The sequence below is a fragment of the Botryllus schlosseri genome, chromosome 16 (genome assembly GCF_051294905.1).
Source record: "Botryllus schlosseri isolate E-star chromosome 16, Bs_hap1, whole genome shotgun sequence".
NCBI lineage: Eukaryota > Metazoa > Chordata > Ascidiacea > Stolidobranchia > Styelidae > Botryllus > Botryllus schlosseri.
Genome location: NC_137251.1, coordinates 11,401,494 through 11,544,723, shown reverse-complemented (window position 1 = coordinate 11,544,723; position 143,230 = coordinate 11,401,494). Strand labels below are relative to the sequence as shown.

General features: G+C 40.2%; 7 protein-coding genes across 15 annotated transcripts; 3 read left to right on the top strand and 4 right to left on the bottom strand.

Annotated features, from left to right (window-relative positions):
• Positions 1-1,271: 1,271 nt before the first annotated feature.
• Positions 1,272-19,968, bottom strand: LOC145459481 (integrin alpha-1-like). Of its 7 annotated transcripts, none has more exons than XR_013921430.1 (12): positions 19,623-19,968; positions 19,447-19,511; positions 18,758-18,888; positions 17,995-18,109; positions 16,580-16,754; positions 15,850-15,925; positions 15,565-15,707; positions 13,990-14,095; positions 11,116-11,233; positions 8,316-8,398; positions 6,711-8,184; positions 6,291-6,639 (listed from the first exon to the last, which is right to left on the bottom strand). XR_013921430.1 is itself a non-coding variant. In XM_080338135.1 (11 exons), the coding sequence occupies exons 1-11, from the start codon at positions 19,811-19,813 to the stop codon at positions 6,281-6,283; spliced, it is 1,248 nt and encodes a 415-aa protein (XP_080194261.1). In that variant the 5' UTR covers positions 19,814-19,967; the 3' UTR covers positions 1,272-6,280. The 7 variants fall into 7 exon arrangements, 5 of the variants coding, with proteins under 5 accessions (XP_080194261.1, XP_080194260.1, XP_080194263.1 ...); XR_013921431.1 differs by having other exon boundaries at positions 6,291-6,622; positions 6,696-6,819; positions 19,623-19,966; XM_080338135.1 differs by lacking the exon at positions 6,711-8,184 and having other exon boundaries at positions 1,272-6,325; positions 19,623-19,967.
• A 12,571-nt stretch (positions 19,969-32,539) lies between these two features.
• On the bottom strand, positions 32,540-47,406 carry LOC145459475 (integrin alpha-M-like). The gene is made up of 11 exons (XM_080338121.1): positions 46,475-47,406; positions 44,036-45,881; positions 40,143-40,392; positions 39,599-39,716; positions 38,763-38,943; positions 36,537-36,609; positions 36,334-36,476; positions 36,024-36,129; positions 34,711-34,825; positions 34,318-34,388; positions 32,540-32,802 (listed from the first exon to the last, which is right to left on the bottom strand). Exons 2-11 carry the CDS (start codon positions 44,266-44,268, stop codon positions 32,653-32,655), a joined length of 1,440 nt encoding a protein of 479 aa, XP_080194247.1. The 5' UTR covers positions 44,269-45,881; positions 46,475-47,406; the 3' UTR covers positions 32,540-32,652.
• A 1,471-nt stretch (positions 47,407-48,877) lies between these two features.
• LOC145459487 (nuclear hormone receptor family member nhr-62-like) lies at positions 48,878-74,211 on the top strand. Of its 2 annotated transcripts, XM_080338144.1 has the most exons (9): positions 54,807-55,381; positions 55,484-55,617; positions 64,204-64,402; positions 64,543-64,663; positions 65,768-65,990; positions 66,534-66,669; positions 67,350-67,484; positions 72,102-72,174; positions 72,323-74,211. In XM_080338144.1, the coding sequence occupies exons 1-9, from the start codon at positions 55,327-55,329 to the stop codon at positions 72,459-72,461; spliced, it is 1,215 nt and encodes a 404-aa protein (XP_080194270.1). In that variant the 5' UTR covers positions 54,807-55,326; the 3' UTR covers positions 72,462-74,211. The 2 variants fall into 2 exon arrangements, with proteins under 2 accessions (XP_080194272.1, XP_080194270.1); XM_080338146.1 differs by lacking the exon at positions 67,350-67,484 and having other exon boundaries at positions 48,878-55,381.
• A 455-nt stretch (positions 74,212-74,666) lies between these two features.
• LOC145459474 (kelch-like protein 23) lies at positions 74,667-81,799 on the top strand. Of its 2 annotated transcripts, none has more exons than XR_013921428.1 (7): positions 74,667-75,133; positions 75,986-76,660; positions 76,898-77,034; positions 77,956-78,108; positions 78,175-78,295; positions 79,175-79,261; positions 81,476-81,609. XR_013921428.1 is itself a non-coding variant. In XM_080338119.1 (7 exons), exons 1-7 carry the CDS (start codon positions 74,919-74,921, stop codon positions 81,646-81,648), a joined length of 1,566 nt encoding a protein of 521 aa, XP_080194245.1. In that variant the 5' UTR covers positions 74,712-74,918; the 3' UTR covers positions 81,649-81,799. The 2 variants fall into 2 exon arrangements, 1 of the variants encoding a protein (XP_080194245.1); XM_080338119.1 differs by having other exon boundaries at positions 74,712-75,133; positions 79,170-79,261; positions 81,476-81,799.
• A 416-nt stretch (positions 81,800-82,215) lies between these two features.
• Positions 82,216-123,689, bottom strand: LOC145459472 (phosphatidylinositol 4-kinase alpha-like). The gene is made up of 46 exons (XM_080338116.1): positions 122,138-123,689; positions 121,957-122,073; positions 121,353-121,443; positions 121,082-121,249; positions 120,805-121,011; positions 120,237-120,397; positions 118,278-118,443; positions 117,750-117,886; positions 112,369-112,527; positions 110,611-110,809; positions 109,935-110,043; positions 109,779-109,874; positions 108,556-108,646; positions 108,405-108,500; positions 107,207-107,289; positions 107,042-107,142; positions 106,615-106,790; positions 105,978-106,083; positions 105,778-105,923; positions 105,466-105,599; positions 104,841-104,982; positions 104,085-104,185; positions 103,303-103,408; positions 100,437-100,610; positions 98,357-98,539; positions 98,157-98,270; positions 96,532-96,632; positions 96,355-96,463; positions 95,828-95,956; positions 94,595-94,716; positions 94,129-94,269; positions 93,732-93,838; positions 93,552-93,659; positions 93,349-93,497; positions 92,757-92,915; positions 92,399-92,542; positions 91,996-92,129; positions 91,823-91,930; positions 91,587-91,713; positions 90,246-90,440; positions 86,195-86,356; positions 85,996-86,130; positions 85,104-85,228; positions 84,648-84,768; positions 84,222-84,395; positions 82,216-83,517 (listed from the first exon to the last, which is right to left on the bottom strand). Exons 1-46 carry the CDS (start codon positions 122,210-122,212, stop codon positions 83,248-83,250), a joined length of 6,258 nt encoding a protein of 2,085 aa, XP_080194242.1. The 5' UTR covers positions 122,213-123,689; the 3' UTR covers positions 82,216-83,247.
• Positions 123,690-131,585: 7,896 nt separating this feature from the next.
• LOC145458388 (tektin-like protein 1) lies at positions 131,586-136,003 on the top strand. Its single transcript, XM_080336746.1, has 6 exons — positions 131,586-132,114; positions 132,189-132,293; positions 133,264-133,406; positions 133,475-133,697; positions 134,095-134,304; positions 135,517-136,003. Exons 1-6 carry the CDS (start codon positions 131,722-131,724, stop codon positions 135,709-135,711), a joined length of 1,269 nt encoding a protein of 422 aa, XP_080192872.1. The 5' UTR covers positions 131,586-131,721; the 3' UTR covers positions 135,712-136,003.
• Positions 136,004-136,759: 756 nt separating this feature from the next.
• On the bottom strand, positions 136,760-142,361 carry LOC145458390 (ras-related protein Rab-14). Its single transcript, XM_080336747.1, has 7 exons — positions 142,204-142,361; positions 142,088-142,141; positions 141,108-141,222; positions 140,631-140,760; positions 139,938-140,056; positions 139,661-139,729; positions 136,760-137,453 (listed from the first exon to the last, which is right to left on the bottom strand). The coding sequence occupies exons 1-7, from the start codon at positions 142,253-142,255 to the stop codon at positions 137,345-137,347; spliced, it is 648 nt and encodes a 215-aa protein (XP_080192873.1). The 5' UTR covers positions 142,256-142,361; the 3' UTR covers positions 136,760-137,344.
• Positions 142,362-143,230: the final 869 nt, after the last annotated feature.

The following is a 143,230-nucleotide window of genomic DNA, read 5'->3' as shown; positions in this document are numbered from 1 at the left end:
CTTCCAGTCTGCTATATCAAAAAAATATAGAATCGCCCAAACGTAGGCTTCTAAACTACGAGACGCACGCGATTTCAAATTGGTATTTCTTCACTGGCATAAAATTTTTCCCGGCGGGATGGTATTTGTCTTGTGAGGTTCAGATTGCAAAGACAGGAACATTCGGCGCCAGTCATTTAGGCGCCTATGGACAATTAAACCTATACGTATTTTGTATATATAACGAAGTCTTCGGTCAGCATAAGGGCATAGACCTTTTCGGTCAAGGTTTTCTCGCTGCCGATCGTTCTTGGCACACTTCTTGGAGTCGCATGTTATATGGCCTAAAACTTGATCGTATTTCTTGATGGGTCGTGGCGCGGTAATGGCCCAATAGCCAATAATAAAAACAAATGGCTACTTGAATTCGCGCGCAGCGCGACAAAATTGCATAAATTTTAAAATAATACTCTATGATTTAGCTAATTCACGAAATAATTTTGGGCCCCCTTCGAGCTCAGCCCCCCCCCCCCCCCCAATTGGGGGGTTTGGGTGCGGCAGTTACGGTGCTGAATATATTTTAAACATTTTTCTCTCAAATTCACACAATTTGCATTTTATTTTTCGAAAATGAAGCGCGAAACGAGAGGTGAGGCACAGACGGTCCAGACCTCACCATTGATAACGCAATTCATCGTAAATAGCTTAGAGTTTATTATAACTGATATTAATCCAATGTAACTGTCGCACTGATTCCGAAAATCTAAATACTGATCGACTTCTCAATTGTCTAAATATTCTGCGGCAACATTGCGCCACACGCCTATTTTATCGCCGGTAGAGCTATACTTGCCAATCGAGAACTTGGATAGCTATGGCGTTGTTTGCAATTCGAGTTTGTAACATTTGTAACGGCAGTTCATTTCGCGTAGTAGATCAAAAAGACAATGTGTGTTTGAAAACTGCGTTGTCCTATTGGTGCTATTCTCTTTGATTAATCAACGCTTCGCGCAATCCAAGATTTCGAGTTGGGTAGCGGGGTAGGCTACATCGGACTCGCGAGTGATATTGGTCGCTGGAGCGACAGTAACTTGAATTTGAGGATTTTGAAAAGAGTTCGAGCCCCTGAACCTGAAGACCGCTTTACGTTTACCTCTCAAATACATGTTTATACTGCCACGGGAATAATTATTCTGGTCGCTGCAATATTAATCAATTCAGTACAAAAATAAACATGTGGCAAAGAGCCATATCTTATACCCAAAAGAGCCATATATGGCTCGCGAGCCATAGGTTCCCGACCACTGATATAAACAATAAAGGCCTACTGTTGCTATTTGAAGGTATGTGTCGTCACAGTCGAGATAATTAGTTATTAGGTTAGGTCCGCCATATAGGCATATTATGAAACCTATATATAGCTAATCTGTAAATATAAGAATTTCATATTGCATTAAATCATCATGCGAATTCGTCTAATTGCACCGTAATCTTTCGCAGCAACACTTGGCATGTCAATTGTCCACCAACAAACTTTTGTCATTACATGCGGAAATATATAGGTCGTGTACCTGGGCATTGATAAGCTTCGCGTAACAAACAGGAAAGAATTGAGACGAAGTTGTAACAAAACGTAATATGGCAAGAGCCAGAAGTTGAACCGTATCAAAAATAGATAGTTACGCAATATTGCAGCGCATTCTTGATAGACGCCTCCGTGCTCTTGGCATATAAGCCTGCAAGTATTGATTCTAGTTTTTGTGAATGCATTCCGTTTTCTACTCTATGCTAATCTGCCATCCAAAATATTGGCTACGAAAATGAAGGAAATTAGTGTCGCATAGCTCGTATCCTCCATTCCATTGCATAAAACCGTTGAAGTTATTAACTTTTCTGTCATTTCCATATAGCTTCGTATAAACCAGCGTTTCTTAAAGTACGGGTCGTGACCCAATCATGGGACGCGACGGGTGTAAATTGAGGTCGCGACCGCCCCAAAGCAATTGCTAAATATCTTGCCACAAATAATATTTATTCGCGCTTTGCGCGATAATTTACAGAGATGAATCGACTTTCTTCGCAATTGTGAAAGTGGATTATATTCCTAGTATCGCTTAACGCCGCCGGAGATCGCCGTGGGTGCTTCAGTCCATGGATGTGCGACGGTAATTTGAGGTCACCTATTCGCCCGCGCCGGTCCACATGAAGACATTAACTTGTCGCCTATATGACGTGGGCCGAAATCCAGTGCCAAAAACATCGGATATATGCGATAAAACCTTGGCCCGAAACAACCGCCTATGGTTGGCCCAAACCTCCAATATTGATACATCCGGCCTTCGAAATGCTCGGCGCCGAATAGTCTCGTCCTTGCAATCCGAGTCCCGCCGTACAAATGGGCCCCGCATTGAAAAATAATACACCCAGATTTGCGTCACACATGTTTCATACAACTCAGCACTAGTTGTCTTCGGCGCCTCTATTTCATAGATGCATATACGGCATATACGCATATATGCATATACGGGCATTAAAATCTATTCATGTAGATGTGTGAGGCTTAAGTCGCGAGATGAAATAATACTCAGATTTGGCAAACGATCTAATATGTTTAAGAACCAGCACTGGTATATACTAACTATGCTATATTGATATATTTTAGGACATTGGTGGTATGATGAATGGCGTCCATCCCTCTAATTTATGACAAGTCTGCTCTGTCTCACCAACTCCCTGCGCGGTCCACTTTGACTCGGCTCCCGATTTCCCCGAATTTCGCGAAACTCTGACGTTCGCTGCGACGGACTCGAGTTTTTTTATCGCATTTTGATATATTTTCAACAAAATGAGATGGTGTCGCTTCGTCTGATAACTTTTGCGAACCAAAGGTGGATTTTTCTGTGCGCGCAGACTTTGTCAGCAGTGCGCACACGCACGCAGCTTAGAGGGAACATTGATGGCAGGATTAACACAACCATTACACGTGATTCTCTGCGGTCAGTGGCCATAGAGCTCTCAACAGAGACTATAGGCTACCCGATAGTATTACTGAATCCTACGTATCTGTGATGTAACCTACATTAGATTTAACATAAACTGCCACAACGTCTCCGGATTGAACTCATAAACTAAATCACCGTTGCAGTATGCAGTAGGCCTACCGTTCCACCACGACAGGTGAATGTTCAATTGTTCATTGTTCGTGTTCAGTGCACAAGTGCGTGTTTGAAGCTCGCTGTGATCGGTTGGCGTCTGTACTATGCATTCCTGCCTGATATAAGACTGTGCAAGTAATCAGGGAAATCACAGAAACTTCGCGTAGTTTCTTTTGTGTACCAGCCTACTGGTACAGGTAGATGATTTCGACAGGGACATCTTTCAATAAGCTTGCTCACAGAAGCAGTGCGATCAAGATTACAGCTGAAGCTACCCATGCCATCGTATAGATCAGTTGCTCCCTACCGCCGGTACGTAGCAAGTTTTCTGCCGGTCCACCAAATATAAAATACTTTTTTATCTCAATTCCTAAACGCAAGAGGTTGGCTGCTTGTCCATTATTATAGAAGTGCTTGAACGTGTTTGAACGTAGCCTACAACATTCCACAAGTTATTTAGGGTTCGTTTTGATTTTTAGGGTTCACCGGTCCACAGCATAAGTTCTAGGTTAAGTGTTTAGGTTACGGTCATAAAGGTCGAGAACCACTGCGGTATAGAATACAATGTAGCCCTGACGAGAAGATTAATTATAGTATTGTTTCAGTATACTGCCTATATAGCCTATATATGTGCTGTTGATTGGTTTGGTATAGGGTTATAACTGTGCGCGGAAGTTGCTCATTTCAGCCTATAAATATGCCAAATCGACAAGGAAAATAGTACAACAAGGATATGTCGATACTATGAAAGACAGCTATAATGGTTGCTCACACTCACACTCACTCTCTGTCTCTCTCTCTCTCTCTCTCTCTGGGCTCACATACACTGCTGTTATCATTTTTTTCACATTTTGATATTCGCTCATCTCCTGACCAACGCTCCCAATCGCTCAACAGAGCATACATGAGTCCTGTGATAAAGTGCTTACTTCACTACCGAGTAGCGACCACCTCTACTGTTAGGTTAAATTACACTGGTCAACACATATTTTTAGGCAAACAAAGTATAAGAGTGGTTTTGGGGGTTCTGAAGGGCACTGATTCCGAATATGACCTTATTTTTTTCCAATTGGCTATTGTTGGGGATATATATATATATATTTATTGATTTGTCCAACCGTAAAGAAAACATCATGGGCACATAAAACAACAATAAATGAACTTAACGGTATGGGACAGGGTGTGACCGATATGACTCTGGGTGGGGTCAAATGGTCTGATCACACCCTGCATTAACAAATACAGATATTGTGTCACAAATTTGGATGCAATTGGTTGGGATCAATCAATTCAGCTCAGCATAATAATAAAATACTAACAAAAGACAAATTTGTTTTGAGACAAGCGGATCAGTAAGGGACAAGGGAAGACAGACAGACAGGAGAGATAACCCATGGGGCTATTTTGACTAAAGTCTCCAATTTTCGCGGTAATGGCTAGATAAAAAAATCGGCTCAGACGTACTATAAAGTTTGGAAATACAATCTACTCGTTATTTTGACACATAGAAGACTCTTTTAAATCAAAACACAGCAACAACACTATATTTAGGGGTAATAGATTTATCATAGTTACAGACTTTCACGGATATCATATACATAAATAAACTCCAGTCATGTATATAAGTATTTACCTAGCTACTCAAATAACGTGGCATTTATTCAATCAGTTTTATGTCAAGCATCTATTGTAAATTTGAAATAATTTGTTGGAATGTAATATTATTGATATAGCCTACTTTAAAACACAATTGCTTTTCGTACGATTTTCGCCTGTAAACTATTTAATGCAGTTTCTCGAAAGGTTCCGGCAACGGTCTGACATAATATGTTCAATTGCTCATCTCATCTGCCCTGATATCTTTATTTTGTTGTTCTGATGTTTTGGTAGAACCTATCCCCTTGCTAATCAACAAGATCATCAGGAAATATATCAAGAAGACTGAACAGGAAATTAACCTTTATGCTCGTGTTTGTGCTTAAGTTTTCGATATGTAGATAGGAATTTTCGGGCCAACAGTTCGTAGTTGGGTGCTTTGTGATCATCTAAAAAGTTTTATTTACTACATCTTAGGAGAAATTACATGCAGTGAACTCGTTCCTAATGTGAAATTGGAATCTTTCATCGGTATTCGAATATACCAGATACCAGATTTAAGCTTCTCGTTTGATAGGGATACTATAGGTATACCCACTTTGTGGACTCAGCGTAAAATTATCCATTTACCAGTCAAAAGAAATGAGACGTATAAGAGTATCGTAGTTAAGCCTTTCAATGACAAATTTTACAGCTTTTTATACTCCTCTTTAATATTGGTAGAATGACCAATTGATACTGGAGAATAGGTATTTCCGTTGTGCAAAAGTGCAATTTTTAAGCTTAACAAACTGCTTTTTTGACATACAAATATTTCGCATCATGTCATGATAATATTGATAGACTGACTGAGAATGACATGAGGGTTCTTCATAGTCAATTAGCTATTTATGTGCAGTATAAAATTAGAAAAAACCACGATTTTTATCCTACCAAGTGAAATATTTAAGGGTAAATACAGTAATTTTGGGCTTTTTAGGGGTATAAATATCTTATGACAGAGAGCCAATCTGCCAAAACTAATGTGATATTCGTAATCAGCAACCTTAAAACCCCAGAAACGGCTCTCAGATGTTCTGCCTAAAAAAAAATTCATTTTGTTGACCATTGTTTTCAGTAGCAGTCAACCTCTACTGTTAGTCAAATAGGCTAACGATCGGTTCTGTGTGATACTTTTAATATATATATTATATATCGTTCCAAACGCTGCAAAACTTTATGGAACTTCATCTCAATTCTATGAACACCGATTCTATAACGAGCCCTCGTAGTTAACAAGGAATGAGTATGATCAACACTCATGGTTCCGTCACGCCAAATGTGGTTTGGATGCGATTGAATCCCTTTTTGACGTATTTAATGACTTGACTCAATATCAGAAATCAATTACAAGAAACGCATGAATACATGATCCGTATGTGATCTGAGCTTGGCTAATATAATGAGGTTGCAATTACACCATGCGGTCTGGTTAAGCAAAGTGGATAGTAAGCGGGAGCTCGGTAAAAGTCGCGGAAAGCAGTAGTGGCAAGCTACATCTGTATCATATATCATCCGGACTCCGTTCGTAAGCTCTGCGTCCTAAGAAGCATCGACTGTGAAAGGGAAACGACGAATTACCATGCGTCATTATGCAGTCACAGTGTGAATATCACGACAATCCCGTGCAATCTCAGTTCTCAGAATCTCAGAAACTAGTCATCACATTATGAAGTATCACGGTTTTAAATAGATTCGCCAATCCTGTTTTCGAATGTTTCAGGATACGCATATGCTTTGATAAAGACGTGCAGTTGCTGAAATCGGAGTCATAACATATTGAACTATCTTGGCTGTAACATATGGAACAATCGGCGGTCTCTCCAGCGTAAAACGAAGTTGTCGTCGAAATGCTGGAAAACAATTGCTTCTGATTCGATTTCAGAATTCCGTTTAACGTTCAACCCAATTTTATGCGCTACTCACGTGTGATTTCCTCACCGGCGTGTGATAAATCGAAGTATTATTGTCGTTTAGAGGCAGCAAAATATTGTTAACGTCTCGGTAGTATGAAATTTGATGGTAAATTATTGTCAACCGCTCAGCAGGGCTGGGAACAACGATTCAACTGGTATCCGTGGCTTCTCCGCTTTACTTTCAGCATTCCGGGATATACTATAGCAGTGGTCGGGAACCTATGGCTCGCGAGCCATATATGGCTCTTTTGGGTATAAGATATGGCTCTTTGACAAATATTTATTTTTGTATTGAATTGATCAATATTGCAACGAGTTGTTGGTAAATTTTATTCACGGCCAAAATAATTATTCTCGTGGCAGTAGAAACATGTCTTTGAGAGGTAAAGACGATGTCGTCTTCAAGTTTAGGGGCTCGGACCCCCTCTTTTCAAAATCTTCAAGTTTAAGTTACTGTCATGCCGGCGGCCAATATCACTCGCGAATTTTATGTACCCGACTCGAAATCTTGGATTGTGCGATACGTTGATTAATCAAAGAGCATAGCAGACACGGCGCCGCCCATTTCAAAACGCAGTTTTCAAATACGCATTGTCTTCCTGATCTACGTCGCGAAATGAACTGTTGTGAATGTGACAATTACAAACTCGAATTACACAACACGTCATGGCTATCCACGTTCTTGATCGGTAAGTATAGCTCTGTGTAGTACTGGTGATAAAATGTAGGCGTGTAGCGCAACGTTATGTTACCGCCGAATACTTTCAGAAGCCGATAGATAAGTAGCCTATATAGATCTTCGTAATCAGTGTGACAGTCACATTCGATTAATATCAGTTGTAATAAATTCTATGCTACATATGAATTGCGTTATCAAGGGTTAGGCTTGGCCCGTCTGTGCTATACCTCTCGTTTCGACCTTTATTTCTGAACAATAAATACCAGACTTTACTGAGAAATTATGGCGCACACGAGGAATCCCATGTAGTGAGTTCAAATTAGTGCTACCATGACGTCATTAATTTTCAATTGTGACGTAACAGTTGATTGGCATGTATGGCTCTTTGGGAGTTGGGATGGAAAAAATAGGGTCAATATGGCTCTTCGGACAAAAAAGGTTCCCGACCACTGTACTATAGTATAGTACAGTACATTGCTATTTCTGCACCTACCTTGGCCAGCGCCATATGCACATCCTGAACTCATGGCATGCTTTTATGCACATTTTGAGTTTATGTACATAACGAGTCGGTGTATATGCCGCAAAAATATTATGGACAAAAATATAGAACGTTCTATAGTAGTCTACAACCCTGGCATTGTCATTAGGACGAACAAACACGAAACTTATGACAGTAATCATGCTGTTTGTGTCACACATAAAAGGTGCATACGGGTGTGGCTCAGCAACGATGGGTCTAGGCCTACTCGAAGGCAGGACCCGACTGCAAGCCTAATTCACGACAAGGAATCGAATCAGCAATGCCGTCGATGTTGTCCTGCACAACTAGGTTCTATTGCCTTAAACTCTGAGTCGAAAACAGGAAATTGCGAGCCGCCGCCCAGAACACTCACTCGCCCACAGTCACGTCTCAAAGATTCAGACACGCTTGGCATGATAACTGTTTACCTTTCTGTCGGAGGACTCCATTGAAAAGCCGGTTTGAGCCATTTCATAATTGTAGGATGAGATGAACGCACTCTTGGTTCCACCTGAATATATTAGGCAAATACGTGACTTATGCGCCTCCGGTGTATGAATACGCCTACAGGGAATCCACAAATCCATCCGTCACAGAACTATGGCAAATATCGATAATGATCTGGTCATACGTTTTTTATTTTTCACTCGAATGTATCAGGGATAATGCTAACTATAGCGACATTACCAATGCTACCAAATGTTAGCAAAATGTGCTTATGAATCGACCCATGGCAAGTGTGAGCCCGAAAAAGCTTCGGGTGAATCGAAATATGAAAGTATTAGTCAAGAGAGTGTATCAAGTAGGGATGGTGTGAACGTGAGGTTCACGTTCGCGTTCTGTGTGTGAACCTCGGAAATTTAGAGGTTCACGTTCACAAACGAACCTTGGTATGTTCTGGACTGTGAACCTTTATCATATATTACAATTTTAGCTTCATAATAACATCTTTGGTTGAAATGTATTTCATTTTAACTGCAGACTACTCTATGCATGGCGTTGGCAGCATAGAAAAAATCAACACTAAACGAGCATGCATCTCGACAATCTCAAAAAGTTTACTTGCTTTGTTACAAAGGTTTGCTCGAAATATCCAGTTTTACGTTTGTGAATTTAGTGAGTCTCTGCTGTGAGCTTCACCCGCAATCACACAATACGAAGAGCGAAATACACTACATGTAGGTAGTCAACGAAGGATAGTTATTCAACCAATCAATGAAATTGATATTGTTGTCTGATGTAAAAAATCTGGCAGGAGTAGGGGTAAATCTTAAATTCATATGTTTATTCTATCATAAAAACCAAATCCGTGCGATTCGGGTGTTGGCTACTGCTGTATAACTTGTTAATTTTGTAATATCGGTAGCAAGTACAGAAACCCGTTTTACACTCTTCTCAATATCAACGTAGCAATAATCAGACGCCGAATACATTGCCCGTCCTGGCTTAGACCGTTATGGCGTAAGCTTATATTAACTTGTAAGTACTCGTCGAAATTGTTGGCAAAGCGACGGAAAAGAGTGATTTTATGGGATTATTATATCATTTGATTGGCCCAGTTCATATACTTGACGACGTTTAAAATGTGAATATGTACTTCAGCGTTGTGGCATTGTGGCCTGAGTCGTCGCTAGGTATCGTGTACATTATATAGGCTATCACTTCACTGAAATGTACGGTTGGAATTAGCAAAATGACGTCATGAGGTTCACGTTCGCGTTCACACGGAACCTTTCAAAAGGTTCGCGTTCACACGAACCTGAACCTTTCAGAGGTTCACACTAGGGATGGTGTGAACGTGAGGTTCACGTTCGCGTTCTGGGTGTGAACCTTGGAAATTTAGAGGTTCACGTTCACAAACGAACCTTGATAGGTTCTGCACTGTGAACCTTTTTCATTTATTCCGATTTTCACATCATTCTAACATCTTTGGTTGAAATTTATTGCATTATAACTGCGGCCACTATATGCATGGCGCTGGTAGCATTAAAAAATCAACACTAAACGAGCATGCACCCGGACAATCTCAAAAATTTTACTAGCTTTGTTACAATACTTAGTGACTCTGTGCTATATGAGCTTGATCCGCAATCACATAATATCAAGACCGAAAAGCGATTGATGCTTATTCAACCAATTAATGAACTTGATATCGGTGTCAGATGTAATAAATCTAGCAAGCGTACGGGGTCCCTCTCGGTTTCATATGTTTATTGTGTCATTAAAACCAAATACGTGTGATTGAAGTGTTGGCCACTGCAGTATAACTTGTTAATGGGGTAAAACCCGTTTTACACTCTGCTTAATATCTACGTAGGAACACTCAGACTCCTAATACATTGCCCGGTCTGGCCTAGACCGTTAAGGCGTATGATTATATTCCCATGCAAGTAATCGTCGAATTTGTTGGCAAAATGACGGAAGATATTGATTTTGTGGTATAATTATATCATTTGATTGCTTCGCAGTTGATACATTTGGCGACGTTTAAAAAGTCAGTACCGGTATGTACTTCAGCATTGTGACATTATGAGGCTCCACTCGGCGCTGGGTATCATGTACACTGTACATTAATATATATCACTTCACTGAAATGTAGGGTAGGAATTATCAATATGACGTCACGTGACGTCATGAGGTTCACGTTCGCGTTCACACAGAACCTTTCAAAAAGGTTCGCGTTCACACGAACCTGAACCTTTCAGAGGTTCACACCATCCCTAGTTCACACCATCCCTATAGTATCAAGAATCAAGATCATGCATCTTTTTGCCTAATCACAGAGCTTTACAATAGTTCGTTTATCTAATACTTCTACTTGTGCTTCCAGCTGCTAAGTCTACTCTTATACTATGTAATGTTTAAATTTTGCAATCGAAAAATAGGTTTTATGCGGATTTGTATCGCTTTCATCAGCGTAATCGGCTGAACCGCTAAGCGTTGTATCACTTTCAATGACTTCGTCGACTACTTTTGCCAGACCATGCACCATTGCACCGCTGACCATGAATCGACCTTTGGACGCTCGGCCATGTGTCGCGCGCAATGACTCCTATCGTTGCGCGAGCCGGTAATGGATCGATACCCAATCAATATCAGTCCCTACAATACTACACTCACTCGGGAATGATCGATATTCAGTAATTCACTGGTGCCTACGAGCAGCTACGATTGCACTGCAGTAAAACATAACCGAAACAAGATGACTGATTAGTGATTACTAATTACCTTCCAAAACGACTTTTTCAATTGCAGTCGATAACTCCTGAACGATGCCGTCCAGTCTATCAAAGTCTTCGACGCTTAACACTCGTTGATCTGATGTTTCGTCACCAGTCGCAATAGTCTGAACATACCGGAAAACCAAAGATGTAGCCTAATCACTTGAGTGAAAATGACGCTGTGTAGGGCAGGCACAAAGATTGTACACTCTCATGGAGCGTTGACTTAACCGGCCATACCTTGTCGTCGCGTGGAGGAGGGAATAGTTTCAAGCCACATACTTCTTACCGTCTCAAACTACATGCGTTCGACGGTTAAATTCAAATAGCTTTAAATTCTATTATAACGACCACTGCTAGATGTCGGAACAGATAAACACATCATACTAACAGTATACAACATCTGGGTAGCCAATGCAGCGTCACTTTCAACTTTGAAGAGGCGTAGGCATGAACTAAGGTTACCATAATTTGGGAATCTGAAAAGGGGACACTTTTTTTAAAAAAAATCCTGACAGACAATACCGGAGTAAAATAAAAATAAAATTGGTAAATATATGGCGAGTTTGCAGTTGGTTAACTAAGAAAAGGTCTACTTTCTGGCTCAACTCCGGAAATACCCGCCGGACCGTTACTTGAGCACTGGTTTCATATATCTCAGCTGAATTTTAACATATATTTAACCAAATTTTTTTTTAAAAAGAGGAAAAAAATTCAAAAAGAGGACATTTGGGCGTCCTCCAAAGACACTTTAAAATGACCAAAAAGAGGGTAAATCCTCTAAAACAGGACATATGGTAACCCTACATTAACCCTTTTCAAAAGGAGTGAATTGATTGCCATTTGGCGAGTAATAATTGCTTTTGTAGCACCCATTTGTGTTATCCAAGTAGCAAACCTTTAACCGTGTAAGGCATGGATGTCAAACATATACGGACGATGTGAAGCATACGGCCCGCAAATCGATGACGCATCATATTTTCACCAAAGGTTGAGATTAAAGATATACTTTCACGCAAGTAATCTCTCAAGACAGCGTATGTCGAACATGCTAAATGCTCATATGCAACATCGTAACCATCCGACAGCAATGTTGCGTTTTCACTCTAGTCGCCATTAGTCACAAGTCGACAGGCACAGGGCGGCTGTGCAGACATATTTCAGATATTTCATGAAAATGGACCGAAAGTTGGTAACAGTGCAAAGAGCTGTGGTAACCATGATACATAACCTATGACTCAAAAGCTCCCCGGTCTTGCAAAGTCATTTGATCTGTAGCCTACTTAGTTGCATTAAAAATTCTTTATTTAGTGTGATGAGTTGGTTCAGTGTGGTTGGTGTTCAGTGTGGTAATTTTTTACCGGAACTCTAAATCCTATCCGAAGATACACACATGTTGGCTTAATAATAATGAACCAACTTCCTAGAGCCCGCATTTATTGATAAATCTCCTGTAAAGAGAGAGAGAGAGATTTATTTCGTCAACCGATGACGCCAAAATAAATAGAACTCATATAAATATGCAATATTTAACAAACACAAAACAGTGGTTTATCGGTATTGACTGGTACCGGCGATATGATCATGACGATCTTCGTGTCAGCCGGAACCAGGGTAAATGGTTATTTAAATGAGATAACCTCATAACGTGATAACGAACCAGGGCAAGCTAATGCGCAATGTATCTTACAAAAAGCAATAGCAGCCATAACAAAGAATATATGAAACATAACAGTAACAGGCAGTAACAATCAATGTGCTAAAAAGAACAAGTAGGTTGAGGATTTATAACTGATAATGGGCAGTGTACAAGCATTGACTAGTATTTGCTCAGAAGAGAGTCCAACATCCCAGACTTGAATGAATTATAGTTGGAGCTTTTTAGGTGTGGCGGAATCTGGTTGTTCCATACATCAATCCATGCTCGTTTAAATGGAGGGAAACCTCTATCCGAGTGGGACATAAATAAGTTGGCGTTTGCGGCAGATCGCGTGTCATGACTATGGAGATCTCTACAGTATTGAAAATAGTTCTGTAGAGATACAGGGACTTGCAGCTGGTTAATTTCATACATTACTTTAGCTAGTTCAAAGATATAGATATCACTAATTTTTAGAATACGCAACTTTTTGTGGTACGGATCAAGTCGACTATAGAGTGGTATTCGAGCAATAGCTCTTAATGCTTTGTTCTGAACGACCTGAAGCTGGTTCAATAGGGTTTTGGTAGCAGATCCCCAAATTATAATACCATACTGTAGGTGGGAATGTATGATCGAAAAATAAAGAGTACGGAGAAATTGTTTTGGAACTATTCGGTTAAGCTTCCATAATACACCAATGTTTTTTGTATTTCTTACAGCGCACAGACAGAGTCAACGCGACATCACGACTGAAACAAAAATAGCATAGAAGTGTACCAACCTACCAGCGATGAGCTTGGATAGGATTAGGAAATAGAAATTTCAAATCCACTCATCTCTGCAACCTACATAGCTGTGTCACTGTTTCAGTGGTTTGCAGTTGTGTTTAATGAGCCAATCATAGTATACTTGCCATTTCGATAGTTTTCGAAAATGGGTGTAGCTCAAAATAGAGCGCTATGATCCTTAATGCTATATAATACCGTAAATATGAATGTGCTTGATAATGAAGAAGCATACCACTGCAAAACAATGTCGCCGATTTAGAGTTAACATTTTGACATTATTAGACAGGTCCGTGAAGAGGCGAATAAAAAGTTTGAATCCGCCCCGCGACCCAAACTGAGTTTGACATCCCTGGTGTAACGTATCGAAATGATCAAGACTATATACCACACCGACGTCCAACATGAATTTGTGGTTTGGTGGTACTGGCCTATATATCATATCTATACTCACTCGAAGTTCTGTTATATCGTAGTTTCCGACGCCCACGGCAAATGGTATGATCCCCAATGAACGAACGTAGTTTGCACTGTCCTCAAGCCGATTTCCGTCTGATGCACTGTTTCACAAAAGACGTAGCCTATATAGCGTGATGACTGTTCCGGCAAGGAATCTGGGCCATACCTGTCCTACCCAAAACCTCCCAACTGAGGGAGCCCAGACACGAAGGAGGACTAGAACTAGTCCAACGGTATATATTCAATCAAGGATCAAAGCTTGATAGTATGACAGAATGTATTCAATAACTTCCCAAATTTTCACAAGTTTCCAATATGGCGTTTGATGCAAGTAAACACCACCTTTAGATACACAGTTTTTCTTTGAAAAGCGTATCAAATACTTCAAGTCTTATGAATATGTATACCAGACGTGGAGTGGATTACGTATTTGTGTGCCACGCCAAGAAGGCGCAAAAATGTGGCTCACCTACAAACAGTACCCACTAAGCCGCTGGTATAACTCCATGAGGATTGGCGCATATATGACTAGATTTCCACCATTGTAATTGTTGTGAAGGTAGAATTTGGTACCGGAAAGTGCCGATTGCGTGATTTGCACCCTCCACCATGGTTGACATTTAAGAAATACACCCATTTCAACCCATATGTTTTATATATTAAAGTGTACAATATTAGTTAGTAGCATTTCATAACCTAATTTGTATTCTTTTTTAAATTAGAGATATCACGAGGCGGTTTCGCTTCGTAACTTCTAAAACTTCAGGACTCACATAAACAGAATGGCCGTCTGACATGAAATATTATACTGTGCAAACTCATTTTAATTGCCAAATCTCCAATATCCTACTGATACAAACTGGCGGCTGCTTAGAGATGTTCTGTTAGGTTTTTGGAAAGGATTTGCTAGCAAAAATCCATTTCTTCTGTGATATATATAATCAATTAATCATACTATTCTTGAATAACTTTAAGATGAGCCGTTACTGGATATGACTAGGATGGACGTTGTAATGTTCTGTTTCTCAATTTGGGTGCCATATATGTTGCGATCATATCCAAATGTGTCGTCGGAAGCTTCACGTGTTATTATTACATTCGCCACCACCTGTATTTGTGGAAATGGATTTTCGGCACTCATTTATATCTAATCGACTTTCAAGAAATAATAAAAGACTCCCCTATTCCTACATAAATAGTATGATGCTATTGTAGGGTTACCATATTTTGAGATCCTAAAAAGAGGTCACTTTTTGTAAATTATGAAAGCTCAAAGAAAACTGGTGATTGTGAAAAAATTTCGACCGACTGTTCTGTGTTGACTAAAGAGGACAAATTCACCAAAAAGATGAGATTTAGGAGTCCCCCGTGGACACATTCAATTTATTGAAAAAGGAGGACAAATCCTCTTAAAAGAGAACGTATAGTAACCCAATGTTATTGTAAAAAATAAAGTAATTTCGTTGATGTTTATCACTAGCCTACGGTTAATATTTTCACAAGATAGATGACACTTGCACAATAATTGAGCTATATTTGAACTAAAAATGAGAACCACTGCCATACTCACTCTCCATCTGTCAACACCACCATCACTTTCTTCGTGTCGGGATCTGACCAACGCGGACCACCACGAAAGTCGAGCACGGTTTTATTGAGAGCATGTGCGGTGTACGTCGAAACTCCCTTGCGTTTGATTTTTCCGATTGAGTTCTAAAAGGAATTTGCTGTCAACAAGTTGTATATCTAACTCGCAATCAATATGTCAGTGATTGTGAGAAGCTGTTCGTACTTACAATGATCTAAGGAGGATGTAACAATATTGTCATGGAATATTTCTGAAAATCAAACTTACGTTCAATCCCCAATTCCTTTTAAACTGTCCGAGTCTTATTTCAGTGGTGATATACGTTTGTCTCTTTAACGTTTTTCTGAAAGTAAATGTCGTGTGTCATAAAAAATCAAAATCCTATGCCAAATCTCTGGGTGGCCTCTATATGCACCAGGGGTCGACAGCCCTGGCACGCGTTGCATACCTAGACACATTGAATTGATTGGACCTCTTAACCCGTTTTTCAAAGGCTTAAGACCGCAACAGTAGTTCACACGATATATTCATGTCTATATTTGCTATCTGCACCATGGCCAAGTGCTAGTACACGAATAAAATCAGTAAAAACCCATCCAAGTATCCCTAAATCGAAGGAGTTGCAACATCAACCAAATCCAACTATCTCTAACAAACACCTACTGATTTGTGAATGGACAAAGTGACGGTGTACATTGGGGACCTGGTATTTACATTTACGTCTGGCCGGCTTGCGCTATATTGCTCCGGTAAGGTAATCAAATGCTGTGTAGTTTCGCAGTTGACACGCCTGGAAAGCACAAACTTCCACTCGTGGTTACCCAGGGATGCTGAGGTGAATATTCAATATTGCAAGTTAATGATTGGCAGGTCTATTAGGAAAAGTCATGTGGACGCATCAATATTTTGGGCGAGGTTTTCGACCCCTGGCTACACCTCTGCATAAGTTTATATACAGTGGCTGGTGACTGGGGTTGGAACGTATAGAGAAGCTTACCCTTTTTGATAGTTTGAATACAGGACCACGCCGACCTGGTTAACCCCGGAGTTCACCCCGAATCTGGCTGCCATATTTTGCGTCCATCTGATGATGTCGTCGAAATTGTCCACAACCGAGTAGGATCCGTCCAAAACGAAGATAATGTCTAGCTGCTGCTTTAGCGTTGGACATTCTGCGTAAATAACAGGCCGACTCAACAGTGGGGATATGTTTAACATATTAATTGCATGTGGCGAGCATACATCTACGACAGGGCCGATGCTAAAAACTAATTTACATTATTACAATCTGCCTAGCTCCTCTAATCGTGTTAAGCGCGGATCTCTTCCACTAGTGGTCAAAGTATTCATTTATTGGATCAAGTATTTTTAAGCAAGTAGTATCGTAAATTCCTACTCAATGACGATTGGGAATAGCTACTTTGGGAACATACTATTGCTATCTGAAGTAGAAGATCGTAAGCTCTAAATACTTCATTATGAAATATATAGGGACGAGACGTCGTAGACTAATGGATAGGGATAGGCATTGGCCGGTTGCGAAGTTCCGAAATTAATCTTTGCGGCTAACGTAGAATGACTTATCTGTCGCCGTAGAAAAGTTGAATTTGCGAGGTTTTATTGTGTTGCCTAATGAACAACCTACATCGCGCGGTGGCTAAGTCAACTTCACTCAAAATACAAATCGATATTAACTCTAATTTTTATATTACCACTTTACTATTACCACTTTACTCTGCTCCGAAAATGTATTTCGTTAGTGAACACTGCTAATCTCTTCCTTTTACCGATATATTTCTGAAATTCCCGTCTAGTCTAGTCATCATGCCGAACTCGACGGCCCGAACGTGCTTGGGCTACTGTTATTTTAGACCAAGTTATATAACGAACCACGTTTTGTTTTGGCGGCATCGATATTTGCGGCCATTCCTCAGTATAAGAGGGTCTCTATTTCAATATGCCGTAAGAATGTCGACATTACATGCAGATTACCAATTTGGAAGGGGAAATAATCTTCAGCAATGTGGCGCCGTCATGGATACACTGACACTGATAAACTGATACGATGTCGTTGAGCTGAAATTTAAGCGGGGCAAATTCGCGCTCATCCCAAAATAATATACATAAAATGCGTCGGATGATAAGGTTACGATCACGTCACTGAAAGCGAAAGAATGGGAAAGTATTCCTAACGATTTGTGTTAATAGCTTTGGATCGATCAGGTTGGCATGGCTACAAAGAATTCAAACGCCCAGCTCTTCTATCACTCACCCAGCTCTTCTATCACTCACCGTGGATAACATAGTACAAAACGCATTACCAAACCTCTCGTTAATCGCCCCACGAATACACGACCATCTATTACCCGCTTATACTATTCTACCGTGAACAAAGTCGCGTAGAATACTTACTGGGCGTGTTTTTCTTTAGTGCCTGCCAATTTTTCCCGTTGTCCGAGCTTTCGTAGCAATAACCGGGAACTCTGTGACTTGCGTTGCATTGAAGGACTTTTGTTGGTGAACAAGCCTATCATCAGAAATGAATGTTTTTTACTCAACCGCAGAGTATAGGTAGAGATAAGGAACTATACAGACTTGGGAAAGACTAATGTTTTATATACGAGTGTATGCGTGTCAGTGTGAGCTAGGGTTACCATACGTGCACTTTTAAGAGGATTTGTCCTCTTTTTTGAATGACTTGAATGTGTCCTCAGAGGACGCCTAAATATCCTCTTTTTGCGGAATTCGGCCTCTTTTTCCAGAAAAAGTATTAAAATGCCATCAAAAACTCGACTGCGACGCAACGTACGTCAGAGTTCCGTAAAAAATCTGATAATTTGGGAGTCAAGTCAAAGTTTTTTAGTCAACACAGGTTCTTTTGGTCGAAGACTTTTAAAATGAAACCTTTTCTTTTCCGGTATTACAGCTGTCAGAGTTTTTTTTAAAGCGTGCTCTTTTTCGTATCTCAAAATATGGTAGCCCTAGTATGAACGTATGTGTGTGTGTGTGTGTGTGTGTGTGTGTGTGTGTGTGTGTGTGTGTGTGTGTGTGTGTGTGTGTGTGTGTGTGTGTGTGTGTGTGTGTGTGTGTACGTTGAAGACATATTAATTTCGCTTCATGATAATTATTCTTGACACTAAATTACTTTCAAACTGAAAACATTGCTTGTTCCTACTTTCAATACGTTTCCGTTGCTCTCCATTGTCAAACCGAAGCTATCTCCCGGTTTTCGATTTGGTAACCGGGTTTTTTGACAGCCGTCTTCCGTCGCAAACGTCACTGTGCATTTCTCCATTGTTCCCTCGGCTAGCAAAATTATAACATGTCATGTCAATTTATACGAGAAATAGTACTATAGGCCCATTTATGTTTTTAACAGGTCGCCTATCGGGCTGGGTATGCCAACTGTCGAGTAGGCCTACACGAATCCGATCGTTATTGGAAGTGGTATATGACATGATGCGGAGAGTAAATTCAGAGAACATTCATCACCGCTAGACCTAATGTCGCATGTACTAAATACAACTTATTCATTAATTACCCATTGTCTAACCATGTGTTGGCATATGGACTACTGCATCGCCGTATAAATCGTTCAAAATTGGAAAATCGGTGTTTTTCGAATGGAAAACGGATACGGGCAATACGGGAATATAGCTGACTAGACTCGACCGCTAATATTTGTCTCGGAATCAAATAATTCAGGGACACGATTTTGCCCTAGTCGCAAATGCCAAGTGTAGATTTTTGCTTGAAGTTCATTTGAACGGTTTAATCCTATATGAACCCTATCCCCTGTCCATCAACAACACCCACCATTCCACAAAGACATCAAATGATATAAATTAGCCGTGAATCACTTACATGTATTGCTGTCGTTCGACTGAGAACTTAACGGGTTTTTCCAATGCGGTGACGTTATAAGCAACCTGAAATAACAGCGGAGTTAAAAATTGCTTTACCAGTAAAAGGAGAAGTTGCTGAATCTCTGGATTAGCTATATTATTGCAATCGTGTATAAGCTATTTAGTATCGCTTACTCGTTGCGATCTGTAAATTCCAAATCATATCCATAAAAGGTGGAACGGTTATTGTCCAGACTTTGGTCAATGCCCGCGGTAAGATACTTCATGGTCCGCGAACTCCCGCCAAGATTGAAACCGCTGGCTCTTCGTAAATATATCAGCATCGCACATAGTAAGTATTTAATTACATCTTTATAATTACTCATCTCGAAATACACTGAAAAAATGCGAGGTATATTTGTACTGATTTACATATATCTAGTACATTGTAACTTCCCTAAAGCACTATACAATTCTGTCTTTTCTGGTCCAAAATAAATCTGTCTTCACCCATAGCTTATGCTTACGAATGTCCTTCAAAAATGCGTCGGTAGTCAGGTTCGTTATATTTATTCCTCGTGGCGCCAACGCGGAGGTGGTGTTAGTGAAATTCGCCAACTTGGGGATATGCCAAGTCTGAACTTTGGTCTCGATAACCGCTGTGAGCTAGACGTGGATCTATCAAACGTGACTAGTTATCAGCTGCCGATTTTCACAACGTATACGTTCCCGGAAGCATACCACAACAGTACTCGTGTTTCGTTCTGGCGACATCGAATGCGGAAAATATTCGTGTTTTAGGTATAGCCGTACCAGCTGGTACGACAATGACCTTCAGACGGTTGCATCTTCTGGACAGCGGGTAATCGAACCAGATATTCGCGGGATATGGAGCCAGACCATTTGCATGCCATACCAGTAGCATATTGTTCTTTGTTGCAATTCAACAATACCTTCTTTCATATAACTATGCTAACTGTTGGCACTGTTATATATGCAATGTAAATCGAGTATGAGTGATTTAACGATATCTATGACAAATATAGTACTGACCGAGAGACGGCACTCTGGTCAGGGGCTTTATTCTCGTGAGGTTGCACTTTTACACACGATTCAGACTGATAGTAAGCCATCTCGGTCTAATGACTATAGTGCACTCGCGCAGTGCTCATTTCATCGAAACATCCATTCATTGGTAACGACAGGGTATAAATGACTACCAAGTCAGTATATTATGTACAATGCACATTACACAATGCAGGATACAGTCGATGCATACATCCCATATTTTATGTGCGATATTTTATCAAGCTATTTATTTCTTAACGATGACAATGTGCATTTATAAATTGGTAATTAAAGATCAAATGCAACGAACCAGTTTTACAACAGAGCACCGGAAACTCTTTATTACATTTATTTTTCACACGGCAATAATTATTCTTAACAAAACAAGATCTATGACGTTGCCTTGCATTTAATTATTACTGATTAGTGAGTATTCAAAGTATGCCAATTGAACGTTCAGTATTTACACAGTACATTCATTATTGAACAATACGGAAAGGCACAGTTTTAGCGTAATACCTACCTACTACATGTGTTGGCAACTAAACGCCGAGAACTTTCGTTGAGCTCAGAACATGTAGGTAGCTCTACTCCGCCGGTTTTTAACAGTTCCTAATCCATAGTTTAAAGTTGCCAATATTTGGAGTGTCTGGAAGACGAATGTTACTTTAATTGCACCTCGGGATTGTGAATCCACAGGCAATCGTGATGATTTGAGGAAATCATGTCATCTGCAGACACGTTTCTATTCGTGTTGCAGCTGGCGAACCTCTGGCAAGTGGAACAATCCGTCTGTTCCTTGAAGCCGGATAAGATTAGTCTTGGCGCGAGTCGTGGCAGCAGATGACTAGCACATCAAAACCACTCCACTGTAACAGTTCATCTGGTTCGACCGGTCATGATCAGCGTAAATATGGTTGTGGACGCATCCCGAAGGGCTACGGAAACAATGTATATATCCATGTAGTGTAATGTTGTACCTGTACACGTGTGCATTCTTAGGTAAAAAATGCTTATGGGGGTGTACTAGTATTTTACTCCAGTGCTAAACACGCGTTCAAATGCCGACCCTATGAAATTTTCATTTGCCCTCAGGAATGCTTCTTCGGCAACTGCGACCGGGGACTGCTTCGGATGCGTCTGGTTTTCGTAAGAGATGAGCGGAATTATAATTTTCAATTCTAAATTCTGTTCTGTAGATCGCATTTAAATCCGAAATCCAAATTGAAATCCTGAATTTATGTACGAATATTTCAACATTCAGGTCGGTGATGACTGACATTTGTACAAACGTCGCATTAAAATCGGAAATGTTATAAATTTAATGTCCAAGTACATATCCGACTGCGAAAAGCGTAAATCCATATACGTTCCGAATCCGACCAAACTCTTCAAATCCAGTTTTCTCAATTCCACATCCATGTTTACCTCATGTTTTATGAACATGAATAGTATACGGCATCGATAATACTCTCTCTTATGAGAATTGCCATTCGAAGACAAATGACATGGCTTTTGATACCATGCCGCGTCCGCGAAGTACAATTCATTCGATTTACTACATAAATTGCGGAAGCATGTAACAATTATGCTGCCGCATGTATCCAAGTAAATAAATTCGTTCTGTTTAATTTATTCACAAAGGGTATTTCAACAACTGCTTCTCTATCTGGTTAATTGGTGTCGGGCTTCAACAATTGCTTCCCGTACAGCATGTCTGACGTCAATCAGTGTTGGGCAGATGATATCTAAACTATACCGCTATTGCTGGTTGCCGCTATGTAGTGACGTAGTTACCGAAAACACTAACATCATGGTACGTGGAATCACGTATGGAATTCCAATAGTAATGTCCTCATTGATGGCAACAGTGTACGGTAGTTCTTTAACGGGATATACCTTATGCGTTAAATGCGTACGAATATCACGATCATTGCGATTACGAGTAGCCTATACAATCAAACGAAATATGAACTTGGAATTTTCCACATTCCAAAGCCTGGAAAATTATACCCCTAATTTTTCTTATATGCCTCATGTCGTTATACGAATACCAGCCAGCCATCAGGCGATCAATTAAATTGGAGGCTGGAGCACTTTCAGCCTGTCCTTCTGTGAAGTTTAGTATAGCTATAGCAATATCATCTCGTGTTAAGATTTGTTGCGGTAATGGAAATTGTTCAATACGTTTTCAACAGTAGCCTATTGCCACTCGAGCGAGAAAAACGGAAAGATGTCTTATTTGTTTCGAAACGTGGCTGGAGGTATTTCATGCGTATGCAGTATCCGCAATAATGTCACTGACACATATTCAACATACAACTTCTCATGTCCACTATTCTATTCAATATGTGTTACGATTGCATTACACCATAGCACATATGTTTCATTTAAACATGATTTATTAAGGCTATCGCTTGTTCAATATCTTATTGTAACCGTCAGAACACGGACTTGAGTCCGGGATATAGGACAGTCTCACGCAGATAGCGCATGTGATATCAATAAACTGGATTCCGTTCATCAACCTTCTCCAGTACGCATCGCGAGTAGCTACTAGCTACTTAGCTATACAACCATTAACCAAGTATATGTAACTCCACGGAAGCTATATAATCGCATTTATTTGCTGTAACCCTCTATCACACGTCAATTCGAAAAGCACCGACCTCAAACGGGTTGGTGTCAACTGAGGTGCTATTTCTCGCTAGTACTGTGACTTAACATAACGTGCAATAACAATAACTGCCAATCCAGTCCTTCTCTGATAATTTGCTCAAAAGTGCTCTCTCGTCAACGTTCATTATAGTAATTATGATACGCGGCTGAAACTTTTCCACATATATTCGGCGATTAGAAAATCCACGGAAATTTGAGCTATTAGTTACGTACAGCTATATTACCGGGCGGGTTCGATTTAGCTCGAAATATCAAAATCCATACCGAAACTATTACGACAAATTACTTTCTCTCGGTAACGTAGCGCGGGACTTTGCACACTTCCAGCGAACATATTCGAAAATCAAACTTGCTGCTAATATTTATGACGCGTAAAAACGGGTTGGTAAGTTCGTTTCTCATTAGAAGCGTTTTCTAATCACGATCTGGTTCGTTCTCACCACCAAACAATCGAAGGTTGCCAAAAGATGTTGAAGAAAGTGAAAACCACCGGTCACGAATGCGATTGAAGCTGTCATACATCACCTGATCGTATTTTAATACACACCGTGACAGAAACCCTGGGACTGAACTTGGAACGTTGAAGTAGAGATGCCGATCACAGTTTTCAGCGTACTACTAATTAGGATAATGCATTCTGATAAATCAAGATCATGATCAAATTCGCCCTCAATCCAATAAATTCACGCGTGTTATCCGAAGATGCACTTTTAATTTATAGAATGAATTTAACCTGCGCTTCATCAGAGAAGTGTCGAGAGATGAAGACGATTGTATATTTTTGAAGAAATCAGTGAAGTTCAAGTCTGTCCGCCTAAGCCCATTCAGATTTCAAGCGGCAGTATTTAATATATAATTTACATCTTAAATTTTGACATTTCGTACATTTTGGTTTACTTAACCAGCACGTGTATAGATAAAATATATCAGTACCACATACAATCCCATAATGATTTCTGTCTATTTCACCACTCACCATCTTCAATGTTTGGAACGCAACTACGATCAAGAGAAATTAGACCGTATAGGCTGGAAATGGAATACTAGTACCCTATACCAACTATATCTCGGAGTTGAGTTTAGCTGATGACTATTCGTATCCATGTAATTGAAGATACTTTCACACATAGCTTTCTGATACGACTGATTCTCATGCAATAAATGAAATGTCTCCAGACTTCTGTATTGCATAATATGAATACCATATATATATATTGCATGCCCCATCCGTCTATCTTTTCGTCGATTCGGTGGTCAGTCAAATGCTAGTTGACAGACCAAGACATTATTATTGTCGTATTGTCATCCCGCAATCGAATATCCATCAATTAGTAAACAGATGTCGGTATTATGTAAGAAAAATAGCACACAGTGTTCAGTATTTGTCAGACTTGAAACGAATATCCATCTGCAATAATCACACTAAGGACGAAACCTACCGCGTACATTGAAATCATATCCACTTTTAATGTAGTCCACAATCTAAATACATACTGAATATACTATAGTCAGGCTTCAAGATTACGGGACCTCGATCTGACTTAGCAATCTCGCCTATCGACACATGCGTCATTCATTTTCATCTCTAGTCGTTTTATGTTTCCCTTCTTTCTTTCCGTCCAGTGTACAATCTGTATATGCCTCTTATTTAAGCCTACGTCACCTATAGATCATGGTGGGTGTTTGATTTCAAAGACTATATTCCAAGTCGTTTCGACACGTTCCTATCTTTTCATTGTATCACAGTTTTGTTGTGTTTTGAAATGATGAACTAATACTGATACTGATGGGAAATGAGGGAAATGGATAAAATACATTGACATGATTTAGAGACATGGTTTTGTCATGTACCCTACACTGATGTGTATGTATGCATCAATATCAAGCCTATAATGATATCGGTAATCGGTATAGGATGTATCATTATCACACAATCAGTATAGTCACCATTTAAATATCACCATTCTGTTCCCTGTGTATTAAAACATTTTCTATACTCTCCACTATATTAGTGGTACTCTGAATATGCTATGCATGCATAATTGCATTGCTATCGCCCGATATGACCTCTTGTCAATAAGGTAGGGCCTACATTCGACAACCGCGGCTGCACGCATTCTGTCGGCATTGGTAGTAGCCTATAGGAGTGTTCCTAAGATTCGTCTTAATTGCCTTCGTAATTCGGATATTAATTGAGCTGAACCACGCAGAGATTTCCTAACTTATTTGCGGATTAGAATTTTTCCGAACTAACACGAATTTAACGAGTTTGCAATATGATAGACCTTATAATATACCGAACGAAGTTGTCGTTACCGACACGAAAGTAGTGTCCACCTAATTCGTGACTGAAATTCGTGAGCTCGACTGATCCATTAAGCATGGAAGCGCTGCACACCGGCATTCCCTTTCATTTCACCTCATTGCATTGAAACAATTTGTTACTACTAGCATTGCAGCACTCGAAGCAGTTTCTGTTCACAGTGTCATATCTTTCGCAATATCACGAAATAAGTTCATGTAAAGCTTCCTTCATATGTGGTAAGAAAGGCCAACAAATACCGGCAAACTTCAGTCGATGGCGTCAAAATAATAAAGCTGCTTGTGGTACAGGTCTACTTAGTACTTGTAGAATGTTTAAGATTTGCGGTTCAATTTGTGGTAAACTATGTGATATTCTCTGTTCTGGTTTGGGACTGTTTTGGACGAGCCGAGACTACTCACGTCTTCCGCGCAACTTAGCTTATACCGTCACTTGTAGTATTTCTTATCTGTAGTTTCCAATTATTACTTACAGGAGCGCTGCATTCTAAACATGGAAAACATTTTTACCGTCGTCATTTCCTTCAGAAAGCCACCGCAATGTAATTGCAGCTAAACTAAAATGCATGTCTGCCGAGTGGGACGGACATTGTTGGCCAGGGCTTTGTCACCCCTATCTTTTTGGCACCGCACTTTCCCAGCCGTATGTTGACCAAAACTTAACGTCGTTATGTATACCGAGACAGAAGGAGTTGGCCTGGAAATGAATGTGTGTCATAGGTCGGGTTATGTTTAAAACATGTTTTTTATTGTTTTGTTTTTTGTTATTTCTAAGCGATGACGTCACGCATATTCAATTCTGACGGGGAAAAAACATCTGTAACCAGGACTACATCGACTTGCAGCATTTTTACGGTCGGTGGTCATCATCATCGGAACATTCATTCCATACCCATGATTTATATCTACGTAGTACTATATCTATTGAACCTACTATTTCGAGGGTTCCAACCATCCCATATCGTATGCGCCGGCTATATCGGGTGGTAATCGTCTTTCGTTGGCTCATACAACATGTTTTGGAAAGAGTTTACACAATTGAGGCATAATTATACAACTTAAAATAGTACAATTCTTTTAAAGGCTTTTGTTCAAGTGTTTTAAACAACCATTTGTTTTAAATGCAACCCTATATATAGTCATAGGCCCGCACTCACCTGTTGTACTGCCCGACACTAAAGCAACCCAACGTCCTTCGACATTGTTTTCCAGAAAAAGCTGAAGGACAAATCTTATCATGAATTCAGACCAATTTGTGTAATACAAAGGTCGGCGAATTTTCATAATCAAGCCATATTTCTGCGTGTCTCATTTATTGGCTATAGTATACCCAACACAGTGAAATTCAACAAATATTACATATTATATATTACATATTACCAGATCGCTCTGGTGCCGTGACGACCCTATATTATACCTTTTGCGATCCATGCTTTAAAACCCGTAAAAGGGAAAATTTGCGTTACAATAACTTGCAAATGTGAGTATCTAATGATGGTATGTACTACTATCTTCGTGCCTCGTGATAATCGAACTGTCATTGCAAAAACAGGATGATATTCCAGAGAAAGAAAGAAAGCAGAAAGTCAATTTGACATCATTTGTTCCCGCCTGTCGCTCAGACTGACTGACCAACTGTATGCCTGTCACTACAACCGATTTCCACAAGACTTAAGATTACGTAATAATTATATTGCCCAAATATTAATTCACTACGGCTGGTGCGAGGCAAAGTTATTGTAATAGCTACGATTTTATTGGTGAGAGGGAGTCAAACAAGTTTTTACAATTGTGTTGCAACGACAAAAGTTAGGGACCCACTGCAATTGAATTTCCTATTAATAGGTTTATTTCAATTATCCCACGTCTGAAAAAGTTACAGTTATTTACGATTTTCATCCGTACTCATCCGCACCATGCTGGCCATCCGCACAGTATTTTTTATCCGCACAAGTGCGCACCATCTCACAGGTTGATAAGCACTGCCGTAGCCTATATGTTTGTACCTGTAGGATTAACGGCTTTTCATTTTTGTATGACCGATCATGTTCCTATTCGTTGGTGTCACTATATTTCCTCTCCACGCCATCCTGGTTAGCCCAGAGACCAGCAGGAACGCCACAGATGCCAGCATTGCTAGCAATTTAGAGAATGGACCATCTACCATAAACGCTTCCCCTCTAGTGAACTGCTGTAATTGAAGAATTCGTGCAGAAAACGTTTCATTTTAGGATAGTCACAATTGAAGTGATGGGTGATAAACAACCATTGCTAATTATTATTATTGCAGTACTAAAAAATACATACAAAACCTATATAAACATGATTCCAGGACCGACATGGGTATTAATATTACACTACACCTATAATATATGCAGGGCTGCCATCGACATGGACTCAAAAATAAGGACAGTCGAAAAATTAGATTAGCATTAAAAAGTGTTTTGTACATACCTTGTATTTATACGAGCCGTGGCATATCATATTCCATACTTTTCGCAAGAAACATCCTGCTCCAGCGACTCCTTGTCATTAGAAGGTGCTCCGTGGATTTCACGACAGCTCAGGTCGAGGTTTACCTTTACTCAGTGTTGGGATCAAGTCACTACCTTCGAGTCACGAGTCATTTCGAGTCATTGCACATTTTGACTCGAGTCAAGTCAAGTCAATCGATTTTCGAAGGTGACTCGAGTCAAGTCAAGTCACTCGATTTTTGGAGGTGACTCGAGTCAAGTCGAGTCAAGTCAAGTCAAGTCACGAGTCAAGTCACATTTCAAGTCAAGTTGCCTTTTCGAATGCCTACGCCATTGCATTTTGCTAGCTGTCTGAAATACAGATTAACTGGTCATTGATTTTGAACAGATGAACGAATATGAAGATGAATATACACGTAAGACGACGCTGTATCGCTTACATATACGTAGAAATGTTAAACTACGCAAGTAAAACGGCAAAGCCTCAGTTTATAGTTACCAGCCAATATAGAGAATTGATATGATGCAATACATCACCCATTTAAAAATGGATATGATACAATTCGAGCCTGCGCCAATGGTCGAGGACTATATAAACTATCTGCGAATTTAATTTCAATAAAGAGGTTTGGTTCAGATACAGACAACAGTAATATACATTTTTCTATCAGAATACTTTACCATACTAGTTTACGACAGCGAAAGCTGTAAGCTTCTATCACTTCGTAAGCGGTCAATTTATTTGTGAGAGAACAATGCAGGCTCAGTAAAACGCACGATCATTGAATGATTGGTCGCTCTCATGGGTTACACCAGCGTTTCGCGAACAATCCGATTGCAAGTTACAGTGATTTTTATCGACATCGATTGCTTGATGACTTGAAATTGACTCGTGAATTTTGCTTCGAGTCACGAGTCAATCCACATTTCTGGTACGCCGAGTCAAGTCAAGTCAAGTCATTTTAACAAAGTGACTCGAGTCAAGTCAAGTCATACGAAAAAGGTGACTCGAGTCTGACTCGAGTCAAGTCATGACTCGAGTCATCCCAACACTGCCTTTACTCAGGACCGAAACTGCACTTCGTCAGCTAAAACTATACGTGCAATATAATTCAGATAAATTAGTCAATGATTTACAGCTTTAGTACTCTTTAACCCAAGTGTCGACTGCACCGAGCCCTTTTCCAATACGCAATAAATGCCGCCTTCCCCACAGCTTATTCTGCTGTAGACTAGACAGCAGAAATCTGGTGCTGCTGTTTACTGCTCAAAATTACGTCCGCTGCTATAGCTTGGTATTGCCGAAACTGCTATACCACTCACTGCCCTAGCTATCTCACCACTTAGAAGTCAAATCCTGTGGTGTGTACGCCACGGGAGTTCCTTTAATTTTTGATGTCATAAAAGCTCACCGCAAAATCATAATTTTAGAATATTATGCAACACAGATTCCAGAGGAAAACGATCGAAGTTCTGTATAGTTGTTGAAAATAAGACAAAATAAGGACGCAAGTCGAAAAGAAGGACATTTCTTTGAAATAAGGACAGTTGAGTTTTCTAAGACGTGGCCCCTAAAAATAAGGACAAATCTTAGAAATAAGGACGGTATGGCAACTCTGCCTATATGTCTTATACCATATGTTGCGCGTATACGCCAACTTGTGTCCACGAATCCAACAGTGAGATTTCCACCTCCAACAACAATAATCTTTTCGTACCGTAAAACGTCGGCAGCTTGTAGTCCAAACTGTCAATGTTACACGTGTCGAACTTGGACCTGTATTGATCATCGCCGATATATATCGCATACAAAACGTCTTGAAGAGATCGGGCATTGAGTGAGCCGTGCTCCAAGTATGAATCAAAGATCTGAAGATGGGCGCATGCAGGAGACAGGGGGTGAAAATGAAGAATGGAACAGCGCGAGATAAACATGTTTAAAGGAAAGGACGTAGTTTATTTTTGTCTTTGATGTATTTTGCGGTATATACACCGACTCATGATATATACATACACATGATCTGTGCATACTGCATATGCATGCCATCAGTGCATGACGTGCATATGCCACTGGACAAGGAAGGAAAGGAAAGGAAAGGACGTAGTTTATTTTTGTCCTTGATGTTTTTTGCGGCATATACACCGACTCATGATACACATACACACGATCTGCGCATATGCATACCATGAGCGCATGATGTGCATATGCCGCTGGACAATAAGGTGCAGATATAGCCTTTACGGCTTTCTAAGTCATGCACCACCCCTCCATGCTATCCCAGTAAAGTAATGCATGAGCGCCAAGCAGGAAGCCATGGATACCAGTATAACTAATCAGGTCTTTGGTCCGACCCGGCCGGGAATCGAACCCACAACCTACCGATCAAGAAGCGGGACGCTTAACCATTACGCTATCTTGTCAGCAAAAGCCTTGTACTGGCTTTCTAAGTCTTGCCACACCCCTCCGGCCGCCATTCAATACTAATGCATTCCCACTACCTACCGATCAAGAAGCCGCACGCTTCACCAAAACGCTATCTTGTCGGTTCGTTGTCCACAAAATGCATGCGAAGTTCTGAGAACATATTCCGGACCTGAATTGCGGAACAGTATCTCGCAGGCTGAGCTATCAGACAGTCGTCGAGCATGTTCTGTTCACATTACTTCGAAATACAAGCATTTTCTACTGACTAAATCATACCTGGGCAAAGTGCGGCCCGCGAAGCTATTCTGTGCGGCCCGCGAAAGGTTATTTGGAATTCAAAACATAAGACTTGCTTTTTGGATGACTAAAACCATAGGCTGTATGAAATGAACAGGAAATTCGTTTACTTTGAAACCTGTTCATTAATATGCCACGATTACGCTGCCTACGTACCTGGCATGCGTAATCCAGATTCAAAATAAAGGCAATGTGGCAAAGTATGAGTAGCAATTGAAGTCACAAGAAATCACTGTTTCCATATAGTTTAGCTCAAACCTTCCTTGTTGACATTGTCACATTAAGCATTATACGGTATGGATTTCAATTTGTGACGTGATATGTTTCCAAATCCATAATTCGAAAAACAAAGTCAATCAGTGCCCGCGATTACTATATATGACTCATCATATCTATCACCCACCCATAAAGGATTAACGGGCATGCCGAAAAAAGAAAGTCGAAAACTGAAATTCAATGAAGGTTTAGGCTTAGAATACAGAGCACTATATTGACATACTGAGTCAGGGGTAAACCCACCCTTTCAGTTTTGCCGATCATGTCGCTGAGATTAATGATTTCACTTAAAGTCGGTCTTATGACAAAATCACGAAACACTCGGTCAAGGGAGGACGGAGTTCAGAAAAACTGTAAGCTTCGCTCAACATAAAGGCTATTTAACCTGCACACTGCTCGGAAGGCAGCGACCAAGAAAAGAAGCTTTGTACCATTTTATATATATTTCAGTGCAGTGGCTCTCGAACTGGGTGACGTGAAAGCATCAGAAGGGTGGCGCCAAGCCAAAGTTTAGACCTTCCTATCTTCTTCTTAATGTATCGCAGTCTTGTGGTGTGAAATGATGAAATTATCAATAAAACTGATACTGATAAAGAAACATAAACATTTTCAATCAATGATGTGGCAGCACAAGGCCTATTATATAGGATTGGTAAGCGGTTCCGTAGTTGCAATGCAATACCGATATTAACATCGAGTCCGCAATCCTGTGAAACGATTTGCAATTCTCTATTATAAACGTACATTTAAAATTTATTTAAAAATTTATGTTATATGGGATCTATCAGTGATCACAAGTCACTGTGTATGATAAAGGTATAGTAACGGGCTTAAATCCCACCAACGTACACGAATACATCGTTCCACGTCGAGCGGGTGAGGGTTCTGGCTGGGATGTTCGTAAAGTTTCAGCATAGCCCTATTCTATTCCGACCTCTATGACAGTTAGATTAGCGAATAGCAAAAAGCAATGCCTCGTGTTATTAACTTCCTCTCTTCTGCATGGCTGCTTCAGCAGCCGGACGCTTTGATAAAATCTCAGGAGCGGGGATCATCAGCTACTAAAGAGGTCCTTTACAAATTGACGTGAGAATTGCCATCAAGTTTCATTCGTAAAATATAAATAATCCGTATCTAGTTGAAGTCCAACCTCGTACGTCGAATGATGATCAGAATAGTCACGTAAAATTGGGGATTTGACATTGACTTGTAGGCTATATTACTACCTGAGTACCGGCTTCACGTAAAAAGAAATACTTTTGTCAGCATCGTCTTGCTTCATGCCCGGCGGTTCTTTCTTCATGATCAAGTAGTAGAAATAACGCGGCCCTGAGCAATGACAAAACCCCTCTCTTTTCAACATTGTCCACTAGCTCGAAAATATCCGAACGTCCTTACCGACTTAACCCTAAACTGTGGTAACACCAGTACTGTTGACTAAAGACAGTCGGGGCGAGCTAATGTCCGTATCAGATGTTGTTTGGAATCTGCATTCAATGTAAACAACGGACCCGAACATCACAGACTAAATTCTTATTCGCCACGATGTCAACTGAATCACCTGCGACAAATTCAATGTGAATATATATTTTGGTGACGACAAAAAAACATTTTCACGAAATAACCGATTCAAACTTGAAGTTAAATTGTCATCCAAACGAAGAATAAAAAGCATAGAAATGATTCATATAGTACGTCCTGCAACCTCAATATTCACGTTTCTCGCCAATATTTCCGCGAATACGAACGGAATTTCGATAATTCGCTCACCGAAGGGAGTTAGTGATACTGGGGTGTACACGACTTCGGTGAGCAACGGGGCACGAGGTGGATTCTAAATATATATATAAAGTGTCAGGATAGGTCGATATTCGCGCGTTTACCACCGAAGTCGTCAGTGATCGTCACTACTTAAAAAGATCTCACTATCAATAGTAGTACTAAATTTCACGTCGTTGACAGTGATATCGCTTGAACTGTCGATTCGAGCGACCAGATTTGCCTAGGAGTGCCGCGAACCCGAACCTGATTGAACTATAGTGATCTAAAAGAGTGATTTAGGCCTGCCCATATCTGTGTCCAGAGTTTATGTACCGGCCCGCGACGGGATTTTGAGCGCCCCGTGGACAGCAACCAGTCTTATATAATGTTGCCTGCAGCCCGTATCTACTTACATTTGTGAGCAAACGTTTTCGACCATGAACATTAACAAGACAGAGTGGCATTACAATCTAACTTCTGTTTAAAGAACTTGTTGACAACTTTGATCGACCACAGATGTCTGATTGACTTGAACAGCTATTGAAGTACATTACGTTAATAAACTCATCGACTACTGCTTTGGTCTCTATGCTTTAGTCTTAAAATTTACAATAAATACGATTTATTTGTTACATAGGTGGATAAATACGCGATTGGTGTATCGATTCAGGAATAAGGCCCGCCTACACCCGATGGTTGTTATATAACAACCTTGATTTGATCCCGAATACAGCACATACAATTATTATATCGTTAACTAATCGAGTGGTCCTCGGGAGCGATTCAAGCGCGAAATACTTCCAATAATGGAGTCCCAACCCGAAAAGACCGACCGGACTTCGACCTCTTACCCATTGTTGTTACTAAAGTCCTTATAATAGGGTGCACCAGCCCTAGGCATTTTTTTTTTTTTGAAAAGGGGTCGCCGGAGGAAAAAAGGTTAACAACCACTGCTTTATAACCTTTATATCGTTATTTAATATTTAACATTGGATCATGCCGTCAGGTAATATAAAACATAGTCGAGGAATGAGGGTGTGTTCCATAAGGAATGAAAATACCACTTTTTCTCGAGATAAGTTACAAACCTGTAAGCCATCTTTGGAAGCACATAGTGCTGCGATTAATCTTCTGAACTGAATCCGCAAATAGTCATCCTCGCTCCGTTTTAACTGATGACTATTGAAATGGTAATTTCTAGTAGCAATACGTTCTACTTCAGCATGCATCATGTCTATGTCAGCAAGGTATATATATCAATCAGCCTCCTCGCTATGGGCCTTTCCACGCGTTAAATATAGCACCTATCATGCGTTTGAGGTTTTCTTTTGGAAACAAATATAGTAATGCACCCCTTCCATAATTTCACCCGATTCATACGCCCAGCAGTAGTCCGCACTCCTTTTTGTAGACTTTCGAAATTGTGACGAGATAGGGCCTGTTGATTGACTCTGGCTGCAACCGTGTTAGTACTCTGACGCGACCGAACTACAACGTAGCCGATCACAAGTCACATTCAACGCTCTTTCATCCTTGCACTCACACCAAGCAAGCAACTCATTTTCCATTCGAACTCCCATATACTTACTTGGCTGATGCTGCCGCCGAGTCCAACTTCTGAGTTTTCCAGTTCGTTTGTCGAATTTGCGTTTATGCTGCCTATAGAAAGTTTAAAAGAGCGTATTACCTCATTGAGGTAATAATTGAGATGAGATCTTGATTACGAATCGCAAATCTGTCTATTTGAGTTATGATGTATAGAAGTACGTAAGACATTTCACTCCACACCCAAGCCTACATGTCAAAAATATCACTGATTGTCAGAGCTTCGGTCAATAGTAATATTTTCACTATTCACATACATATCCTTTAGCTAAATCAACGTTTTGAATAGATATGACGGCTCAAATTTACGGGCGTGTTCCTAGCGTGATAGCTCATACTGTAAGTGAATAGGCAAGCTCTATGCCCAGCCGCTTACCTTCCAAAATGCCTGTGATACTCTTTTGCAAGGATCCGACAATTTGTTGAAGATCTGAAAATCGTTGGAGACCGTACACCCGGCTATTATCCCCGATGTCCCCGGTCGCTATTATCTGAAATGATATTTTTGTAAATAATTGGCCATTTACACCAGGCCAATTTTGTTCCTTTTACTCCGTAGCACGGCCCGTCTCTAGACTTACACGGATGAAATGGCGAGGAGGAACCTAGGTAAACCTCCAACACTCGTAGTTAGGAATTCTGGAGTCGACCTCGGTCGGACTTCGAACCCGCAACCAATGTTGCAGCTGTAGAATATACCACTACGCTATCTCGCCACCTTTCAGTGGATTGATAACGTGGCGAATAATGCATGTCATAGAAATTTGAATGTCGTCAAAACCAAATCATTTTGACTTAGTCACGAATAAGTATATTACAACTTGGAAAACTGACACCAGCGATTTACAAACAAAACTCTGCGACGCTTCTCTCCAAACTAACTAATCACTATTGTACTTCTACTTGAAGTCGTTACCGCACGACTTGAAAATCGGTCCTTCCGCATTAATGCAGTAGGAATGTATGGGATTACCTCTATTTGTATTTTAGTATGAACGATGGCTACTTTGACCACCTCTGGTGGAAACCCCAATCCACATCACCAAAACTGTCAGCACTTCCTATACTCAAGGGATTGTCGCTAGGTGGCTGAAAAGTATCAATTATCAGTTCTATTAATTGTTTACGATATTTTTTATTGCGACATCAAGCATGATGATAAAACACTGTGGCTTGCTACTAAACCCGTCTAATAAGTTCCCTAGGTGGCGATAGCGAGTGTAGAATAATATCCGGTAAGATAAGCGAATATAGTAATATTTTAATAATTTTGTTGTCAGACAGTGCTTTTACCAGACTCAAAGCAATTAATGTAGAGCGTTAACAGGATAGATAATATGGTGGTGCTGTGTTATGGAGCTTTCTTGCTTAGCAAATGCCAGAGCCACCATCTTCAGATATAGGCCCAGAGTTGTCATTTGCAGAGCTATGGCAGCATGCACAGAGGGCGCATTGTGAACTGGGGAATGAATAAGTGAGAATTTGAAATAGACAAAATTCGAAATCATGAATAACTTAGTGCTGGAAAATGTCTTGGCAACGATACTATTTGTAGTGCACATCAACACTGTCAATAGTTTATAACATATCGAAATCAATTTGTAATCGGTGAGATTGTTTTATGATATTTGCCCTTCACAATACCACACCAAAACGCGAACTGTCTGATATGAACAGAGAGTCATTTACCTGAAGTTCACGCGGGCTGTAATCGGCCACGCCTACTGCAAAAGTCGTTATCCCGACAGACCTCGCATACGCAGCGCTTGCTGGAAGTTGCGACGCATCGTTGCTCCTAGAATTGTAACCGATTAACATCCGTGAGCATGGGCAGTGACATGAGATTGGGCACTGACCATGAGTGAGCATTGAGCAATGACCAATTACCACACGCAGTACCTTGCTCAGATAAAGCGACATAATCTGCTGTAGCACTACATGTATGTAGACTACTGGAAGAGCGAATGAATATATCAAGTCATGAGTAGCAATAGGCTACCTGCCGTCAGTCAGAAGAATCATCACTTTTCTTGTGGACGTATCGTTGAATCGGTCCGAGGACATGAAATCTTCAACAGTCTTGTTGATGGCATGGGCGGTGTACGTTGTGTATCCTTGAATCTTGATTTTGTCAACGGCTTCCTGCATACAGATATTTTACGATGAGCTTGCTATATAGACGTGTGCGCTACACTCGCATACCTCAAACTCTTGTTGCGTGCGGTATTTCCCCAGCTCAATTTCAGTTTTTACGTACGGTTGTCTATCTTTTGGCCTTAAAGAAATAAAATACATGCTAAGTACAACAGCTCTCGGCATAATACTTTCTGTTAAAAGGTGATATTATCGATATAGATTGCTCCTCAAAAATAAATCCGTCCGGCCGAAATACTTTATAACCAAGTTTTTAGTAAGTATTACATAAATGTGGAAGAATTGAAGCAATATAACACAGCACCGCACGCAGGCGCGTGCTATATCGGGATTTTATCTGCTGCTATTTCTGGATCGGTGTAATTGACATACGTCTAAGGTTGCATTCAAGACAAAAATAAATTTAAAACAAACATGTTTAAAACATGACCCTTGTTTAAAACGTGTTTTTTTAATTTTTCTGTTTTGTTTGTTTTTAGCCATGGCGTCCCAAATATGTGATTGTGACGTCACAATGAATTTACATCAACAATTGAAAATATAGGGTAAACACGGCTCCTTTGACTAAATAGGCTTCTGTCATAAACGGACCAAAAATATCACGCAGTCATGCAGCATTTTTACGGTCGACGGCCACCATCATCAGAACATCCATTCCGTACCAATGATTTACATCTATACATGCTGTGACGGTTGAACCGGCGACGATTTTGGAGGTTCCAACCATTCCATATCGTCGACTATATCTATGGCGACACGTTCGAAGGGTCATACGCTACAAGGCTACATGTTTTTCGAAAGTATTTACACAATTATAAAACTTTCGAATCCTAAACCATTGTTACATAGCATTTGTTTAAACACCACCATCTCACTTGCAACCCTATACGACGCTCTGCATTTACTTACGTGGCATAAAAGAATATAGGCTATTGCGTAATGCTGGTCGTTACTAAACTAGGAAATACGACCAAACACGATCATGGCATATCTCCACGCTGCTTAACAGTATCACAAATAATAATTGGTTGTTGGCCTCGTGTCAATCCGAATTGATCCGTGCATAGGTTATGAGTTATGAGTTATGACGTAGATAGGTTTTTCACAGCATGCTTCGGTGTACTAGATATGTCCGAAACTATATCTTCGAAATATCCATCACATATGGTTTTGACATACATATCAAAAGCAATTTCTATACGAACTTTAAAACAGCGACGTTTTGAAGGATGTTACAGACGCCACCGTCGCGTCGATTCACGCAGGTGCTTCTTAGTGTAATTTATAATAATCACGACACCAGACAGAGACACGTACCGGTTTCTGTCGTTATGCAAATAAGGCATATCAGTCTGGTCTGCCAGTGGCTAAATCCCCAAGACTATGTACAGATAATGTAAACCCGTGTAGACCAATGGGAAGGGTATCAGATGCGCTCAAATTATTCAGTACAGGTACTAAGTAGAAGTAGAAGTAATGTCAGTTCCTACGCATATATTTCCAAGGCATTTAAACTACTTCAAGAGGAAGTAGAAAAGTGCTGAAGTAAGGAGCTCTAAAAGTAAATTTGGTCGAGAGGTCGCATATACTTTCAGCAGTTCATCGCAGGTGTCTGCATTCGAAATTGCATGGTGCTCCTTCTCGACCAACGCGAAATGCAAAAAAGACACTGTGTGCAATTTCGAGAACATTTTCGGATATCGTGATGCGAGAACTGCTTTTTTCAAATGGTATGAGAATTTCAGTCATCAACGTGACGCAAACATACCCCTAAACTACTTTCTATTTTATGAAATTCGAAGTGTGAAAAGCTAGTGATTTTGTCATGAAAACTGTTGGGTCAAAGTATACTGCAAGTATATGTAAAAACTACTTGTGTACTCCGAGGTATTCCGTTGCCAACCGACCCTGGTGTTTTTCGACTGCAACAATGATGGCCAAAACGGCGTATCATCACAAATCATATGTATGAGTTGTGTGCAGTTTGGTGTTTCGACTATACTATGGTCATTTTACACCAGTCCCATATTCCTTATTATGATTCCTGATCCGCCGACTTGTAGCATGGCCCGATTCTAGGCTTTTTATAGGACACCGCTTATGCGGATGAGAGGAGGAGCCTAGATAAACCTCCAACACTTGGGAAGAGATTCTGGAGTCGACCACAGTCGGAATCGAATCCGCAACCTAACTCATCTGTGGATCATACCATTACGCTATCTCGCCACAAGTCTATATTGGTTGACACAGGCTACTGCGAGTCAAGTGACCTACCTTCCCGTATACCAGTGGGAATACTGCACTACGCCGACGCGGGCAAACTTGTTCAGTTCAAACGTTGACGAAACACGCTTCACCCAGTCTTTGACGCGGCCGAAATTACGCGGGTCGTCCGCTGTCACCGACCCGGATCCATCCAACACGAACATAAGATCGATGAGAAGCGACGGGCAGTCTGTAAGAACACACGTGATTATATTTACGAATTGCAGACGTCTATAGTCTGAACTTGCACGGAGAAAATTCATAGATATGTCATTGCTACAGCTGTAATTAATTGCAAAAGTTCATTCAAGATATACGAAGACAATTATGGGATTTTGGTTTCACGCATCAGGTGGCGTAACCCTATTACAAAAATTGGGTCGGTTAGAGTTCTACTAGCCCGATTGTAATTTAATTAATATAAAAAAACGTTGAAAAAATAATTATGGTAAAGTGTATAAAATTTAAAACTTGAAGAAATCAAAATGTTTAAAAATTAATTAAAACGATGTGAATATACATCTAGTGATAAGGGCTAGGCATTCGATTCCTAGTATAGTATTCGAACACCGCATGTCATGATGTCAAAACAATGATAATAACTTTAAAAGCTCAAATAAGTAACGTTTTGCGACCACAAGGACAATAATAGTAGTAACACCTCATCCAAAATAGTGTCGCGATTCTGCACCATCACTATTGCATAGCGCTTGGGGGCCATTGTAAGGTCGATCACTACTGGGTAAAAATGCCGTTTCCCGGATATTCGCAAGATGACGCAGTCAATCTCGGAGTATTGTAAATTATTAGATCCCTATCCGCTCGATAATGATGGTCAGACTTACGATTACTGGCTTGCTTGGAATTTTTGCTCCACGATGCTCCGAAGTCCATGCTGCTGAAGCAAGTGCCCTGAGCCAGGTAGTTGGAGCTGCAGTTTCGCAAGAGCGTGGGCGCACAGACCTTCGAATCAAATGGAAATTTTGTATTAACAAGCCATAGGCTTGAAGACGAAGTATGGTATGTACTCGGAACATCAATAAGGACTAATTTGGGGCTAACAAGGTCATTGGAACAGATATTTCCCTTTTTCCCACGACTGCGTTTTGATTAAGCCATCCTTCTTGCAGACATTTAATACCATCGTACCGTCATAACTATAACAGCAACTTCTTTCGTGAGACTCACGGATATCTAAATATCCCTGGTGATACTTCACATGTTTTCATATGGAAATATTGGATAATAGATTTAGACTAGTATAGATAGTATTAATATATAGTATCCTCTGAAATTACCAAAAGGTAGAAGATAAGTAACCCATGCGCTACACACACCACTTTATTTTGTCATATCATGAGCGCTTTCGATTAAATAAATTCTACTTACGACCGCATCCCGTTCGTTCGTTTGGAAACGTGATTTCACGAGAGTAGCTCCGACAGACTCCCCCGAAGTCATCAAGGTCGGATCTCTTGGGTGGTCAGAAGACGGACTCACTGACTTACAGACGGGCTCTTTTAAAGACACTGGGAAATCGCAAGCGAAGACATCGCCCGGTTTGTTTGTTTGACGTTGGAAGGAGGGAAACTTAGCGGTGACGTCTGTTGTCGATTGCTTCGGAGAACCGATCAGAAATCTGGGAACAGATGGACATCGTTAGTACTGCGATAATTAATTTCGTTTATTTATGTCGTGATAGCTTCATAGCCTAATGAAAACGTGGTATTCCTAAGTCGGTATATCCAATAACTGAAGGTTGCCAAGTCCTCGTTAGGTACATGCTTATAGTTAGCTATAGTAAATCGCCAGTCATTCTCTTAATGGAGCACTGCACTCTAAAAATGATGTGGTCTCAAATTGAAGAGTGAAACGAAAAAAAAATTGGCCGCAGCCGTTTGCTTCAGAACGCCACCGTAATGGAGCTGCAATGTATTGAAATTTCCAGAAACACATCACGCTCCAGCAGTCACGCAGAGATCGAACTTTATATAGTTGTCAATCAATCAATCAGGTTTATTAATATTTTCACCGTTTCAAAACATCACAAGACTGCGATACAATGAAAAGATAGGAAGGTGTCGAAACAACTTGGAGTAGCCATTAAGATCAGACACCCACCTTAGCCTAGGCGAAGTAAATAAGAGGCATGCACACATTGCACAGTTGCACACTGAATGAAAAGTAATGCAGAGAATATAAGACGCAAGCGACAAAATGAGGTGGCATGTGGCGTACACGCCAGAGATAGAATACACTAGGCCTGATTTTGACATAAATCTACTGACTGAATATCTTCCGTTGAACGCGGTATCTAAACCACCTTGGCGTGTACGATATATTTCCTTCATAACATCGGCTGACAACTATATAAAGTTCGATCTCTGCGTGAGTGCTGGAGCGTGATGTGTTTGTGGAAATTTCAATACGTTGCAGCTCCATTACGGTGGCGTTCTGAAGCAAACGGCTGCAGCCAAAATTTTTTTATTTCGTTTTATACTTCAATTCGAGACCACGTCATTTTTAGAGTTCAGTGCCCCTTTAAGAATAGTAGCCTTTACCAGCGTTGTTGCTGCGTATCACTACAAAATGCAGATAATTTATAAATATAAGATGACATAGTGAATATCTCTTAATAGGTCAATAGTTCATGCAGGGCCCTATAAATTGATTGATTGATTTCCAATCATGGTGCCAAAGCTTCCTCGTGCTAGAGGTGGCACCAATATGTAGTAGCACAACACTTGAAATATTGAGTCGCTAAATGGCTACCCCAAAAACGATATTCAAGACTATAATGCATAAATCTACCCGGACGTATAAACGTGATGCCATTGGCGGGATAAACGAGTATTGGCCCTGCCATTATTACCATGACAAATTGCATCTCGTCTATTAATGTCTACTGAGGTGTCATATTACAGAAATGATAGAAGGGATGTTTTGATGTACACAGTCCATATACTGTCACAAGCAAATTGTCGCGTATTTCACAATAGAACAAGATTTTTTCGGGCTCCGTATTACATGATTGCCGACGACAGGAATGTACAGCTGCACACTGCACAAGATGACCAGATGTAGGATGCACATGGCCGTGAAACCGGGGGCCACACTAAGGATATCTATACTCGTTGCAAGACCCGTCATCTCGTTAGGAATTAATAACGGTGATGGCGAGCATTATCATTAAAATCGTGAGTACCGCAATGCAAATAGTGTTTATAGCGTGAACACATCTTTCAGTATATCGAATATATTTTGTGAAAATATTCCTGTGCGAAGTCAACCTTTGCAGCGTGTATATTTTTGTGATTTTTGTGATTTCAGCCAACTTGTACTCAACTCGAACCTTCCATACCAAGCCAAGTTAGTGGGCCTCACCTAGTTCCTTTGAGGCCGCATTTGCACACCCAGAACCTACACGGCCTTGCTAATAAACTGAAAGTATATTCGTAGTCCTTATCATCGAATCCTTATTATTAGAATCTCTTTCTTGTATGGTCAAGTTGTCAGGTCACTGCGTAATAGTAATGTCTTGTTGAATTCATTCTTTTAAAGAACATCGTAGATACGTGTATGCAGCGGAAATAGCCAAATCAATAGGTGCATTATCCGAAGAACTACGATTGTAACCACTGATATGAACCAAAACTATTTATGAAACTGTAGGTAACGATTCACGAATAGACTAGGAAGTCCGTCACTTTCGATTTATTACAGAGCATGCGGGCCTACGCATTTAGATTCGCGGTACAGGATAGTGATTCTCAACTGCAGTTACGCTATTCGGAGAAAAGCAAACCATGTTATAAACCAATACTAACAATTGTAACCTCACAACTTTCATACGCATCAAGTCAGTGACGTAAGGCTAAAAGCGTGTGTGTGGTGATCATGTCGGGCCGGGACTCCTTTTTGTCGAAATACCATAAGATTTATGCCATCAGGGGGACGGTTTCGCCAGAGTATATTTTCTCATGATTTGATCCATGACCTCATATATAGTATTTGCGACATTACATACCCACAATTGATATGAAATGATACTTTAGGCGTTGGCACGCATATGCAGGGTTGTAATGCCTCGGGTGACGATTTTCTGATGACTCGACTCGAGTCGAGTCAATCTGTGTATTGACTCGACTTGGACTCGAGTCCTTGCGCATGACTCGAACCAAGTCTTATGACTCGAGACTTAGACGGCCAAGACCGACATTTCATTGTAATTTCGAAGAATAGTAAAGTAACCACCCTATTGGGATTTCGTTTATTGGTACTGGTACTTGAACATGCGACCAGAAAGTGCTGAAAGTGATGGAAATGAGTATATTATAAATGCGAATCATTTGATATCACCAAACAGAGTTATAAAAAGGGGGTTTAACAAAACTTTAACTGGAAACTGAGCAGTCAACACGATGCCTTCGACTCGGACTCGAGTCATAATACCATGACTCGGACTCGACCCTCTGCTCGATGACTTGGACTCGGACTTGACTCGGTGGTGAATTGAAAATGACTCGACTTGACTCGAGTCAAAACTATAAAAGTGAGATTGACTTGTGACTTGGAGCCTTGTGACTTGGTTATAATTATGCTCATACTTAATCCACCAATCACACGCTCTGTAAATTACAACTTCCGTAAACATAACATTAATTGACAGTCAATATATTATGTGTAGTGGATGGTTGTTCATCCCATTTAATGATGACTTCTGATTTTTGATTTCGAAGACTACTCCTAGTAATTTCAACACCTTCCTATCTTTCATTGTATCGCAGTCTTGAGGTGTATCGAAATGATGAAATTTTTAGCAATAAATTGAATTGACTCGCATTCTTACTTTTAGAAGAACAGAAAATGATTCGTTCGAATCGAAGCCATGTGAAATAGTATTTTAGTCGATTTGTAATATCATATATCCATAATGTAAAGGGTAGATGATAATCGATTGCATCACATCACTCTATCTCGCGATTTTAAGATTCATACTATCATTTCGAAGTTTTGCGCTGATTACTTGACGTATATAGTTGATGGTCGAGAACGCGAAATCAGAGCCTTTCAAATGCAGTATAGGCTACATCTATAATTTGATATCCACACGCAAGGATTTTGTCAATGTGTTTGAGGCCACTCACAAATCGAAGTAATCCTGATCTGCATCGACCAAATGAAGTTACGGGAATATCACCGGCTCAAGTCTATAGTTATATAGTATCTCGTTTGCTGGAAAATCTGATTAAAGTTTCATTAAAAAGCTGTAAGATACTCACGTTACTTTCGGTATTCCACTCTTTGGCGCCGGGCTCCATACAAAGTCATGTCCAAAGTGATGCACCTCATCCGAGTTACCAGGTGATATTGTATTAGGATTCGTAATTAAGTAATTATCAGTTGTGATAACATTGTAGCATTCTTCGCAGGGCAGGAAGCAGAACACAGTAACTAGAGCGAACAGCGCATATCTCCTGTTCTTGATCAGGCAAGCTCCCATGTGGCTTGTCATATTAGATCCTATACACTCTGTAGAAACGGTAAATAGTTTGGTTGGGTTATGAAAATCCCCAATACTTTGATAAAGTGACAGCGAGTTTAAATTATCCTAGTAGACACTATCCCTAAAGTTCTGCACTTGGACTCAATAGAGCTATTATTTTTGTATTCTATGCACAAGTGTCAATGAAGTTGCCACATGTCTGGTAACATATCTCTGACCGATTCGATTAACTTCGATTAACTTGCAAGCTACGAATGTCAGAAATGCAAATGTCCATCGCTTCCAGACTCCGTGAGTGTGGAACCTGTACCTTTAGCCTGATATATCTTACATATAGGTCAATACCATGTCATGACTAAATGCCATCTTCTCGGAAATGAATGTTGTAGACCTTATGACTGTTTATAGTCTGCCACTCGCAGTATTATAAATGAATCCTGCACTATGCGTAATCAAGGACATCACGTGCAATGAACCGTTCGTGATTGCTTCAGAATATATACGCTGGTGAATATCCTAGTAGATAAATATTGAAGAGAGAAACGGCTCTGGCGGAAATCAACGAGTTATCGAAAGATTCGGATCGATTCAGATGGAGAGCATATAAGAAATCGCATTTTCCATTGATCACCCGAGAGTACATAATCAATTCCGTAATGACAAATCCATCACAAAGATCATCAACTGCCGTAACTCAGACGCCCAGCCGTGTGACGTGTCGCAATATGTTTGTATTTTTTGGAATCGTTAACTAATTTAACGCGGGCGCGGTCACGTATTGAAATACCGTGTCGAAATTATAGGAGTTCAAACCAGTGTGGCGAAATACGTAGACTTAACATGTGGTAGACCCGGCGGATGTTTGGATTATAGTTTGGTGCGGTTCCTTCAAAATTATCAAGACTGTGGGTTAGGTGTAAATGGTGTGATAAATGACGACGTTTTGGGAATGACTGGCAATATACTGCAGAAGTTCACCATTCGGATAAGATAAAATATGTCACAGGCATGGATATATGAAGTTTGTATTAGTTATGTAGTAGTCAATAAAGCTAGATATAATCACGCCTCGACACTAAAGCCAATGACGGTTCGCTGCCAAACGTTGTCAAGCGATTATCTAGACCTGCCCGGATAAAGACTCGGTCGAGTTGGCGCGGATTTACGATTTCGGTTCTGCCCTACATCTATCTAAGTCATGACCACGACTTTAGTTGGCTTTCCAAGCCGTACAAGTGACCCGGATTTTCGATTTCTGTTTCAGATATCGATGAACCTGTGGAGAAGGCGCAAACGTCCGCTTTGAGTGAACTTTGGAATTATTGTGGTAATTGCCTTTGAACACAGACTCTAAACCGTCACCAATCGACAATTTCTACAACGCTTTGTTGTTTACTCGTAGCTGTAATGTGGCGGTTCTTTTATCCAGGCTTGTGACATCGCTTTGCAAAACAGCGAGTCCCACATTAATTCCCCAAGATACTTCACTGGTATCTGTGGGAATGGTGTTAAAACTCAGGTTTCGGCCGCATATACTTGATATATTATTTGAAGGGTCAAGTTTACCAGTACCACGATTCGCGCGTGAACACCGTTGCCGAGGGACCTTCATGTCTACTAAACTTCGTTATAGAAATCAGGGTTGTAATGACTCGAGTCATGACTCGACTCGAGTCCGACTCGAGTCACGATTTTCGGATGACTCGACTCGACTCGAGTCATTTTCTCAAAATACGGAAATGACTCGACTCGACTCGAGTCAATCTGTGTATTGACTCGACTTGGACTCGAGTCATTGCGCATGACTCGAAGCATGTCATTGACACGAGATTCAGACGGCCAAGACCGACATTTCATTGTAATTTCGACGCCAAAACACTATTGGGATTTCGTTTGTTGGTACTGGTGCTTGAAAATGAGACCAGAAACTGCTAAATGTGGGGAAAATTGATATATTATAAATGTGAACCATTCAATATCACCAAACAGAGTTATAAAAAGTGGGTTTAGGAAGACTTTAACTGGAAACTGAGCAGTCAACACAATGACTTGGACTCGGACTCGAGTCATAATACCATGACTCGGACTCGATCCTCTGTTCGCTGACTTGGACTCGGACTTGACTCGGTGGGAATTGAAAATGACTCGACTTGACTCGAGTCAAAAATATAAAAGTGAGATTGACTTGTCACTCGGAGCCTTGTGACTTGGTTACAACCCTGATAGAAATCAATATTGCGCTCGACTATACCGATTACATATGGAGATTTCCCTTGCTATAGAGCTCCCACGAAAGAAATATCTCATTAGCTGGCATTATTTCTACTACGGTTGATGGTGACTCGCAATGCCTGCTTTCGTCGCCAGCATTCGGAAGTCTGGGAATTCAGAGGTCACTGGGTTGGGAGAAGAATTCCACTGCGTTTGTCACTGTGGGGCATTGTTGAGACAGAATATATTACAATTTTCTCCCAAATGCACGTATTTCGACCTGATTGTCCCCACTTTTAGCTTTCATAGTGAGTGAACTGTGCATATTGTTTTGGAAAATAAGTTGGCTGTATACAGTGTTTAGTGTATGTATATTGTATATGTATGCGGGCATTACCGGTCCACCCACATCGCTCTATCAAGTACGACAGACAACGACTGTGGGACAATATTTCGCTCACAATCAGACATCCTCGAGCATGTCCTTGTCCATTGTCCACATTTAAGTCAAAATACAAGCAGATCATTCCAAATGTATACTATAGTCTGCGCTCAATATCACCAGACCACGATCTGACATATGTAATTTGCCTACCAACACATGCCACTTAATTTTCGTCGCTTGTCCTTTTTGTGATATGTTTTCTTCTGTAACTTTTAATGTAGCATTGTACAGTCCTCCTATTTACAGTATATGTTCTCACTAAAGGTGAGTGTTTCATTGAAAGGCTGCTCCAAGTCGTTTCGAGTCCTTCCTACCTTTTCATTTTACAGCAATTCTGTGCAGTTGCGAAATGATGAACTTGTAATGACATACTGAAGACAACGTCGCAATATCGCGGCCAAGTTCTGGCGGGTTCAGTACGCCTATATGATATAGTATCGATAACTCTGACTTTGCTCTGACTGACTGACAATACTCTGACACTTTCTGCTTCTCTCTACGACCGCTAACTGCATCACGAATGACGAGAGCAAAGCCCGCTGCTAACAATGAAACCGTTCGCGATAGCAGCGAGACACCGACTAGTTTTTTATTTTATTTTGATAGCGTGCGCATCAAATTGAACACGACCGAAAATGATACCGCCAATTTGTTTTTAAGACTTGACACACTTTCATGAATTGCCCGCGTTGTGCGATGTGATGACGAGTTGTTCTGTCGAAATATATATATGTACCGTTATAGTAAGTGAATGCTAATTACAGGGAAAATCCGTTCGTTAGGTTTGGAATTATATCTGTAAGATAGCCATGTCAATTCAAAATCAGTTCTCCGAGGTTTAAATCTCAGTTTGTGATGTACATAATAATCAAGCGTAGGCCTATGTAAGTTTGTCTCTTATTGATCGGATATTGTACATGTGCAATTGTACATATCCGGAAGTACTATTAGGAACGCAAGGCAATAGGCTATTTGCAGGACCTCGATCACGTGACTAGATACGCATAGCAACCAGAAATTGGTTAGCACGCTACTTTCTCGCGCACCTGCTTCAGTGCTAAATATCGCATAGTGTACTGTTGATTTCTGGTTGTAAACGTTTCGGAAATTTGTTGTAGAAGTCATCAGAGATTTACCTATGCTAGATGTCAATCCTGTACAAAGCATTTAGAATGATATCGTCAGAATTACGCAGAAATTCCTCGGTAACGTAGCCGTGTTTCGGATATAGTATATTATCGTTTTCGGGATGTAAACATTTTATAATAATGCCATGGAAATGTGCAAGGATTCAAATGTGTTGGATGTCTTTGACCTGTTACGCAAGAGTAATTCTAGCCACGGCAGTGGATATATTGAAAAAAATCGAGCACTTGCCAAACACTGCCTGTATTATTGAATAATTGCGGGGAATATCAAGCAAATTGTTATTTAACAGAGATCAGTCTACCACCGATGCATCCTCTGATTGTGTCATGTTGTAATATTTCTTGATCACGAGTACAGAAGTCATTGTTTCTCGGATCCATAAAGTACAGGGGTTCTGAAAGTATGGGTCGCGCAGGGTATAAATTTGGTCGTGAGTCGTGACCGCACCGGAGCAATCTTTTAATATGTATGTAATATGTGCTGAATTTCATGCAATAGATAATTTCTTCGCGCGATACCCTCTACGGGCAGTTTTTGCGTGTTGAGCGCCACTCTGTTGGATACTATAGCCAATAAGCGAGGCACGCAGAAAAGTGGTTACGACAATATGGCTTGATCATGGAAATGTGCCGTGTATTACACAAATTGGTTTGATGTCTTGATGATATTTGTCTGATGTTAGTTTATCTGGAAAATTCTAATATGCGCGGGCAATACTTGCGCAATGTAGATCGAGGGAAAGAGCTGAGCGGAAACTGCCGCACCCCATATTTGTTATTACAGGAATGAATCGAACTTCCTAGTATCGCTTAGCCAACATGCGGTTGGAAAAACTACGGTGCCAAAACGATCGGCGGCGATAAAACCTTGGCCATAATGACCGTCCTCTGGTCTACGAAATGGCCGCAACCGAATAGTCCCGACCTCGCAATCTGATCCCCGCAGTACAAATGCGTTCAATGTAGGAGAATAATCCACCACGATTCGAAATCGCCTGCGTCACACATGTTTCATGGAACTGCGTTACGTGCTACTGGTTATCTACACCTTCTTTATTTCATACATGCCCGTAAATAGGCTACGTAGGAACGTAGTATACTGACATTAAAAATGCATTTATTACGTTGTGTGAGGCCTGGGTCGCAAGCTGTCATGAAAATACAGATTTGGGTCGTGGTCTAAAAAATCTATGAACCACTGACATAGTATGTATAGTCCTGAAGCATTCAATGTTGTGCACTCAAGTGAAGCACAATATTGCGATTTCCGATGTTACTTTCATCTGTATCTGATCATGGAAAATATAAATATGTAAAACAATGAAAATTACGTTTTAAGTAAATGTTGTCACTTAAATAAAGGCTCTCCCTAGTTTAAACACGTTTTCTCTATCTTCATTTTCGTTCTAAGGACATAGAGCTCAAATCCATATTCCTGATACACATAAAATGAATCGTGAACTTCAGTGTAGTTCGTTGGTTACTTTGTAATATGTGTAGATGAGGACTAAAAATTCAAAATACTGAACTAAAAATTATATACACGCCATACCTTCTTGAAATGTTGACAAAGTATTGTGTATTACAGGTTCACATGATCGATATTATACTATATATAGTCATTTCTATGGTCGGTCGCATGCGTCAATGCGCTTCGAAATCGAACATGAGCTTTGAAGCCAATGTTATATTGATACTTAATCATTTCAAAACCTCACAAGACAGGTACGATCCGGTACTGTTCCATTAAAGAAACCTAAAAATTTTGAATACTTATTCTGGTCACAAATTATGATGATCTGTGTTAAAATACATAACGCTGTTGGACAAAAAACACTTTATTGGTGACAGAATTACTAAATATGTTCGTATTTTCTTATTTTACGTCTACGAATCTGTGAAAGAAGGCGTGATATGGGTGCGCTAACTGCCGAAATTGTGTTTGAGCATCTGATTTATGGTACGGAACCTGAATATAGCTTTCCAAGTCCGCTCCATTGCCATTATTTCTGAAGCTGGAGGAACTTTTTGATGCACACTGTCATCTAGGTTTGCATTTGAAACAAACATCAAATTAAAACAAACATGTTTAAAACATGGTCCTTATTGTTTAAAACATGTTTTTGCTTTTGTTTTTCAGCCATAACGTCACTAATTTTTAATTGTGGCGTCAAGGTGGATTAACATTGACAGTTGAAAATACAGGGTAAATATGACTCCTACGAAAAGGGCTTCCGACCACAGTCATAAACAGACTAGACATATCTTTAACAAGGACTACATCGTTATGCAACCAAGAGGAGTGTTAAAGCGGCATGAAATGTGGATTCAGGGTGGTCATTTGTGGTATTGCATATATGCAACAGTATTTTGCCACAGAATCCAAGGACAACGTTTTTGTCTAGGCCTGGACGTAACCTACAAACTATACATCAGTAGGGGTCCGCGAAGCACTTCCAGGGGGTCCGCGAAACCTCTAAATTTGCAAAATGAATAATAACCTATTTTTTTATTTTTTATTTTAGCGGAATCACGAGGCAGTTTGTGGTTCATTACGGCTAGAAATTCATGACTCACATCAACAGAATGGCCGTCTTAGATGAAATATTCTACTGTTAAAACTCATTGCAATTGCCAATAGCCTACTGATACAAACATATTGATTTTCGGATATGTTTTGTGGGGGATTATGGAAAAAATAGAAGTCGGAGTAGTAAGGTCGAGAAGGGTGACAGGTGACTTCGAAATGTTTATAAATATCCATTATCACCTTATAGCTATACATAACCATAATAACTTCAAGATGAGCTGCAAGATAGAAAAGAATGGGCTGGACGTTATATGTTCGTTAAAAAATCTGTTTCCCTATTTTGGTGCCATTGCCATATATGTTGCGACCATACTTAAAGGTATCATTGAAAGCGTTTCTCGTTATTATTACATTCGTCACCACCTATCTTTGTGGAATTGTGGAATTTCAAGACATGACCACGTATTAAAGAAATGCAGCAGCAGAATGAGCTTTGAAATAATATAACTCAACCCAATTTCTACATAAATAGTACGATGTTATTATCGAGAAAAGTCATTTTGCTGCTGTTTATATTAGCCTGTACAGTTATATTTGCACAAGAAAGATGACGGTTGCACGATAATAGGGCTAAATTTGAAGAAAAAAAAACGTGGGGTCCGCAGGGGTCCACAGGGGGTCCGCGGAGACAAAAAGGTTGAGAACCACTGCTATACATTAACCAACACTAATACAATATATGAGTTGAATACAGTCCAGCCGACACATGCAAAACAGATGTGTGGGTGTTAACGACTAAATACAGACTCGCTGGTGCAGACTCGCTATTCTGTTGCCTAGGCTTACTTACCATTACATGTCTAAACGTTGCGTTCTTGCAGCTTTGCGCACGTGATCAGCTTTGTATGTTTGTCATCGTTACACGTCATAATTTCTTCTTTCCCGTTTTCAGACTTATTTCTACGTCATAGCCTGCTTGAGTAGGCCTATATATTGGTCTTCGTTTTAAAATACTAATTATTGTCTCTTTCGCAGTATCTTGATCAGAAGCACACGAAAGGTTATTCGAGTTTTCATTGTAATTGCAATTGCCGTTGTTACGAAAGCGAATGTGCTTATCTAACCTCGACGTATTGAGACATTGACCTGTTGGGAATTATTGCAGCACATGTTACCACTATGACTATACCAGGGGTCACCAACCTGGAGCCCGCGGGCCCCAGGTAGCCCGCGAGGACCAGATGAGTAGCCTGCGAGCCTGTTCTAAAAATAGATCGAATAGCAGCATTTGCCAATATTCGTCAGATTATTACCAGTGAGCTTTTAAATATATAATTTGAGTGATTTAGCTATTCTTGTTTATATCACACTATAACACGTGACTTAGAAATGGCAATACATATATATATAAACACTTAAAATGATGATATCAAATATCCTAAATTACAATTAGTAGTATACCAACATGTAATAGAATAACAAGATATCGAAGACGTAAAATACGGCGTACTGCCCATACAAGCGACATGACGGCATGCCATCCACGGTCTTCTTGAAATGGTGGGGGGTTCCGTTATGGTAGCTCGACGTCCAGGATAATACCAAAGTAATAAACAGGTTGCAGATAGCGGTGAAGTACTAGCAGATGCAATATGCCGATTACGTATTGCATCTTTTGACACAGCTTGTCTCTCTTACACTCGACGCAGTTTATAGTACCAGTACGTACCTTTTTTTTAACTTTCTGTAATCGATGCTGCTGTCAGGTAAAATAAAATATGTCATGTCTGGATGCTGAACAGTTAGAGATTGAAATTGTACCACTGCAAAGTCACCTACACCTCAAAGCCCACGAGGGTGCAGCAAACTTTTGGTGCCTTGTTGACACGGAAAAGTACAGTGGTGAATGCGCAGCAGCTATGAAAGTTGTAAGCGTGTTTGGTTCAACCTTACGTTGGGAATCAGCCTTTGCGGACACGACCGTCATCAAAAAACAAACTCAGAACACGCCTCACTAACGCACATCCGGAACACTCACTCAGAGGTGCAGTGTCAAGTTACATACAATAGTACAGCGCACTTAGTTGATAGCATGCAATGCCAGGCCTCCCACTGACTGGTATAGAAACAGATAACACGATGTCCAGTCTTACGTGTGACATGATGTATTTTAAAATTTGAGCTGACAGTTGTTGTATAATTTATATAAACATAGTGGAAAAATTCGTGATTTCTTAAAAAGTGTTAGTGGCTAGCTAGTTGAAATGAGATGTTCTGATTTAAAAGACTCTCTTAGAAGTCTTACTGCTATGCAATTCCTGCCCAGTGCTATTAATATCAAAGCGGAATTCCATCTGGTACGGGTAAACGGCGGGAGTAAATGGTAGCCCGTCGCTTCAATCAGTACCCAAAAGTAGCCCTTGGTTGCAAAAAGGTTGGTGACCCCTGGACTATACCATCGCCAAACTTCATTCGTCTGAATCACAGACAATCTGCTTTGTTTGCATACCACTGTTGTGTTGTGTCCGGCTAATTTTTACAACTGTCGAGCCATGAAGATAAATATATAAAGACGAATTATCCTTATGACATTTCAAAGATATCAACACTTATGTAGCCTAACTATAATTAGCCTAGTACTTTCATTTTTCCACATACATGTTTCGCACCCCTCTTTTCTTCTGCCAATAGCATAGGTGTTCTTGGAGGCTCGTCCTTGTCATCAGGATTTAATTACATTGCAAATCGGATCAGGTTTTCGGAAGCGCCATGACAAACAATAACATCAACGTAAGTCAAACATCCACCGTACCGGGCTGTTGTATGATTATGTAAGTGTGTAAGTTAAACGGCGATTTGCATCAACTTATATGTACCATAATCAGCTTTGCTAGCATCGGAAGTGCTACTAGTTTACAGTGCTATTTAATTTACTTTGAAACTTTAAACGCTCAACAGTTTCGCGTTCAGCGCTAAATATTCATAGTAGCTTTGTTTGTGACACCTCGAAGACATTTATTTACTTATTATCGCTCGACACCATTTGTCTTAGGCTATAAAGGTTTGCTATGACGTCAAATTTTTGATTTCATAATTGAAATCTTATGTAGGCTATGACTTTACTTCGTGAAAGGATTTCCTTGAAGAATTGGGGTCAAAGTGTCCTATAGTGCTGTACGCATGGTGGCTCTCGAGTACAATTATGGCATCGCTAGAATGGCAATAATGCAACAACGTCCTGCTCAGTGGAGCTTGGTCGCGTCTTCAACGTAAAAGCAATGCATAAATATATCTGTGCGTGATCCGAACTGCTTTAGTCTATGGGTGTGCAGTGTGCACTGTGCAGCATGCAGATTGAGGACACAAAGACATTAAGTTTCAGCCATCCTGCTACCCCATGAAATGCGCTCCCAGAAAGATCGAAAGCGATCAAATCAACACATATTTGCAGAAGCCTTTGATATTGAAATATCCAGGTGCCTAAATGGCAGTAGTCGAATAGTCCAGTCCTCATAATCTGACACCCGCCCTCGATAAAAAGGCGGCTCGCACAGGAAATATTGCCCGACGTGAACTAGGGCTAATTTGCACCGTACGAGTGTGACTAAAAGAGTTTTGTTTTTCAAGAAACAATCTCTACCAGAGGTCGCGAAATAACAAATATTTCAATGAAGAAACTAATGATGGACCCTCCCGAAGGTACCCTGGGAGAACCTCATGAATAGTTTTAACCGCGTGACATGAACAATGCTCAAGTTTTACAATTACGAGTCCTAAACTCTCGAATACACCACTTGATCATGCATTTGGAATATATGCATGTACCAAAGTATATCATATCCAAGTTAGTTATGATTTAATTTGAAAAATCTTCGTGATGTAATTCCCCGTAGAAGGATGGATGCGTCTGGGGAGTTCTCCTGAGTTCCCTTCAACTAAAAATATTCACCCCTACCACCCCTCCCCCACCCCTCAAAAACACCTGGCTACCCCTTGTTGATTGTGTCTCGAAAACCTGCTGCGGTGTCCACGTCAATCTTCTTACATTTAGACCAAAATGACGATCGAAACACTTCTTTCTCGACCCATCTCGCAAATTGGAAAGTAGTTATTGTACGACGCAAATTTTTTGTCGTATCCGGCTACTGAAAATTAGTGTCAATGGACTATGCATATATCACATGGAAATTGAGACATCATACAAGACCGCAATGCCTTCATTTCGTAGTCTTCAAGACTCAGATTTGCATATATCGCATGTATTCTCGTGGTTGCTATATATTTTCCCATTAGCAAGACAGATTATATCAGAGGATTTCCTTAAGCTAGTGCAGTTCTAGAGCTCTGGGAAGCAATCACCGAATCAATCAAATCCTCTTGTTGCGCCGTTAAAGCTATCGAAGAAATCAAAATCCAACGAATCGAACGTAAATGTGCATACTTCATTCGCAAATGGCTGATTATCCCAGGATTAGAATCGGCCTGAACAACACGACACAACTATGGTTGGCAATCTACTTTGAAAAGAATGGTAGCGCACAATGGGACTGAAAGAGCCCTCATCTTTCCCAACTCTATATAATTATGGACATTATCTTACAGTACTTCAGTACAGTATTTCAGAGGCAAATGTACCAGGTCAAAATCTAGTTGAACTTATCCTCCGCTTATCGCCCGAAGCGTATAGTCTCGCGGTGGCTTGAAATGAAGACATTTGGCACTTGAATGTATTTATGTGGGTCGTAGGTTGCATGATGCAGGATCCAAGAGAAAAATCAATTGCATCAGGTAAACTTGTGAATTCGATTATAGTATCAACTACGTTTTTTCGGACGGTGTAAGACAATTCCATCGGTCCAATGACTTTCCCTGTCGCTTTGTTGCATACAGGACGGATACTGGATGTACTATGCGAAGTGTGCGGTGATCGCAGCTCAGGCAAACACTATGGTGTGTACGCCTGCGATGGATGCAGTGGATTTTTCAAGAGGAGTATTCGCAAGAATAGGAAATACGAATGCAAGGTTTGATATTAAGTTTTAGGCGCCATTTTTTCGAGCATGGTGATACCCAGCTACAGAGCTATATGTTTAGAATGAAAGCGAAAGAAACGTGAATGTCCAATGCCTGGTTTATTTCTGCATCTTGAGCTTATCTAGAGATCCGTAATGATCTCAATGACGATATTATCGAACAAGAATATGATAGGATTTAACAGTATATGAAGTTTAATAACTGCTGCTCAATCGAATCATCGGCCACGCCCGGTGGATTCAAAGACATATGACCTGCGAACCGATGAAACATTGAACAAAACACCCAAGAGTTCAGAAATATCTTACTTCTAATATCATCTAATCTACACAAAGCGTAAAATAATGTTTGCTAGCTACCTTCGAGAAATAGAAATGGAGTGACTAATAACTCAACTCTTAGCATAAAATGGCTTCTCCATACAAGCCCAAACTTACAACGGATGAGGCAGACGCATAAATGCCCATAAATCAGTCGAAGACCTTATTGTTCGTTGGCGAAGGGGCTAAACACGCGAAAGTTGCTATTTAAAACTTTTTATATTCAGAAAGTAAAACTTATATGGGATATGTATATCAACACATGTATACAAGTACTGTATATTATAAACAATCACTAGCACTTAGAACTAAAATAGAATACAAATGGTGTATGGTTATGTACGTTTACTTTGAGTCGTTGTAGAAATAGCATGTTTAAGAAATGAACGACTGCTTTTATACTTCTGCTCAATTGTAAACATAGGAGTTGCAATGGGGAACCATTGGTGTTAGCACTTCATACCCATACAGGAAGAATTGTGCATGACACATCAATGTTTGGGTGCCAGTACCTCCAGAGTGCACAATGCATATATATAACGATAAGATATCACAAGGAAAATCTTCACGTCAACCAAAATTTACACCATAAAAAGAAAACAGAAAGCTCTGTCACAGACACCATATTTCGAGCAAGACGAAGGTAATTGCATCTGAGGAAAGCTTCTGTCAGCAAGCAATAACATTGACTTTGGATGAGTGGAACAACTGGATTATCATAGAGAACTATATGCCGATGACTTTTCTGTCCCATTGTGTGACTGGAACCACATTATATTTACCATAATGAGCTTCCAGGCATTGTTGTAATACTGTATATGGTGTCAATATATATTGCCAAGATTACGCACCGGGATCATATATTGTTGATTTTGCATCTTATTTGAGCCGTTTCGCGCGTCTGGTAAAACTGGGAGCCATTTTGATTTGACAGAACTAAAATAGACGCTCGCTCTGCATGCATGTGGATTGGCCACAGATGCAACAATCCCAAATAAAATGGTTTTTGTTTTAATCGCATAATTCCAACGATCTCTATATTCCCCATACCTCTTTGTATGTCGTTGGAACTGTGGGGAATAATTCAGTGCATGCAACACTGTAGAACGGCCCTTATTTTATAGTATAGGCATGTTGTAGACGCTCGCTCTGCATGCATGTGGATTGGCCACAGATGCAACAATCCCAAATAAAATGGTTTTTGTTTTAATCGCATAATTCCAACGATCTCTATATTCCCCATACCTCCTTGTATGTCGTTGGAACTGTGGGGAATAATTCAGTGCATGCAACACTGTAGAACGGCCCTTATTTTATAGTATAGGCATGTTGTACCGTTTTATGCATTCGTAGTGAAATCGGATATGGGCCTATATGTTTTCTGAAGGTTGTTATTTGAAAGTATAAAGAGTCCATGCTGTTTACACAGTAATTTAGGGGAGCGCAGTATTGACAGTGCGCTATCGATTTATTTATTGCTGCTTTGATTTGTAGAGCGGTGTGAACATACTCGAAATAAATTTCTGATATAATCTCCGATAGGGATATTTTTCCTCTAAATATGTGTAGAAACTACGTAAGACAAATGCTTAAGCCATGCAGTAAGGTAGGCTACATGAATCATTCAGGGATTATAAATAGACATACAAAAGTCAAATTCTTTGCTACAAGAGTTACGATGATGTTTCATGATAATCCGATGTAAAGAGATAATTATGGAACGCTCAGCATCAACACTGTTCGATGCTCACACAAATTAAATCGTTGCAAGAGACGTTGGTTCAAATCAGGCCTCTGATAATAATCAAGAGGGCGGCGCATGTAGAAATAGTAACAGAACGAACGTCAAGGCTCGTAAGACTTTCCGATATAGGAAAATGGTGAGATAACCTTCGCATTATCATTATTTCACCGTGTACGACATTATGTAATATAGACATTTAATTGCGGTTAAATCAGAAGTTATATGAAATTTTGCGTTACGTCACCATCGCTTTAAGTTTCAAGATTTTTGCTATGTTTCTCCCGCTAAAGCTGTTGAAGCAAATTTAATATCGCCTTTAAGCACGATGAATTGCACATGATCAATTCGAAAATTATTAACGGTAAATCAGTCGCAATATTACATACAACCTAATTATAATTATTTTTGATGCCAACCTGAATAATAGAGAATATCCGTCTGTGTTTTAATCTCAAGGCATCGGATGTGGCTGAAATCTGCGCCTTTGTCTGTTTGTTGTTCAAGTATTCAACCTCATTGGTCTTTTTGCACCAATCCTTACTGATTGCTGAGCTACCGACTTTTGTAACGTCACCTTTTATGCTTATGCGGATGCGATGGAGTTTGTGGATGCAGTGAAACCGTAGCACCCGGTTGCATAGAACGGATAAAATGTGTATGCGGCTGTCTGTATATTTACAGTATGGAGCTCTGAATAGCTTTAGCCATGCGTATACGCTGTTCGCCATTTTGTCCATGCGATTCCGCGAAAGTAACAGCGCTTGGAACGTAGAAGCGTTGGCTTAAAAAAACTTTCGATAACCGTTAGGTTCATTTAAAATGATTAAATGGCCATCGTTGATTCAACCACGACTTGTGTTCCGAAAATTTAATCTATATTCAACTTGTTTGCGTCTTTGGAGAGGTGTGTTATGTATATGTATCAGAATAGGCCTATATACCAGACAACATGAGTATAATTGTCAGTAATCGTAATTACTTCATCAATGTACTCGATTGCCATTACAATTACGAATGCAGCAAACTCTCGAAGAAATCGATTACGATTACGATTACATGGAAAAGCAATCACAATTCCCCACGATTACATTTACTTGGCTTCTTAGAAATTTACCCATAAAAGTATATTGGAAGATTGCAATGAAGACCTCATGAGAGAACAATTTTCTTTGTAAATGTGACGTAATTTGCTTGCTGCGTCACAATATATATATTCCCCAACTTTATAGGTGACGATTTGTGCCCCAGCAGATTCCAATGCCGAGTAAAGAATTGCGAAGTTACGACTGGCGCCAGTCTCAAGTTATAAAGCTATCAATAATGATGCTGATATAATAACGCACTACTGCTACTAACTGCCTGTTCAGTGTTTAAGAATGTTCAGCTGTTCGCCTTACGTCATAATCCTTGTAGAAGTAAAAGGTTACCGTTATTTTGCAATGAAATCGATTACATATGTGAAATATTCAATTAGAATTAAGATTACTTCGAATAGTTTCAAATGTAATCGGTTGCGATACGATTACTTGAAAATGCTGTAATCGCAGCGCTCGATTACGATTACAATTCACGATTACCTCATGTCTGAAACCCATCAGACTATATAGACGCGATGATTAACATATTGGTGCATGCCTACGGGTTGGGATTTAATGGTCAGGTTACGGGTTCGACTTCCACTGAGGTCCGCCGGAGGACCCCTGTATATACGTATACGCGCTTTGTCTACATTCTACTCATCGCAACGCTATCTTAGTATATGCAATGCAGTCACTTACATATACAGCGAAAACACGCTATGCTACAAGTCACAAATCACATGGATTATTGCTGAGGTCACCAACACGCGGCCCGCGACTTGATTTGAGATTTCAGAAGAAAGCCCAGAAAGCCATTTGGAAATGCTGAAATTGACTATGGTTTCAGCATATTCTTGTTGTTGTTTCAAAATAAGCTATTCTGCTGTGCCCAACATCACTATTCGTCACTAGCTAAAACGGCTTTGGCGATGGCAACAGCATTCCATCGAGGGAGAATCATCTGATATGAATGGGTATATTGCCCTGACGTGCAATGGCCCAAACATTGCCATGACAGAGACGCTAAGAAAACGGCTTAGGGCAGTGGCTCTCAATCTGAGGGCGCGCCCTCTTTTGGGGTCGTGACAGCATCTGAAGGGGGCACGGAGCTGCGGTCAAATGAATAATTTTTCGCGCACTACGCGATTTACCTCGAATTCGTAGTTATTGATCTGTATAGTCCGGAATTCAGAATCCCCTCATCAACAGTGATAACCTTCGATGCCATCAAACTATCCGTTGGGATTGCTAGCATTCTGGTTGCATTTTTCGATATATCGATGAGGGGGCGCGATAGTTTTCAGTATCATAAAGGGGGGCGTAAATAAAAAAGTTTCAGATCCATTGGCTTAGGGCTTCCCCGAAGATCAAGCTTTACCCGGAGATGGTCTTTCTGCTAGTAATGTACGTCGCTAGCCCTAATATCGCTTCCTTAGTCGCTGAAAACCGTTTCCAGATAACGTGCACAGCACAGAGTCTAAATAAAATGAAATTGATGACAATTATTTTTTGTTGTATTTGCATTCCTTTATTAACATATTACTTCTTTTTTGTCACTATGCCCATCGCATCTGTTAGGTGGCATAGCGCGGTACCAACGTTTAATAACGTGGTTACCTATTTTATATCGATATTGAATTTATGCGTTGGTGCTTGTCCGTGACATCGGGCGTATCACTCTGGTGAAGTTGAGGATTGATAACACGCAACGACAAAGGTTAAAAGAAGATACAACCATAGTTAACTCGACCTCGGATTCACGTTTGTTCTCACGCAATGAGAAACTTCCACAATAATTTTATTCTTTATATGTGTCGTCACTATCAATCCTGGGGAATCTTAACTTGCATCAATAGAAAGTCCTTACTAGAGATGGTCTTACCAAATTTTAATGGAGGGGGCACGTTATTGGTTGGATAGGAAAGATTTTAGGTTGTAGGGCATTAAGACACGGAAAAAATCAGAAGTGGGTAATGAAGAAAAGGGTTGGCAACCACTTATATAGATGTATACGATGAAGAAAAGTTGTAACCAGTCAAAATCATAGTCGGTTCAACAGTTATAGCACGTAGTTGTATATCACTGGAACGGCATGAATGGTCTGATTACGATCATCGCGGACCGTATAAATACTGCATCGCGATGTAGGCCTGGTCTAAGATATTTTAAGTGCGTTTAATCATGGCTAATGTAGTTTGGGAGATATTGGCATATATCGAGATTTTGGGGGAGTATGAAAATTCAAATTTTACCAAGATTTCTCTATGTTCCCGAGGGCCTACAGCTACAATTCTGGTATCAGATTGTATAACTCCGAAAGTTACATCGAATGAGCATATTGACTTAATCATAGCTAATGTAGTTTGGGAGATATTGGCATGTATCGAGATTTTTGGGGGTATGAAAATTCCAATTTGACCAAGATTTCTCTATGTCCCCGTGGGCCTACAGTTACAATTCTGGTATCAGATTGTACAACTCCAAGAGTTACATCGAATGAGCGTATTGGCTTAAGACAAGGGTCGGATGATTCATATCGACCCGGTATATTTTCAATTGTAATTCTTAAGGAGACATATAACACTGCGCTGTGACGTCAAAATTGATTTCAAGCATGTCCGTTTTACAATAATTTGTTGTGTTAAACCCAACTCTGGCTGCACATAATCACGATCTGGTACAGAGGGGCGCACGAAAAATCCTCATGGGAAGTGAGTTGGATACCTCTGGTTAAGGATTAAGGTCATCTAGTGTGCGATAATTCGGCAGCACAATCAGGGGAATACGTAAGGTAAGCAGATGCAAATGATCATTCGAACAACGCCATTCATATCAGAACATACTGATCGGGGCTCACATACCCGAATCCACGCCACAACAATATATTTCGGACCATGGGTACATTGCTTGATGTGTCGTCATGCATGGTGCAGATCACATTGTATTGCCGGTAGTGAGCATTTATAATTAACACGGTGCATCAGTACGAAAAGGTATGCAAGGATGCGAGATGAACTTGTCACACTAAAGAAGTGGTTTTCAACCATGGGGTCACCTTCATGATCGCGCTGACCTTTTTTGTTAGATTCAGCTTCCCAAACAGTTCGTCCGCAGGTCTGAGGTGATGACCCCTTTGGTAGTGATCATGTATCAATTATATACATATATTGAATGCTTCTAAGCAGGCAGGGTGCATGAGTTCGTCACAACAATTTCAGTGGATCGCCGCAACGAGAAAGATTGAAGAACACTGCCTTGTAGAACAAATGGAATAACTCTACAAGGAAGGATGTCGTTGATAAAATTACAGACTTAATATACGCAACGCATTTATCGATAAAATGGCATTTACTGCAAGCGCGACAATCATACGGGCTTCTTAGCTGTATTTGCATCATTCGCAAAATTGTGTACATTCTGTCCTGCCATTGCTCTCCCCTATGCATGATTATGAGAAGCTCGGATGGGATTTGACAATTTAATTACCAAATAAGTTGTACTGCTCTACGTTATAGACCGAGCAGGAATGGATTTGTTTTAATCTTGCAAGAGATATTGTTCGGGCCTAAATGTTCGATATTTTTGAAAAATCTTGATAATGACAGGCCGGATGGTAAATGGCATGTGAGTTAGCAGGCCTCGTTAATCTGTCACCCTCCAAACGTTTTGCTGCAGCGAATGCAATTCACGCGTTTTTTCTTGTTTCCTACGCTATATTATTACACCATAATTCGGCTTATGTAGAGGTTAATAGTTGAACATTTTATTCACATTCTCCAACTCCAACATACATACGGTGAAGATTTGCTGTTGGTTTGCGCGACTTCTTGTTTTTTATAGGCATCCCGCGTATATAGTTGATGATATAGTTGTACTTAATTCGCAGACACTCAAATAAAATGGTGTATAGCTCCTTGGAGAACACTAAACAAACCTTCGTACACGTCGATTAGTATCGTATCCGCAGGGCAAAGTCAGATTATATTAATTTCCGCGAGAAGTCAAAAGATGATGAAAGTATATTTATGAAGCGCATAGTTCTGAATTGAACGAAAATATTTATTCTACTCACGAAACCAGACATGACGTAGCGCGTTTTATCATATGGTGGGAAATTGACCTATATATATATATACGGATATATGTATATAGGGTTTTATGGTACTCGATTATTAAGGTCTTGTGCACCAGGCCTGGGCGATCTTTCTAGTTGAATCACATATCTCTACACATAGTACAAAAAATCTACGACCAGACTAACCATGTGCGGTTCCGTTAACAGACATTCCTCGTTAAGCTCACTCTGCTGCGTTCGTCTATGTATTTTTTAAATATTTTCTCTGGTGATGGTATCGATAACAAGTCGGTAAAAATGTTCGACAGTTTCTGATACGCTGAACAACTCGTAAAAACCACTGTCATGACAACTCGTGGGATGGTGGTGTGCTGCGTTCAATTTACAGTGTCCACTGTCCACTGTACAGTTTGTAGTCGCAAAATGATTGATGACTCCCTCCGAAACAAGTTTCTTGGACGGGAAATGAAAATTGTGTGTGCATACGAAGATACGTATTTAGTCTCACTCGATGCCGTTTAATTCCGACATCCACTTCTCGATTCATATTCCATTATTGTGTGACTTCATATCGGAACTATATATGCGTGTGCGTGCTATGAGACTATCTCTTGATGTTATATCGTACCCAGAAAAGGGTTCAGTATTTGTCAGGGTCAGTATTTGATAGTGTGGTCCAATTTCCAAATGTAAGACAGACGTACACGTACAGCCTACGTATTCCCTTCTGGTTTATGATTCAATGCATAAGTGTAATGAATGAATATATATGTCTACATTCCGTCGATTACGCGAATTAAATACCCTTCACGGTAGACTACATAGCAAACGAATGCATTGTAACTATGGATGAGATAATAGGACTGTTCAGTATATGTTGGACGCGGATAATGGCAGAGATTGCGAAACCCGAACCCACAAAATAAAGTCCTAAACCTTCTGCCAGCAAACCTTGTTTTCGTCACAACACTTCGTTTATGACTCAAACACATTCCTCTCGGGCTTAGCAGTAGACAGAGTTGGAAACTAGAAAATTTTCAGCTTTTCCAAACTGGATTGGAATTAGAATTATAGCTACACAGTTGGTTTTTTTTCAGACTATGGAATCACTTCATTTGCAAGCTGTGGGAAATTGAATTAAATGAAATGAAAATTAAAGCATGGAAACATTTCACAAATTAGATTGCAATTAGATTACCAGCATGTCACTCTAATCAGTCTAATTATACAACTAGAATTATCAAGTCTGGTAGTGTAGGGCATCTGTTTTTTAACCGCGGTGTTAATTCGCGCATAATGCGAATAGTCTTTACACGGAAATTGCGGTAAGTTATACGCAGAATATATTCTGCATCCAGGGTCCGCTGAAAGGGAGCTGCGCCGTTGACAAGCTACATAGGAACCAATGCCGCGCGTGTCGCCTTCAACGTTGCCTGAACAGATCCATGAACGCGGGCGCCGTGCAAAACGAGAGAGGCCCCCGAGCGCCGTCTGTCAAACGGAAAGCAGCCGAGACCGACATTTGCATAACGTCAAAACAAGATGCTATCGTCATAAGTCAGTGCTGATGTGTTTACGAAATTTGACGAAATGTTTTCTCCAGAGTATCGCATCGCATTCCTTTCGGCGATAAAGCCTGCTTTATCTTGCGCGTTTCCTTTCGGAGGATGCGTTAAATAGATTGATTAACTGTACAGGAAATCCGAAGAACCTATGCACCATTGACAGTCCATCGATCGATATAAATCGAACGACTTCACCTTGCCCTGTGCCTCTGTCTCCTCCTGCTTCCCACCGCCCGTATCAGTCTACTTCAAGGTAAGCCCGCTATCCGACAGCATGTCGAACATGTCCGCATTCAATTCGAAATAAAAACCAATATCTACTGAATGAATACTAGTCGGCCCGTAAGTTTACCGGACCACGTCCTGTCAATCGATCTCGCCTTCTGTCGCTTTCCACCTCACTTTGGCGCTTGTCCTTTTGTATTATCTTCTTTTCATTCAGTGTGTATGCCTCCTCTCTACATCGCCTAGGCCCAGGTTGGTGTCTGATTTTAAAGACTACTCCAAGTCGTTTCGAGACTTTCCTATCTTTTCATTGTATCGCATCCTTGTGGTGTTTTGAAATCATGAAATTATTTCTTTTTTTAATGATACTGAGCTGCTACTGATGCTGCCTCATCTTCAGTGTTGGACAACTAGCAAATTTTCATTTCCAAATCAGATTAGAATTAGAATCATAACTACTCACTTCTTTCAAATTAAAATAACCTAATTTGCAAAATCTTGAAATTGAGTCAAATCACCAATTGGAAATACATACAACAACAATCATGTTCAGTTGATATCAATACAGAGTTTGTTCTCCTAAAAATGAGAATGACAAATTGCAAAAATAACTCTGCACACCAAGCCTTTTTTTCGCTCGATACAGTTCTCGTAGCAATTTCATGAAACCAAAAATTATAGATGAGAAATAAAATTTGAGAGTAGAAACATTTCTCAAATTATGTTAGAATTAGATTACCGGTATTTCGCTCTCATTAGTCTAAATATGCAACAATAATTGTCTGCTCGGCTCTGCTTATTGACTCATGACCAATTACATTTGTAACTCACCACGCTTAGTAGCGATTTTCCGGCCCTGCCATACTGCCATTTCTTGCAGCCGTCTACTCCGACCCGTGCGTTTGCGTAGTCGTAAGAACTAAGGAAACACTTTATTAATTAAATTCGTAGCTTTTTGTGGCTGTGAACGGACTTGACGTTTCTGTCGAACCAAATGTGTCGTCTTAATTATGCTTGGCAGGGAACCACTACTATTTACCATGTTCACATCTTCAGCGACCTGTCCCAATCTTGTGTTGAAACTGATTCGGGATTCCAACGACGTTCTTATTGATGTCATTCTCCGTTGCAGGTTATCTCCAAGTCTCGATGCTGATTGCTTGCAGACATACGGAAATCGTGTGGAGTACAGTACCAGCTTATTGAAACAGATGTTCCCTGTTGAAACTGGAAAATCTGATTGCTATTCGATGTCGTCCTGCTTGCTAGTGTGTGAAATGGCGGCACGCGCTCTATTCGTAACAGCTGAATTGATAGATTCCGCTTCTCGGGAAGATTCCACACGGACGATTACGGTACGAAACTCTAACAGCGCGTGCTAATTTGTGTATTGACTCAACTCACATGAGTCATTGTGCATGACTCGAACCAAGTCATGTGACGCGAGACTAGGACGGCCAAGACAGACATTTGTAACTTGGAAGAATAGTAAAGTCAATTCATTATTGGTATTTCGTCTATCAGTCCTGATACTTGGAAAATAGGGCCAGAAACTGTTAGGAAAAGGGACAATTGCGATATTAAGAATGTGAGCCATTCTATATCACTCCAGCAGAATGGAAAAAGTGTGTGAACCGGGTTGAACTCAAAACTGCACTGTGAACACAATGACTTGGACTCGGACTCACGTCAGAACACTATGACTCGGACTCGACCCCCTATACTCACTGACTATAGGACTCGGACTTGACTCGGTGCTGAATTGAAAATGACTAGACTTGACTCGAGTCAAAACTATATAAGGGAGATTGATTTGTGACTCGGAACCTTGTGACTTGGTTACAACCCTGGTACTGACCTTGCAAATAACATTTATGCACGTCGTTTCGTTGGTACAGATGAATTTTATCCAACGTCAATGGCCACAACTGATGGTTATGCATCTAAGTCGGGGATACACGAATACTCATAAGCAATTGCTGCTGGTTTCTGCTGAATTCAACGACGTCGAAGGACATCATGTAAAGCCACTAGGTATGTACAATAGGCGAACTGACTAACAATTTTTCACTTTGTTTCAATGAAATTGGCCTGGAGCTAACGGTCCAGACTTGCGGATCAGAAGGTTAAACAAATAAGTTGATGACATCACTAATTTGGGAGGAAAAACTAAAGACAACGCGTCGGTCATTTGTTGTAAATCAATTAGGCTGCATTTCGTATATAGGCCTATAGCAGGCAAAACAATTATATCTGTCTGTCCACGATTTTAACTCGAATGATAACGTTATCTTCTCTCTTGTAACGACTCTGGCTTAGCCATTTTCTTCGTTTAACGCTCGCACTATATTAACCTGGTATTCAAGTTTCTGCTTCGGGGCGCATCTTTATCAGAGGCAGGGGCACCGCATCGCTTTTCAGGGCGTTAAACGAGGTATAAATTTCACAATTCATGCCAAAACTATACTCCAAGTAACAGCGAAAAACGTTATATGTGCAAAACAACCAAGTATATAGTTCCAAAAATAGATTTGGTCTACTCTGGGGTCGTATAAATTCAGTGTAGACCTACGTTTATCGGAGACGGTTTCTTCAAAAACTTATGTACAATTTATGCAAAGGTGTTGTTGCCTTGTTAAAGAAATCTACTTATAGACTTAGGGTTTGTGGTCTTTCATTTTTTCGCTCCTAAACGTTCATGAATCGTACCGCAGATTCCCTTGAAGATGTTGAAGAACGTTCGAAAGCTGTAGATCGCCTTCACCATATTCTCTCCACCATCTCTTTGACTGACTTAAATGAGCAGGAATTCATGTCTATTCGGCGGGAATTGATCCTCGATAAAGCGGGTAGATATGTCTAATCGTTTGCTAAAAGCATGAAAGACACTATGAATTTTAAACTTCTTAAATTATAATCGTATCCTTGGATGCTAAGCCTTGATTATCCAAAACAGTGGTTCTCTACCGTGGTTCCGCTAAGCATTTTTAGGGGGTCTGCCAAACCTCTAAATATGTAGCATTCACGAGAGATAACCTTGTGATTTTCTAAGCTAGACTCGATCATATTATAGTATAGAAACTAGTAACCTACGGATAGATACGCAACTCCCAGTGGTTACGCTTGGGCAAGCAGTATTTTTTACTATCGAGCAATCGAAATGCAGCATAATTGATAGTGCTGGATCTGGCGACCCGAGCAGCGCTAGTGTCGCACTGATTCCGCAAATATAAATTAAAATATTGTCAGCACAATGGGACCACGCCGAAACAGTACTTAAAGTCTGATAATCGGCATTGTTCCAATGATGGCCGCGCCGGGACACAATCAGCATAATAATGGCCTATTCCGTCATGCGATTGCTCGAAACAATGCCGATTTTCAGACTTTGAGGGCTGTTTTGAGCTGGTTCCATTGCTCTGGCAAAATTTTAATTTGTATTATCGGAATCAGTGCGACGCTAGTTTTTAATTACAACCAGTTTTAATAATTTTCAGCGTTCTGGTCACCAGCTAATAGTACTGTCAATTATGCTACTTTTGGATCGCTCAGCAATAAGAGAGACCATACTTGCCCGAGCGTAACGACGGGTTTTGCGGGAGTTGCGTATCTATCCGTAATAGGTTAGTAATCTATAGTCAGTATAAGTATCAGTTTATTAATATTTTCATGATTTCAAAACACCACAAAACTGCGATACAATGAAAAGATAGGAAGGTTTCGAAACGACTGGAGTAGTCTTTGAGATCATCAGACACCCACCCACCTCATATGAAGCAGTTTTACTTCATAACTGCTAAATCGTCACGGCTCACTTCGGCATAATGTCAGTTTGCGATAAAATTTCCTACCCCATTTAGCCGGTGTGCAATTTAGTCAACGGGTATGTCTATTTATACAAATATACCCCTGTATACAATGGAATATTATATTCATATTTGCTAATAATAATGATTACTATAAAAGTAATGTGAAATGCTAATAATGTGAATATTTCATTCAATTATATACTGAAGTTCTCTATACCTCCTCTCTTCAACTATGACACGTATAGTTTTGTCCGCCGAGACAAGAAGATTGAGAACCACTGATCTATAATATTATAAGTTTTTTCGGGTGGATACGCTGTTATCAAACAATCAATTGAGCAAGTAAATGAGTACAGTCAAGTAAAATGTTCAACCAACCAGGTATAGGTCTCGATTCCTTCCTTATATAAACGTTACACAGATTAAATTGACAAGGAGAACAACAATCACAAAATCTTCTTATTTCGAGAGGTCTTCTTATGTAAGATAAGATTTTACAAAATAGGATTTACTAGATCGCAAAGTCAACAACACAGGAAATACAAGTGACAAAATTTTCTGACCTAATTAACGCATCGACGTATATATCAGTGAATACGATCGTCAAGTTTATATTAGTTGACCTCACAGGAATTTCAGTAATTAAAGTTGGATTGTAAAAAGCTGATTTCGCATCCTAATCCAGCTTATTTCGCAGTCGAAAGATTTGGAAGATTTGGATTCAGTGTTTAGGTACACGAAAGTCAACATTGTTTCTGCATATGCTAAAAATGACATTTTTTGTTTTGTTTTCGCCAATGTGTAATAGTGTATGAGAGGATGTTGTCGTCTCACTGATCCCTCGCGATGATCCGAAATCGTTCCCTGCACGTCTGTCCGATCAATGCCTGTCTAATATTCCTGAGTAATATATTTTTGTATATAAAGTAGTCCTCTGGCTATATATAGTTTTGGGAAATAAAAACGATACACTGATTTGTCACGAGTCATGACATCATCATCCGCATTATTCAAGACACTTGGTCAGCAATTTGTATTTCAAACACCACCCGACGGCCCCATGCTATACAAGAATCAATGCTCCAGCATCTAATATTTAACTGCGGGAAGCGAGCGGCGCAGTTGACTTATGTATGATATAAAGCACCGAGTGAAGGAGAGAAGAATCTAAAGAAAGAATTCGGCAGTAAACGGCAATAATATGATCCCGGAAAGACGAGAGGTACCGACTGATGAAAGAGCGTGAGGGCGGAAAACGTCCTACAGATTACAAAGTTAAAGACTCTGAGCGTTGGTTATATCACCGACGTGACCCAAATCACCCACTAGACCAGGGGTTCTCAACCTGGGGGGCGCGGAAGGCTCTCAGGGGGGGCGCGAGAAATTGACGAAGTCACTATAGGGGGGTGCGAGAAATTGACAAAGTCAGTATAAATTGTACGTGTCCGAACATGTGTTTCACATCCATTATGAGAAGACGATTAATGAAGATGGAATTTATTACATATTCAAGAAAGCTTGCAAAATACAAACTCTAGCAACCGCGCTCAACGGAGTATAGTCTGATTTCAACTTGATTTGAGCAAATTTTTGAAATTCTTTGGAGATATAGAGAGCAATTCCCACGTGTAAGTCATTCATTGCTTGATAGCTTTGACAGTAGCCTAAAGCTTGGCGCGCTGGGCAGCTCTTGTTAGTAGCTTGCGAACTGCAGTGCCTAAGACAGAATTAGATGCAACATAGGTTGCCCGGTTTCGCCCTCAATTAGGCTATAAATCAACACAATTTAATTAATTTCCAAAACTGATCAAATTTAGCCTGGCAGGACAGAACGACGCCTTGCGCTCTGTACTCACGGCCAGCATCAGGATTAGTCTCAGGGTGACCTACCTTGAAATTAATTATTGGATGTCTTGTTCAATGTTTTTTGTTATTTTCAAACAAGTTTGGAGAAATTTGCCATGTAAAAGACTCAACAACTGGAATGCCGATTCAAAATTGGCGTAAGATATACCTTATGTATACTATTAGATCAGGGGTGGGCAGCCTGCGGCCGTAGAAGGGAATTTGAGCGGCTTTCGACGCCTAATTCAATTAGTATAGGCTATATGTTGGCGGCCGTAGACATGCAAATTGCAATTACGAATAATTCACTCCCGCATTTTCGAGCGATTTTAATTAATCTTGAAATTTTCTTCGCCCTCCGCGCAATTCAACAAAACTTCATTTTTTGATTTTAATGCAGTAGCGCCCGTCTTAATCTGAGCCGGAATGGGAATTGGCAAGAAATAACAATTCGTTCGCAGCCCTGAAAAATTTTCGCGCTCCGCGCGACAATATGCACCTCCCGGCAACTATTCATAACATTGCCACTCGCGATTTCGTTGCGTACAATAGGCCATTGTGAAAAGTAGAATATTCCGGAGTTCACCGGGAATGGATATGGACAGTTTACCATAGGAATTTTGTGTCCAGATCGTTCATTGCGGCTATGCCCTGGAATGCGGCCTTACGCTACCCCGTACATAAGTAATCGAAATGCGGCCATGATTATCAAAAACGTTGCCCACCTCTGTATTAGACAAAAAAGGTTGAGAACCACTGCACTAGACAAAAATGAATCACTGCTGTAAACGCGTTGTGGTGATCCGCAATCAAGGAATTATTAGTTTCATCTGATTAGTCTTCCTTTGTACAGTACATAGTTTCCTTATCGTTACTGCGTTATTCTATTGATGAGAAATTTTAGGTGAGAAATTTAGCAACGGACGGGTAAACGGCGGGAGAAAGGGGTAGCTATTCTCATTAATATTTACCCAAGAAACAGCTCTTGGTTTCAAATAGTTTGTTGAAACTTGACATATTGTCTTCACGGGTAGTGATGAATATAAGTTGGGCTTAACAAGGTGTGTTGAATCAAAAAAGTATGCGAACCATCGGTCTACCATATTCCAAACTTACGCATTTCCATGTACAAATGCAGTGTACTCTACTCTTGAAACTGCGATTTCACCACCTTACAGTCAAACAATCAAAATGAAGAAGCTATGAAATATTGTACTTGAAACCAGCTTTCATATAACACCCTACTCGCTTAAATATTATAGTAGGGTTTTGAACAATTTGCATTCTTAATTGTGTAACGCTTGACCGATTTCAGACCATCGATCAAGTTTCGTCTCAATTTAACCTTTAACACTACACCGCATGGCATTTAATACCACATGGGAATATAGACCACTAGACTAGCTACTCAGAAAACCGAGTGCCAATCTCAACTGTAATCCAACACCTTTTCGAATTTTACATTGATAAACCTGAATGCTACAGATCTGAAATGAGCAGAAAATCGTCAATTTTCAAAATTACGTAACTTTCGACCCCGGAGTTCAATTTTCCTCAAATAAACTTTATTTTGTTCGAAATTAACTCATCTATGCGTGTACCAAATTTCAGAAAATTTAGGAATGTGGTGGTTCCAACTTTTGTTGTCCAGGTTGGGAATAAGCCAAAGGCGTCACTGGTTTATTGAGACGCCAAAATTATACAATGATTTAATTATATCCGAATTCATAAGTTTTTGTAGTTTTAACATCGTGGTGCCACAAGGTTACGCGTCGGCGTCCGTTGGTACTTATATATTCTGTATATTTTAAGAGTGCGACGAAGAAATAGCAACAAACTCGCGACAAGATTCCCACCATTCAGTGCTTGTTGATACTCGAAATCGGTAAGAAGAGTGATTTTGGCGAGGTTTTGTTCACGATTGCGCATTGCAAAAATCCGTAGGACGCGTCGAGAAATATGTGAATAACTTGCTCAGCAAAATCTCTTTTGAATTCATCTGTCGAACGAAATTTTACTTCGTTTTTTTACAGACTTAAAATGGACGTTGTCGACGAAGTTCTCCGCAAAGCAGACGCTTGTGATATCGAAAACATATTCTTCAAACGCGCAATTGGTACATCGAAGATTTCTGATATAATATCGATCATCGTTGGTAGCAATAGGCAATAAGAAGATAATGAAAGACAGGAAAAGAGCAAATATTATAGGTTCAAATGAACGTTTATTCGCATCGTACATTCATAATTTGTTATATAGTATAGTATATACTTGAATGTAATTTTCGCAGAACTATAGCCAGTCCGCACAATAGCTTGCGAGCTGCCGTTGAGGAAATATTGATTTTCATAACTTTCCAAACATGATTTCTAACGTATTTCATATAATTACGTTTTCATTATTTGATGGATATGAAAATAAGTAAGATGCTTCCAGTATATGAATTATAGCCCTTTTGTGATCATGATTTAGCTAAATTCTTTAAATATATTGATGGCATATTAATCATTGCCGATACGACGATATACACTCTAGACCTGGCAATGCATTGTTACGGCGTCAGATTATTGCAACATTGATATTGGTCATAGACTCACAGTGTAATAACGGTTTCTATACTTGCCACAAATATTACCTGAACATTATGGTATTTAGTAACCAACACCTCAATCGGGCGGATTTGGTTTTTATGATACCATAAACGTATCAAATCAAAATAGATCGCGTACGCCACTGGCGTAGCCAGACGGGGGCAAAATGGGCCATGCCCGTGAATAAAAGCAATTAGGAATCGTCCGCGTCTCTCCAAAGAAGTTTCTCTTTTAGTTTGTATTGGAGCATGTGAGCGATCTTTTGAATGGAGACTTTCTTTTTGAGGTCACAAAATAACAGCATGTTTCAACAAAGTTATTAATTACAATTCGCCCGCTTGAGGCTCACATGGCATATTGATGAAGATGTATAATTACGTGCCCACTAAATCTTTGATGAAATCGCTTCTATTAGCTCTAACGGTAAATCTGATAAAGATAACGCATATGCAATATGCAAATAACAAATACCAATTTCATTCATTCACTTTAAAAAAATCGCGCTTCGCGCGGAGTTTTTGGTACGATGATTTCCCATAACATTAGTATTATATCATCAAATTATGTGTGTAGCGAATTACATATATGTAAAATTATCCCATAAGTTGTGTTAATCATGCAATAAGGGTCCAATACCATCGTTTTATTGCTATATATATTTCCATATATTAAAAGCGGGGGGGGGGTCTTTCACCTCATCAAATTATTTTACTGTCTACACCCTTGCTGTACGACTAACTTTTCCCATTACACGATGATGCATTCTTTATATCAATTTCGTTGATCTCTATCATTGATAACAATTGTTATTACGGACCAAGCACACAGCAGAGAATCACTATATATTATATGAACGGAAAGCTGAATATTAAGAGAAAACTGTTCCAACAAAACAAATAAAATTTCCGAATAAGACAAGGTGCATGGTCGTTTAGTGCTGAAATTCTTTTCACGCTAGCCACACCAAGCAGAGAGTGTTACGAAGTTTAAATGAAAGAGTTTCATCAAATCTGTTATAATGACGTGTAAAATTGTAATAATAAGGTTCACAGTGCTGAAGCTACCAAGGTCTGTTTGCAAACGCGAACCTCCAAATTTCTGACGTTCGCACACCGAACGTGAACGTGAACCTCACGTTCACCACCATCCCTAGTTTATTTCATAACTTTAGGCATTGTCGATAGTTTCCCATGCGGACAGTATGGACAGTGGACACGTAAAATGGGTCACGCTTGTATTAGTTTAATAGGATTTCTCTTTACTGGGTTGAATATGCGGTCAAGTATTTTGATCGATGCATAACATGAAGTAAATAAAATATATTGCTATGACGGCTGTTGTTTGCTTCGCCAGTAGATCCAGTGCAGAAGGAGTCCGCAACATGTAGCCCATCAAGGGCATGTCGCAATAAGCAGCCATCAAAACTTAAGATGCTCAACGATATCATCGATGATAACAGCAACTGCCAACTGCGCAAAGGTGACGAAGCAATACGTTTGATCATATACGAAGTGACAAATCCCAGAGCGACAGTCAACGAACAACCATACCGAACACATGCAGATAATACAACGGAATAGATAAGATAACTGGAGAAGCCATGAAACGCAGTGGAAGTAGCGTGGAAGCTTATGGAGGGCCTAATGTGGGCAATAATGGAGTTGATTGCAGCAAATAATTCAGAGATAACAACGATGAAGTTATACAATATATTGTATAAGGATTTGCATGTGATATGTTCGTAATTTAATTTATTGCACTACAGTTGGGTTCACTTTTGAAACCTAGGAATTTCGTAATGAACTAGCAGACTCTCGCTTTAGTCAGATCGACTCAGTAAAGGAATGAAGCTGCTCTTTCTAATTCCGAAGCTTATTTTGAACTATTGTCCAATTCCAATCAGTTTTGGTTTACCTTTTCCATTGTGACGCAAAACAAGGGATGCATAATCGTGTAGATACTTTTTTCGTTAATTTGAAACCATGCCACAAATTTGCGAAGATGCAGTAACGCCTTCGGTGACGAAGTAAGCCTATAAATGAGTGGTAAAGGCGTAGAAAACGTTGTTGTCGTCTGCCGGGAAGATGAAACCATGGTGTGGCCCAAGTCGGAATTGGTTACATGTAGCGAATATTTTCGAGCTCTTCTGTTCGGATATTTCAAGGAGAATAACAGCAAATCGATAAACTTGACTGACATAGCTGCAAAGACGTTGAAATCCCTGCTGACATTTTATAGAGACGAATACAAAAGGTGAGTAATAGTAAGAATATTTAGAGTATACAGGTCAACAAGAATATATTTTCTATACTTCCGCAGTCGTTGCTACAGAAGAATTTCCATAGTAGGCTACTCACTCACTATATTGAGTTTATAAGAAGAAGATTGTAATGCCAAATACTGAACAATTCGCGAGTTACCTACCAGCGCACTGTTAACGAAAAAGCGCGAGTAACCGCCCCTAAAGGAAATCAAAACCTATTCGCTACACCCCTGGGATATATCCCATCTTATAAATTGGTGTACTTGGCTATTTCGACCATCTGGAAACCAATGTTTCGTTCCGCTTATCTGGTTTGCATGCTATCATAACTTGGTGGAAATCGGTGGAATAAACATTACAGTTTGATTGCAGTGATAAATTAGGAATTTACCGCGACCATTATGATCACGATGCATGGGTGACTCTTGCTCGATCAACGTGATTCATTTTGTGATCATAATATGAAGAGCTGTCGGCATTAAACATAGGCTATAGTTTGAAACGCATATTCCCGGACAACAATTACAAGTCGGATAACATTTACGGGATCATTAGTTCACTGTTTGAATCTTCCATTGCACACACTATGCTATATAGCTGATGCATTTTTACCGATCTTAAGAAGCACCATAGTTGCAGAATCCACGGCGTATGCACAATTGCACATGCACGTTGCACATGTATACGGGAATGGAACTTCACGGTACTATTAAGGTTTCTAACTTTTTAAGCTATCTCCGGTAATTGCCGCTAAATTTCTAGAACAACGTATACGTTTAAACTCAATATACCCCTGTCAACCACTATATAGCAACTGAATTAATGTCCGGCATGTTTCGCAGGCAACGGGAACATGATGAGCCTAATTTCTGCAGAATACCATTTGAAGGCGGGGCCGATGCAAAGGATACTATGCAAGTCGCTGATATGCTGGGAATGCATGAAGCACTGGAAGAGTGCGAAAACTATTTCATTCAAACCATTGAGATTTATGATCAGCACGATTTATATCGCATGGCCGAACACTATTCACGATTTTCCATCATGCGCGAAATAGCAAGAAAATGGCATATACGGTGTTCGTCAGAAATGCCGCAAGTAGAATGTGCTTGCGCGTACGGAGACAGTGTGACTTGCTTAACTTGTCACAGCAGAGGCTATAAATCCAGACAGACGTTGTACCTAATAGGAGGGTACTGTCGTGAACATCTTCCTGACTGTGCCAGCATCGAGTGGACTGAATTTATTAAGGAGCTCCACTGTGACGACGATCTCACGACAGGAAACGGGAGCGAATGTAACGTTTCACGCGGTTCCCCGCAACCTAATTATCAATATTATTCTCGCAAGGCAGAATACCCGGGACCCCAAAATGAAGAAAGTCGGGTCGTTGCACTGGACACTGATATTTACACAACTGGTGGATTAGCCGCCCAAGCCATGGCAATCGATGAAGTTTGGAAATATGATACGAGAAGAAATGAATGGAGCAGGGTCAGCGGAATGAGACGAGCCAGGTACTACGATATATAGACAATAAGAATAGGCCCCGGTCTTGTTCTAAAAATAAAAATAGGCCCAACGCGTCCCAATCCAGCCAAATGTCATTCATACCCGTTTCTGTGACGCCATATTGCTATACATGAAGCCTCTTTAAAGGGACATTCATTAATTAAGGCAAAGGGGAGTTATACTATAACTTGTATCCTAGGTTTTCAATCGGAAAACTATACCACGAACGCATTTGTTTGAAGGTTTTACCATTGCATAGCTGCGATTGGAGAGCATATATACGTTTGCGGGGGATATGATGACAACTTCGTTGTCGACACACTCGAGAGATACCACCCGATTTTCAACGAATGGGTTGATTTACAGTCGATGCTGAAAGGTAAGAATGGAGACGAGACGGTAAATGCTATCTTACACCCGCGAGCGCCTTCCTTCTTGTTTCCTATGGTTACTTCTATTTATAATTTGATTTGATTTGCGTTACTTTCCAATTCTCGAATCGTGGGATTTCAGCATTGTTACTTGATCCCGTTAGTGGCGGTACATCGTTTACATCTGCCGAATTGCTTCCTTGTCGGATAGGTCCGGCTCTCCAAATTTTCATTTCGGCTACACGCCTGTCAATTGATACAGATATTATTGGACGTGGGGAAAATCATATCACAGCTGATTGGCATCAGATACTGAAGATGTGGCTCGAATAGAATCGCACGACCACGTTTCAATATATATTATGACAATGTTAATTAAAAGTGATCATCGTTATTGGGAGCTGTCAATCAAAACGACTTTACAAACAATATGATGATACCTGTAGATTCGATTCTGTCTGATCGTATATGAAAAATCATTCTAATCGATTTCGAAGCAGTGGTTTGTTTTGCCAATCCTTTTTGAGATAGACATGCCGTTTCTTGCCTAAACTAGACTAGAATAGACTGGTTTATGCTGGTTGCTATTGCTGGTAGAAAAATGATTATAGCTGGGTAGCCTATAGCAAATGTATCATATTCGATTTTTTACAGTTGTTGTTAACGGATGGCGGTAAATGACCAAATATAGTTAAATTAAATGGTCATTCCGGAATTCATAGACGTCGTGAAAATACAATATTCATAAACCCATCCCATGATCATATACATATAGCCTACATAAATACATATACATATTGTGCTATTCGGATCATTTTCCTTTTAATTTTCAAGTGTAGAAACAGCGATAAAAATATTTCTATAATAACATGTCGACAGTAAAACCAAAAACCGTGATTATGCCATGCCGTTGTTGTTTCTCGCACTAGGAGTCGGCAATGCAGCTTACGCGAACGACGAAAGCAACATATATGTCTGCTGCGGCCAATACGGGTACAAAGACATCCACACTACCGATATAGTTCAAGCATATAACGTGTCTACGGACCAATGGTCAGTTTTAACGTCGTATACATCGCCAGGTAGTATTAGCACATAGAGCTGCACTGCAATGTAAAATGATTGTAGACATAAGAATAGATTTTCAGTATTTTCGCCTCAATCCGAATACGGCTTGTCTGCGGCCATAGTGACAGAAGATTTGATCGTGTTTGGCGGACAAACTGAGAGATGCGATGCATTCAACATGAGGAGCAAAGAATGGCGGCGGTGAGTAAGTAAAACATCCCAGTTTCGGCGTTGAAAATTTAACTGGACTACAGATTAGGGTTACCATATTTTGGAAATCTGAAAAGAGGACACTTTTCCAAAATTTTCGAACTTGCAAAACCATAGGAAAATCCTGAAAAAATGGTCAATTTTTCCCACATCGTGGTCGGTTGACAAAAAAAAGTCAACTTTCCGGATCAGCTCCCGAAATACCCGCCAGAGCGTTACTTCGATGCTCATTTACGGTATTTCAGTCGAATTTGGCCGTAAATTTGACCAAAATTCTCAAAAAAGAGGACAAAATATCAAAAAAGCGTCCTCCGAGGACACTTTCAAAAACGTCAAATAAGAGGACAAATCCTCTTAAAAGAGGACGTATGGTAACCCTACTATAGATAGGTTATAGTAACTTAGTATATATAGCCTATACATGGAGGCTATTTTTAAGGATAATTATATCAATGTGGCATTATAATTCGATATTCTCATGGCTAGCTACTTGCGCGTGCCCACGGTCTATATGATTTATCCAAGCAAGCCGATGGTACTAATTTCTTCGCGGAGTAGCAAACATTGACAAGAATGTTAAAACGACTCTGCGACATTTGATTTGTATTGATCTGATAAAATTGTTAAACTGAACTGATATTTGTTCATATTCACAATCGCACTATGGGCTACCACACATATAATAGCCTGCGATTTTGTTCGAACATACCATGAGCATTGCGCACGGTACCCTTTCTCAGTAGTCTATGCATTCTCGCCAACCCTATACGGGCCGTAAACGAGCCCTGTGACAGTGTGATATGTTGCACTGTCAAAATTGGGAATATGAATTATTCTGTGCGGATGACATTCACGTTCTCTTTAGGATAGCTGACATGAAATTCAGGCGAATGGAAACCGCGCGTGTGGTCTACGGGAACAAACTGTATTCTGCAGGCGGTTACGACTATCGAACCGGTAGGCTCAATAGTTCCTTCTCCTGATTAATGAATTTCTATCACAAGAATCGTTCCGTCCGTGTAAAGCAGGGACGGGCAACATACGGCCCGCGATGTGATTTTGAGCGAACCGCAGAGAGTTTCTGGTTAAACATGATAATACGACCCGCGGCCACAGTCTGCCGTAATCCCCCACTACTTATTACGTCGAATGATAGTGACTGTAGGTTATTCTTTAGTCTGTGAGTGTGATTAGAGTGCGATACTGGAGCTTTCGCGTAAGTTCGCTAACACGGAAATGCTTGCATTATCGGGATTTACGCAAGAACTCACCCGTAATGAATTGATTTCTTGATAAATTTGGAAAAAATCCCACCCCTTGTCCGTATAATATGCATTATACCAGAGGCGCGCAACATACGGCCCGCGGTCACAGTCTTCCGCAATTCTCCACTACTTGCTCACGACGTCAAATTATAGTGACTGTAGGTTATTCATTCCTTTTCTTGGACACAGACAGAGGTGGTCACGGTCAGTAACGAAGTACTTTTACTTTTTAGAAGTACTCAAGTAGTTTTCCTCTACTTCTGGTACTTACTCAAGTAGATCTGATTTTCTCTACTTCTACTTCGTAATATTTTGGGATCTACTTACTTACTTTTCGCTAAGAAGTAGTTTAATCCCCGAATACGAAAGATAGCCTGAGGAATTCCGGGGCTGTCTTCACGTAGTACCAACACTTAGTATTCATAAAAGTCAAGTGAAGCCCAGAAATTTTGTTGCGCTTCGCGCACAGCAGTTATGGAGTAACAAATATGTTTTCATGAAAGTATCAGTGAATATAATTTAGGTACCGGATTGCTTGGTTCCGCTCAAATCGCATTGTCGCCCATATCAAATATTCCACCATAGTAAATACCATACCATAATGTTTGAAACGACCGTTTTTCAATCTAGCAATTACCTAGCATATCGTAATCTAGCAGCTCACGACGTGTCCTGCTAAAGTGCTAATCTGGAAAATTCGGCTTTTTTTAACGTTACACCTGTTTTAGCAGATCACCTTTGAAGCTTTATGGACAAAAGACATAAAGTGGTATTTGTATTTCACTTTCAATTTCGAGTATCATAGACTTTGGGTTATAATTAGCCTACTTTCAGTTCTCTTGTCTGCAGAACATACATGAACATAAAAGCAAATGCCTCTATTTTCCGAAAGTAAAGCTACACTATATATAAATTTTACGATCCACCATATTTGTTATTAACGTATACTAATCGCGCAAAGTGTTGAAACCGCATCCGATACAACTTATCTGTATTGCTCTTCGCCTCAATTTGGGGTTGGGTTCCATGCCATGATATTCTCTAAAACGGGGTCTTTTTGTAAACAAAGGGTTAGTATCGCATTTCATATCAATACTATAACTTGCATCCCGTGATGCGAAAGAATGCTTATTCTGTCGAAAATTGATACCTCCTGGGATGCATCAATACGAATCAAGCTCTCTGCGCCTTCCGCATGGCTCAATTTGCAGCTTTTGATAGTCCATGCGAACGAAATAAGACTGTTTTCAAAACTACTTACTTACTAACTTACTTACTTGCTTGAGTAGTTTTAAAGTCATTCAATTCTACTTCTACTTCAAGTAGTTTTGGATGACTTATGGAAGAAGTACTTCTACTCGTACTTGAGTATATTTTGTCGCTACTTCTACTTCTACTTTTACTTGAGTAGCTTTCTATACTACTTTGACCACCTCTGGACACAGATAATAGTGATTGTTAGTCATTCTTTAGTTCTTTGTTTTCTTTGTGTGCGACATGCAGCCAGAGTTCAAAGATCATGTTCACAGATTTGATCGACCACATACGTCTCATTGACTTCAAAGGCCATTGAAATACATTATATACGGAATACTGTTTTAGTTTCTATGCTTTCAACTTGAAATTTGCATTAAATACGACTCATCCTTGTGTAGGTGGATAAATACGCGTTTAATGCGTCGATTCAAGAATCCGGCGCGCCAAATACTTCATTTCCCCATATCCAGCTCGCCGACTGGAGAAGTTGCCCGTCCTTGGTGTAAAGTAAAGCGACATCCTCTGGAATGCGAAAGTCCGAAACGACTAACTGCTGTTACTTAGGCGGCTTTAAAAAGCTACTACCACACACGATAGGATATGATTACGATCTCCCCGCCGCCGACAGGTGATTCAATGTCGTTTGCAGGCGATTATCACGCCACCGTGGAAGTGTACGACGCGACGGAAAACGAGTGGATGATTGTCGGTAGACAACTTCCCAGGCCCGCTAGATCTATGGGAATGTGCTACGTATTCGATGTGGAAAGAAACCTGAAGGAAAATGAGTCTCCATTTTCGTGTCTGCGTCAAGCCAGTTGATCTCACACTGTGTCAAATACGAAGAAATGCAAGGATATAATATATAACGTAACATACAACTAGAGTCACAGACAAGTTGTCTACATACAATAATTGGAGCGAACGCCGGTTACCCAATATGTGAAATGTTTCTATGTTTCAATTAAATTACTAATCCAATATCTGGCTTTTCCAAAAATGCTGCTGTATAACGTGAAACGAGCCGATTGTGCTGTACAGACTATAGAATGTAAATGTTTACATTCTATAGTACAGACATTTGACACTCTCTCGTTTATGAGGATTAACTCTGATTTGATACGAACAGTAATTCCGATTCTAATCTAATATAGAGAAAACTGTATCTATAGATATAATTATAATCATTAAATGTGTGAGTAGCTCTGTAGAGTCAGTAAGATGATATATATAATCACATATATGTATTATAAATCAATGTGTGTATAGTTATTGTACAGTATGAAATACGTTATATTTCGTGATCGAAGGCGCTATCTCGGTTGAGACATCAATCCTATACTGCTCTTCACAATATACTCCCATCTCCACTTCGGACACGACATCATGGCTCTTGCGACATAATTTATTGCACACGAATATTATGCATCGTTCACACATGGCCAATCCACGGAACAGTCTCGTGATTCGGCACGGGAATACATTCGTTCAACAACGTGCCGACTGAACTAATAAATTGAACTAAATAAGTTACGTATAAAATCACAAACCCGTGACATTTCGAAGGTGCTACATGTTGATCAATACGCCGGCCGTACCACGCGTTGCGACGGCCAATTAGGGCAATCGCAAAGCATAGCCTCGGAAACAAAATGTCAGGACCACAAAGTAGATTCAACATCAGGGAACTCGAAATCATAATATTTGCAAGGATATAACGTTGAAAAAACACATCACCGATTCAGATGCGGCAGTTCTACAATACCGCCATACCAGAATGCACACTTTTGATCAGCAGTGAGTGATACCAGAAGAGACATTAATTATTATGATTCAACAGAGCAGCTAAATTATACATAAAACATTATTCGTAATATTGCCGTATCCAGCGGTCGAGTCACAATAACCAGAAAAGATGTCAGCTGTCCAACCATTGCAAAATGAATTCACAAATAAAATTTTTTATCATAAATAATGTGAATCTAAAATCATAAAGAATATGTCGGAAACAGCTCCTTCTTGGGTGAATTTCGAGTTGGGGATATTTTTGTAACACAAGAAACAGGGGAAGCACTTCTTAATCATGGAATTTGAGCACCATCACCTCATAGATGCACTGGAATCGGCATTCCATCGAGCCCATATCTTCCGATGCAAAGATCTATATTCAACAACAAATGCATCACAAATCTGAGTAAAAACTGTCATCGACTCAATGAGTAAAGACATTTTCTCAAAGCCCGAATTCGACTTGTCCAAGGAATTGACTACGGTTATATCCACGCCTACAGTGCTCATATATATCAGGCTATCCCTTTCTTCTTGAAAACAATTCAAACGTTAAGTCTGAATTTACATACACATAAATACGATTATCCACTCGCAATGAGAACTAGGAACCGGTACAGGTATAGAGCATCGCTAGTAGTAAGGAATCTGGTTTTGATAATACTGTATCATGTCATAAGTGCGGCTCCACTTGCTCAAGAAGCAGTCCCGAATGATGCGGACCATGAACTGGGCGGCTTCCTTGGAAGAGGCTGACGGTGCAAATCTACTCCTCAGCAGCTTGATGGTGTTGCCACGGAAACAGGGGAGGTTGGTGTCTAGCATTAACGAAACGAGCGACACGATGTCTTCCTGGTACGGGCGTATCGCGAGGTAGCCGCGCACGCAGAGATCCATGAACCACTGAAAGAATGGAAACGGGTCTTGTTAGGTATTGCGAATGATAACGGAGTTAATGGCCTCCATAGCTGGATTAAAGTGATCCTACCATTACACCAGGAAATCCAAAATTAGGACTGGGCACATTGATGCAAGCACTCAAATCTGAATCGAGTATTAATAGTAATGATTCGATTCGAGTAGTGGAAGACAATTTTTCAAGTACTGAAGTTAACGCCTGTTTACACTAAGTGTCATATTATCAACGAAAATCTTAGTTTCTATAATTTTGTTACTGGATTGGCTGTTTTACAGCTCCAAAACATGTCAAAATCCAAGCACGCCAATGAAAATGATTTTCTGGATGGATGAATACACAGCACTGTCACTACTTGCAATCAAATAGACTTGGTGGAAAAATTACCAAAATATGTGGTGCATAACCGGCACTTGTACTTTGTGGTCGCATAAAAGGTTTTTTCCACGTCATCGACACTCGGATGTGAATCGGATATGGATTTCCAGTTGTTTTGAATATTGATTTGGATCATCACACTTCACAAATTTCAGGCCACCTTTGAATAAATATTGTCCCACTACCAGATTTGGAATTGGACGACCCAAAATTAAGTTTCGATTTTTTGTTTTGGTTTGAAATATTGACTCTGCTAATCACTGACGCTTACAAACAATAGCAGAGTAAAAATAGAAGTCGTTTCAACCCCAACCTGGAAAGGCGGCGCCTCCATGCTCCCGCCCATGATCATAACCATCTCCTCCGTGAGCTTGATGTCCGGCTCCCATCCCAGGTTTCCGCCGGGGCTGCTCTCGAACATGAATCCGAAATCGATATGCAGCAAATGGCCGTCCTTGTCCAGCATGATGTTACCGTTGTGACGGTCCTGCGTGTAATAAAAATTCAGTTAAGGGTACGAAACGTAACGAAAAATAGAGTCTGTCTAAAAGTAGGATAGTAATTTTGATAGAAGCAAGGTACACACCATTTACAATTACAAATACATCCACTAAAAATATTAAAGCGAGAGACTAGACTACTTTCACTTTCACTAGTTTTTAGAATTGTGTACCGTCTAAAAATAGTACAATAGCTTAAGCGATGTCTTTGCCTCGATTATTCGTAACGTTTTACAAACCTTTATTTGAAGTAAAAACAGAACCAGACTGTAGGCCGCGACGCTCTTGATAAAATTCCTCCTCGCCCGCTGGAATTCCGGGGAATTTTCGTCGCCGTACTCGTTTCTGAAGTATTCGTACCTGAAAAGAAATCACATAGTCCGTGACCTTTGCAGTGCGCTTCGAGCAGCCCATTTGACATGATCAGAGGTGGACATAGTAGTCAGCATTGCTACTCGAGTAAAAGTAATACCGCGAGTCTCTACTCAATCGCAAGTAGGAGTAGCGTTTTCAAAAATATATCAAAACCACTTCGAATTGAAAGACGCACCATCACGGCCAAAACAAAATGACTCAGTTACCATGATACAGGAGTTATTTGCCTTTTTCATGACACTGTCACTCGCAACAGAGCGACAAACCTATCCTAAAACTACTTTCTCCTTCACAACATGACGGAAGCACTCAGCACGTACATTCCGATAGCGGTTTGTCTTCCGAGCTGGTCGCGGCTCTTGCTGTCTGGAATGCACTCGATAACGCCGCACCCCGGAGAAGTCGCGACGACGCGATACGGGAACAGGTACAGGTCCAAGCCGACCTACAAAAACAGATTATTGAACACAACGGACTACGTAACAATCAAATTTAAGCCAGGTGCCTCGAAAATTCATCGACTATGGAGACCCGTGATCGATTCCTAGCAGTGGCACATTCCCGAGTGTCTTGGGAGGTTTATTTGAACGCATCCTACCCTACATCTCTGTTCTGACAGGGTGTTACCAGAAAATCGTAAATAAAGACCCGCCAAAGAACTGACGTAAGGAAAGCCAACCGAAGAGATCAAGATCAAACACTGTTACATCGTGCATTAGACCTTGGTCTACGGTTCTTTACCGGGGTTCAAACCAATCCCAGGGATTCGCTACGCCAGTCTGAGGAGTTCGTTGCAGGTCACGAAACACTCCTGACTCATAGAACATAAGTCATACTCATATGCAGTAAAATTTGTCATCGTCTTTTGTAGAGCTTCGTGGAGGTACAGCAGAATATACTGTTCAATTGTTTAATCTTTTGTATAATAATTCTTTTACCACTGCTGTTGATTTTGCACACCAACGTCCAACTTACATTTAGATGTGTTATGAGGCAGATTTTCGTTTTTGTGACACAACGAAAATTTTGGGTTTCGACAAAGGCTTCTAGATTAGTACAGGGTTAGTTCGCCATGTTTAGAGCCTTATATTGACAGACAGTAGGCTACTTGTTCATTCTGGCATCCTTCTATCTGTTCATCACTTCGCATTGCACGGTGTGTGTTTCGAGTTGATTAAATAGCACCGTCGATCATAGAGATTATCATCACACCTGCGCGAATATGTTCTGAAACAACTCGATAATCTGCAACGCCAGCATGTCCTGCCGGCAATCGTCGCCCACTTTAAAAATGGCCGCCTTCCACACCAGATTCTCGTCCTTCTCGGTCTTCTCGGGCGCTTTTTTCTGCGTATACAAGACATCGTCAAAAACATCTTTGTCAACCTGCGTCTACAAATATGTCGCTCACGCCGAGGGCTATTCGTTCGATTTCACCGATGCCGCATTCCTTGATGAGGAATTTCGCGAGGTAGGGCGCTTTGGCAGCACTTTGTAAGGGGATGCCGGATTCCTTGTCGATGTCGACTACGATCGCGTCTGGGTTCGAAGGTAGGTAGCATTCGGCTTTCACCTGAGAAGAAACGTGCACGCTGTTTTTAATATTTGAAGATGAAGATACTCTAGCAGGCACATAACTTCGGCATACAATTGAATGGTACGGTATATTCAAATTCATATGAACCCGAACATTTTCGACTGACACTCGTCAAGGGTAATCGACATCAACTAGTAGATAATTGGAAAAGAACATCGTACAGCGACAATCGTGTCACCAAACATGACGTCGCCAGCATGAAAATTCAATCGAGGGGAACAGACGGCTCAATCTCAATATACTATTTTTTAATTCTACGCAAGCTCCTTTAATGACACGAACTAGGTTTAAGGGACGATTCTGATCCAAAATACCGATCTCGTACATCAGGTAAGGTGTTATAGCTGGTCAGCATTGCTGCCCGAGTGTAAGTGGGAGTGACGTCATACATTTCTACACAATTACAATCACGACCCTCTATTTCCAAGACAATATTTCAAAAACGAAGGTGAGAAAAATACTTGGGGATATAGTTTTGAAAAGCGGATTTGGGCGATGGTTTGGGCGGGTTATCAGAGGTGGTTGCCTATGGACTTGCAGGATGCGTCTTCGCGACTCACACAAAATGAGCAATTTATGAAAATACATTCAGTTACAGTGCTGCAGAGGCCATTTGGATTTGTTGTTGTAACAATCTCTCTCATAAAAGTGTTGCAAACACATCCCAAAAATACATTCTATGTGCAAAAACTTGGCCTAAAAACTGTCAAGTAGAAATGGCGGTAATCTAAAAACAATATGACGCAATTAGCAAGGTTGTAATGACTCGAGTCGCGATTTTTTGGTGACTAAAAAATGACTCGACTCGAGTCTATTTGTGTATTGACTCGACTTGTTGTACTCGAGTCATTGCGTACGACTCGGACCAAGTCATATGACTCGAGACTGGGTCTCCCGAGACAGGCATTTCATTGTAATTTCGAAGAATAGTGAAGTTATTACACTATTATTTTTTCGTCTATCAGTACTGGTACTTGAAAATGCTACCAGAAACTGTTAAAAGTGAGAAAAATTAGTATATTATGATCGCGATGCATTCCATATCACCGAGTAGAGTTGTAAAAAGTGGGTTTCACATGACATCAACTCGGAACTGAGCGGTCAACACAATGACTTGGACTCGGACTCGAGTCAAAACATTATGACTCGGACTAGACACTCTACCGCGTGACTTGGACTCGGACTTGACTCTGTGGTGAATTGAAAATGACTCGAGTCAAAACTGTAAAAGTAAGGTTGACTTGTGACTCGGAGCCTTGTGACTTGGTTACAACCCTGGCAATTAGTAGTGCAAGTAATTAAACCTACTTGAGTACTCCAAAAGTACAAGTACTCCGTCACCAACCACACCTGCACATCACTGATATCATAACCTAGTTTTATAGTTTTACATGTCTACTGCTACAATCAATTAACTTTTCAGTAATGCCAAGAGCAATTAAAGCTAGCTCATTTGTACCCGCGATCGCAATTTATATTGTGCAAGGTCCGAAAATGCATGTAACGACATATGAGCTCCTAGAGCAGTGGTTCTCAACCTTTTTTGACACGCGCCCCCCTTGGAGATGGTCAAAAAACTCGCGCCCCCCTGACCCCCCCCCCTGCATTTATCGTCATGTCAAAAAGAGCACATCATCTAATACAGAGGTGGGTAACGTTTTTGATAATCATTACCGCATTTCGATTGCTTATGTAGCGTAAGGTCGCATTCCAGGGCATAGCCGCAATGAACGATCTGGACGCAAAATTACTACGGTAAACTGTCCATATCCATTCCCGGTGAACTCCGGACTATTCTACTTTTCACAATGGCCTATTGTACGCACCGAAATCGCGAGAGGCACTGTTATGAATAGTTGCCGGGAGGTGCATATTGTCGCTCGGAGCGCGAAAATTTTTCAGGGCCGCGAACGAATTGATATTTCTTGCCAATTCCCATTCCGGCTCAGATTAAGAAGAGCGCTACTGCATTAAAATAGAAAAATGAAGTCTTGTTGAATTGGGCGGAGGGTGAAGAAAATTTCAAGATCAATTAATATCTCTCGAAAATGCGGGAGTGAATTCGTAATTGCAATTTGCATGTCTACGACCGCCAACACATACTAATTGAATTAGGCGTCGACGGCCGCTCAAATTTCCTTCTACGGCTGCAGGCTGCCCACCCCTGATCTAATAGTATACATAAGGTATATCTTACGCCAATTTTGAATCTGCATTCCAGTTGTTGAGTCTTTTACATTGCTGACAAATTTCTTCAAATTTGTTTGAAAATAACAAAAAACATTGAACAAGACATCCATTAATTAATTTCAACGTAGGTCACCCTGAGACTAATCCTGATGCTGGTAGTGAGTACAGAGAGCAAGGCGTCGTTCCGTCCTGCCAGGCTAAATTTGATCAGTTTTCGAAATGAATTAATTGTGTTGATTTATAGCCTGATTGAGGGCGAAACCGGGCAACCTATGTTGCATCTAAGTCTGTCTTAGGCAGTGCAGTTCGCAAGCTACTAACAAGAGCTGCCCAGCGCGACAAGCTTCAAGCAATGAATGACTTACACGTGGGAATTGCTCTTTATATCTCCAAAGAATTTCAAAAATTTGCTCAAAAGAAGTTGAAATCAGACTATAGGGGAGAGGAGGCCAAGATGAGACACGGGGCAAGATGAGACATGCAATTTTTTCACAGAAAAATTTTCTTATGGACAGATTCCTTCAACTATGTTGTTCCCACAATGCCATTCTATAGTCCTACCATATTAACAAGGCAAACAGATTTGAGGTTGGGAAGAAAAATGCCAAAAACTATATTTTCATAGCCTATGTCAGTTATGTGAATTCATGTTTGTAAGGGCATACCTATCCTAGTACTTAATATTATAAAACAAGAATACTGGAGCTGGTTGAGTGCAATATTAGCAGTGTAATCATGCGCTTACCTCTGAAAAGTAACGGACAGAAATGTTTTTATTCGAATTTATATGTTAATTTAGGTGTGGGGGTAAGATGAGACAAAATCATGGGGGTAAGATGAGACATGGGTATCAGAGGGCTTTTCTATTGAAGGCCTCGGAAGATTAAAAATTTACTGTTGAAGGCACACAAAATGTATTATTTATCTAATAGTTTACCAGATGTGATATTACAAGACAAAATAATAACGAAACTCTTATTGTTGCTGGATCTGGTTTTCGATGTCACTTATATTTGTATATGATGTACCAATTCTTTTTAAAAATGAATTATATCATGATTATTATATTTTATTCACGATGTTGCTGGTTGATTCATCATTTGGGGTGAATTGGTGGTGTAATGAGCATGAATTGCTTGGTGTCTCATCTTAAACACAGTGTGTCTCATCTTACCCTCACCTGGGGGTAAGTTGAGACCTTTGAGCAAGGATTTTTGAAGGCCAAGAAATCCATCAGTATGTTATTCAATAGAACTCAAGCCATCGTCATAGAAAGTAGAGATCACAGGCTTTCCATTGGTACCAAAATAAATCCTCAGAAGGCATTATTCTTCGAGTGGCCTTGAATTATCAGAAAAGTGTCTCATCTTGGCCTCCTCTCCCCTACTCAGTTGAGCGCTGTTGCTAGAGTTTGTATTTCGCAAGCTTTCTTGAATATGGAATAAATTTCATCTTCATTAATCGTCTTCTCATAATGGATGTGAAACACATGTTCAGACACGTACAATTTATACTGACTTATTAATTTCTCGCGCCCCCCCTATAATGACTTTGTCAATTTCTCGCGCCCCCCCTGAGAGCCTCCCGCGCCCCCCAGGTTGAGAACCCCTGTCCTAGAGGCAGTGCTGCGTTCAGTCATAACGCAATACTTGCTTCTCTATAACTTCCGATGTACCTTAATTTTTGAAAGGGCCTCCAAGCAGGCCTTCTTCCTCTCTGGCCCTTTCGGAAAGGGCTTGATCGTGCCGGACACGTTGGTGACCTCGTCGAAAAAATCAAACTCGTGATTGTAAAACTCTCGAGCCGGCCCCGACAAATTGTCGATGATCGTGGTGATCATTCCTTGAAGGGTCTCGCCGATATCGGGGTCCTAGAAAAATAGCAGGCCTCATTGTGTAACAGCTACATTTTCAGGATCAGCCTTCAGAAGTCAAAAGTCTAAAGTAATTTTTATTCAATATGAAACACTCGGGAGTAGTTTTTAAAAAATGAGGGCCACATTATAGAGTGACGAAATCGTTCCAAGGTAGTTGGAATCATTTTTTATTCAAAATGATCTCCAAAATATCTGGCGTTCCGTACAGCAGAGATATGCGACAAAAATCGGTCCATGTTCTTCGCAAAATACGACAAATTGTGACCGCATCACAGCAAGCAAGTGAAAACGAATAAATGGTACAAGCTAACAGCTCATAGCTAAAACTGGTCGGTAGTCTATCACTAACAGTAAATTAAAAAGTATCAGGGTTGCAATGAACCAAGTCATTTTCTCAAAACACAGAAAAGACTTGACTCGACTCGAGTCGATCTGTGTAATGACTCAACTTGGACGCGAGTCATTGCGCATGAATCGGACCAAGTCATATGACTCGAGACTCAGGCTGCCAAGGCCGACATTTCATTGTAATTTCGAAGAATAGTTAAGTAACCACACTATTGGGATTTCGACTGTTTGTAATGCGACTGGAAACTGCTAAAAGTGGGCAAAATTAGTATATTATAAATGCGAACAGTTGGATATCACCGAACAAAGCTATCAAAAGTGGGTTAATCAAACATTTAACTGGAAACTGAGCAGTCAACGCAATGACTTGGACTCGGACTCGACCCTCTGCTTGCTGACTTGGACTCGGACTTGACTCGGTGGTGAATTGAGAATGACTCGACTTGACTCTAGTCAAAGCTATAAAAGTGAGACTGACTTGTGACTCGGAGCCTTGTGACTTGGTTACAACCCTGAAAAGTATACTCATATCGAAATGAACCCGAATATTTTCGGCTGACGCTTGTCAGGGGTAATTGTCAGCAACTAGCAGAGAAATAGTCAGGTTCATTTCAATATGAATATACTTTTCAATTGTATATTGAAGTTCTGTACCTCCAAGAAGCTCTTCTAGCAGTAAATTGTAATTTGGCTGAATTCATTGGTTACATCATACCATTTCATCATACAAGTTCAGTTGCACCAACACCACAAATGCGAGTACGTAGCTATGAAACAAGTGACACGACTTACCATGTTCTCCGATTCCTCGTCTAAATACACATTGGTCTTCATGTTCCAAATAATCTGATGGGCCAGAATCTGAGACTTTTTAGCGGCCCATATCAAATACTGTTTCACGTAGCCCATCGTGTCATACCTGACAAGGAAAAATACGGAAATGCCAAGGATGGAGCGGAAATTTAGAATAACGGGCCAATGCTGTGTTCAGCAGCAAGCTACATGTGTTTCGATCATAGTTGGTTTACCTGATGGCCTGAACAAGCTGTGGAATGTAAAACAAAATGGCTTCCGGCGGAAAACCACGCAAAACCTTGACACCGTACTGAGCCGTGATTGGGTGAGGAGTAAACAGTCTGACAAAAGAATGACTGACATTGTCACAAACTCAGTTAAGAGCCTTCAAGCGCACTAAACTTACCGTGAAAAGTACGATAAGGCAGTGCTCGGAGGTCCCAAAGACCAGGTCAAGGCGTGGACCAGCTCTGGCGAGTCGGACTCCAGTGAATGATTGGAAACTAAATACTTGATGCCTTCGGGACAGCGGTTGGTGACCTGAAGAGAAATGAGTCCTGTACCGAGGGCTGGAACTAAAGCCGTTCCGATGCAGACTTGGACAACTAGATTATTCTATTCTACTAATCAGACTAATTACAGCAAAATCGAAAAGCCGGTAATTTTCTGGTTGTCCAACTGCCAGACACACATATTAACAGGAAAGTGTTTGGTTACAGTAATAAGTGTGGCATTATTACTATGAGAGTGAACATAAATTCAAATCAGAACGGAGTAATCGTAGCGTAATAGACGTGGTTACGGCTTACTTGCGGATTCCTCATAACTAGATGGGTGACTTCTTTCACAATGACTTCGGAATTCCTCAACCGACTCGGCAAATACACGGCCAATATCGGCGATATCGACCAGGCGTTGCGCACCAGATCCTTCATTTGACGGTCATTGATTTCCTGCGAAAAGAAAGCCATATTAGACACCAGTCGCACATAGAATCATAACTGGAATACATAGTGATGCTACAACGGTTCCATTGCTGGATTGTCCAATGTCCACTGTATGAGCAGCCATCGTTTGTACTCAAGTAGAGTAGCGTCGTAAATAGATATCTACGAATTCAAGTATTCCGTACGAACGGGCCAGCCCAAAATCAATAACATAACAAACTTGTGTTCTCCAAGCAGCCACGGTCGACTCCCATTCGACGATACTATCGGGATTCGACGTCGGATTATACCACGCGATCAAGTGCTCCAACTCGGCCGTTATCAAATACATCAGCAGCGCCCGTCTTTTCAAGTATTCTTTGGATTTCTGCTTCAAATTCTGCGGCAAAACAATATCAACTTTTACTCCTGACGAGATAGTTGCGAGTGAAGTAGACACTTGGCAGCCGCTAATCGTAATCGAACCTACCCCTAGCCCGAATACACCGATACATATATACCAAGTGCCAAATTCATCAAGCGCTGTATATCACAAGTCACTCTCACAAACAGTGAAACAGCCATATTTAAATTTATTGATACAATATCAAGGTGTATCGCTTTCCTAATAATAATAGCTAATACAATTATAATGCCATACTCACCCAGTGCCTTATATCACAATTCGCGCTCATATTCAGTGGGACATTCATATTCGAATTTATTAATGCAATATTGATGCATCGCTTACATAAAAACAATAGTTACTACATTTCTAATGCCAAATTCACTGATAACCGTCGATACACTGCGCAAAATGAATTCCGACTGACCTTTTTCGACTTCTTATAACCTTTACCGCTGCTCACTGCCGATTTACGCGACAACGTGCCGTATCCGGACATGGAGCTGTCCAAATTCGCGTAACTCTGGGACACCGTCAAGCTACCCGTAGAGAGCGCTTCCGACATTCCATCTGGACCTACAAGAAAACAGCTTTCAGAACATCTCGACGAATTTGCAACGCAAATCGTACCGGCGCTGTACATTTTCCCCGATATCGAGGCGGTGGAGGGCAGGGCTGCAATGCCAGCCGTGCTGCTCAAGCTCACGGCACCGGCCCGGGCTTCGTTCGAAATGGTGTCTGGACATAAATAGAATAAAGGTTCACACTTGTTTGTTTTTTTGTGAAACATGACCAAAGCAGTAACGTTACCTCCCAGATACTTTTTGTCGGAATGTACGTCGTACCAGATCTTCATCGCGCTGCTGATGTCGTGTCGCAGCTGAGTCGAGTCTTGAGACGGGAACTGTCTCCTGCAGCTGTAATATGAGAGGAATTTAGCTCACGACAGTGATCCGACCAAAATCAGTACGTCTCTTCATTTTTCAAAGTAAGGATTTGGACATGAGAAACTACACTTCGTAATTTTGCCCACGCTCGGCTCAGACCTAGAGTTACGACCAGCAATGTTGAATTACCTGGTTGGCTTTAGAGGTTAGGTTGAGAGTTAATTAGCCAAATTGAGGCTTGAATTACAGTTGAAAACAGAAAAGAAAACAGAAAAACAAACAGCTCGTTTCACGATGGGCATGGGCAATTGGGCACTCACCAAAAATAATCGAATGTGGCCGCATATACTCTTTCCCTTAGTATCGTCCGTTCAAAATTGCTCACAATGAAGTCGCTACTTTGCAACATCGAAAAACCGAGATGCAGCAACTTGCAGCGAGCGCCGATAGCAGATATGTGCCTGAAAAATACGCGGGCCATGTCAACACGCAAGGGTGTTTAACTAAAATATGATTTTAACACAGAGACCCCAGGCGCCAGACGTGTGCGCATTTCGTCATATACATCTCATAATCATCAATAAAGAGTGCAGTCTTCCCTTCAAAATTAAACCAGAACGTTGACATTTATCAATAATGCTATTTAAGACAGACGTGTCAGGCTTGCGACATTTTAATGGGCCTACACTGGCAAAATATAGACAAATGCGAACAATAAAGTATTAGCTAGAATATCAAACCAAGGGTCAGCTCAAACTTACGAGAAGTTCCCGTCAACACACTCACCTCGACATGGGATTCGACCTTCCCGGAATAAATCTGGGCAGGCTGCCGCTGATAAGCATAACCATCATTCGCGATTGCAAGGCGCTGCTGTATTTTACCATCTCGAATCTTTGCTGCAAGAACTAAAACCAAATACCTGAAAGTCAGTAAACGGCGGCGGAAACCTGTCATTTGTACTGTCAACTTTTCGATCGAGCACCAGGGCCAAGGAATACATTCACCATCGATCAAATGAAGAAAATCGCAAAGAATTTTGTGCAGTGACAGAGAATAAGTCACAGGTTATTTCAATCTGTACAATACGGAATAAACATGCAATAAAAACTAGTGCTGGTTCGATTGGAGTGTGACAGCCAACACAAGGAGAGGCCTGAACGGAAGACGACGGTGTGAAGTCAGTCTAGAGCAGGGCTGTAATGACTCGACACATGACTCGACTCGAGTCAATTAGTGTATCATCTCAACTTGTGCTCGAGTCATTGTGCATAACTCGAACCAAGTCATAATACTCGAGTCATTTTCGACTTGATCCGAGTCAATCTGTGTATTGATTCGACTTGGATTCGAGTCATTGCGCATGACTCGAACTAAGTCATATGACTTGAGACTCGGACGGCTAAGACCGACATTACATTGTAACTTCGAATAATAGTAAAGTAACCACACTATTGGGATTTCGTCTATTGGTACTGGTACTTAAAAATGCAGCCAAAAACTGCTAAAAGTGAGGAAATTAGCATATTATAAATGCGAACCATTTGATATCACCAAACAGAGATATAAAAAGTGGGTTTAACAAGACTTTAGCTGGAAACAGAGCAGTCAACACGATGACTAGGACTCGGACTCGAGTCATAATACCATGACTCGAACTCGATCCTCTGCTCGCTGACTTGGACTCAGGACTTGTCGCGATGGCGCATTGAAAATGACTCGACTTGACTCGAGTCCAAACTATAAAAGTGAGATTGACTTGAGACTCAGAGCCTTGTGACTTGATTACAACCCTGCATGATAACTTCGGAGAATAGTAAAGTCACCACATTATTGGTATTTCTTTTATCAGTACCGATACTTGGAAACAAGGGCCAGCAACTGTCATTACTGAAGAAAATTACAATATTATGAATGCGAGCCATTCTACATCACTCGAGCAGAGTTGAAAAATTGCGGATGAAAATGCGACTAGCGCAAAGATCGGGATCGTGAATGTGCGCAGCAAAGTTTACGTGCCTCAATCCAGAGTAGATGCGGCATCGTGTACGGTGGACGTGGTGACGGTTTATTCGTTTCCGACACGGCGAGAGGGTCGCCTTCGCTTTCATCTTCTGTGAACATTCCCAGCCTTTTCTCTTTGGTGGCCTGCAATAGACATCTACATCACATCCTAACCGAGTATACAGACACAATACTGTCTAAGTTCAATTATATTACACTGTCAAACATCACTAAATTGCATTGTCAATTTGCGTCAAATTTTTTTTTAAAGTCTTCTTTGCCTTCATATATTTGTAGTCTTATTACTGTAGACTACTTTTAAACAGTTTGGTACAGCACTTGCAGCATTGTGATATATGACAAGCCGAAAGTAGACCATGGCGACGGTGACACCAACATCATGTCAAAAGCCACTTGTCAGATTGATTGCATTCACCATTTTCCAGCAATGCAGTCAACACGGGCTCTATTACAGAACAAGTTGAAATGACAACACAATTTTTACAGATTTGATAACCCCAAAATGGTCGGTGTCAACAAACCTCCCATGCAGTCGACATTTCTCCCATTAAGTCCATCTCCAGATCTGGTCTGGACGACAGTAGCCATTGCCAGCAATCGATTGCAGTTTCCGTTATCGAAGAGATGAACCTGATACGAAATACGAAGCTTATTGCGCAGCCTGCGTGTCGACACAAATACGACAAAGTCAACATTACCTGTCGACGGTGGCTCGGCATATAATGCGCAACATTTTTCGGTCTTTGACATTCTCTGCCTTGCCACACACGAGCCAGGCTGTCGCTTGATACATGGTCACCTAAGCGATAAATCCGTTAACAAATAGAAATGGAACGTTTACAAATCGAAATGAAACTAATAATTCTCGACGAATGTTGATAGCAATTCCAGGTCACCATAGATTTACTCTTCAAGATACACGGCAAGACTGGGCAGGTGAAGTGATTCCAGCGTCCAATTTAGCTCAGAACCTACAGTATCATCTCAGGTGTATCGATCTTTGAATAACCAGTATGATCGTATGCAGTACGGTCTCAATAAAAATAAACTTAGAGTAGATTTTTCAGTCACAAGATATTTCACACCTTTCCGATAGCGCCGTCTATAGAAGACGGATACTCAGATTTGGAATATCCCACCAAGAGATATCTTGTACTCAATATAAATAGGTACAGATCAACCCCGGATTAGAATAGCAATCCCACCAAATACTTTGTACACCTACTACAACAGGGGTCACCAACACGCGGCCCGCGAGGTCATATTTTGCGGCCCGTGACCTGATTTGAAATTTCGGAAGACCGCTTAGTAAAGCATTTTGAAATGCTGATGATTTCAGTTTGGACATATTGTTGTTGGCATTGAATGTGAGCTATTCTCCTATGCCCCATCTTACCATTGCCTACTAGCTGTTACGGCTTCGGCGATTGTAATAGCATTCCATGGAGGAAGAATTTCCTGATATGAATGAGCAATGAGCATATTGCCTTGACGTGCAATGGCCCACCACTGCCCAGACCGAGACGCTTAGGAAACGACTTCGGGCTCCCCAAAACACCAAGCTTTACGAGGAGATAGTTTGCCAGCAAGTAAAGTGTCTATCTAATCACAGTATCGATTCTTTAGTCCATCGAAGGTGAATCTGAGGCAGTAGAAGGGAAATTATGCGGCCGTAGACACTTATTTTGAATAGGATGTGTTGGCAGCCATCAATATTCAAATTGAATTTACGAATTGACTCTCTAATTAATGAGGGGCTTGCATTATTCTTGAAATTCTGTAAGGGACTATAAACAATTTGGCCACCCAAAGATGCAGCAACGGCATTAATAACTTTGCTAAATTTTCTTAGACACCCCCTATGCATCAACTCTACCGATGAAGGACAAATATTTGATGCATTACGTGAATATTTACTAATAATAATGATGAAATACACTCAAGAACATGAGAAATTTTTCGCGCATTGCACGACTATAATACGTATGCTTGTGGTCTTTCATAAATTGACTAATCACGATGTGCTCGTCGCCCATGTTAGCGTTGTACTGACATAGAGTTATCAAAACGTGGTCGTTAACCACCGTTGCCTGTTTTTATATCGATATAGAAGTCACGCGGCCCGCGGCCTCGGCAAATTTTGAAAAGTGGCCCGCGACCCGTTTTGAGTTGGCGACCCCTGTACTACAAGATCACTAAGTCCCATGCCTGTGGGCTGTGCACAATAACATGACCGAATTTGTGAATGCAATCATCAAAATTTGAAATTGAATTGAGCAATGGTGGCCAAATAACACCGTCGCTAGTGCAATAATCAGCAGACCTTCAGTTCCCCGTCATCCTTGTTTTTCACGGCAGCTTTATATTTCTCGTGGATCACGTCGCTCAGTTTCGATCTACCAGACACGTCGTCACTTTCCGATAGCTTGCCGGTGATCTAACCCAAAATCGATTGTTTACAAGCAGCCCACAGAAGTATCAAACGCAACGAACGCATTCGGCTTCAAAACTTGTATGGCAAACCTGGCCGTAAAATTTGCTCCTTTTCACCATCGACGCCGCGAAAAATGTCTTTTTGTTGATGGCTGCCGTGTCCGAAAGAATTTTGATGGCCAACGAAAGCCCGGCGTGTTTCGAAGGGCTGGCTGCGTTATCGGTGGCGCAAAGTAACGCAATCGCACCGTGGTCGTGATCGATCAAATAATCCTAAAGAGAACAAAACCACGATTAGCGGGATGTCACCAATTCTCAAAGGAAACATAGTATACGGCTAGTTTTTACTCAACTTGCCTTCGCCAACTTGCACTACTTACTCAATGTCTTTAGACTACTTTAACTTCTTAACGGTTTTTGTAGAAAAACAACTTACTTTTGAAGAATTTGGATTTTGTAAACTATAAAGACAATTTTGGATACGCCTTCGTCCATTTTATGAGTGAAGTTGCCATGACAACCGATCGAAACAGTCCCTGTATCATGGTAACTGAATATATTTTCGAAAAGTTTACCGTACTTTGCCATTAGTCATTTTGCGTTTGCCACGATTATGCATCTTTCAATTTCTTTTTACGCTCTGGATTTTGAAGAGCTTCTTGGAGGTACGGAACTTCAATATACAGTTAAATAGTATATTTCGATATGACATGAGCCCGAATATTTTCGGCTGACACTCGTCAGGGGTAATCGTCAGCAACTAGTAGAGAATGGAAAAGAACATGGTATCACAAAATATGACGTCACCAGCATGAACTTTCGAATAAGAGAGCTTTCAATGTATCATTTTTAAATGGATTTTATAGATAAGTAGTATTAGTAGTATAGCCACCTCAAGTTTATTACTAAAAGTGTGCGAATCCTCGACCAAATCTACTTTTTCAATTATTCACTTAGTACTTAAGGCAGTTTTAGATAGTTTTGACTTATCTTGGAAATCGCAGCTTCTACCTGTAAGCCCAAGTAAACGATAAGCACAGGTACAACGCTACCAGGGGCGTAGACAGGGGGGTAGAATTGAAGAACGTTCTACCCCCTTCCAGGCACGATTCTATCCCGAAAATCCCAAGTCAACGCTATTGCTATAATAACATTTCTTCACGATATCGCGTAATTTCAATTTGCTGCGCGCGACGCCGATCGCCGACGCTGATTACATGCCTTAATCTCGTCGATCTCTCGTCTACGGAAGCGCGTCTTTACAAGCGTGAAAGGGGCATTGTTACATTTTTCTCTCGGCGAGGGTAAGTGACCAGCTTAATCCCGTTATTCTGAATGCAGTCGTCGAGCAATAATAACATTTGTCGCGTCTCGTCGTTCACGCGTTGTTTTCTCATCAACAGTTCATTGTAAACGATAACGAACATTAATAACATGAAAATAACAACTTATAAGTGAATGAAATCATGTTTTAAAGCAATCGCATCTGATTCGTGCTTTGCCGAACTCAAGCCTGTTCCCCAAAACAGCGTGAAGACACAATACATTCGATTCGCATTTTATTTTTGACGCCATTGTTGTGCATTGTCTTGACCTCAATGACCATGTATACGTCATACTAGATTATGCCTTTCGTAATCGGTATCCCACCGGGAAGCATTAAGCCTTCAATAGCCGCGCCGTAACTTGTTTGCGATTCCCTCGCTTTGCGAATAAGTCATTATTCACACGCCGGTACAATTAGTATATGCGCCATGTTCGAAATGAATGGAATTGAAACGCCGAGAAGACGTTACTCTTACACGCGAATTGAATCATGTCAAAATTCATGAAGATATAACAGATTCTGCGCTGTATAGACTGTTCGTCGTGAAATGTTGTTCTTGTATTGTTTCAAGGTCGATTACTTATTCGAATGCAAATAAGATCTCCTGCACTGTCACGGGATGAGCGCGTGCGCATCGTAACATGATCCCCGTGCAAGCTGTTGATTGCTAACTCGCTTTCAGTGATTAGATCCGCCAATTAGTTACGCTTTCAAAAGCGTACGGAATACAGAAGTCGCTATCGCTAAAGGTATGACGCATAGAGGCTCATTCTGCTCCCTTTATTCAGTTCTACCCCCTTTTTATCTCGGCTGGCTACGCCCCTGAACGCTACCATAACATACTTGCAAATGACTGGTGGTGGCAGCAGGCGCCCACTTTACGGCCTCTTTCAGTATGCCGCCGCAGTGGCCCTTGAAGTCGTGGATGATTTTTTGCCTTTGCTTCATCGAGTCTTGGAGCACGAATCGAAAGCGGGTCCCGGGAACGCAGAGAGGGGGGACCTCGCTGAAAGAATCCTTCGAAGCGAAACGAAACAAATTGGTTCGTTTAAAATTGAGAAGGCAGACTCCACATATGCCACTGGCGATACGAAGGACAGGCTTGTACAGGGGTGAATCAACGTATGAGCATGTGCCACTTCGGCATGTGGGTTAGAGTTAGGGTTAGTTGGGGTTTGAGGTTATAAATTAAAATGCTCCAGCGGGGCATGGTCAATTGTCGTTTTTATTGTACTGTATGCTAAAAAATTACTTTAGATTGTGTCTCATGCTCCACTGTCGTTTTTCATTGTGTCGTATGTTTAACTGTACTTTTTCATTGTGCTGTATTCTCAACTAACGTATTTCATTGTGTTGCATGTTGAGCTGTCGTTTTTCATTGTTGCACATTTTCAACTATTGTTTATCATTGTGTTCCATGCTGACCTGTCATTTCTCATTGCTTTGCATTCTCAACTGACGTTTTTCTTTGTGTTGCATGCTGAACTGTAATCGTGCGGCATTCTTAACTAACGCTATTCCTTGTGTTCCATGCTGAACTGTCATTGCTCATTGCATCGCATTCTCAACTAACGCTATTCCCTGTGTTGCATGCTGAACTGTCATTGTGCGGCATTCTCAACTAACGGTATTCCTAGTGTTGCATGCTGAGCTGTCCTTGTGCAGCATTCTTAACTAATGCTATTCCTTGTATTGCATGCTGAGCTGTCCTTGTGCGGCATTCTCAATTAACGCTATTCCTTGTGTTGCATGCTGAGCTGTCATTGTGCGGCATTCTCAACTAACTTTATTCCTTGTGTTGCATGCTGAGCTGTCATTGTGCGGCATTCTCAACTAACGCTATTCCTTGTGTTGCATGCTGAACTGTCATTGTGAGGCATTCTCAACTAACCTTGTGTTGCATGCTGAGCTGTCATTGTGCTATTCCATGTGTTGCATGCTGAGCTGTCATTGTGCGGCATTCTCAACTAACCTTGTGTTGCATGCTGAGCTGTCATTGTGCGGCATTCTTAACTAACCTTGTGTTGCATGCTGAGCTGTCATTGTGCGGCATTCTCAACTAACGCTATTCCTTGTGTTGCATGCTGAGCTGTCATTGTGCTATTCCATGTGTTGCATGCTGAGCTGTCATTGTGCGGCATTCTCAACTAACCTTGTGTTGCATGCTGAGCTGTCATTGTGCGGCATTCTTAACTAACCTTGTGTTGCATGCTGAGCTGTCATTGTGCGGCATTCTCAACTAACACTATTCCTTGTGTTGCATGCTGAGCTGTCATTGTGCGGCATTCTCAACTAACACTATTCCTTGTGTTGCATGCTGAGCTGTCATTGTGCGGCATTCTCAACTAACACTATTCCTTGTGTTGCATGCTGAGCTGTCATTGTGCGGCATTCTCAACTAACGCTATTCCTTGTGTTGCATACTGAACTGTCATTGTGAGGCATTCTCAACTAACCTTGTGTTGCATGCTGAGCTGTCATTGTGCGGCATTGCTATTCCATGTGTTGCATGCTGAGCTGTCATTGTGCGGCATTCTCAACTAACCTTGTGTTGCATGCTGAGCTGTCATTGTGCGGCATTCTTAACTAACCTTGTGTTGCATGCTGAGCTGTCATTGTGCGGCATTCTCAACTAACGCTATTCCTTGTGTTGCATGCTGAACTGTCATTGTGCGGCATTCTCAACTAACGCTATTCCTTGTGTTGCATGCTGAACTGTCATTGTGCGGCATTCTCAACTAACGCTATTCCTTGTGTTGCATGCTGAACTGTCCTTATACGACATTCTCAACTAGCGTTCTTCATTGTGCCGCATTCCCAACTACCAAAATTTTCGAAGTATAATACGCACATTTTTATCAATTTTCCTGTCCTAAAATTGGGGGTGCGTTACGTGCGTATTATAGACGGGTACAAGAGTTTTGAAAAATTTCCCTCAAAATAAAACTTGCAATTACACCTTTTTTGTTTGTTGTCTATCGTGCATCACATCCAGCCATCGTGACACGACTTGGGAGGAAATCTCATTAAAGCACCTATTTTCCAACCCTGATAGGTGTTATTGACTCGTTTACACCCATTCAAAGGGTGTGAAAGTATCGTTTGCCTGGTTGAAACCCCACGCTATGGTGGAAATCTGGTTAATAAACCTTTCTTCTCTGCTCCTTCAAACACGCTCCATACGAACACAATGCTCTCGTATCAGACGCTTGCTCGATCACCTGCTCGTACAGGGGCTGCGTATTAGACATGGGCACAGGCTTTTCCCAGTTTTGACATGCGATTTTAAGGGTGTTTATTATACATGGGTGCATACTATACATTTTTAATGACGGTACCATTTTTCATTGTGGCGCATGCTCATCTGTCACTATTCATTGTGTCGTATCGTCGACTGCCATTTTCAATGGGTCGCATGCTGAACTGTAGTTTGTCACTGCGCGCCTAACACAGAGTTTGATATGGGGAAATAGTATAACTGAAAATATGGTCAATGGGCTATTGGAAATTTCACATTTTACAAATGCGCTCTCCAATTCACAAGAAACTTTCATGTGCGGTGGTGGTCGAAGTGATTGCCTGCTTCTACATAAAATGGGTTGGTATTAAATGGTTCCATCGAGATTAACTTGCATGTGTTAGCTTCCCATATTACTGCCCTTAAAATGGCAAATACTATGCATCGGACCGAACAAGTCGGAACACTTACCGTTCCAGAGGTTTGCGATAGCAGATGCAGTAGATCGAGCATGTAAAACAGCACTTTCTTGTTCCACAGCACATGCGGGTATCGGTTGACGAGTTGTGACAAGTACCTGCAATAAAGTTTTGACTTTCAATCAATCACAGACTGTTACGGGGCTATTTAAATCTTTGGCACTACAGGTGTCGGTATTGATTGGGAAATCTGAAAATGCGCTTTGTTTTGGCAATGATTCTTCGCCGGAACTGTCAATAGTTCATATCATGCACTGATTGACCTTTAGAAGGTCAATCCATCACAGGCTGCTGACAGGAAAATAAAAATCGAAGGTGCCTGTGCCATGATCTGAGCAAATCGACGGGAAGATCCCTAAAACTCGATGTTCTATCAAGTTCTCGGTCTTGATGATTAGTATTTTAAGAACTTCAATAAGCGGCTAATACACAAGTGCCAGCACAATAACGAGGAGCGTGCTGTATATGGGACGGAGATGAGAGTTTACTTTGAATTTCAAAATGATGGATTCGAAGGTTAAAGGTAGCTACGATTTTGAATGAACTGAATTTGTATGCGGAATTTCCAATGATTTCCGATGTTCAGTCGGCTTACAAAGGCAAATTTGATAGACCATGAAATTTGGTGAGACATACACTTCAGCATTTGGATTTCAAAATATTAACTATGAAGTATCAGTACGTATTGATTTTTAATAATACCATCATTATGACCTCTAACCTCTACCAATTCACATCGACTCAGACAAACACGCAAAAACAGCATCGACGCACTTGTCAGCGGCCTTTCTGATTCTATTCAACGGGCTGTTGAATTTCGTCAGTAGAAATTGCACGTTGTCGATCAGAATTTCTTCTTGTCCACGGCGATTGACCTTGTGCCATAACATAGAGGCTTGTTAAATGCAGATTTGCTCACACGAAAAAATGAATATGGGTGGAAATGTCATTGATATAGCAGATAGATCGAATGGCCGATTCAAAATTTAAGCCAATACTGATATGGCCAAGATAAGAAATTACATTGGATATTTTTGCCGATACAGAAATGTGACATACTTCAACTGATACTTGTAATTGTAATTACTGACAATAATTTGAAAACTGTATCCAATATCCATTTCATATATTTACAACAACACTCCAGCTCTGTAAGAAACTAGTATGTCCTGTCCAATAGGCATATTCTATAGTTCATGGAACACTACTTTTTAACATTTGTATCGTGAAGCGGAACTCCTATGGACCAAAATCAATGTATCAGTACTGATGACCCTCTCACTTGAAACAATGGTAGAGGTGATGATGTCATTGGACAGGCAAATAAATATTAATCAGTTGATGGCGATATTTCTACAAAGACATATATCGGTTGGGCTCTGGCCACGCGTCTCATGATTTGAGACGAGAATCGGAACAAATGTATCTAATGCGTGACTTTGCGATGTGGCAGAGCAAATTATTTCAATGGTACCAGTTAGCAGTCGAACGCTTTCGTTCAGAAAAAGAGTATGTTCATGTGCAGCTTACCAACAAGTCCAGGTAAACGGTGAAGATGTGGTCCGAAACCACTTGAATGCATTTGTGCATTTCAGACTTATCCTTCTGTACGACGGGATCTTCCAAATAGCAAAAGAGCCCGTCGATTTTATAGGCCCGATCATTTGACACCCTATGGAAACCAAAATAAAACAGGGCAGTCAGAGTTGGAGTCAATATTCCTGCACAAGAAGGCAGCAGTGTCAAAATGATTTTTTTCAAGATGACCGTTGTAGCAGAACAGTACATACATAACGGATTCTACACTCATGATAACTTGTTAATTAGCAATATTCGCATGATGGAAATGGTGACAGCATTATTAAATCAAAATTTGATTTGCATTTTTGAAATCAGTTGCAACCTGCAAGCATTAGGTATAAGAAAAAACATAGATGCTGCGCACAGACTGAGGTATCATTTCAAATTTCATAGTAAAGCGCTCTTCATTCTGTTTGAAAATCCACAATTATGCGATTTACATCAAATCTAGTGGCATTGCGTTGCACGCTGAGTGTCACTTCTGAAACAACATTGATATTGTAGGTATTTGTCAAATAAAATCAGAAAGGATTGCACCACAAGAGAAAAAATGGGGACCGAAATCTCAGCCTACCTCAGTCTCTCAAGTTTGAACACCGACAGAACATAGGCGCAGTATCCGTAATCCATTTGATTCACTACGGCGGTGACATCGGCAGGATTTCCCAACAGGCGCAATATTTGGCTTCTCACTTCGACCAATTCATTCTGAGAGAGAAGAAAACGGGTATTGATTCGTTAAAAATATCGTCGCTGTGGAATCGAAGCAGCGTATGTTCATTTTTCAAATTTTGATGGCCATGGTTATGTTTGTCACATTGTTTTAAATCCAAGATATGGACGAAAGAAAACTTAACAAAATTAGAATCACATCCACAGTAATTACCTGAGCAACAGCAAAACTTTTCAAGGCAGAGTGATACTTGAGCTCCGTCCTCAGCGGGTCAGTGCCGGGAAACGTCAACAACGGCGACTTTGTCGATATCAGACACACTGCATCAAACCAGTCCTGCGTCCAGTACTTGCTGACCACTACACGAGCGACAGTAGTGAATATCACAAACCTTCACGAATGAGCTGACTTACCCAACTGGTCCGTAAACTCAAAGAACACGCAGTAAAGCCAAAAGTCACGAAACAATTTCGACAGGCGGACTTTCGGGGACTTGATTGGCGGAGAACGGCTCACAAGCTACAAATTTAAGAAGATCAATATTCAATATCTAGGCAAATTATTCAACCGGACAATTGTATATGCTGGGTTCAATAGGGACATCATTATGTAAACCTAATAAAAAACAACATGACCACTTACAAGTGTTGGTTGGATGAGGAAAACATATACGCCTTGCGTAGGTAGAGAGTAGAAGAATTGAAATCATGACATAACCGCCACAAAAGTAACTGAAGTGATAACGTGGCGCGAATGCAAAGGAAAATTGTAATCAAGTCTATCTGTCAACTTTATACTTAACGGTATTGACTCAAGCACTGTAACAGATATAATTGTATCTGCTTCCAAGTACCATATATCACAAGTAGCTTCTTGAAAAGAAATTCAACAAAGATACTATCACCAACAGATAGTCCTGGGAAAATGATAAAAGGCTGCGTCCTGTGTGTTTTTACATGAAAAATAAGTAACCAATACAATGGCGTTTGCGCTTAATCACAAAACCTCAAGGTGGAGATTCTGTCCATATTCTACCAGCATCCAACTCACCATAGCAATCACTGGTAGCAGCAAGCCAAGACTATCTGCGTTGTCGATTCTCCAATTCGACTGCGAATACGAGACAGAGTTGCCCCCTTTTATTTGAACCTCCCCTTCGTTTTTGCCGGTCTTCACAAATAATTGCAAAAGATGCACCAAGAGTTCCTCCAGTGTGTTTCCAGAGCCTGAAATTTCAATTTTAGCATTAGTGGTATACAAGAAATACAAATATGTGTCGTTTGAAGCTATACTAGTACAAAACGATGGTAATCCACAATGAAGACGGATTCTACCCATGGAATAAATTGTACATTTCTGATAAAATTACAGTGCTCATTCAATTTGAACCAAGACATGAGCATATGCTTAAGTCGAGAAATTCATCAATATTGCAGCATATATGTAACATTTTGAAGAGTCAACAAAGAAACTATACCATCTTTCGTTCCATTTTGGATTTTATCAGGTTCTTTCCGATTGATATTGATATGCATGGCGATGTTAGCCAGAGCGTTTGTGACGGAAGTAGATATGTTTCTGTCAATAAATAGTTCTCAGATAACCACACTGTACAAGCAATTTGCAATTGTGATAGGAGTACCTGACAGAACCGGGGCTGTTTTGACCTTCCGACGCAACGCATAGTTGTAAAAGCATACCGAGGATCTCATCATAATATTTTGGCTGGAAATACAACAACAGTATTATAATAAGCGACCTACCTGGTTCATAGTATATGGCATTCAAATTGCATGAGTCGATATAAAACTGAAAAAGAGAGGCATTACAAAGTGTTCCGCAAAAGGCCCATGACGCAGGAAATGATTAATGGAATCTTCCATTAACGTGGATAAACAACCTTCACTTACTGCTGTACTTAATATTCTAGAAGCCATGTCAACAAAATTGGGCAGAGAAATGATATGCGACGTAAATCCAGAGGTAAAAAAGTGCATCTACTTTTTATTGGTATCACTAACTACTGAACTGGACGTTTTCAGATTACTAATTCCAATCAGTTTTTGCCACAAATTACTACTTTTAACACTTGAGTGTTTGTAAAGCAGAAAGAAGTGTGCTGGATTGGTGTGCATTACTTCTGTGAGTGAAACTGTATCTCCGTCTCATAGTAACAATAATAGGGTTACCATAATTTAAGACCGAGAAAGGGGACACTTTTTACCTTTGATATTAAGTATCAACAGACAATTTTTAAGGGAAATGGTGATCGTTCGTGGTTGATTAAAAAAAGGTCATTTTTCATGTGTCTTTTCTGCCGATATTACCATTTTTAGTCTATCTCTGTCATCGCCTGCTCTCACGCCAATAAAAGAGGAGGATTGTTGAGAAAAGAGTACATTTGGGCGTCTGCGGAGTGGGATAACGGTTTTCTTGTAAAAAAAGGATCATTACGGTATCCCTAAGTTAACAAGGTATATTTTCAAAAATTGCTCAGTCATTTTACGTTGCCGTGATCATGCATCTTGAAATTTTAAAAGCAGCCTCGCTCTAGTTTCCTACTAAATATACGCAACACCACAACCAAATCTATTTTATGAAAGAAACTTTTCCGATTATTTTTCAGACCTTAAATTTTATCCTTCAACTTGAAGCAGTCTTAGAAATTAATGCTTCAACTTGTAATCGACCACAAATTTACGGCATTACTTCTACTTCTACTGGAGCAGCAATGCATAATACCTCGCCTCCCTCTCCATCAACCGCCTGCATAAATTTCAAGACAGACTTAGGCGTCTACCGACACCAGCCAGTAAACTACACAAGCATTAATCAGGTACCTTTCCCAAAACGGCGATAGTCGCGAATTGCTGCAGTATGAAGTCGTCAAGAGCTGACGGCGGCGAACGCAGTCGCCCTTGCAGAGCCGCCAAAACCTGAGAATGAAATCTTCAGGGTCACTCGACCTCGGAATAAAATCCTAACACTCACTTGTGGCGTACAGTCGTTTCCCAAAGAAACGGACGCAATCGCACCACGGCACATTACCTCCACGCAATGCAGACCGATGAGATGGCTGGAGCTGGCGACAAAACTCAATGATTAGGAATTCCCCTCTTACACACAGAACCACTGCCATACGGGTCCGGCCTACATTTACTACTTGACCGAGCCAAGTATCAAATTTTCTAGTATCACTATGACTTATTATTATGAAGAATTGAACAATGAACAGTCTAATTGTGCACTTGTTAGACATCAGAAATAATTTTGTATGCACCGTCCAGAATTGCAAGCAAGTCAGAGGGCTCCGAGTCACAAGTCAATCTCACTTATATAGTTTTGACTCGAGTCAAGTCGAGTCATTTTCAATTCACCACCAAGTCAAGTCCGAGTCCAAGTCAGTGAGCAGAGGGTCGAGTCCGAGTCATGGTATTATGACTCGAGTACGAGTCCAAGCCACTGTGTTGACTGCTCAGTTTCCAGTTATATAACTCTGTTTGGTGATATCGATTGATTTGAATTTATAATATACTAATTTTCCTAACATTTAGCTGTTTCTGGTGGCATTTTCAAGTACCAGCACCATTGAACGAATCCCAATAGTGTGGTTACTTTACTATTCTTCGAAATTACAATGAAATGTCAGTCTTGGTCGTCTGAGTCTCGAGTCGAGCGCAATGCCTCGAGCCTAAGTCAAGTCAATACACAGATTAACTCCAGTCGAGTCGAGTCATCAGAAAATGGTGACTCGAGTCATCACAACCAAGGTGCCATCCATAAATATGACATAACGCTAATGTGATGTGAAAAAACTGCGGCTATATAATTTATCCACGGAAATGTCACTTTCATGATGGTCCGCAGCATCTTATACTACGTACTTTGAGTGCTGTGATATGGTCAATCTGGCTTCCAAGGCTCTTATGGTGGAAAGCAAGTATAAAAACAATAAATGTGGCTGATAAAATAATTCTCAGCGACATATAAATTTGACACTTGAACGGGGTGTGGCTCGAGTAAAGGTAAAATCTAACTAACGGTGCAAACAAGATTGAACCAATGCGTATTATGCAACATTTTACCACTGCCACCGCATTTTCAAAGCGCTCGGGAATCGCGCACAGGTTTTTAAGCAAGTACACCCCTGAAAGATCAAAAATGGTACCGTACTAATACTCGCAACATATGCTACCATCAAATACATTACTAACTTGCTGTGATTATCGACAGAAAACACTTGATTCGACATGGCGGAAATAAAAGCAGGAATGCAATCCAGGTCGGTCTTCATACCAACAGCCAGAGCGCTGAAATGAACGTCAATTGATACAGATTGCCACAAAAACTTGTAAATTTGTTGCTATTACCGGCATATGCTGTCCATTGCAGCATCTTTTAGCAAGCAATACGGGTCGCCTAGCTTGTCGACATCCCATAGGCTCGTGAATATGTGAGTAGTTGCAGTGAGGCTGGTGGCTGTCGAAAAGTTGATATGATTAGCAAGGAACACACTATATTATCAAGCAAAGGTTAGCACAGTGGTTGTCAACCTTCTCAAACTCACTTTAACTTCCTTGCTAAAGTGTGGGATTTGGGAAGCTGATGACTATGTAAAAATAGGTCAGCACCCTGACCTAGATGACTAAAGTTCATATCCTTTTTCAGCCCTAGATGCTGATGACTGGAAAAAATAGTCATCACTATCAGTTTCCCATATGCCACTCAGTATTTGGACATCGTTAATTCACGTTATGTCGACGGCAGCCCTTTGAGCTTGGTCAAAATGCGTTTTTCGTGGGCAAGTGCAACCAACAAGGATCGATTTTGTGTTTCTCAAGCCAAACCCAGAGAGGGGAGATACGGCAAGAACTGGAAATTCCAAACAAGAAAATTGTATTTGGAGTTTGGATATCAACTTGAATCTGAGATTCCAGGAAAAAACCGGACTTGCATCCACAACACAAGTTAGCCGGAAAATACCACTTGGAAAGCACCCGTCAAAAATTCTTGTGATATATCATCAGCGGAACAGGGTAATCTTACCCGACATGACCGCACTCTTTTTCTTCTTTCTGGGTATCGTGCCCGAAACCCCGGCCACAGACGTGTCGCCGACATTGACGGACTCCTGCAATTTCCTCAGTTTGACCAGAACGGGAGCCGGGTTCGCTAGAAACTTTTTCAACACTTCCATGACTTGCTTGTAGTGCTGCTCCGACATTTCAACCAGATCGCCGAGTCCCTTAACAAAAATCAAGGGATGAAATCCCGGAAACATGACCGAAATACAGCATCGGATGAAAACAACTAGGTAATTTATTATGGTGAAAATTGAAGGGAGATTCCTGCAAAATCATCACAAACGTATGAGTTTGAGCCTGCTTACAGCAGGTCATGGTAGAATTCATAATTGCGATGAAAATAATCCTTGGAACATGATCAAATAGCATTGAATTAATACAGCTGATTTAATAACTTGACAATTGAGCTAAAGACAGGGGCCATTCTCACAAAGTCATCAGTCTAGGGCAATTTTTTTTTTGACCTAAAAAACGGAAGATTTTGACCTAAAAAATCTAAATTTTGACATTTTTTGACCTTAAAAAACTAAATTTTGACCAAATTTTGACCTCACGTATGCAAATTAGGTGTTTTCGCATATAATGTTCAAATTGTACTACTTATCTTCATTTCTGGTTGGAACTGTCTGTCCTTACAAAGTAAATTGGCCTGAAATACGTTTTTGGCTCAAAAACTGACAGATTTCTACATGAAAAACTAGTATTTTTACGAAATCTGGCCCTATGAAGAATTCCAGTAGTTACATTACGTATTCTGGTGGAAATAATTAAAATTTGTTGTAGTACAACGAAAGATCCTTTCCTACATTCTCGGGTAGAAAGTGTCTGTCCTTACTACGTAGCTTGCCAAGAACGGAGAAAGAACGTTCAACAGCAGCATTTGTTGGCTGACAACACTCAAGCTGACAACACTGCTGGTGACAAACCGTGTTGCTTCATTCTGACAATGTTGCCTATATCACAATTTTTCAGCTTGCGCTTCTTGATATAAGAACCATGCAATGTCCAAGCAGTCTTGCTTCAGCTAGGATATTGCGGTACGTTGACCATAAAACCATGTCACTATTTGTTTCATTTGACCATATATGATTCACAATGAGCAGACGATGGTCCGTTTACAACGGTAGGCCTATAAAGTAAGCTACAAGCTGTAAAATATCAAATGATAAGTTCACCGACAGCGCAAAATCTACGATACAAACGAAATGCAGAGGTCAAAAAATGTTTGACTTTGTAAACAATTTTGACAAATTTTGACCTAACGCTACAATTTTGACCTAATTTTGACTTTTTTTGACATGTCAAAAAAAAATCGCCCTAGACTCATCACGAATGTATGAGTTTCATCCTGCTCTACATTTACAACAGACCATGGCCGAATTCGTAATTATGGTGCAGAACAAAAAGTAAAAAAGCTTAATCCGGTAATCTGTAATGCGATTTTCAAGCACCGTGTACAGTATATATGTTTACAGATATTGAATTTCTCTCTAAATACCACATTTACGCAGAAAATTTTACAGATTCATAATTGATTCCAACTTCCAACGCATTACAAAATTTGACAACGATATTCGAAACAGAATATTCGCTACACAACTAGGACACGAACCTAAGAAAATATTTGATTCGAGGATTTATAGAAGTGAATCTTTAAAACAGATTGCTGTTATTGTCATCGAAAAATCGTTCGGAAAATGCTAACATGCTAATTGCTAACCTCCAAGCATCGTAGAAGCAGAGGAATATGAGCCAGAAACACCCTCGTTGATTCTGTCGACTGCAGTCTGTCCGTCATTTTATTGAAGATTTGTTGTGATTCCTTGTAGTTTTTGCATACAAGTAATATGACATCCACACAAGCCGCGCAAGCTCGACACTGAAAAGTCAAATCATGTAGGTATCACACTCGTCGAAAATTTCATCACTGTATAAAACGTTAATTCTTGGTACAGTCAACACTTATAAAGGCTTTATCTATATACCGATAAAAATATCAAGCAATAAAGTGTCGGTGGGAAAGTCACTAGAGCAGGGGTTCTCAAAGGGTGGGCCATGAGGTGGGCCACAAAGCTATTTGGAATATTGTAGAACTAGTGAAAATTTGGGTATATTTGTGATGTTATTCACTCAAAAATATATTTATATTATCACATTATACGTAGGCCACGTCAAGTTTTTCATCCGACTGATGATGGGACGTAATGGCACGTATGAAGTCATAATCTACAAGTCGAAAATGGGAGGGGAAACGGAGGCTTTTATCCCCCAGCTACGACAATCTACGGCTAACGGCAACGAAAATAATTTCGATTATATATTAACTTGAAGTTGGTGCTGAAGTGACCAAGTATTCCAGCAGGGTCGTATGCCATTAAAAGGGCTGTCCATTAAACTCGGAAAGAAGTGTATTTTATGTAGATTTCGGTACCTTGGCAGGTCGTATTATTGTAATATAAAAATAGCCATAATCGCAATTTATTATCAATTCAACTTCCTATCGAAGTATACGCCACCACCGTAACGAGTCGTAATGTATTGAGGATTTAGAGAAGTACGTGCATTAGGGTTGTTCAGATTTGAAAAATTATCAGGAAACTTCGACCATTGTTATCCAAATGATGGTTTAGTACATAAAAACACTTTTATGAGCAATTTTGGTCATCTTCATCGTGATCTTCCTTTTCCGCAAAGCCCCCAAAGATCAGGGTCCAATTCTCCTAATTATTGGGGATTCCCCTGACTGTGTTTACCTAGCTCATAATGCAAAGCAGTTCTCAGCGGTGATGATTGTACCTTTAGGGAAGCTTGCAGTTGATAATAACAGTATATATGCGGGAAATATCGAGTTAATATATATTTTTTGACAATTGCACTGAACTACATATACCTGAGCTACCTTCAGGAATATGTGTTGTAATCTGTAGGCCTACTGCTACAGCTGTTGTATGAATGAAACAAATGCATGCATTTCCAGGTGACTTTTACTTTGCGACTGTTGGTGAAAGAACTATTAAGTAGGAATGTAATGTAGGAATGTCAGTGTCTCCGCCTCAAATTCGGTTCATTTGCAAAATACTGAGTAATCTCTTTCTGCTCGAAGACGACGAAAACGCAGGACTCTCCTGTTGCCATAGAGTGGAATATGACAAGGATATCTATGGAGCAACATTGTGAAAGTACTACAAGTTCATGATACTAGGCTTGCTCTTGAAACAAGAATAGAGTCAAGTGAAGAAGATGTATGTTTCTGAAACTCAATGAATTTATTGCGAGAACATTTTGCACAATCAAATTATGAAGCAGATTATTGCCAAAAATATCAGTAGGCCTACATCATAACATTTTCGTGGCTTGCGACAATTGTTATTATCACTGAAAATATGTTATGAATTAGTAAGCATAAAAACCAAAAAAAAAATGGATCGCGGCATGCTCCAGTCACTTAAGCAAGTTTTAGGCAGGGCTTAAATGAATTTTAGTGCAGATTTTTTGAAGCTCTGATACTTCTGGCGGTGTTGCGCAACAACTTGCAGCAAACTTTTCTTCTGAAGTTCATCATCTGTGATGATAGCAGCATAGTCGGTGTTGAGTTTGACTCCTCGTTCCGCAGCGTCGTTCACAACTTTAACAGTACTAACAAAACGACTCATGATCTTGTATGATTCATACTCAGGCCATTGTTTCACAGGCTGATTCAACCATTCTCCAGAACACTTAAATTCGATGAACAAATGCCATGACTGAGGGCCCACTAAATCAGCCAAAGTGGTGCTCCCGTCTATAGTCCTCTCCGACGAGAAAACAGGTGGTCCCCGTCGATGGGTTTGCGGTTTTTCAACTTCCAGTAGCCGGCTTGCAATACTTTTTCTGGTATGGTAACTTTCTTTTTCCGAGAATAGGGCATAAACCACAGTTTCTTCCACAATGTACCATGGATGTTTCATCAACTTATTGCAAGCAGATTCAGCAACCTCTTTGTCGGTAGTTGTATATCCGTGCATCTCTTGAATGAAACGCAAGTCGTTCCCTGGAGCGTCGCGCCCAATGCTGCAATCCAGCCAAGCGGGAACATAGAATAAACTTAGAAACAAGTTCATGCGTTTCAGTTGACGAATGAAACATTCTGAATATTGCATCTGATCAGCCCACATGAACATATTCTGAGAATATAGAATAGTTCCCATCCACCTGGCATGATGAGTGGGACCCGGCCTTTGATGATTTGCACGAAACTGAGCACCTAAGATAGCTAAGGTGTTGATGACGCAGAGTTTATAGTCATCCCTAGTAAAGAAATCTTTTTTGTTGAAGGCTTGTGTCAAATGAGCTATGACATTGGCAGCTCTCTCACTGTAATCCTCTGGGACTTCCAAAATTCGAGTTGGAGCAGTTCTGTCTATTTTTGTCCAGTTTTTTTTGAAATTGTTGAATACTGTATTTTCGGGACCCGTGGTTTGACATCCAAAGATACATTTCCAAACACTCTTTACTACCAACTCCAATACATGATGGCGACAAGCATGATACAACATTTTTTTACCTATGAGGTCTTCCAATAACTTTGCAGCCCCCTTTTTCCACCCACTATTGCTCGATGTTGTGTCAAATACCAATGCAGAAATGGAGTTCTGCAGATTCCAATCCGATCTCAATTGAAATGCAGTTTTTGCTTGAATCTCGCCTGTTGCATGATCAATCTTCTGAATTCCAAGTAACATCCCATCTGTATGCTGAGGATAAGAAGACAATATCACAGCCAATGCTTCATAGCTTGTTCCAAATCTGTCTTCTGTCAACTTTCCATCCCAGTGTATAGCAGCATGATTGGGTAGGTCTTGTTGGAATGATTCAAATATTTCATGTGAAACCTCAAGGCGATTAGCCTCTCTATGTCTCTTTATACTTGATCTGGATAGCACAAAGTCGTCAATATCCCCTCCGCATGCCTGTATGAAAGCACTAAGTAGCATAGTTGCTTGGTTATCAGTCAGTTTTAGACGGTTCAGCACATCACTAATATGTTTGTCATATCTAACAAGTTTCTTGGGGCTTGAAGTTTAATAAATGATGGATATTTGATTGCAGCATCATATTCAGAGGGTGGAGTACTGGTTTCCTCCCCAGATGACGAGGACATTAATGTGACAAATTCATCACTAGAACTTGTGCTCGCAGATGCTGAAAGTGGTTCGTCACTGATCTCAGTTGGAATCTGTGCCTGGCTTCTTTCAAAGATCTTATCTTTTCCTGCGAGTCGTGCACTGCGAGAATGCTGTTGGTCCTCATAAAATGCGACGTCTTCATTCTTTTGAGATGGCAACAACTGCGAATCATTTTTTATAAGTGATATTGCTTCGGAATGTCCAATGTCCCACAACTTATCGAGTTTATCACAAAATGCTTGGCGCTTCCCCCCAACATCACCTGACCGATCCTTGCTCTTTTTAAGATCATACCAAGTGTCATGAACTTTTCGCAGCATCGAAACAATGTTCTGCAATTGTTTCATGGGTATTCTTGCCATATTCCATACTTTGGCAACCTCTTTAACAGTTTGAAGAAGAACTTCTTGCGTTTTGGTAGTCTTAGGGCAGTTTTCTTTCAGATATAGCAAATACTGTAGAACCTGACGTAGAGTCGGTAACTTGGAATGACTTATACACTCAGATGAATATCCGATCAAGTAGTGACCCGACTTTGATCTTGTTTTTGGTGGGTCTGACACAACCTTTCTCCGCTTTTCTTCAGACATTCTTCTTCAACTAAATTGCACTATACCATCAAATGATATAACTTGTTTTTTTAAAGATACACTAAAATTGAGAAAAATATTACTGACATTACACATTACAGACCTTTCAATAGCATTTACTGGCTAAAAACTAGGTGCCTTTGTTCTCAACTTGCAACCCAACGGCGCTCACTCGATGTACGATCCATAACAAACAAGTGTTACCCGTGCAACTAATACATGCTTCCCATGAACACGATAGACAGATTTTGAAAAGGAAAACGGAGATACATCTGACATTTATAAGTCAGCATTCAAGTACAATTTTGAAAACAAATATATTACCTTGCCCTTTCTTATTTCTACACAACCGTTTTCAACTGACAACTTCACAAAAGCTACAAACTGGTTACACGGTCAACACTACGGAGCACTGCGTGAACGTAAACACTCTGGTGTATCAGCTGTAGTAAGGAGAAACGACCTCAGGATCTTTAGGGGCTTTGCGGAAAAGGAAGATCACGATGAAGATGACCATAATAGCTCATAAAAGTGTTTTGATGTACTAAACCATCATTTGGATCACAATGGTCGAAGTTTCCTGACAATTTTTCAAATCTGAACAACCCTAACGTGCATTAATGTTTGGAGTCGGTTTAAAATTTCCGGCCTTGAAATCATTGTACATAATGTAAGAGCCACATGAAATGATTGTACCATTGCATTGAATGTTCTGACATCGCAACTTCAGTAGATACGGGACATACTATATGTACAATGTACATTGTACATCTTGAACATTGAAATATTCTTTCTCCACATCTGTGCAGTATCCCTTTCACCAAAGAATTGTTTGAAGCTGGCCCAGCCCCAATCCACACCATTGTGGAAATAAAACCGCAATCACACAGTGGATGCGGAGATTAGATTATTGAGTTTCGCGACGTGAGTGGAACAGCGGCCATATTAATGTACGCAGGAGTTATACGATCTACCAGGAACATAACTGCCGCACCTAAAACTCCCAATTGGGGGGAGCTCAAAGGAGCTCAAATCTCTTTGGTCGTTAGTTTGTTGGAGGAGATTTATTCAAGTTGAAAATTTTCGTAGCGCTTCGCGCGATTTCATTACTTTGAAGTTCTACATTTGTAATGATCAGTAAGAGAAAAATGCGCAGATTTTAGAGAAATAGGCATATCAGCGCCAGCGATGACCACGCCCTGAACGGGACCATTACTTTAGGATAAGAGGTGGGCCATAGAACATTTCCAAACCGGAAAATGGGCCACGGGCAAAGAACGGCTGAGAACCCCTGGACTAGAATAAATTGAACACTGTTCAAAAGGTGAGGATGTAAATAACATTACCATTAAGACGAGAAGATCCAATTTATTCGCAGACAGATTTTCTTTTTCCTTCAAAAGCGAGTTGATTTTGTTGTAAGTGGTTGTGAATAAATGTTCCGAAAGTTGCGACGCTTCCGCCTGAATTTTCGTGGACTGATCTAAACAATTAAAAACAGCAAAAATACAGTGAACATTCACCGATCGATTGCACACATTTATGCTCAGTGACTGAATGACACTCATATTTACACTTGCGCAAAACTGTTTTGCGGAGACCATGGCCAATTCAAGATATATCACTGTACAGCAGCACACTGGAGTAGCATTTGAAGGTGGGGGCAATAAGCAACAAAAACTACTTCAAACAGGAATACAACTGATTCTAAAAATGCATTACAGAAAACATAGAACGATAGAACTCTCTGTAACTGTAGTTTAGTATTATTATGACAATAGTTCAATTATTGCCGACGACGATAATTCTTAAAAACTTCCACATCGATACCGAAATACTGTGCTCAGGTTTATCTCGGGATCGCAAATCTGTACCTTTGACGAGCGGGAGAAAATCGCGGCAAAAATTCATCGAAGTCAAAATGAAGACTTTTGAGAGCGATCCGTACCGGCCTTTCTCATTTTTAGAGTCTTTGCTCGCGACGGCTTTGAGAAGCTCATCGAGCAGTGATAACTTTTCAAAGTTCAGGAGCTCTGTAAACTATAGTTGCGGTTTGCAAAGAGGTGAATACAGAACAAAAGATAAACACAATACACAGCTAGCAGTGTTAGTAGTGAATTTGTCGCGACGACAGAGCAGGATAGTCTCGGAGTCACAGCCACAGAATATTCGATGATAACAATGGTCAACACACATTTTGGTGCCAAGAAAGTTTCAACGGCTTTGAGGTATTTTTAGGTCGCTGAATCCAAATATGACATCAGTTTTTCTGAATTGGCTCAATTCTTTTTAAATATTCCATATTTTTGGTTCGAAAAGTGCTAAAAATACGCAAATTGTGACATAGAGAAAATGCTCTTTGTATACGACGGTTTTAGTGCATTCTTATGTCGCTGAATCCGAAAATGACATGAGTTTTTCCGAGTAGACCCTATTCTTTGAGATATTCCACATTTTTGTTCGGTAAAGTGCTCAAAATACGCAAATTTCGGCATAGGTAAATTTCTCTTTATATACTACAACTTTGATGAGTTCACATCTGTCTCTTCAAGTGTGTGCAATGTGCATACAGTATTGTTCTATTTCTGAAGCGATATCGTTGAAGACGCAATCGTTAACACAGAGAACCTTCTATACATGAGTCCTGTTTCATATAAAAATTATAAAAATTAGGGATATTAGCGGTAAACAACATAATTTTGTAAATCAAAAATAGGTGCCGTCAAAGCCGAAACCCCACGATCAGTAACGCTCAAAGTTCAGTTAGAAAGCTGTCAAAGCACACTAATCAATCATACACCTCCATTTTCCGTAAAAGCCCTTCGATGTCTTTACGTAAAAAAGTTCATCTTGTTGGCTAAAATACGGAAGCAATTCTTTCTCTCTTGGTAGGCTACGGTAAAATGTTATTCAAGCTCTAGTTCAATGGCAGTTTTTGTCTTTGAGTCGGGTACTTCCTCAGAGTGAGGCACAGATCACCGAGAAGATTCTAAATCTACGTAATTCCAAGTATTCTACGATTAAATAAAATAAATAATAAATTGATAAATAAAATATAACGATATCTCAACAAGTACAGCCAATTCAGAGAAACGGATGTCATTTTCGGACTCAGCAGCCCAAACATAGTACCTAGAAATATCTTTGGCACTCAGAAAAAAGGGGTTTTTTGTTGGCCAGTGTAATAATTGCACCTATTTGTCGTCCCATCCCATTCATAAGTCATTGTGCAATGTGCATTAATCGCAAAGATGATATTTGCAATTTTGAAAGCTAAGCCCACCACATGCAATTGACTTAGAAAAGACTGTGGTCGCTCGTGCCAAAATACGGTACTTCTTCCATGGCTACTTAAATGAGCACTTTTCGGGCCTTGTCTATTCTACTTGTAACCGAGTATAAATTTATAGCATTACCTCGACTTATACATCTTTCATCAACGACTACTTTTCCACCTCTGAATATAGGATATTCATGACAAAATACTATGTATCTGAAGACAAACTTCCAAAAATAACATTACTTTCCCACAACTCAATTGCCATACAAAAGCTGGCTACATCAAAGAACATAGTTTCTGTCTGGTTACAGCAGCATCTCAAAATGCATTCGGAGCTATGTTTGAATAAATAATCGCATTAGGGCACAAAATTCACAGTAAGTCAGGTATGAAAAAAACAAATTTACTAGATATTCCCAACAGATAGATCGTAAACTGACAGGAAAACGGCTTGACGCTTTTTCGAAAACAGTTTTGGGAACAAATTCATTCCCCTCCTCTTCTAAGGACTAAAACGGTCCCATCCTTTCTCAGCAACAAATATCATACTTACAACGTTCATTATGCTTTGCTGAGATTCCTCTGTGAAAACCAGGTTACTGTCAAATGGAGCATCGCAGTTGCATTTGACGTCAGATCCATAACCGCGCAAGCGTCTTCTCAGTTCTCCCATCGTAACACCAACTTGGTTGCAGATATCATTACATTCGGAAGCTGGGAGATATGATGCAATTTCAGTGACGCAAAATTCTGATTTTGCTCAATTCAATTTAGTGCATTACAGTAGTTCTAATATAGCGAACTTTCCAAATATCGTAACCTAATGCGCTATCTTGGTTTTAGGCAGGGTTGCTATCGACATTGAGCAACAAAATAAAGACTATTGAAAAATTAAATATTGATGGTCATTGTGACACATTTCCTGTGCTTTCATGATAGCGTGGGTGAGAAATTCCGCAAAATTTTAGTCAAGAGTCCGATGGTGCGAAATCTAAAAATTGCTTGGAACTGCTCAGCAAAGACTTAAAAGATTGCAACAATAAAAATAGCATATAATAACTATCAATTTAAATTGAGTTACTGAAACAGGTCTGAACACTACCAGGAAAACAAAAATATACCTTCATCAGAACACAGTGTGCATTCCTTGCGCAACGGCACGATCCTATGAAACCCTCCAAACTTTAAATCAACAGCTTCCCCTTCATTGGTAGCTACAGGTCTGAAAGACTGTGGCAGAAGGGCCGGCAAGTTCTTGATTGGGTCGCCAAATCCCCGCAATAGACCAAAAATTGTCGGCATGGTGACATTGCACAAGGCGAGGTCATCTGTATAGAATGGATTTTCGAATGATAATCAATTTCCTTCAGCATACAGACTATTATTTTTGATACAAACCTCCAGATTTAAGCTGTGTAGATATAATTTTTCCCATGTTTGATATTGTGGTGGAGAACGTGTTGAGAAGAGATTTTGCAATTTTGGGCTGGTCTTTCAATTTCACGATAATATCGGAGATAACAACAGTCAAATAAAATGAAAATCTTTCGGGCAGAGGAACGCGGCCTGTAATATTGCAGAATTTTTCCCCACATCAAAAATCATTAATATATATATTTCAATTATAAAAAAATAAAATGTGAAGAATTGAAAATATCTGAGAACATACCCTCTGCAGAGTGACAGTCGATCACATTCCATTTTGCAAATGGAAGCTTTGATAGAACCTCTTCCAAATATGGAATGATGACGTCTTTGAACTACAAGCAAAATATAAATAATATTGATTATTCATCATACAGCGGCATATGTGTGAGTTTTTCACAAGAAAACACCTCAATTCACTGATATACAAGTAATAATTATTGAACAGTCACTACAAAATTGCTAGACACAAGGTGCATATCCAGCATACATTCATATTTTCCGACTCAAAATTTCCTATGTTAACTATATGCACATCGTAGGCTATCGTGCAGTGCAGTAACGTCAAATTGACATAACTCCATAACTACTACAAACAGATCAGTAAACCAGTCAATTTGGATATTTCTATCCAAAAGCGTGGTGAATCCAAGAACCCAAGAACCAAAAATGAAGAAGAAAGCATCCAAAATTGATAATGGTAGGTAGTTTATTTCTATCCACACTATCAATGTGATTGGACAATGGAGATGCCTACAAACCGCAAGTTTCATTCAACCAGTTCAGTTCAGTTTATTAATAAAATTTCATCACTTCAACTTCTGTAGCCTACCATGTCAAAAATTTACCTTCAGATTAGACTGCACAAGAAATACCCCAGTTGCTATGACGCCATTCCAATTCCTGTCAGTTAACAAAAGTTCGCTGTCCTTTACATTTGGACAAGTTGCAAGCAAGGGTTTGATCTAAACAGGAAGCATCATGTAACAATTTATAATTGAAGACGCAGCAACTTACGTATGACATTACCTGATTCTCAGAAATACTTTCAAGTTTGCATAAATTCCATGCAAGCTTGAACACGGCGTTGGCATAAAATTCCATCGCTAATAATTTTTTGTGCTTGTGAAACAATAAATGTGTAGTATCTTCCAATCAAGTTATTCCATCAGCTCCATGATACAGCGGTTTAAAGAGAATACAGTAGGCCGGCCTAATAGACCTATGATGTTAAGTATTGTCTATTATGCTGTAACATAACAAACATTATATTTCAGGGAAATATATAATATTATTGGTAGTTGGATATATTCTCAATAATTGCACTTATGATAATTGAATACAATTATTTTCGATAATAATATCTCCTATTTGTAGTGTTCTGTAGTTTGCGTTGGTCGCAAAATCGTGTGAAGATACATATCATTGAAATTTGGTGAGTAGCCACCATCTCCGATCAACTACTCGAAGTATGTGAGTCCAAGACCAAATATGATTTTTGAGCTACGGTACTTATTCAGCTATTTTCAGAGCTTTCATTTCAATTTTTGGCATTATTTGAAAATCACAACTTATAGGCCTACATTACTTCTAATACCAATTCACAACAATGCCTACTACATTGCCGACCTCTGATTTTATGTCATTTTTAAGGTCGTTCAATAAATTCTCTCTCTCATTCTCTCTCTTTCAATATCCTCAAACCCAATAACGGTAGCATATGATGCATTGGAGGAAAACAGAGATAAATCCAGTAGTTTCTAAGATACCTCCCTAGAAAATGAAGGGGAGATACAGGATCATTAACAATGAATATCATCCAGAATTCCAGATGTCTAACATTCATTCTCATTAATTTTGCTTCCGCAAAAAATATCAAATATCACATGCTCCCTTGCTAACAGTGACAGAACAGTTGCAATGACCAGGCAAACTGCAAATAGAAGACAGGTAGAACATAAGAACACTGTTATCACACACAATTTCAACATAACCTAATAAAAAAAAATTCAAAACTGAGAGCTTGCATAAAGTCTGGACTACATGTATATTACGGTAGCAAATTAAACCTATAGCCTTACGATCTAAATTCCCTAAAATAGTAAAAAGTTGTAGAGATGAACAAATCTAGTACATTATTTTCGTTATAATGGTATGGAAGGATTCAAGTATAGTAATCCTAGAGTATATTTACTTTCATAAATCGCCTAGGTGCGTTTATGCAGTGTTGTTTGTGCTGTATAAGTGCAAAAGAATACACAAACAACTATGATTGCAAAATCAAGAATTTATTTACTATAAACAAAGCGAATCATGCATTGTTCAAAAACTGAACATATATACCTGCTTAGCAGATACTTGCATGAAGAAGCGTCACAATCCCGGATCACAATTTCTAAACTTACCTATTTTCAGTATCGCTCACAAACTATTAGCCGTTGTAAAACATTGTATGCGACACCGGCTGCAACGTTCGCTCATACGATGCCTCTGTCTTATCTGTCAAAGATTGATAATTAATCTCCAGGAGATAGATAGGCAACTCCTATATTTTTCATTATATCGCATCCTTCCTGTGGAGTGTGGTGTTTTGGTGAAGCTGATTGATTGACTGACTGCAGTCGTTACGCTTGAATACACAGTTCACAGTTCTATAGAAATTAAACATGGAACGGCAACGACCGATTTTGCAGCTTCGTTCCGCTTCGCCGAGGCTGGAGTGGAGAATTGTTTTGCGTGAGCGATTGTAGGATTTCTGGTAATCCAAAAGCTATCTTCCCGAGCGCAGAAATTACTGAATCTGGTCTTGATCGAAAGCTACTGTTGCACCGATTCCGAAAATATAAATTAAAATGATGATCAGGCCCTGATCCACCTAGAATCCGCCCTCCAAGTCTGAAATATCGGCATTGTTCGAACAATCGGAGAGTCGCAACGGGTCATTGTTATGGCCATTGTGTTGCGGTTACCCGATTGTTTTGAACAATACCGATATTTCAGACTTGGAGGACATATTCTAGGTGGATCAGAGTCTGATCAATATTTGTTTTGCGTAAGCGACTGTAGGATTTATGGCAATCCAAAATCTATCTTCCCGAGCGCAGAAATTACTGAATCTGGTCTTGATCGAAAGCTACTGTTGCACCGATTCCGAAAATATAAATTAAAATATTGATTAAGTCAGTTTCCTTGTTCGCATTCCCACGTAGAAGTGGAAATTAGCATCTGGGGAATAGCGTGAGAAGCTATAGCGTGGGGTACGAGGAGTCCATGCTAAAGTCAGAAGCTTATTGGAGACCAATCTTTGTGTTTCGTCTTTGCTGTCTGGTCATCCTGGGTATCCATGAGCTCCTCTTGCTCGCCAGTGCCGACAGGCAGGTCGACTGGATCAGCAGAGAATGGATCGGTCATGTAGGCACAACATGTCACGGGGGTGATGAAAAAGGATGTAACTTTATCATGGACGTACCATACCACGAAGACGACGGCTTCAAAAAACTAAAAATCAACCCCACCTGAACTAATAACTCTCTTTTCTCTTCAGTCAAAAAAAAAAGAAATCCACTCGTGTACCACCTGGATGACCTTCGCGTACCACTAGCGTACCACTAGTGGTACGCGTACCACAGCTTGGGAATCACTGCTCTACAGGAATGAAGTGGAACATAGGTCATGAATTGGACCATCTGTAATGTGAGCTCTGGTGATGACTTGCTAGGGCAGTGGTTCTCAACCGGTGTGCCGCGGCACACTAGTGTGCCAATTGAATTGCTCGGGTGTGCCGCGAGCAAATGTGGTAAACTAGGTCGAAGTATAACAAAATTCCAAATTTTAAGTGTGTCATTGTCAGTTTTTCTTTTGAATTTATCAAGACACGCGATGTACAATCCGGTGCAGTGAACAGATACAAGGATGTCGAGACGACCATAGTTACGTTATCTCAATCTGACACCCCTATTAGGTCATGGATTGGGCATTTATCTGGCTTTTTATTGTAAAGACGATCTGAGTACAGCAACGTATTGGGTCGGGCAATATCATAAATCTGCGACGCTTCGTAACTTGCTAATGCACTGCCATGAATCAAACTGGGGCCTCCGCCGTCAATGGGTATGATACGCTAGTTTGCCCTCATATAGTAACATTTAGGACGGTGCATGATAACTTAACTCGTGCAATTGGACCGTGATGTTGAGGTGTAGCCGAAGGTGTTCACCTTTTACTTGTCACCCCATCAGAACCGAAGGCAGAACAGGGACATTTCGCAGGTTGATGACCTTTTTCTGTTTCTATTTGTAGTCGTATTCTTGCCATGTCTTCGTCATCGATGACCAATGGTCATTGACCATTTTACACCATACCGACATTACTTATTTTGATTCCTGAGTTCCAACTTATGGCACGGCCCACTTTTTGTAAGACACTGCTTTTGTAGATCGGAGGACAAGTAGGAGCCTATATAAACCTCCAACATCTAGGAAGGCATTCCCACCATCGAGAAATGATGTCATTTGGGAGTGATGTTCACGTTTACAAATTAAAATTGCCAACATATAGCCATTCACATTGCGATTGTTAGGTAGCGTGTCAGCACCGCAGGTAAAATGTAGGCTCAGGGCGCAACGTAATGTTGCAGGCGACAAATTTGAGAAGTAAAATTTATCAAATTATATCAGTTAACAAATTTCACCGCCGCTGACGTTTATTATCCCGGTTTGTTGGAACTACAATTGAACAGCGGCTGGCTGCCAGTAAAACTATTGAGGTATTGCTATCCTCACAGAAGCTATTACACGATCTGCATGGAAATGCGTTTGGCATCCATGTATAATGTATACACATCTCTACGCCTATGCATGGCGATCGTGATTGACTCTTCGATGCGACGGTTAATTACATCGACAATGAGGCAGTGAGCAGACTTTATTGTCAATCCAATCTTATGAAATTAACCTCAGCCTGAAGTTTAAGCGAGATCTGAGCAGGCCAGCTATGTCAAATGATACCATTCGTAGACGTATTTGTGACATGTCCGCAGAGATAAAAGAAAACTTAATTTCTTCTTTGAAGCGGAGTAAGCTTCTTGAGTGCTCCGAAAAGGTAGAAGTAGGCTACTTCGCCAGTGACCACTTATGTAAGACTGTGGTTGCTGCTACACGCATTCTTGTAGTTTGCCTTTGCCTTAAGCCAAAAGAGTTCAGAATCACTGTGCTAGTGTGCCGCGAACTATTTTTCATTTTCAGAGTGTGCCGTGAGGTCAAAAAGGTTGAGAACCACTGTGCCGGATGAAATCAACTGGCGGGCCGTGTCAGGCCTGTCAAGATTGTGTTTGACAGCCCTGCTATACAGTTAGGTCGCTGCGGCTATCTGTTTATGTGTTTTAATCAGGTCGGAAACAACATTTTTTTGACCCCCCTTCCGCCCAAAAAGCACTGATCTTGGGCCCACCATAGGGTAGTCGATGTAACTTGTTTGGCACTTGCTATATGCATTTGGCTGCTAAATTTTATGTATGAATTCTGTCAATAGTATTGATTCTTCGATATATTAGGCTACTATAAAATGCACCAGCAGGTTGCACATCCGCTGATTTCCAACCTTTTATGCACGCGACCTCATTTCCCACTTGAAAATGTTCCGTGACAAAGCTCAAAACTTAATAAGCTGATTACTAAAAAAATTCAGCTTGCCCAAACTTACTCACGGCCTAGGCAGCTGATTACGTCCAACATCATCGCGATCTCCAGATAAAGGCGGACGACCCTAAGATCTGGAGCCACTGTCTGTGATTGAAGCATCCAATCGGCCTTAACCAACTCTAGGAATATACCGTTAGCTTATAATTGCGATTACAATCAGACTTATTTCAGTAAATGATGGTTATTTCTATTTATTCTGACTGCATTTTTGGCGAGGGTAGTGCCTGGAGCCCATACTAATATCATTATACGTTGCATTAACTCGCGCGCGGCGCGAAGAACAATTTTGAATAGCACAAATCTGCTTGAAAATAATATTGTTTAAGTTGATTTACGAAAAACTTTTGAGCCTGCTTCAAGCCTTCAAAATTCCGGACATTTTGGCATCTTTGAGAAATTCCTCCCGGACGCAGATCTTTCAGTGAAATTCCGGACGTATGGCAACCCTAGCCTACTCGCACTACTTTTTAAGAAGTTATGATTTTAGATTACCCTACTTCTACTTGACAGTTTTCAGTTTTGTAGGCAAAACTAAGCGTAGAATACCTACTTACTTACTTGTGAGCCACCACTCCTACTTCTGCTTAAGTAGAAATTCCGCCATTACTTCTACTTCTACTTGAGTAGGGACGGTGACTACTTTGACCACCTCTGGTAAATATACAGTTACTCGCGTATTTTATTAGCAGTTCTACGTGTACGTGAGTGATACGACACATTTTTGCATGTATTTAACTTTATATTGGTTATTTGGTTGAAGATAAATGGCCAATTAATCTGTCTCTCACGCAGCGGCTTAAATGTAATGGCTTTGAATGATCACTCATGTACTTCGAAAATTCAATTTGAATTGAATTGTGACTTGAATTGTGACTTCGTGACTTCACTTGACTTGACTCAAGTCAAAAATGTGCAATGAATCGAGATGACTCGGGACTCGAAGGTATATAGTGACTTGATCCCAACACTGACATATATAGGGCCTATCTCAAAAAGTTCATAATTTATTCAAGTCAGGAATATCTAGAACTCTGATCCCAGCGTCAAAAGGTTTTCGGGAATCACGTATTTTGAAGACTAAATATGCTTCTTCTCAGAATCTTCTGAGAAACTCAATCCACGAGAAGCGTAGGAGTTTGTAGGTCACGAAGAGGATATTTCTAGTTAAACTTCATCTCAATTATACTATTTGTTCTTGATCACTAGTCTGCATCATCTCGGTTGGCTATGAACATGAACATTCAAAGGCTTATGGAACATGTTTTTGGTGGCCAATTGAGGTTCGGGACTATAACGTGGAGAAGAAAAGCATCCAAAATATAGTTTTCGGTAGTAAAATATCCCAGAATATATCTACAATTTGGGAACTCCAAACTATCTAATCTGATCTCACTTTAGGCTACTCGAATCATTACGACACTCGGATTCGAGCACTCGAATCGTTGTACTCAGTCCTACTTATTGGTTATTATCACATCCAGGGCCGTAACAGCACTTCGTCAGCCCCCCCCCCCCAAAAAAAAAACAACTTTGGTCTTGGGCCCCCCATAGGGTTATAGACCGAACCCCCCAGACCCCCCTCCGGCGTACACTGTTTACCGCCATTTATCATATTCATTGGGAGTTTGTTTATTGTATCAGCTTTTGTCGCCTAAGCACGCGAAGCGCGGGAAAATTTCTAGAATTCATGATTGAATCGGTCAGTATGATCGGGAATTGCCTTTATTGTTATCAATTTTTATCTTCTCTCTGCTCGCGTAATCAGATTTGCCGGTAGAGCTGAGTGAGGTGTGTTTGAAACGGTAGGACCACTCCATTAATAATTAAACATCTTCAGGCGTATACCCGCTGGCAGGAACGAAACAGCACCTCGTCAGGCCCCCAAAACGTGGGTCTTGGGCTCCCATAGGGTGATAAAACGACCCCCCCCCCCATCACGTTGTTTGCGTTTGTCACGAAATAATCTGTACTGTATTGTGAGCCAGCGCCAAGCGCGAAAATTTTCGATAATTTATGATAAAATCGGTCAATCAGATCGGCGATTGCATATATCTTATGCTATCAATTTATTTTCCTCTCTACTCACGTAATTAGATTTACCGGTAGAGCTGAGTGAAGTGTCTTGAAAACGGGATGGCCCGTAAATAATAATTAAACATCTTCTGGCGGGCGGACCCGCTGGTATGACTTCGGTACATGATGTTATTTCGTGACTTCCAGTCTGCTATATCAAAACATATAGAATCGCCCAAACGTAGGCTTCTAAACTACGAGACGCACACGATTTCAAATTGGTATTTCTTCACTGGCATAAATTTTTTCCCAGCGGGATGGTATTTGTCTTGTGAGGTTCAGATTGCAAAGACAGGAACATTCGGCGTCAGTCATTTAGGCGCCTATGTACAATTAAACCTATGTGTATTTTATATACAGAACGCAGTCTTCGGTCAGCATAAGGGCATAGACCTTTTCGGCCAAGGTTTTCTCGCTGCCGATCGTTCTGGCACACTTCTTGGAGTCGCATGTTATATGGCCTAAAACTTGATTGTAGGTCTTGGTGGGTCGTAGCGCGGTAATGGCCTAACACCCAACAATGAAGATAGATGGCTTCTTGAATTCGCGCGCAGCGCGAGAAAATTTTGAAAAATTGGCATAAATTTTCAAAAAATACTTTAAGATTTATGCTAATTCACGAAATAATTTTGGGCCCCCTTCGAGCTCGCCCCCCCCCCAATTGGGGGGTTTGGGGTGCGGCAGTTACGGTGCTGATCACATCTATCCGTTACCATATTGAATCCGTTTTCATATTTACAGGAAAAATATTGTTTCAATTTCCGTTAGTAATTTTCGTGACTTCCGCGTAGAACAAAGCCTGTGGAATAAACCCAGATATAATTGAAAAGACTTTAGAGATGAGTGTGTTCCTCGAGCTGGTAGCATATAGGAGTAATATGCGTATGCGGTGTCAAATGATCACAGTGAGGACGCCGCGTCGACAAGTTATTCAATGCCGATCGACCGTAATGATTTACGAACACTAAAGTCGCTGTATCGCCTAGTCAAAAGCTTACCGTATCGTAGCAACCAGTAGACGCTAGCAACTTCGCTATGTCCTTCCGATCTCCGCCCTTGTTTCTCTCGGCTTTTGTATATGATGAAACGATATCGTAATAACGATTTTACCCGAGTTAAGCTGCAATACTATTGTTATAAATCCCTCTTTAAATAATAGACTGTGTATAAGCCGATACAAGGAACGGAAATGGCCTTGTTTGTGATTGGCATGGTACGAATAGTGATTGAATCAAATGTAGTTTGATGTCAGTTTGCAGTATTGCATTTAGTTTGTAGTGGTTTTAAATCATATATTTCTAATATGTTTAGTGAAGTCCTACTTTCGCCTACCATAATCAATACTGGTATGATAGTTATTGTACCATACATTTAAATTCATTCAATAATTTTACAGGTATTGTTATTTGTTGATTCCGAGGAAGTATTTATTGTATCTTTTAGGTACTGTACGGTTCAGCAGTGTGTCATTTAAATAGTTTGAAAAGAAAATCTGTATGATACAGTAACCTTTTTTTCATGAGCTAGTAGAATTTTATCTGTCATTCGTGATCTAGAATTGAACGTCGAATTACGGATGTCAAACATTTTACTTAACTAGAAATTACTTCAATTTACTGTGTTCTGACAAATGCAAAATCATGTTTATGTTACATCAATTGTGGAAAAATATCAATTTCGTCACATAAAGGAAGTGTATCACATCATATTCACCAGGCCATATTCATATAGTTCATTTACAGTTGCTGTTGTTTTTTACTCTGAGTTAATGCAGTCATTTCCAACCTGTCATTCCCAATCCCCCAGCGGGCACGTAGCTTCCAACAGGTATATCAGTCTACTCAAAATTATAAGATTGAATGACAATATACAATCCAGCTGATTTGATAACCTAAAGGTCGTATTATTGGACACTACCGCATTTCACAGAAATGTTTTTCTTATTTTTAGAAGTAGTCTTTTATATCTGCCTGTCAATCAATTTAATTTGCAAGAAAACAACTTGTAGATAAAAAAAATATCAAGTGCATTTTTTATTTTCTTCTTCGATTAGGAGTTGTGATCTTGGTGTCTCTTATATTTGCTGTTTATAAAAACTGGAAATATTGAAATTATATTTTGAACCAAAATCTTTACGATAAATTTTTTTCCTAGTTCGAAATACCAAGCGTTAACAGAAGATCAGGCTTTAGGCATTGGACAGTTCTTTCAACAAAAGAACAGTTTCCCAGAAATTATACAAGAAGAAAAAACATTCATGGAGATTTCTTTCGTCTGTTTTGTTAATGTTTTCATCAGTCGAAACCCCCACCAGATTGCAATACAGGATAGAGCAGAAATATATCAGCGAAAAGGTCAATTTCACCTTGAAATACTAATGAAAAGCATATTAAAATGAAACATATATAGGCCTACTGAGTTGCAATTGGGCCTGCAAATGGGCAAGCTATTAGAATTAATATGAATACTCTGCATGCTGGCTACTGATAATTCGGTAAAATCTGCTCGAAATTTAGTGTGACTTGAGATCACGAGTCATGACATTACAGAACACCCACAATCTGCACTGCATACTTGCTAACATTTTCAAATGTAGGTGTAATTTGACAGAATTACTGGTTAGGTGGGTCTTGCTATTTTAAGGGTCCGCAAGTTAAATAATTTTCTAAATGGGTCCATCACTAAAAAACTGTTATAAACCGCTGGACTAACGCTATATTGATACATTACAGAAATTATTCCAATTTATAATGTATTAGTAATGTAGGCTAAATACTAGCATAGAATTCGTCACGTAAAGTTATTATCAATCCAAGATACTGCCAACCAATATACTCCAATATGGCTACCGGATCGTGGCAGACACTGCCCTTAGCAACTGCCATCATTGGCCCTGACTGCTGGAGAAATGCAGCCATCAAAAACATCAAAGTATCGCAAAATATCATGCAAAAAAGCGATAAGGGAACAGACCTTGGGAGACAATTAGACCCACTTCCAACATTGAGAGACAACAGCGCACAGCAAAGTAACGCTAAAGTGCACAGCTATATGCGCACAACAAGATACATCGTCAATAAGCTACGAGATTGCATGCTCAACACGAATGAAGAAATCAAATCTCTATTACGAGGTAAAGAAGCCCTAGAAAAGAATTTGGAACACATACGAAAAGATATCCTCCTCAATAGACAAAGCGTGTCTGTCAGGAGCTCCAGACCCAGGCGGGAAAGGGTAAATTTTTAACAAGCATTGCAGCCAGCTATAAAATCATTCTATCTTTGTCATTTTGTTTTTCCTGTTACCAGGATGTAGATGGTGCTGATGTACTTCTCAGTAGAGAAAGGGTATGCCTATTTCGGATCAAGCGAACCCTTGAGGCTGAATTGCGTGCTGCTCAAAAGCAATTACAGGTATTTAGTCAATGTATATTCCTTGACAGATTATATCTCTTGATTTTTCTGGCTTGTAACTAGAAAATTTTGTAATAAACAATCAGTGTGATCTTAGTAGGATACTATGTTGTGCTTGACATTACAGAGCCACCATCTGCTACATCAACCTCTCTTTCCGACACAGGCGACCACATTGGCATGCTATGTTCTATTATCCTAGTTTTCTTTCGGTGTGCATGCCTCTTGACACTATCTAGGCCCAGGTTGGTGTCTGATTTCAAAGACTAGTCCGAGTCGTTTCGACACCTTGCTATCGTTTCATTATATTGTAATCTTGTGGTATTTTTATCTGATGAAATTATTTAAAAAACTGAAATTGATACATTGAAGCCAATGATTGGGCAGATAGGTTTGAATTACTGTGGTAATGTAACTGTCTTGATAGTTGACAATGTGATCCATTCCATTAAAGCAGCATAAATATCATCTACTTTCGACATCATGTAAAACCCATAATGAAAATTACCTTGAAAGGCAATTACATGAATGTCTTACAATTCACAGAAGAAATCATTATCTTTTAGTAATACCAGTTGTGATCCAATGTAAATGGGTATCATATTACTGACTCAGTTGTAATTGTCCTTTTCATATTGGTTCGTTCAACACGGGTTTTATCATCTTAAGAGGTTCTACAAATATAAATCCTGCTTGTGACTTTCCGATCAAATCATATGACCACTGATTAAATTAGACTAAAAGAATAATGTGATAAACTTGGTTAGTCTTCTCACTCTTCTGTCATTTGGAAGCAGTTTTGTCATTTGCATTGTCTGTATGAAATAGACCACACAATGTGCTCAAGTAATGCATCAATATTACAGATTTGATTGTTTCACTAACTTTTGAAATGCTTTGCATCATGTAACCAGTTCCCGGTATTTTGAATTGCTGTGTTAGGTGCTTTTTGATAGAATTTTTTCTTCAGATTCTTGCAACTGCAAGAAAACGTTTGAACGACACCATTCAGGAACGTAGCCGCGTCCTTGATTTAATCGCTCACGCTGTGACACCTGCCAGCCCGCCGTCAGGTCGAGCATCCCCAGATGAAGAATATGAGGGGAGGAATCCGTGAGTTGCTTTTCGTCAATCAAAAAATCGACGCCATTTCGCATTCTTGAACGAATATCCTGGTTCAGGGTTTATGAGCCACCTAGCACTCCAGAGCCTGATCCTATAGGACCCTACACGCCGGAAGCTGCCGAAGCTATGCATTCAGCCGAAGACGCAAGCGCAAGCTCGGCGTCTCTGCGTAAAGAGATTCGTGATACAATCGAAAAATGCGTTTCCGAACAAAGGAACATTCATTTGAACGTCAACAATGGCATGACGCAGAAAATTGCAGAAAGCACTACGTTGAAGGTAGTAAAATATCTTTCAGTATTGGTTTTCAATTCATGTCTTCTTATCTGTAATTTTCCAAGACATAGACTAATGTAGGCAGTAGAGAAACCCAATGCTCTTAATCTTGCCTGTCTCTAGCACAGTTCAGACACCAGACTAGTGTGTAGGAAGAGGGAATGCAACAATGCATGCAGCGAATTCTGATTAGAGTCAGCACTGATTGCTACGTGATATCATAATGTTAAGCTCACAGTAATTTGAGCCTGGTGCTATACCGGAACAGGATATAATTTTCGCAATAACAATGCATGATAGCTTGAACTGTTAAATCTAAATATTGATTTCAGAATTTGGCATTCAACTGTTGATCACAGCTGATATCGATAGGGCTAACCTGATCGGCATAATTTTACAGCAACACCTGCAAATGAACCACGGCGAGAACAGAGCTGCAATTCATAGATCGCAACGCCACTACGACATGACCGAGAAGGCTCAAGGTTACACCCTGGGACCCGTGTCATACAGTGATTTGACGAGCCGCGAAAAACTTGACAGACCAATGATAAAGATCTACCAGCGTCACCCAGGAACACAACTGCCCGAAGCTCATAACTTGATTGAGGTGAGAACTTAGAGATTATCCTGGCATTGTAATTGGTGCCTGAGCATTTAACAACACTTGGTCTACACATTTTCAACAATTGCTGTAGGATCAGTAATTCAATTATGATTGCAGATCACTGATGCAAAACATACCTTCGTATTTATTATATCAATATCTTGAGCTTCGATACCCAAACTTTGCTAAATATATATACTACGAGTGGTCCATAATACTACATGATGATATTTGTTTATCAGCCTGACAGTCAACTGTGCGTTAATTCCCACCTTTTTCAGTTAATTGAAATACTCCTTCCAACATTAGCATGAAGCAATATCTGCAGACCCCAAATGCGAAGCAATTGAAATGCTGTGACAAAGATAGCGGGTCTTGGTCGATAGCCACAGTTGCTAACCCCGGACTTCTATGAAGTCGCAATGCTTGTTTTGCAACATATTTGTGCTTCTCAAACACATTAGTAAAATCCCCAATGCTGGCGGCATGTCGAAAAAAGGCCAACAACCAGGCTTGTAATGACTTGAGTCGCAATTTTTCGTTGAAGCATTTTCTAAGAAAATGCTTTGACTCGAATCAATTTGTGTATTGACTCGGCTTGTACTTGAGTCATTGCACATGACTTGATCAAGCCATATGACTCGACACATTCTTCAGGTCTGATAATTGAAAAATAGGCCCAAAAACGTTTTTTTACCTTTTTGAATAAACATGTTTAGAATGAGAAAAATTAGTATATTATGAATCGGTGGTCTTCGATTCCACCCAAGAGTTTAGAGTTAAATCTGACTTAAACTCGATACTGAAAAGTAGGCACTATGACTCAGTGGTGAATTGAAAATGACTTGAGTCAAAATTATAAAAGTCAAATTGAATTGTGACTCGAAACCTTGTGACTTGGTTACTACCCTGCCAACAACCTACAAAAACTATGCACCAAACATAAGGTGGTGATGAGTGTTCAGAGCAAAATCCGAGGTGTTTGTATGATTAGAAGGCCACTTCAAGTCGCTTCGTCTCCTTGCTATCCTTTCAATTTATCACTATTTAGCGCTGTTTTGCTGCGATGTAATTCTTAGTGATCTGAACTGAGACTGCTTAAAGCTATCGAGTCTTGGTCGACGGCCAGGATTGCAACCCCAGACTTCAAACGAATTCACGACAGCAGCGTGACATGTTTTCCTATCCGAACCAAATTATCTTCCTCGAATTCAGGGAAATGTAGGCCTGACACAATCCCTGAAGGCCACCAGCAGAAACATCGCCCTGCTACATTTGGCGAGACTCCGCCTGACGGACGACATCCGCGACAAGAGGGTGGCGACAGGCATCGACAGCGCCATCGTGAGATTGCGGAGACGCAGAAGCAACTACCGCTGGGTCATGGAGGGGAAGGAACTGAGCATCTAACGCTACGGAGCCACGATGCGACAATTGCCAAAACGGTGTTGCAAGGAGATTTTGATGTCACATTTTTACTGCGATTCAATATTTTCACCGAAGTCGTAGCCTGTGACGTCTTCAAGATAGAGATTACTTTTCATATCTTTTATCTGGGTATCATACTGTGCCTGATTACGTAACTTACCTTACTGCACTTCTTTACACTTGATAAGAGTTACCTGTTTCATGAAAATGTTACCTGAACCGAGTTCGTGTGCTTTCTAAATCGTGCCGATAAATAAAACTGTGTTTTCGTCAAGACTATTTTATTCATTAACTATACTTAATTTTGGAAAAAAGGACCGTCGATTCAATAGAACATGCCACGTCTTGGATACGCATCGTTTGATGAGGTCTAACTTCAGAGCACACGGACTTCAGCATGCGAGGGGGATGCGATACTGCACAACCAGTTCGTCGCTGCGACCACATTTGCCATGCATCAGGGCATATTTGAATTGTAAGCTTGAGATGAGTACCATTGTCGACATAGCAGCAAAAGATATTTGAAACTTGAATAATAATAATGGCCAGGATTATGGTCAGAGTCTTAATTATATCAATCAACTACAAGACAGCCCCAGCCATCAAGAAAAGAATACAAGTCAAGACAATAGGACTGAGTGAAATTACAATTTTGTAATATTAGTTACTTAACAACGGCGAAAAGTAAATGGAAACTGATGATGGTGTGCCCGTAGTCTACTAGATTATCCAAGACTTTCGGAAGAAATCAGTTTGCCTCAGTCCGATTTCCATATGCAATCATATTCAAAATTACGCAAAAATCTTAATGGATGGTGGAAGTCGGAATTTAGTTTGAAGTTTCAACATCAATCAGAAAACTACAAGTGAAGTTATATCAATGACACTATACCTTCAACATATCGCGTTCAGGCATTCCACTCGAGTGGAAAACGGAAACTGATCAATCTAAAGCATCGGTGACACAATAACAAATTGCGGACATTGTTCCATAACTATTCCATTCAAAACTCTGATTCATACGGTGACATTTTGGATTAAAAGATTTATTGGAGAAGATTGAAACTCGGCTAGTTAAGTTTGGTCCAATAGGTATAAGATCAGCGTACGCGTAAATGTATCGCAAATGCAATACCGCTTTCATACCAATCACATCAAATGGAGCTGGAATCCAATGATGCGCATTGCCATCAACGCACCAAATCATAATAAGTCAATATCCTATTTCATGATCGTCTTCAACCAGAAATAGCGCTGTCACACATAGCAAAGTACATATTGGATATAAGCTAGACAGTAAATGCATTCAACAGTTATTGCATGAACGAATAACTTCAAAATCAATTGATAGCAAAGTCAAGATATATATACACATACTCGTATAAATATACAGATAGTCTCAAAAGACAGATATATCGGTTTGGGGAACAATTGGTTGCCGTATCGGGACAATTTTTCTCGACACGGATGACGTTACGACGGAAATATATTCGCTTTTCATTCAATTCGTACGGTACTCAAAAATGTGATCAACCCCGATCAGTCTTGAAAATTATGCACATACGGTATCTTGCTGACAACTTCATATCATGTGCCCCCTTGTTACTAAACGGGCTCAACAGGCACAATTGCTGTCCTTCGGCGGCTGGTCGGCAGCGAGGTTCTGACCGGGTCTCGTCGTTGGTTTGTGCTGAACACCGGATTCAGCAGCATTCAGATCCAAGCTAAAATCAATCACAAATACTCAATGACACAACAGGATTCAGGTGTTGTATGGGAACAGGCAAACCTAGCACAAATATTGTTGAGACCAGTCTTTTAACAACTGATCAGTAACTCCCTGTTGATGGATGGCAGAGAGAGAGAGAGAGAGAGAGAGACTTCATTTTGATCCAAACGAAATGCACAACAAACACACAGCAACAATAATCCAACCAACCACAGGGATTACACGCCTACCAGAGATTATGAACTGTTGACCAGTCTGTTCATATCCACATTTAATCGATTCCGAGTCAGACTGCGGTTCACGGTAAAACGCTCTACAGTGTTTTGATAGTATAGTTGAGGCGCATAAGTTAAGCAAAAGCGGTCACTTATGTCTTGTTCGAAATATGTTATCTCTGACGCAGTGAACAGCATGTACTTATTCGCACTAGGTCAGTGGTTCTCAACCGGGGGTCCGTGAAGCATTTTCAGGGGGTCCGCGGAGCCTCTAAATTTGTAATATGATTGACAACCTAATTTTATTTTTTAATCAGAAAAAGCATGGGCCTGTTTCGCTTCATAATAGCTAAAACTTTAGCACTCGCATCATTGAAATGGTCGCCTGGGATGAAATATCCGACCGTGCAAACTCATAATAATTGTAAAATTACCGATAGCCTGCTGATGCAAACATATTGCTGTCTAAACATGTTTTGTTGGGGTTTATGGAAAATGAAATCTTGGAGAGGGCAAGGTGAAACAGGCAAACATTTCGGGTTTGGAGTTGACAGTCTTAGCAAATTAGTAAACAGTCGTTTGAAATAGGGATTTCTGAATTTTTTTCTGTCCCACTGAAGAAATTGAAACCTTGCCACGAAATCCATTTTCTCCTGTGATATAACCACTAAATAACTTCAATATGAGATGCTAGATAGAATGACTATACATAGGCTGGATGTGATATGTTTATTAAAAAAACTCACACCAAAAGCTGTCGTCGGAAGCGTTACGCGTTAATGTTACATTTGCCATCAATATATCTTTGTGGGAATGGATTTTCAGCGTTCGTTCATATCAAATCGAAGACGCAGATTTTCAAGAAATACAGCTGGAAAATTCCCTTCGAAATGATAAAAGTCTACCCAATTTCTACACATAGTGTGCTGTTATTTTCAAGAAAAGTCATTTTGTGGCTGTTTATCACCAGTCTACATTTACTATTTGCACAAGACAGTTGAACGATAATTAAGCTAATTTTGAACGAAAACTTGAGGGGGTCCGTCACGGTCCAAAAGGGGTCCGAGAAGACAAAAAGGTTGAGAACCACTGCACTAGGTGTACGTTGTGGACTCTATGAGGAAGTAACCAAAACATGTACATTTTTATAACAAGGTTTTCCCGTCTTCTCGATTATATACACGCACGGTTGACTTGCTCTCGTCTCGCTTCATGGCGTAGTGGGCTAGGCATTGACATTCTGAATCCAACGATATATTACTTGTTGGTTTCGCATCCCATTAAGGCCGTGTTTTTCAGTTTTGAAAAGTGAAGCAAAATTTTTTGGAAAAACCCACCGGTGATAATCGGTTAAACAACCTCTTAACCCATGGACGAGAGGACAGTTCCTCAATGACTTGATTAGTGGGTATAAATTGACACCGAAATTTTACTGGATTTGTACTTTGTGTGACAGGGCGGGGTACCATTTTTAAAAACGGACAATGGCAACAAATGGTATTGTGACTACAGCTGTCAAGTTCGTGCCGAGTGTACACCTGATTACATCTAAATTGATATTATTTTATCAAATAAGCTATATTTTACAGTCCAAACGCTTCAAAACCACCAATCAGGATACAATAGCTGTATTTGACCAAGTTCAAGATCAGGAGATTGTTGTATATTAGTTATTAGGGAAGCAGCGGAGAGATGTGATGGAAGCAATTGCCATCCCCGGGCATTGCATTTCATACCATGGCACCATTAAAATTTCACCATCTCACAAGGCCTTATAAAGTAAACAGGCCAGGTGAAGCACAGAAATCCAAATACAGCACTTCCTGTTATTACAATATTAAACAAGACTCTATCAAATTGTATGCTGAGTCTAGTTCCACAACTCTGACCAAGGTTACAAAGATAGCTTTGATTTTTGTACTAGCATATTCCAATATCGGAGCAGTGCATTGAAAGTTTTCGGAAAGAAATCTAAACCGCAACCCACCTTCCATCCTGGATATTCTGATAGATCTTTTTAGCCGTTTCAAGGAAGGCGTCTTCAACATTTTCACCCCTATTAAATTGAAGTAAGCATTAAGCACGCAAGTTCCAAGCCACGACTTGGCCGCGACAGAGGGAATTCATAAAAATCAAATAGCTGAGACCGATTATACATTAATTATACTAGAAGAAATGCAATTACTGCATTTCCCAAGTTACACGCCAACTATCCCCTTTACACCAAGCAACGATGGTTAAGAAAATTGGACGTAAACACTCACGTTTTGGCACTAGCTTCCAAAAAGAGTAAACCGTTTTCATCAGCGAATTGCTTAGCTTCTTCATACGTGACATCTCTCTGCGCATCCAAATCTCCCTTATTTCCAATTAAAAATATTACCTGTTCAAAGTTAAAACCATAATGTAAGTCAATAAATATTGGAGCTTGATCGATAAAATCCGCACGCGGGACTCCAGGCACATCGCTCCATCGACAGACAATATATCAACGGACACCACAGAAAATGTCAATCAATAACAAGGGTAACTGTTGGATAACATGAATGATGGATGAGACAAAGCGAACAATCGAACATATAAATGGAATCTACTATAAAGCGTTAAACTTTGAGTATGAAATGACTAAATTCCAACTAAGTCGCAATGGAAACAAAGCAATATAAACTGACATCAATTGCAATTGGCCCCCAGTACATGGAAAGAAGGAACCAAACATGAATCGGACAATGGTATATTTCAATATTTGATCTTTGACGCAGATATAAATCCAGGGATACGGGGATCTACCCTGAATTGGATTTGGTCTGATTACCCGGCTAATTCTAGACATGTAACTATGCATAATTCTGTACAGATTAAATTTGCTTAGACTTCCGAAAGGAGGATCACAGCAAATTTAGTTAACAACTATCCACTCCAGAAAAAGACAGATGCCTTTATACATAATTACGTACTGTATTAGGATTCGTCAGATTTCGTGCATCCGTCAACCAGCTACTAAGATGATTATAAGTGCTTCTGCGTGTGATATCGTACACCATCAATGCTCCAGCAGCACCCCGGTAGTAGCTTCTTGTCACCGCACTGAATTTTGTCAAGAAAACAAATGGATAATAGTTATTCAAGAGTGGAAGGAGTTGAGTAACATCAGTTTAACAATGTAGTCTAGCATAAAAACGGAACATATCAGAATATAACGCACAAGTTCAAACTCACAAAATCCCGATTTTAGGCAGAAATCGATGATTTTAATGACTACGGTGATTTGTTCAATACAGTACAATCCCCCTCAGATTACAGCAGAGACACAAGTATGATGCATCTATATTACCACTGTAACCTGTAATGAATGACAACACAGCAAGGAAATAACACCATTAGTCGTCAGGGATATTCGAAATATTGACATGCAGTATGAATTGAATACATACCGGAATCGTTCCTGCCCAGCTGTGTCCCATATTTGTAATTTAATTTTTTGCCCCGAAACTTCAATTATCCTTGTACCAAATTCGACTCCAATCGTGTGTGGGCAATCAGCCATAACTGAAATGCAGTATGTTTGTGTTACTCAACATGTCGCAACATGGAACATTTAGCTTCGTTTCAATGTTATCCACCTAGTTATTCTCTCACGATCATGTATGATACTGGACTGGTACAATTAAAAAAATATGCCAGCCACGAGTGATAACCCATCATGAGGCATACTTTTATTACCCTTGAATTATGCCTTTCTGCTTCCAAGATGGCTTGGCTTAACGGGCTGATTGCTAAAGAACACTTTTCATTAGCCTACATCCAGGAAGAATTTTCACAATTCCTTATTGGGACAAAAAGTTATTGGAAAGAAAATTTCTGACCAATATGAGTAACTGTTGAGATTTTCCAGTCGAATATAAGAGCTTTAGCTTTCCTTAGCATTAAGAGGACTTTTCCCAAAATATCACAGAAAATATAATCCAGGTTTACAGTGTAAGGACATTTGCAGGGTTGCAACCAAGTCACAAGGTTCCGAGTCACGAGTCAATAAGACCGGGGCGCCGATTAGACTTTTATAGCTTTGAATCGAGTCAAGTCCGAGTACAGTGAGTAGAGGGTAGAGTCCGAGTCATGGTGTTGTGACTCGAGTCCGAGTTAAAGTTATTATGGTCACTGTTGAGTTATGAGATCAATCCGGTAAAGCCCCTTTTTTTCAACTCTGCTCTAGTGATATAGACTGGCTCGCATTCATAATATGGCGATTTTACTCGGCCTTAACAGTTTCTGGCCTATTTGCCAAGTACCAGGACTGATAGACGAATTCCCAAATGACTCGAGTCGAGTAATTACAACCCTGGACATTTGAAAAGATGTTGCAATAGGAACTTTCCTATGCAGCTTTGATGGTGATCAGATAGTCAACACTTACATTTTTTTTCAGTGAACTGATGTAACAGACACGATTTTCCAACTCCCATATCACCTGAGAAAATAACACAAATTATTACAGGAGAGCCTTGAAACAAAACAAACACATATACTTGCCAATGATGATGTATTTAAAAATATACGAGTAATTGTACGGTCCGCCTGCCATAACGCTGCTTAATTATACACTTTTAGAAAATATTGAACCACTAAAAATAACACAGTAGATTATTAGAAACACCAGGGAACAGAATAGAAATGTGTCATTCTTTCCATTCTCATCATGTAAAAAAGAAATGATATGGTATCCAAGGAGCAGGGCCCGCACAACATTTTATTTTTCCACGATATTTCATAAAATTTAATGGGTTTGTTGTAGTCACATTGTGCTCTTTTGGTATGACGAAACACGCCCCAAAATTCGATCGAAACAACAGTATGTGAAGTTCATCCTAGAATAATATGAGATAAGTCAGATGCCAGACCGAATTTCTTTTGTAGTCAATGTAGCCTACTAAGATAGGGTGAGGGTCAGGGTATAGAATACAGTACCATAATCCATTGAAATATTTACCAGCACAGCAGCACTAGATGTTCAAGTTTTTGCATAGTAATCGGGCCTTGGGTATAACCTACAAAATACTTAATATTATCATCAATTTTCATCGTATTTTCATCAGTTCACTTAAAGTTGATCATCACCGTATTGAGGTGATCACAACATCGCGATAAAATTAAAAATTAGTTAGCAGTTGAAACGACTTGGTACCATTCAAGGATCATCAACTCTATATATACCCTAAATTTAATACATATTGCAAAATGAAAATGCATGTACCGACACTGCTAAAGTGCTAATGTAGTTAAAAGGTTCAAAGGTTAGTGGTTCTTCCGGTATAGTTTTAGTTACTACATCCACTGTACTAATTGAAAGCTTTGCGCATGGTTTTTCCCGATATTGTTTCGAACCGTAACAATCCTATATTAACAGTTCGCCAATACTGCTGAAGTACTCAGCTATTATCCTTAACAGAAACAGCAACATCCAATATCGAATTTGATACATTAGCTGATCATCATGTCAAGGCCGTCATCTCACTGGGAACTGCTAACACACTGAGACATATAGAAAGCAGAAAACCAC

Bases quoted from the DNA above. Each gene is read 5' to 3' on its own strand.
- LOC145458388 (XM_080336746.1), top strand. From the start codon at position 131,722: ATGGCTACCGGATCGTGGCAGACACTGCCCTTAGCAACTGCCATCATT. The intron at 133,407-133,474 runs GTGAGTTGCTTT...ATCCTGGTTCAG, and splicing joins GAATATGAGGGGAGGAATCC to GGTTTATGAGCCACCTAGCA. The intron at 133,698-134,094 runs GTAGTAAAATAT...ATAATTTTACAG, and splicing joins CAGAAAGCACTACGTTGAAG to CAACACCTGCAAATGAACCA.
- LOC145459472 (XM_080338116.1), bottom strand. From the start codon at position 122,212: ATGGAATTTTATGCCAACGCCGTGTTCAAGCTTGCATGGAATTTATGC. The intron at 108,647-109,778 runs GTTAGTAATGTA...TTTTGTCGCCAG, and splicing joins TCTGTCGATAATCACAGCAA to CTCCAGCCATCTCATCGGTC. The intron at 108,501-108,555 runs GTGAGTGTTAGG...TTTCATTCTCAG, and splicing joins GAAACGACTGTACGCCACAA to GTTTTGGCGGCTCTGCAAGG.
- LOC145459475 (XM_080338121.1), bottom strand. From the start codon at position 44,268: ATGACAAGCCACATGGGAGCTTGCCTGATCAAGAACAGGAGATATGCG. The intron at 40,393-44,035 runs GTGAGTATCTTA...ATCTGTTCCCAG, and splicing joins AGTGGAATACCGAAAGTAAC to ATTTCTGATCGGTTCTCCGA. The intron at 39,717-40,142 runs GTAAGTAGAATT...TTTGATTCGAAG, and splicing joins CGAACGAACGGGATGCGGTC to GTCTGTGCGCCCACGCTCTT.
- LOC145459474 (XM_080338119.1), top strand. From the start codon at position 74,919: ATGAGTGGTAAAGGCGTAGAAAACGTTGTTGTCGTCTGCCGGGAAGAT. The intron at 75,134-75,985 runs GTGAGTAATAGT...CATGTTTCGCAG, and splicing joins TATAGAGACGAATACAAAAG to GCAACGGGAACATGATGAGC. The intron at 78,296-79,169 runs GTGAGTAAGTAA...CGTTCTCTTTAG, and splicing joins AGGAGCAAAGAATGGCGGCG to GATAGCTGACATGAAATTCA.
- LOC145459487 (XM_080338144.1), top strand. From the start codon at position 55,327: ATGTGGGTCGTAGGTTGCATGATGCAGGATCCAAGAGAAAAATCAATT. The intron at 64,403-64,542 runs GTCAGTGCTGAT...TTAACTGTACAG, and splicing joins ACAAGATGCTATCGTCATAA to GAAATCCGAAGAACCTATGC. The intron at 67,485-72,101 runs GTAGATATGTCT...GTATATTTTAAG, and splicing joins ATTGATCCTCGATAAAGCGG to AGTGCGACGAAGAAATAGCA.
- LOC145458390 (XM_080336747.1), bottom strand. From the start codon at position 142,255: ATGGCAGGCGGACCGTACAATTACTCGTATATTTTTAAATACATCATC. The intron at 142,142-142,203 runs GCAAGTATATGT...TTATTTTCTCAG, and splicing joins TTTTAAATACATCATCATTG to GTGATATGGGAGTTGGAAAA. The intron at 139,730-139,937 runs GTGAGTGTTTAC...TCAATTTAATAG, and splicing joins TTGGAAGCTAGTGCCAAAAC to GGGTGAAAATGTTGAAGACG.
- LOC145459481 (XM_080338134.1), bottom strand. From the start codon at position 19,813: ATGAGTAATTATAAAGATGTAATTAAATACTTACTATGTGCGATGCTG. The intron at 11,234-13,989 runs GTGAGTATAGAT...CGGTATGTTCAG, and splicing joins ACGATATAACAGAACTTCGA to ACTATTGCGACTGGTGACGA. The intron at 8,399-11,115 runs GTAATTAGTAAT...TAATATATTCAG, and splicing joins TGAAAAAGTCGTTTTGGAAG to GTGGAACCAAGAGTGCGTTC.